Source organism: Castanea sativa, chromosome 1 (assembly GCF_040712315.1).
Source record: "Castanea sativa cultivar Marrone di Chiusa Pesio chromosome 1, ASM4071231v1".
Lineage (NCBI taxonomy): Eukaryota > Viridiplantae > Streptophyta > Magnoliopsida > Fagales > Fagaceae > Castanea > Castanea sativa.
Genome location: NC_134013.1, coordinates 22,642,807 through 22,785,890, shown reverse-complemented (window position 1 = coordinate 22,785,890; position 143,084 = coordinate 22,642,807). Strand labels below are relative to the sequence as shown.

At 36.5% G+C, this 143,084-nt stretch overlaps 12 protein-coding genes, 1 long non-coding RNA gene and 2 pseudogenes across 20 annotated transcripts; 5 read left to right on the top strand and 10 right to left on the bottom strand.

Moving 5' to 3' along the window:
• The first annotated feature begins 5,733 nt into the window (after positions 1-5,733).
• On the top strand, positions 5,734-7,619 carry LOC142622030 (cytochrome P450 94A2-like). Its single transcript, XM_075795439.1, has one exon. The coding sequence runs from the start codon at positions 5,880-5,882 to the stop codon at positions 7,416-7,418; it is 1,539 nt and encodes a 512-aa protein (XP_075651554.1). The 5' UTR covers positions 5,734-5,879; the 3' UTR covers positions 7,419-7,619.
• A 9,502-nt stretch (positions 7,620-17,121) lies between these two features.
• On the top strand, positions 17,122-18,969 carry LOC142622635 (cytochrome P450 94A2-like). Its single transcript, XM_075796492.1, has one exon. It carries the CDS (start codon positions 17,227-17,229, stop codon positions 18,733-18,735), a length of 1,509 nt encoding a protein of 502 aa, XP_075652607.1. The 5' UTR covers positions 17,122-17,226; the 3' UTR covers positions 18,736-18,969.
• Positions 18,970-37,641: 18,672 nt separating this feature from the next.
• On the bottom strand, positions 37,642-45,305 carry LOC142621960 (protein AGENET DOMAIN (AGD)-CONTAINING P1-like). 5 transcript variants are annotated; one of them, XR_012841849.1, is made up of 5 exons: positions 45,096-45,305; positions 44,189-44,629; positions 43,559-43,861; positions 38,054-38,169; positions 37,642-37,964 (listed from the first exon to the last, which is right to left on the bottom strand). XR_012841849.1 is itself a non-coding variant. In XM_075795354.1 (5 exons), exons 2-5 carry the CDS (start codon positions 44,588-44,590, stop codon positions 38,162-38,164), a joined length of 774 nt encoding a protein of 257 aa, XP_075651469.1. In that variant the 5' UTR covers positions 44,591-44,629; positions 45,096-45,305; the 3' UTR covers positions 37,642-38,161. The 5 variants fall into 5 exon arrangements, 4 of the variants coding, with proteins under 4 accessions (XP_075651469.1, XP_075651470.1, XP_075651468.1 ...); XM_075795354.1 differs by adding an exon at positions 41,686-41,746 and having other exon boundaries at positions 37,642-38,169; XM_075795355.1 differs by having other exon boundaries at positions 37,642-38,169.
• Positions 45,306-49,444: 4,139 nt separating this feature from the next.
• Positions 49,445-51,989, bottom strand: LOC142611845 (uncharacterized; annotated as a pseudogene).
• A 5,738-nt stretch (positions 51,990-57,727) lies between these two features.
• LOC142611835 (uncharacterized) lies at positions 57,728-60,261 on the bottom strand. The gene is made up of 3 exons (XM_075783978.1): positions 60,059-60,261; positions 59,048-59,484; positions 57,728-58,764 (listed from the first exon to the last, which is right to left on the bottom strand). Exons 2-3 carry the CDS (start codon positions 59,447-59,449, stop codon positions 57,931-57,933), a joined length of 1,236 nt encoding a protein of 411 aa, XP_075640093.1. The 5' UTR covers positions 59,450-59,484; positions 60,059-60,261; the 3' UTR covers positions 57,728-57,930.
• Positions 60,262-64,034: 3,773 nt separating this feature from the next.
• LOC142622815 (uncharacterized) lies at positions 64,035-66,928 on the bottom strand. The gene is made up of 3 exons (XM_075796367.1): positions 66,427-66,928; positions 65,716-66,327; positions 64,035-65,131 (listed from the first exon to the last, which is right to left on the bottom strand). The coding sequence occupies exons 1-3, from the start codon at positions 66,926-66,928 to the stop codon at positions 64,035-64,037; spliced, it is 2,211 nt and encodes a 736-aa protein (XP_075652482.1).
• Positions 66,929-66,945: 17 nt separating this feature from the next.
• LOC142622806 (uncharacterized) lies at positions 66,946-67,872 on the bottom strand. The gene has a single exon (XM_075796355.1). It carries the CDS (start codon positions 67,870-67,872, stop codon positions 66,946-66,948), a length of 927 nt encoding a protein of 308 aa, XP_075652470.1.
• Positions 67,873-71,073: 3,201 nt separating this feature from the next.
• LOC142626651 (tRNA (cytosine(38)-C(5))-methyltransferase 2) lies at positions 71,074-77,036 on the bottom strand. 2 transcript variants are annotated; one of them, XM_075800366.1, is made up of 10 exons: positions 76,838-77,036; positions 76,617-76,727; positions 75,759-75,852; positions 75,563-75,681; positions 75,312-75,434; positions 72,606-72,957; positions 72,411-72,505; positions 71,894-71,959; positions 71,746-71,810; positions 71,074-71,519 (listed from the first exon to the last, which is right to left on the bottom strand). In XM_075800366.1, the coding sequence occupies exons 1-10, from the start codon at positions 76,922-76,924 to the stop codon at positions 71,393-71,395; spliced, it is 1,239 nt and encodes a 412-aa protein (XP_075656481.1). In that variant the 5' UTR covers positions 76,925-77,036; the 3' UTR covers positions 71,074-71,392. The 2 variants fall into 2 exon arrangements, with proteins under 2 accessions (XP_075656481.1, XP_075656486.1); XM_075800371.1 differs by having other exon boundaries at positions 75,563-75,673; positions 76,838-76,997.
• A 1,907-nt stretch (positions 77,037-78,943) lies between these two features.
• LOC142622882 (uncharacterized) lies at positions 78,944-81,121 on the top strand. The gene is made up of 3 exons (XR_012841975.1): positions 78,944-79,145; positions 80,494-80,550; positions 80,854-81,121. It is a non-coding gene; the product is annotated as an uncharacterized LOC142622882 (long non-coding RNA).
• Positions 81,122-83,123: 2,002 nt separating this feature from the next.
• LOC142644135 (caffeic acid 3-O-methyltransferase 1-like) lies at positions 83,124-86,998 on the bottom strand. Its single transcript, XM_075818815.1, has 4 exons — positions 86,442-86,998; positions 85,671-85,981; positions 83,650-83,714; positions 83,124-83,547 (listed from the first exon to the last, which is right to left on the bottom strand). Exons 1-4 carry the CDS (start codon positions 86,861-86,863, stop codon positions 83,251-83,253), a joined length of 1,095 nt encoding a protein of 364 aa, XP_075674930.1. The 5' UTR covers positions 86,864-86,998; the 3' UTR covers positions 83,124-83,250.
• Positions 86,999-95,534: 8,536 nt separating this feature from the next.
• On the bottom strand, positions 95,535-102,845 carry LOC142628816 (pentatricopeptide repeat-containing protein At4g32450, mitochondrial-like). Of its 3 annotated transcripts, none has more exons than XM_075802863.1 (3): positions 100,536-102,845; positions 96,406-96,493; positions 95,535-96,216 (listed from the first exon to the last, which is right to left on the bottom strand). In XM_075802863.1, the coding sequence occupies exon 1, from the start codon at positions 102,726-102,728 to the stop codon at positions 100,551-100,553; it is 2,178 nt and encodes a 725-aa protein (XP_075658978.1). In that variant the 5' UTR covers positions 102,729-102,845; the 3' UTR covers positions 95,535-96,216; positions 96,406-96,493; positions 100,536-100,550. The 3 variants fall into 3 exon arrangements, with proteins under 3 accessions (XP_075658978.1, XP_075658975.1, XP_075658970.1); XM_075802860.1 differs by having other exon boundaries at positions 95,535-96,231; positions 100,536-102,836; XM_075802855.1 differs by having other exon boundaries at positions 95,535-96,225; positions 100,536-102,836.
• Positions 102,846-108,320: 5,475 nt separating this feature from the next.
• LOC142622802 (uncharacterized) lies at positions 108,321-112,440 on the bottom strand. The gene is made up of 8 exons (XM_075796343.1): positions 112,264-112,440; positions 111,966-112,110; positions 111,169-111,914; positions 110,777-111,006; positions 109,595-110,247; positions 109,037-109,339; positions 108,734-108,919; positions 108,321-108,496 (listed from the first exon to the last, which is right to left on the bottom strand). Exons 1-8 carry the CDS (start codon positions 112,438-112,440, stop codon positions 108,321-108,323), a joined length of 2,616 nt encoding a protein of 871 aa, XP_075652458.1.
• Positions 112,441-113,693: 1,253 nt separating this feature from the next.
• On the top strand, positions 113,694-118,949 carry LOC142622793 (ammonium transporter 2 member 5-like; annotated as a pseudogene).
• Positions 118,950-128,272: 9,323 nt separating this feature from the next.
• LOC142622784 (uncharacterized) lies at positions 128,273-129,306 on the bottom strand. Its single transcript, XM_075796319.1, has 2 exons — positions 128,872-129,306; positions 128,273-128,788 (listed from the first exon to the last, which is right to left on the bottom strand). Exons 1-2 carry the CDS (start codon positions 129,304-129,306, stop codon positions 128,273-128,275), a joined length of 951 nt encoding a protein of 316 aa, XP_075652434.1.
• Positions 129,307-133,246: 3,940 nt separating this feature from the next.
• Positions 133,247-134,272, top strand: LOC142622773 (uncharacterized). The gene is made up of 2 exons (XM_075796310.1): positions 133,247-133,363; positions 133,982-134,272. The coding sequence occupies exons 1-2, from the start codon at positions 133,247-133,249 to the stop codon at positions 134,270-134,272; spliced, it is 408 nt and encodes a 135-aa protein (XP_075652425.1).
• Positions 134,273-143,084: the final 8,812 nt, after the last annotated feature.

Sequence of the window (143,084 nt, the reverse complement as noted above, 5' to 3'; positions counted from 1 at the left end):
GGACACACGAGGATGAGTTTTCTGAACGCTTTTCAGGGTTATCATCAAATCGCCTTGGCTGCTGAGAATCAGGAGAAGATGACATTCATTTCCCATGATGCTAACTACCATTATACTGTGATGCCATTTAGGTTAAAGAATGTTGGAGCCACATATCAACAGATGATGACGAGGATGTTCAGTGACAAGATTGGGCACATAGTCGAGGTTTACATTGATGATATGGTGGTAAAAAGCAAACAGGAAATACAGCATATTGGTGACCTCAAAGAGGTATTCGAAGTACTTTGACGGCACAAGTTACGCACAACTGTGCTTTCGGAGTGGAGGCTGGCAAGTTCCTAGGATATTTGATCACTACTCGAGGAATAGAAGTCAACCCCAACCAGATTAAAGCAGTAGAGCGGCTCAAACCACCGAGCTATCCAAAGGAAGTTCAAGTACTGACCGATATGTTAGCTGCCCTTAACTTATTTATTTCCAAATTCGCCGATCGATGTCATCCATTCTATCAACTTCTTAAAAAATGGAAGGGATTCCAATGGAATGAAGAGTGTAAAAGGGCTTTCCAAGGCTTAAAGGAATATTTAATGCGGGCCCCTATGTTGACAACCCCAAAACTTAGGGATGACTTATACATGTATCTCTCAGTGTCCGAGCAATCTATTAGAGCCGTGCTGCTGAGAGATCAAGGAGTGTAGTAGCCTATATACTATATTAGCAAGACCTTAGTCGATGTCAAGAGAAGGTATTTGCCTTTAGAGAAGTTAGTGCTGGAATTAGTCAACGCCACGAGGAAGCTACCCCACTACTTTCAAGCTCATACCATTTATGTATTAACCGAGTATCCTCTATAGTCACTGTTGAGAAGATTTGATTTCATGGGAAGAATAGCTAAGTGGGGAACACGACTGGGCTTTTTTGACATTAGGTACAAGCCTAGAAGCTCGGTGAAGGGTCAGGTCCTCGCCGATTTTGTTGCCGAGTTTTCCCCGAATGGGGGGAGATCATTTGCTCTGTAGAAGTAATCCCATGGAAGGTATTTGTGGATGATGCATCTAGAGCTTTAGGGACCGGAGTTGGGATAGTAATCATCACCCCAAAAGGAATAAAATTGGAGCATTCCATTAGGTTAGGCTTTTAGGCCTCTAATAACAAAGCCGAGTATGAGGCCCTACTGGCCGGACTAAGAGTTGTATCTGACCTAGGTGCTAAAGAAGTAAAGGTCTACTCGGGCTCTTGGTTAGTAGTCAATCAGGTACATAGGAGCTTTGAGGCCAATGATCCCCGGATGGTGGAGTACTTATGTATAGTGAGACAAATTATGGACCGTTTCCTAAAAGTTATAGTCGTTCAGGTACCTAGGAGGCAAAATCGGCATGCTGATTCCTTGGCCATATTGGCTTCATCATTAATTAAAGAGATTCCTTGATTGATTAAAGTAGAATTAGTAGTAGAACCGAGCATTAATGTGGGGGTGGGTGTTTCATAGGTGACAACATCTGAATCATGTTGGATGAATCTGATCATCTACTTTTTAGCCGAAGATCGATTGCTTGATGACGAAAAGGAAGCAGAAAGAGTACGCCGAACAACTACTCGATATTGGTTGTCAGTTGATCGTAAGCTGTATCGAAGATCCTTTGAGGGGCCCAACCTACAGTGTTTTCACCCCAACAAGATTGAAGAACTCCTTGCTGAGCTACATGAAGGAATGTGCGGCAGCCACATGGGAGGACGTTCATTAGCACACAGAGCAATGACTCAGGGATTTTGGTGGCCACGAATGCAAAGGGATGCTACTGAGTATGCATGGAGATGTAAGTGGTGCGAGAAGCATGCCCCGTTAATCCACCAACCGGTGGGGAATTTAAATCCCATTGGTAGCCCTTGGCCCTTTGCGTAATGAGGGCTAGATATCGTTGTTCCATTCCCTCGAGCTACAGGGAACCGAAGGTTCGTTTTAGTAGCCATTGATTATTTCACCAAGTGGGCGGAGGTCGAGGCGTTGGCGAACATCCAGGATGTGGATGTTAAAAAGTTTGTATGGAAAAACATAGTGAACGGGCGTTGCAGAAATTGGAGATCATTTGGGTCACTGAGCACATGATCACCCGTAGCAGGAAATCCTAAACCCACGATACAAATAGATTGTGAGCCCAATAACGCACATTTGGGTTTACACATAAAGCATCTCCAAATTCTCACAAATTTAACCAATTCTTCTATTTTAACTCTGTTGATGGTTGTTTTTTAGATTATTTTCTACAAACCGAATTCCAACCAAGATTGACTTACTCAACGCCCAATTTATGTATTATATTATATTATTTTTTAAGTATGACCCAAGCTCATGCGATGTCTTTGGGATTTGAGGAAGTGTAGTTAGGAGGGTATAAGTCAACTCATTTTGAATATTTGCTTGAGCCTAAGCTATGCGTGCTACTAAGTGGGCTGTGGACACTTGTAGAAACTTAAAGCTCATGGGCACTTGTAGAATTGGCTAATCCTTTGACAAAACACACTCTACTTGTAATTGAGTAGATCTAAGATGTTTTTAATACTTCAAGGAACAAGGTTTCAAGTACAAGTGTTAAAGCCATGCAAGTCTGTCCAAGAATCAAGTGAAGAAGTGCTCAATTTTCAATCTCGATAGCTAGTATCTATTGAGGTTTAAAAAAACTGTTTTAGCTCGATACTCAACAGCTACTCGATAGATACTCTATCTATCGAGATTTATGAAAATCAGATTTCAGTTTTGATTTTATTCCGATTCGTGAATACATATTTAGGTTTTCTTTTCTCATAACCCTAAACATATATAAGGATTATTTTAAGGGTTGTCAAAGGTGGCACAGTTGCACGAGTGTGAAGCAAAGTTTTGTTCATGTAAATTGTGATCGGAGACAGAATTTGCCCTAGTTCCTCTTTCTCTTGAAGAAGTTCCTACGCTTGTACGCCGTTGAGTTTTGTGACCAAGAAGTTTCGTCATCTTCATCGTGTGACAAACTGAAGAACTTTGCAGTCAACATCTGTCTCAAATTGGTGATTAAGTCGCGTACTGAAATTCGCGCATCTATTGGTTAGATACGTACTGGGAGTCGTGCATTAAAATGAGAGATTGTCAATACAGAATAAGTCCAATTGGGTATTGGGGTAAGGATTCAATTGTAGGTTGGTATAAGGTACTGAGATTTATTTACTTGTAACTACTTGTTATGATAATAGTGAATTCTTTGGATTGGTGACCTTAAAATCACCCGGTAGGGTTTTTACCTTGGGGGTTTTCCCCATTTATAAACAAATCACCGTGTCAACTTTATTTTCCGCTACATTTTATTTTAGTTGGTGATTTGTTTTTGTTGCAACGCATATTGTATGTTAATTTGATTAATTAATCAACTTGACTAATTAATTGGTTAATTCATCACAAGTGGTCAATACATTCTTAGTCTATTAATGGTCAAGGACTCGAAATTTTCACTCAAACGGAGACCTATAGCTCTTGTTGTATGTGGCTAAAGCTTTAGACAAACCACTCTTAGGCTTTTGAAAATAAGCTAATTCATTGGCCTAGTGACCAAATGCTATAGAGTATTCACATAAGTTTGTGTGTAAAATAAAAAGTGTAAAATTTACATAGTTTTGTCTAAAGATGACTTATATTAGTCTATATATTGTGTAAATTTACAAGTTTGCTACATTAATCGAGTAAATTTACATTGATACTATTTATTTTGTATTTAACTGTTTATTGTTTTTCTTACGTATCTTGAGAATAAAAAATGAGGGTGAATAATGGTTGTTGTGTTTGAAAAAAGAGAAACAATTAAAAAATAAAGAAAAATTAATATTTTAATAAAATATAATGTAAAATAGATAATCAAGTGGAGTGTTTAAAAAATTGAGTATATAAAATTTTTTTTAAAAAAAGTAGACAAATTTTTGCACCAATTCTTGCGAATGTTTTTAATTTTGACCCAAAGGAAAATATATTGAATTTTGGCTAAAAACTAGTTGTTCAAAGAGCCCGTTTGGATAGGCTATTATGAAATCCTAAACGCGCGTTTTTATTAAAACCGTCAATTCGCGTGTGTTTGATATAACAATTTTACTAGAAATTACGTTATTAAAACGTCAAATATTACGTTTTGAAACTGATGTATAGAATAGCTTTTTGAAAAACTTCATTGAAAACGCAAATCACATTATACATTTTAAAGTTTGAATATGTAAAACACCCTTAAGTTTTTGCCATATGACAAAAACACCAGCTAGCAAATAACCTCACTGGTCACCCTCAAGCTTGCTCTCTGTCCAGTGGCAAAGCCATGTTGAGGCCTAGGGGGCCATGATCTTCCCCCCCCCCCCCCCTCCCAAAAAAAACTTCAAGCTTAATGTAATTTTAGCAACTTACCTAATCTGCACCATAATATAGTTACAAATAGTACTAGCTTTCGCTAGCAGATGCATCTGGGTAGGCACTTGCTAAATAGCAGTCTTCACACTTTTCTTAGCTCATCTCCTTTAAGGTGGCGTTTGGATAGAGATTAAATTTGCTACGTTTTCACGTTTTGCTTTTTTTTTTTTTTTTTTCTGCTGCAACTGAGGGGGACATATGCGCAGTGCGCTCACTGTGCGCATACTGTGCGCGCACTGTTCATGTACTTTTTCATCCATTTTTTAGTAAAAATAGGTCCCACATCACTATTTACACATTTAAAAATTATTTTGTTACGACGTTTTCAGTTTTCAGCAATAAGTTCTATCTAAACAGACCCTTAAATCTCCAGCATTCTAAAGCTTGGTTTGGATAGCACTGAACGCGTCCAGCGTTCAGCGCTTTCCTCTTCTTCTTTTTTTTTTTTTTTTTTTTTGTCCCCTTCTGCCCGTTTCTGCTTTTAGGGGACAAGTGACTGTGCGTGCATAGTGTGCACACTATTCACGCACTGTACACGCACCTTTCATTTTTTTTTAAAATGGGACTCGTGATACTATTCACACATTAAAAAATTATTTTGCTACAGTGTTTTCAATTTTCAGCTGTATCCAAATGAACCCTAACTCTTCTACCTTTTTTCTTCCAGGGTTTCTTTCTTTATTTCTTCAGTTCTTCCGTCTTCTTTAGGAAACACAGAGAGTGACTTTTTGATTTTACAAAAGCAACATTTATTAATTACCCATCTACTTCCACCACGTGTATGGTTGAAACTAGAAGTCTCAAAACTTGAGTCCCTAGGTGGTCAGGTAATGGTATCGGTCATAAACTTTTTTATGACTTTTCTTTTCGCCACTTTTATGACTTTGCTTTTTCATCTTTATTTGTTAAATAAACATAACAAACTATTATTATACCTAATAAAAACATACAACAATACATCATGTAATTGGTTGTACTTAATTATATTTTTTTTATATATTGAAATTTGGATCATGATTTAGCAGACAAACTAAATAGTATACAAACCAAACGCAAAGGCCTTTTTGGTAATTTTCATTGAAACAACAATTTTAGACTAATAATGTTCACAAAATTTACCAAATATTTTATTGTGATTTTTAAAATTGTATTTTAAAACGCTTATTTTAAAAATACATTTTTAAAAATGCATTTTTTTAACGGCTTATCCAACGGACCCAAAGTGAAAGAGGAAGAAAAATCGACAACACGGACTGTACAAGGCTTGGACGTATCCTCTTTCTAGAAATTTGTTCGACACATTGGCTCATTGCGTAGGTCATGAAAGTTGATAAAATTATCTTTCCACAGCCACCTTGTTTGAATAAAATATCTTATCAAAAAACAAGATAAGATCAGATAAAAAAGAAAAGAAAGATCTGAAACGCACTGAAAGAAAATAGATCCGAGTCCAACCATCATGTTACTGCAACTTCAATTCCTACTGCTCATTCTAATTCCTTTACTCTCACTCCTCTTCTTCTTCTTCTTCAATTCCAATTCCAATTCCAATTCCAAAATCCCCAAATCGTACCCTTTAGTGGGTTCATTCTTCGCCCTCCTCGCCAATCGAAACCGCCTACTCCCATGGCTCACAGGCATCATCCAAGACTCACCCTCCGCCACCTTCGTTCTCCGCCAATCCTTCGCCACCGGCCACGTCATCTCCGGCAACCCCGCCGTGGTCCAACACATCCTCATGACCAACTTCAACAACTACGGAAAAGGCGAAGATTCCCGTCGAACTGTCTACGACCTTCTTGGCCAAGGCATCTTCAACGTTGACGGTGAGTCCTGGAAGTTCCAAAGACAAATCGCTATGCAAGAATTCAACACCAAATCCCTCCGAAAGTTCGTTGAAACCGTTATCGACACCGAGGTCTCTCAACGCCTCATCCCCACCCTCACCTCAGCTGCTGAACGTGGAACTGTCCTAGATTTCCAAGACATTCTTCAAAGGTTTACTTTTGATAATATCTGTAATATTGCTTTCGGGTTCGACCCGGCCTACTTGTTGCCCTCTCTTCCACAGACCGAGCTCGACTTAGCCTTTGAAAACGGTATCAAGTGTAGTAGCGAGAGGGGGAATGCGTTATTCCCGGGCGTTTGGAAAATCAAGAAGTTGTTGAATATTGGGTCAGAAAAGCGTCTCAAAATCGCAATCTCAGATATACGAGGGTTCGCCATGACCATAATAAAAGAAAAAAAGCAGGAGCTGAGAGAGAAAGAGAGCCTCGATTCCGTGGACCTGTTGTCAAGGTTATTGAACTCCGGTCATTTAGACGAGAACTTCGTGATCGATTTTGTGATCAGCTTTATGCTTGCTGGGCGTGACACTTCGTCGGCGGCTTTAACATGGTTTTTTTGGGTTCTATCGAAAAACCCAGAAATAGAATCCAAGATTCTTAGGGAAATCAAAGAAAAATCGGAAGGGCCTGTTTATGACGAGGTGAAAGATATGGTGTACACACACGCTTCTCTATGTGAAAGCATGCGGCTGTACCCGCCAGTCGCGTTGGACGCGAAGGAGGCAGTGAACGACGACGTATTGCCGGACGGGACACAGGTAAAGAAGGGGATGAAAGTATCGTACTTTCCATACGCTATGGGGAGGTTGGAGAAGCTGTGGGGATCGGACTGGGCAGAGTTCAAGCCCGAGAGGTGGCTGCAGAAGGAGGAAGAGAATTCTAATTCGAAATCATCCTGGAGGTTCGTGGGGAGAGATTCGTACACTTACCCAGTGTTCCAGGCAGGACCTAGAATTTGTTTGGGGAAGGAGATGGCTTTCTTGCAGATGAAGAGTGTAGTAGCTGGGGTTTTAAGGAGGTTTAAGGTAGTGCCAGCTTTTGAACAAGGTGTACCGGAACCAGAGTATGATTCATTTTTGTCCAAGATGAAAGGTGGGTTTCCGGTGAAGATTGCGGAGAGGGAGAGGGATCATCTTCATTCTGAGAATTGAGTATTGCGAGAGCCGGAGTACTGGACTACCTAAGCTTTTTTTTCCCAAGTCATATGGTTTTCATCTTACTTTTTAAAGTGCTTTCTATAAAGTTGGTACGTTTAGGGGCCTAATACACGTGCGAGATTTAAACCGAAATTGTGTGTAATTTTGTGTGTTAGCTTAGCAGTGTATAATAAATACTCTCTTACGTTTACCTTATGAATGATTGTTTGTGATGTGAAATGTGTGCAATGCTTTTTTGGTATTAGACTAATGATGTCTAAGGGCAATGTGTGCAATATGAGTCTAAATCTTCTGTCTCACTTTTCCTGCTCCACTCTATACTCCACTAATAAAAACTTGTCACGTGTCTACCTAATTAATTAAATACTACTATTAATTAATAACTGTAGCATTAATAAGTCAATAATGATAGTATTTAATTAATTAGGTGGACACGTGTCAAGTTTTTATTAGTGGAGTATAGAGTGAAGCAGGAAAAATGAGACAGAAGATTTGGACTCGTGCAATATTACTACCATACTAGTTTGAACCTAGTGGGGATGTTGGGCACTCGGTCTCAAAGTAGTTGTTTTGGGTTTGATTAGGAGCTCCCTAGTTCAAGTTCGGGCACTAGCACTTTGAAAAAACTTCCTGGGCTAGCGATTTACTTGTCGTAAACAATTATTAGTCTCTGGTTGAGGAAACACTGTCGGAAACCAAAAAAAAAAAAAAAATTACTATACTAGTTTGGATATTTGTCATGTGTACACTAAACTTTAAAATTTAACAATCTACACCCTAATTCGGTGTTATTTTATAATGTAGAGTTCACCCCATAATCTAAATCAGGGTCCACTCAAGACTATAACGTGATTCGGTGTTATTTGGTTTTTGATGTATAGTTTTCTCACTACTTGTACTTTTGGTTTTGTAACCATTTTACATACACTATGTTTTAATTGATATATATATATATATATATATATATATATATATATATATATATATATATATATGATGATGATGATGATGATGATGTATGTGTTTCACTCTTTATCTCACATGTATTGTTTCTTTTCTTTCTTTATATACGTGTTTTTGGTTTATATAACTTGTCTGTATTTCACACTTGATGCCTTGATGGATCTTGTTTAATGTTTTAGTTAAGACAAATTGCAAGTCTTTCATACAATGATCTCTCTTCTTGCAAAATTTTTCAAGAACTCATAGTATTGGTTAGACTTATGCACTTTCTGCGTAATTGTAAACACTGCATTTGTACCCCTTACGACTTAGGCCCCCATTACCCAATGATGTTGGAATTCTAAAACCTGTGGTTGGTTTAGGGTACAATCAGATAGAAATTTGCTAGATTATAAAGTGAATATATATGCATGAGAAATTTGTTTTGTTTTCCTATGATGTCACCAAATTCATGGAAAAGAAACTCTAGACTATAACAACAATTTGTGATAGGTGTGTAATAGTGATTATTAGCATTTTGATGCATTATAGTTTCTTATAGCATTATTCTTGAGAAATCAAAAGACATATATCACACCTTTATCCAAAGCTTTTTTATGCTCTTGACATCATACTTTTAAGAATTGTAAGTTTTGATTTATAACTATTAGATTTTTCCAATGAGAATCTTCACTTGGAAATATTGAATTACATATTTTAAGTTTGAAGTTACAAAATTAGGTAAGGTTGACAGATAAATTTAAAAGAAAATATAAAAATCAAATTATAGATAGATGCGCAGTGGGTATCAAAAAAATTTATTTTCAAGGCTTACATTAATTAAATTAGCTTTTTTTGGGGACGGTGTTTTGAAATTCTTTTTTGTATTATTAAAGAAGATTGACTTTTTAATGAGAAAATATACTGCTTTGGTTTGTGATAAACGAGTTTCCATAACTTAAGGGTAGTTTTTGGTTTTCTTTTTATGTCATAATATGTTCATGAACTTTGAGGTTTGTAAGAATTTTTTTTGAAGTCTGTGAAGAATTTTGAATTATACTTTTTTATTTTCCTCCTATTTTTATTAGAAGAAAAAGTCCACTAAGAGGGATGAATTGCACCTCTATAGATTTGAATTTGATTTAATTATGAAATATATAATTTATTACTTGTTTTCATAAGAAGAAAAAGTCCACTAACAGGGATGAATTGCATCTGTATAGGTTTGAATTTGATTTAAGTTATGAAATATATAATTTATTAGTACCTCTTCTTTTATTGTTAAATATGATCATGAATCGAGTTATGATTAATTGATTGATGATCAATGTGATTGACCAAGAATTTAAATTTATTTTTTTCTCAATTCAAGAATATAAGTGGTGATTTCTCTCTTTAAAAAAAATGGTTGCTTCAATTTAATTTCCAGACAGTTTCTTACTGATATAGATTGTACTTAAAATTGTAAAATATTTAGTAATGTATAGATCCTATGATGTTAAATATGCAACTATTATGTGCCTCCCTTAAAGGTAATATATGGACTTAACTAAAGTTTTACATCCTTCTCAAAAAAAAAAAAAAAAAACTAAAGTTTTACATGATGAATAATGTTTTTTTAATGGATTGTAGCAACATGGTTGAGATTTCTATGCAAACTACAAATTAAGTAAATGCTAAAAGAAATTTTTTATTCATGTTTGACATCAAAGTATCTTGATATCCGAAAATATGCATGTGAAATTGTGGATCGTGTATGTAATTTTGAAATTTGATGTTGTACAGCATACGATCAAAAGCCACCTTCATTGGGCCCCAGTTAGGGAAGGCCCATGAACAATATCACTCTTGGGCTTATCCCCTCATGTTCAGCCCATGAATGGCCCAAGAACTTTAGCATGTTGATCAATATCTCGGTATCTAAATACACCTCGGTTATCCCATGATCAGCGAAGGCACAGATGATGTTCAGTTAATCCTCGGCGAACTATAAGTGCCGTGGGAGATTGTGTTGTCGACCAAGTTGTGATAGCTAGCATCAATTCCATCGTGATAACTCTCATTCCCATCGAAATTTATTATTAGTAAGGAATAATTAACTTGGGCCCCACCCGCACGAGTGGAGTCATATAGTAATCATAGTTACCACTAGCCTCAAGCTATAAATAGCAGAAGGAACAATGAGAGAGGGGTTGGAAAATTGTACGTGAGATTGAGTGTAACCGAGCACACCCCAGAGAGTGTTCCTCTGTGTATTCTATTCCTGAGCCCGTCCAAGGACTACCCTTAATAGGATACCCAATACCCACTGAACAAATAAATTATGAGCCCAAACCTTAGTCCCAGTAGAATTAGGGGCTTTGGAAACGCACAAATGTCTAGGAGGTGATAAGTATGTTTGTCATGTCTTCCCTCATGTTGTGAATGTCTATTAATTGTTTTTGTGGAAATGAATAGTATGGGAGAAACATTAGTAGTATGTATTTGCTTCATCTTATGAAAAATGACATAATATGGTTATCTCTCTCTCTCTCTCTCTCTCTCTCTCTCTCTCTCTCTCTCTCTCTCTCTCTCTCTCTCTCTCTCTCTCTCTCTCTCTATATATATATATATATAGTGTTTTGTTTTATAAAAACTTAATTCATTTGTAACTATCCGGTGCATTATATGAGATAGCAACTAGTAAAATATATTTAGAAAATTTCTCCAAACTCATCACATAATTGGAAAACGACATTAGGCTTAGAGTTGTAAACGAGCTGAGCTTTGTTGAGTAGCTTGGCTCGTAAAGAAAAATCAAAAACTCGAGCTTGGCTTGAGCTTGTGACAAGCCTAAAAATAGTGTTTGAGCTTGAGCTCATGGAAAAGCTAAAAAACTTGAGCTTGGTATGACTTGGCTTGATTAATTAGTCAAGCCAAACCCAAGCTTAATATCAAGCTCAAACTCGAGCTTAAGTCAAGTTTTTCAGCCTGAGATCTAAAAAAATTACATTATTAAATGCTTAAATCTCTAAAATTAAGAAAAAAGAAAAAGAAAATAATATACTCATTTTATCATGCATCTAATCTTACTTATGATTAGCTATTATTCAAATTGACAGTTTCAGCAATTGTTCAAAATACAAATTAAATATTCACGTTAGATGGTGAAGGACTAAAAAAAAACCTGTTTATAACTATTATGAATGAGAAATACTAACATATTTCATAACTTTACTTTAGATGATTGATAAAAAATGATCATATGTGGTTTATTTAATTAATTTATTATTTTTAAATGTAACTATAATCTAAAGTGGTTCTTGATCACTCTCATGTTGGCCATGTTATTATAAAGATATGTGTAATGAGTATATTTAGTTAACACATATAAACTTATAAATGAGTTTATACTTGAATTGTTGTGTATCAAGCCTAACAGTTTACAAGCTTGTTTGTAAACAAATTTTTTTGCTTGGATTCGGCTTATTTATTAAACGAGCCTAAAACTAAGGCTCAAGCTTGGTTTATTTATAAACAAACAAACATGAACAAGTTTTTTATCGAGATGAGTCGGCTTAGTTTATTTACAACCCTAATTTTTTAGACTTAACAAGCAAGTAAAGCGGTTGGGCATTTCATTAGCAAAGAAGTTTCCATGAAGATGGCCAGATAGGCTTGGAAATGTCCTCCTTCTAGTGGTATGCTGAATCTCATTTTGTTCGACTCATTGCTTAGGTCATGACAAGTCCCTACCTTGTGCGAACATGGAATCATCTCTTCTTTCCTCTGATTTATGACAGGTTGACCCCACAATAATTCAAACAATTGGTCAAACCTTTTCTGTAAAATAAATGAAAGCGTGATAAACATAATTATTCGGTATTATCTTATTCAGTATAAACAAACAAGAAGAAAATTCTTGGTTTACTTCCGTACTTGATTTCCAATTCCAAATCTATCAAACAAGCAAATCCTGTTTATATCGCATGTATTTATTGTAGGATTGATTCTCAAAAATAATATTTATTATTGGATGATTAAAGTCAAACTTCTAATTTTATCATTTTAAAATATATTCTTTTGACAATATTTTTTTTATAATTTTCTTAAGCCAGTCTTTTAGCTGTTTGTATTTCTTCATAATTATATATTAGCGAAAATATTATTTTAGTCCTTATATTTTAGGATTACATTCAATTTGGTTCATATATTTTGGTAACAATTAATTTGGTCCTCTATTATTTTCAACTTACATTCAATTTGATTTTTACTGTCAATTTACAAACACAAAATGCATATGCATATGTAACAAACGATTTACATTATTAGCATGCCTAATATTGCCGTCTTTGAGTAAAATAATTTGTGTGTGTAAGAGCAAAGAAAAATAAGAGAGATTTTTTTTTCTTTAGCTGTAAGGCATACACAAAAATTATTGTAATTGATTTGTGTGGTGGGCCTTTTGCAAATTATGGGCTGGGCTTCTTCCTACCGCAACTTAATCCAAATGTTCAAGGTAGGAGAGTCAGGACCGGTCTGATTACAACTCATCTCAAACTGACTTGTGCGTAAACTAGAGCATTTTTGTTAATACCTTAGTCACGTGCCCATGGCAGATGAGACTGTTACAAAAAAGTTATGGTAGACAGGCATAATATAACAACAATGAAGGAAATGCGCTTACTGTTATTCAAAAGAATTCCCAAAAAATAAAGAAAAGAGCAGTATGACAATAAAGATGCAATAAAATGACAATAATGAAGATGAGATAACACTAATATTTAATCAATAAAAAAAAACAAAGCAGAAATGGTTAGTCTGTCACGCTTGGTTGCCTTACGGAGGTAAGACCAAAGAGGGAACCACTTCCTCAATGTGGGTAACCTTACAGGAAAGTCCTGCTATGGAGATTACCCACTTTGATAGAATGGGCCTAAATCGCTTATGCTCCAAAAATCCTTAATCCTCAAATAGATTGTTAGGTTTTAGAGGGAGAGAAGGGAATTAGCATATTGGTGCATGCCTGCCGTCTCACTCTTGCCTACTCTCTTTGTTTTTCTTTCTTTTCTCTCTAAGTTTTCTACTTTATTTCTATTTACTCTCATGTTCTGTGTTTTTGTGTTGTGTTGTTCTTACTATCTTGTTCTACTGTGTTATGTTACTGTGCATGATAGAGGTTCCTTTTATACTACCTACTGTGTTTGGGTTTTTACCATTTCACCCCTCAACCACTTTTGTCTAGGTGTGGGTCTTCTTCCAGATCACCTACTAGTTTGTCAGTTATTCAGCCACCACCACTTACCTGTGCTAGCCATGCCACATCCCATTACCAAACAAAGGGCCTTATTTTGTTTGCTTGTTCACCATGGCATTCCCATCCGGATAAGAGTGGGCATTATCTTTCACTATCTCTCATAGCATGCACCTAGTGATTTCAACTCATTTTTCCCTCTTTTGGGTAGTATGTCATTCCAGCAGGACATTTCCCCCAAAAGAGTTTGAGCAGGAACCCCAGAATAGGCTTCCCCCTTCTCCCCACTGCCAGACTATACCCTCTCTTACTTCTGACCCATGACCCACCACTCTTGTATTAGCTGGGTATAGGTTGGTGGTGCCTAAGTCTTGTGCGTGCTCCACTTCCATGTGTGTTCATAGTTTGTCTGCTGCTCATGCGCTTGTCATGACCTGAAGGCTCGTCTATGTATTCTGCTACTCATTCTTGGCTTCTTGTGGCGTGAATGGATTTCTAAGCCTTTGTTCTTTATAGCTTGCTTTCTTCCTATACTGGGTCTTGCTTGATTGTGGGCTTTTATTCTTTTAAGCCTATTCTTTTGTTCCTTCCGTTGGTCTACTAGCACTTCTGTCATGTCATCTTGCCATTCCTGCTGTGCTATTGTATAACCCGTACTTGTTGGGCTTTCTTTCGGTTTTGCTATACACTTTTCCTTTGCTTAATTACAAGGCCCAGTGTTATCAATGGGCTAATATTCATACTAGATTGGGCTTTCTCGACCTGTTTGATTGCTTCCGGACTTCTCTGGCCCATTTCATCCATTTGGGCATCCTTGGCCATTTCCTTCTCTTGGGCATCCTCGGTCCATTCTAATTCTTTACTTTCATGACCCTTTGCTAAATCATTTGGGCTTCCTCGGCCCAAATTTCCGCATCCTTTTCCTTTAAGGGTTTATGGGCTTGCCATTACCCCCTTACTCACTTAATTCATTTACTTCGGGTCTCTTTGGCCTATTCTTACTTGCTTTCTATTCCTCATAGTGTCCATGGGTTTATTACTTCTCTCTATGGGCTTACTTAGGCCTGCATGCTTTCTTTGAGGTCCATTTGCTATTTTCTAGACCCATAATCCATTATTCTTGTCATTCGGGCTTAATAGGTTTTCTTCCTAATTCACTAACTCCCTTTCCTCCTATATTGTTGGGATTCTTCCTGATATTGGGCCTCTTGCCAAAATGAGCATAAAAAAGAAAAGGATTTTTCCCGTGGATAGAATAGAATAGTCCACGTAATGGTCCATGTAATGAGCTTGATGGACAGAATAGAATTCTATTTCTATGAGAAGTTTTTTATATAAGTTGATTTAGGAATCCATATGTTCCTAGGAGTGTGAGGCGGCAAGTTTTATATAAATAAGGTTTATTAGTTTTATTGTGTTGCATATTATAGTGAAGAAAAAGAAGGAGGTGCCGCATATTGAAGAATAGAGTAAAAAGATTGCCACCTTTGAGAAAGATAAGTGTGTGAGAGCAAAGAAAAATAAGAGAGTTTTTTTTTTCTTTAGCCGTGAGGCATATACAAGAATTATTGTAATTGATTTGATAATAATTAAATTATTCGGAATTTGTCCCATAGTTTTTCCCTTAAAAAAGAAAGAGTTTTCTATGTAAATATTTATGTTCTTGTGTGTTATTATTATTTTAGATTGGTAATATTGTTGATAATATTATTTGGGACCCAATAACATTTTCAAGGAAATCATTGCTTTCAAGAAGATCCATGTATCCATTTGCCAATCCAAAACTATATTGCAAATCACATGGTGAGGGCATCAGAGAATACAAGAGAGAGGGAGACAGAAGCATCTGCCTCTCGACCAAGAAGATATTGAAACCAGGAAGCGTGATGCAACCATGCGGGGAAAGGAAAAGCCAACATAGAGGATGAAGGAGATGACAAAGAGGAAATGAAAGGGATGAGTGTACTAGCGTAGTAGAAGAGCTCAAAACATTTTACATCTTATGTGAGGAGGGATGCTCTTTGGCCGCATGATCAATCAAATGAGCAAAGCGATCTCTCCAGCCAAATTTGCTATCATAAAAATTTCCAATTCAACATCTACAAAAGATAAGAGTGAAAAAATAAAAGTTAAGAGTATAAAATGGAATTTGGTTTTGTTAAAGAATTTGTAAGAAAATTAAAGGAATATTATTATTAAAAAGGAAAATAAATTGTTAAAGAAAAGAAAAATATTTTTAAAAGCTTATGTGGCTTTTGTTTTTTCATCTAAGCACTAATGTGGCTACTAAAATTTTGACACATTAGCATCTCATTTAATATTTTAAGGAAAATGCTAAAAGTATTATAAGCTTAATGTTGTTTAGTAGAGTTCAACTATCTTATAATTGAATATTTGAATTGCCTCTCTATGAACGGTGGCAGATTAGTTTGTAAGCTCAATATTACCACAATGTAGTAATATTGTGGTAATGAATGTGATTAGTAGAGTTCAACTATCTCATAACTAAATATTTGAATTGTTTCTCTATGAATGGTGATACATTAGTTTGTAAACTCAATGTAGTAAAACTTGTAGTATTTTTAGCACTGCTCATCTTTTAATATTAAGTATGCTAACAATGCAAACTATTTACTACATAGGAATTTTTAATGAGTTGGCAAGAGGGACCAAAACCAAATTAAATATTTTGCCTAAATGGTATTTTAGCATTATATATTTCAATTGAAAAATGTTCTAATTCGGTAATCTGTTCCAACCAAATAAATAGGCAAAAATTATAATTTGATAGAGTATGACAAATTACTTTATGATCCATTTGAATTGAGAGGGAGGAATGGGGAGCAGAGTAGATTAGAATTTGTCCAAAATTAATTATTTTCAGCCAATTCTACCTTACTCCCCTCCACTTCTCTTTAATCCAAACAAGCCTTAAAAGTCATGTTAACAAATACGTTTATAATAATTATTAATAAAATATAATAAAAAAAATTCACATTGCTCTCAGAAAAATATAAAAAATTGCTAACAATATTTACTATTTTATCAATTTTTCTAAGTAAATATACCTAAAAATAATTTCAAAACCAACGAAACTTAACGCTTTCTATTACTCTATCACTGCCCCATGTACAACTACTTTTTCTCGGAAGTTGTGTTGTTACCAATTAACGTAAGCAACTTCGTCATACAAGTAAGAAGACAACGTGGGAAAAAGGAAAAGCCAATAAGGGCCTTGAAAAGAAATATCTGACAATAAAAGTTACGGTGTACTGTGCACTGTTGAATGGGTCTGTGATTACTGTTCAGTCTTTGTCCCTTAAAAGCTGAGAGGCTGTGAAAAAAAAAAAAAAAAAAAGCTGAAACGTGATCGCAATAATTTGTATTTAAACCTGAGTACTTGTAGAATCTTGGACTGTTTTTTTTATTACCCTTAATTAACATGCATTTTAATATATTATTATTAATGAAAAGAAAAAGACCATTAAATCTGAAAGCAAATCGTCCCTATAAATACATATCCATCCACGGCCACAAACGATATAACAACGAAAAGAAAACAAAGACCTGTGACTGAAAGAGAAAAGCCAACCCACAAGTCAAGTAAAATCCAAAATCAAATCTGCAATGTTGCTTCTTCTCATCCTAATTCCTTTACTTTCCCTTCTCTTCTTCTTCTTCTTCTTCGTTCTCAATTCCAATTCCAATTCCAATTCCAAAGTCCCCAAATCCTACCCTCTAGTGGGTTCATTCTTCGCCATCCTCGCCAACCGAAAGCGGCCACTCCCATGGCTCTCAGGCATCATGCAAGTCTCACCTTCCGCCACCTTTGTTCTCCAACGCAACTACTCCACCCGCCAGGTCTTCTCCGGCAACCCCGCCGTGGTCCAACACATCCTCAAGACCAACTTCTCTAACTACGGAAAAGGCCACGTTTTCAATCGAACTCTCACCGACTTTCTTGGCCACGGCATCTTCAACATTGACGGCGACTCCTGGAAGTTCCAAAGACAAGTCTCTAGCCACGAATTCAACACCAAATCTCTCCGCAAGTTCATTGAAACCGTTGTTGACACTGAGCTCTCCGATCGCCTCATCCCCATTCTCTCCTCAGCTGCCAAACAGGGAACTGTCCTTGATTTCCAAGACATTCTTCAAAGGTTTGCTTTTGATAATATTTGTAAGATCGCTTTCGGGTTCGACCCCGCATACTTGTTGCCCTCTCTTCCACAGGCCAAGTTCGCCCTAGCCTTTGAAGACGGTGTCAGGATTAGCAGCGAGAGGTTCTCTGCGGTACTCCCAATCGTCTGGAAATTCAAGAAGTTGTTGAATATTGGGTCAGAAAAGCGTCTCAAAAACGCTATCTCGGAAGTGCGAGGTTTCGCACTGAACATAATCAAAGAAAAGAAGCAGAGGCTGGGAGAGAAAGAGAGCCCCGATTCCGTGGACCTGTTGTCAAGGTTCTTGAGCTCCGGCCATTCGGACGAGAACTTCGTGACAGACATTGTGATCAGCTTTATAATTGCTGGGCGTGACACTACGTCCGCGGCTTTAACATGGTTTTTTTGGCTTCTATCGAAGAACCCAGAGATTGAATCCGAGATTCTAAATGAAATCTTTGAAAAATCAGAAGCGCCTGTTTATGACGAGGTGAAAGACATGGTGTACACACACGCTTCACTATGTGAAAGCATGAGGCTATACCCGCCAGTCCCGATTGACTCAAAGGAGGCAGTGAACGACGACGTATTGCCCGGCGGGACAGTGGTGAAGAAGGGGATGAGAGTGACCTACTTTCCATACGCAATGGGGAGGTTGGAGATGCTGTGGGGATCGGACTGGGCAGAGTTCAAGCCAGAAAGGTGGCTGAAGAAGGAGGAAGAGTCATGGAAGTTTGTGGGGAGAGACTCGTACACATACCCTGTGTTCCAGGCAGGTCCCAGAATTTGTTTGGGGAAGGAAATGGCATTCTTGCAGATGAAGAGGGTGGTAGCTGGGGTTTTAAGGAGGTTTAAGGTGGTGCCAGCGTTTGAAGAAGGTGTAAACCATGAACCAGAGTTTGTTTCGTATTTGACTTCAAAGATGAAAGGTGGGTTTCCGGTGAAGATTGTGGAGAGGGATCATCGCGAGACTTGAGTCCTGTCCTGAGTTTTATACTGAGCCCATGGCCCCACACTTGCACCCTAGTTTGGTTTTCGCCTTACTTTTTCAACTGCTTTTTTTCTTTTTTTACAAGTTTTCAACTGCTTCTAGGTTTATGAAAACACAATGTTGATGTAGCAACCACTGCCCTTTCTATATAGTTATTTTTGTTTTGATTTTGATTTTTTGGTAATAGGGATATTATATAAACAAGAAAACTATGGTAAAGTTATTGCGTTTATATGATGAATGATTCACTGTGATGTGAAATGTATGCAATCTAGGAGTATTTTTTTTTTCTTGCACGTCCGGCTCCACTCCCATTAGAAACCCTCTCATTCTCTCCATCTTTTGTACACGTAAAGAACATGTGGCAATTAAATCATCTAAAAGCATCTCCGATAGGCTCTTTTAAACCCAATTTTGAAGAGCAAACTCACAAAAAATCAACTCCAACTATCTTTCCAAAATCCAAAAGTATCCACATTTTTTTAGAGTTGCTGCAGTAGCTCTCTTGAGCTTAAAAAAAATATCAGGTAGAATAAATTTTTTTTTTTTTTCTCTTTCCTCTTTGTTCACTCACCTCCCTTCTCAACAGAACTCATTTCACTCTCTCATATGTATCTTAACGGTAATAAACAATCAAAACACAATACAATCTTCTTCTCATAAAACCAATTTAATTAGAACAACAAATAATCAAGAACAGGAAAAAAAATGACAAAGAAACCGATCTGACCCAATCCCTACTGATGAATCACGGGTTCATCAGTTGTAGTGAGGTCGTCCAGATGGGACCAAAGGTCTACTTGTGTCGCGATGGAAGAAGAAATTTTCCGAAATGGTCACCGGTGTGGTGCCTGCCACAACGCCTCCAATGCCAAAATTAGTATAAGGGAGTTTATAATAATAGACTATAAGAATGATTAGGGATATCTTGTAACTGTGTTCGTACCTTTTGTTGGCAATGCGTGGGCTTTATATATGTTGTTCTAGATTCTAGCCGTTGTGGCAGTTATTGTGACTTTAATGCCTCTTTTAATAACGCCTCTTGGCTTGTTGATATGAGCTTTAATGGCCTCTTAACGGTCCATACAACTGTCATTGTAACTGCCTAAGGTATTTATTTAGAGCGCATTAAGTGGCTTCTTTCCCTTCGTCTGTGATGAAGCTGGAATCGTCAATGGCATTTGATTACCTCGTTTGTAAATGCCACTTCATTGGTTTGGATGACTTCGTTCAGATAGGTTCAGTTCGTCAATCCCATCAATGCCTTTCTTGGTAACGCTTCTTGCTGAGTAATGGGGTTTTAATATGCCTTCAACGGTTTGTCCAGCTGGTTCTGTAACCGTCCGGGTTATTATTGGTGGCACTGAATGATCCTGATATCCTCATCGGTGACGTGGATACTTGCTTAGGCTCGTCTCAAAGAGTGGTCTCGTCTGTCCTACTGAACTCGTCGGTAGTTGATTTCGTCAGTTCCATCACCTACTACTTGCACTTTGTAGTGGGGAGGAGGACAAGCGGCGGCGTAGAGATGACGGTTGATGATGAAATCTGATCTAACTTGGCTAATCTAGCGACACGTCTCTCTCTCTCTCTCTCTCTCTCTCTCTCTCTCTCTCTCTCTCTCTCTCTCTCTCTCTCTTACAAGATTTGGTTGATCTCCACTAGCCTTCGCAAAGGTCCTTAGCTTGAGTGAGGCAGGTCTTCCTCGAGGGTGTGGTGGAGCAAGGCGGCAGTTTCTCTCTTGGATATTTCTCTTTTCTGTGTGTGTGTTTGACGAGAATAAAACAAAAGGAAAGGTATGTGAAAAATAGGAAGAGCCAACTATGTTTCTCAAATAAAACGTGTGGACATTGATGATAAATTTTGTTTAAGGAAAATTAGTTATAAATCAATGAATAATAATAACAATAACAATAATTCCTTAAATTAAGCTTAGATAGGTTTCTTCAAATGAAATAAAAAAGGTATATGATAATTTAAGGAATATAAATAATTAAAAGAAAAAATTAGGCAAATGATAATAAGTGTGGCGTGAGCCTGTGTGGTGGACTTTTTTTTTTTTAATGATAATAAGTATGTTAAGTTTTTTTTTTATTTTAACCACCGCACACCCTTAGTGCGATGGTCACTCCACAAGTATAAGTACTTGTGGGGTGTGGGGGGGATAACGGCTGGGGTTCAAGTCTCTAGGAGGGAGCTTCACAGACATATACACTTAGATTAGGCTAGAGTAGAATTCTATCTTGTATCAAAAAAAAATTAGGAAATTGATTATAATTTAATGAATAATAAGAAAAAAAATAATTGATCTAAACGTGTGGTAAACTTTTTTTACTGATAAGTATGGTAAGTTTTTTTTTTAAAAAGAAATTAATTATAATTTAATGAATAATAAGAAGAAAAAAAAGTATTGCTCTAAACATGTGGTGTGCGGTGAACTTTTTTTAATGATAACTATGGTAATTTTTTTAAAAATAAATTAATTAAATTAATGAATAATAAGAAAAATATATATATATGATTGGTCTAAACATGTTGTGTTAGAATTTTGAAAAATATAGTTAATGAATGTGAATGAATAAATGAAGAATAAAGAAATATTAAAAAAAAGAATATAAAAAGATTAAAGAAAGAATGAAGAAATAATATTTTAATGAGATAAAGAAATGATAGAGAGTTTGTAGAAAAGTGTATTTGAAAAAATAGGTAGGTAAAAGATAAATATAACTGTTCACTCTCTAATAGTACAAAAATTTGGAGAAGCGGTTTAAGATGCTCTAATGGTTAAAAAAAAAGCCAGTTCAAGCTATCCTATTTCTTGCAATCTCCTATTCTTTGCCTCTCCCTTCTCTTTGCAACATCACCACTGCTAGACCCATTCTCTCCTTGGTTTTTTTTGAAGTGGCATAACAATGAGTGGGTAGGAAGGCTTCTGGCGGGATCTTGGTGGCAGCACGATACTTCGTGGAGTGGCTTGATTGGATTGAGGGTAAGCGTTCACCTTATTTGTGTTTCTCTGCCAAAGATGGCATAAATAGTGATTTTGGGTTGAGGGATGGGTAACTTATGTGTTGTGATTTCCAATGTGAGTAATTTCTTTGCGGTGTCAATGGTAGCAGAAATGTATGGCAATGGTTATGAAGATGGGATTACGACAGAGAAGTAATTTTTCTGTTTTTGTTTTGTATTTGTTTTGTGGGTTTCTGATAGGTACAAGTGTTAAGAATATGAATCCTAGTAAATCACTATTAGTTGAAGCTATTGAAGATAATGTTAGAGAAAAAGATAAGGTCGCACATATCATCGGATAGTTTGACAGTAAAAGTTAGCCAAATAGGTTGAATTTCTGTATAAAAAAAAAAAAGGGGGTTCTTTTTGTTGATTCCTTTGAAAAGCTCAAGTTCACAAGTGATGAAGTTTGAAACGATGATGAGTTTGTAAAAAAACAAGGAGAGAATGGCTCCGGCGATGGTGATGTTTCAAAGAGTATAGGGAGGCGAAGGGTAGAAGATTGCATAAATAAGTCTCCGTTTAGGAGTTCATAAGGGAATTGAATGATCATAAGGGAATGTAAAGGAATGGAATGTATTTAAGCAAGGGAAATGAATGGAAAATAATGGAATGGAATGGAATTAAGTAACCTTGATTGGATGTTTTAAAATAAAGAAATAGAAATGAATGAAATGTAAGTAATCTTATTTGGGAGCAACATGGAAGGAATGAAATAGAATCATTTTATAACAATATTACTATTAGATCCATATTTTAAAATAAAGGGTTGAATATATAGGAGCATTTTGGGAGTTTTAGTAAAAAAATTATTAAATCTAATTTCATTCCTTTTCATTCCTCCCAATTTCTTCCATTCCTTCCAATTTTTGGAAGAATGAAAATTTGAGGTTTTAAGGGAATAGAGAGGAATGAGTATTCCTTCCTACCCATTTCATTCCCTTTTACTTAAACTCTCAAATAAGGGAATGAGCTTTCTATTCCCTCCATTAAAACTTCCAAACAAGGGAAGGGAAGAATATTCTAAAAATATTTTTTTTCATTCATTTCCACTCCATTCCATTCCCTCCTCCCAAACAAGGCCTAAAGATAGTTTGAGTTGGCTTTTTTTGAACCATTAGGGGGTATTTGGCAAGCAAGTTTAAACACATTTTCACACATTTTAAATAACATTACACACATTTCCACACATTTTTTCACCCACACATATATCAAAAACACCCAAAGAGCATAACTCAAACTACTCTCCCAAACAACCCCTAGATCATTTAATTGCCATGTGTCCTTTATCTATACAAAAAAAAAAAAAAAAAGGAGAGAACAGGAGGGTTTCTAACGGGAGAGGAGACTGGCCCTTAATTTTCTATGTTCACCCACCCCATATACATATTTTTGTTAGGTAAAGAATATATATATACACAACATTAACTTTCACTCTTCTTCTTATCATCATCTTCTTCTTGTCTTCCTCTCTCACATCACCTTCTTGTTCTCGTGCAAACAAATCATAAGGGAGCAAGATAGATGTTGGTTGTATATTTAGCTACTTAGGCTTGCCGTGACTTTCATTGTAGAGGTTGGCAATTAAATTGTTATTTTGGGGTGTGTTGAACATTGGAGAAGACTGTGGGGCCATATCATGCATGGAGGACATTAACCATGGTGGTCCTTGGAATGTTGCCGTTGAGTGTTGATTATCCAAAGACAAATAATGCCACAAAAGTACTAGCCTATTTTGCTATAAACCATGATGCTTTGCATATATTGATGGAAGAGAGCCCATATTTGTTAAGATCTTTCAAAGACCATGGTGGGAGATGATGACATGGCTGAAACATAATGTTGTTAGAGAACTAATTTTTTTTAATTGACTTGTCCATGTTTTAATCCTTAGAAATACTCAGCCTCAACAGTCATTCTCTAAAACAATAGTGACTTTGGCCATGTATTTCTAAAATTTTCCAGTACCTCAAGACAGTACTGTAAAGAAATCAATGGTGGAGGCTAGAAAGTACATGCTACTGTGTGTGTGTGTGTGTGTTTTCCTTTATTAAGAAGAGTTAACGCTTAACTAGCTAATTTCTAGAGAGCAATAATGTCATTACCATGAGTGTTTTTTGACCCTTAGATCTAATATATATATAAAAGACTACTTCATGTACAATGAACACAAAGAAGACTAAAAAATTACAAAGAGAAAGTATTATGTATATAAAGGCAATGATATAAATGTCAAAAAGAAATCACCATTCTTAAAACTCAACTAGGGCTGTAAACAAACCAAGCTGTTCATAAATAACTCGAGTTCGGCTCAATAAAAGCTCGTTCATGTTCGTTTGTTTATAAATAAATTAAGCTTGAGCCTTAGTTTTAAGCTTGTTTGATAAACAAGCCGAGCCCAAGCAAAAAAAATTGTTCGTAAACAAGCTTATGAACAAGGGGGTTCAATACAAAACATGTTGAGCTTAAGCTCATTTATAGCTTGATATATGTTTACTAAATAAACTCATTATTATGACATTACACATACCTTAATAATAACAAAGTCCACATGAGACCACTTACCACTACCTATTAATTTTTCTATGTTTGCTTGATTTTTGATGATATAGGCATTTGATAATGCAATTTTTTTAGATCCCAAGCTAAAAAGCTTGAGTTTGAGCTTGATATTAAGCTCAAGCTTGGCTTGACTAATTAATCAAGCCAAGCCAAGTCGAGCTCAAGTTTTTTGGCACTCTCACAAGTTCAAGTTCAAACATTGTTTTTAGGCTTGTCTCAAGTTTGAGCCAAGCTTGAGCATTTGATTTTTATTGACAAGCCAAGCTCAAACACGTACTACTCAGCAAAGCTTGACTCATCTATAACCCTAAACTCAACCGACCCAAAATTATAATAGCAACTACACCAATTAACATGAATTTATATGCTAATTTAGATGGTGAGTAGATATAGCAAAATAATTTCAAATTATTGTATTGATGACAATATGTTAAAGTTTAAGAGTGTATATTGCAAACACTACTATTGTCTAGGGTGAGTAGCTATTGTTAACCCCTCTTTTGGATGAATTGATGATTGTTAACCTTCTTGATTGGAAAATCATGCGCCAACAATTAATGAAAACCAAAGATAATTTCTCCACTGAAATTGAGAAGAGTACAATAAAAAAGAATTGAAAGGAACAACAGTGATAGCTCAATAGGGTGCAACTAACAAATCATCTTGTGAACCATAGTAGCATAGTTTCCAAACAGTACCTAATCATAAGAAATATGGATGAAATTTCACAAGACAAAACACAACTACCAAATAGTATTTACCAATTAATTGAAATAAAAGTAAGGCTGCCACTTTAGTCCATCTTCTTATTCGTCAATGGACTTTCTTAGCATAGAGCATACACTTCCTATTAACCGTTGCTTATTAAATTTTGATACATGCTAATATGGTATCATATGATACCAAATTCCTACTCTAACCTAACCCTCGTACTTTTCATAAAAGGCTGGTGTTCTAAAAAAATTCAAGAAACAATAATGTGTTAAACTTCAAGGCCACCTCAACCACTAGGCATATTAGTTTGACTTTTGTTACTCTATTACACAGCGACCATCGCTCTAGTCACCAAATCCTTCGCTCTGAGTCTATTTAGAATTTGCCGTGTGAGGAGGGAAAATCTGGGATTTGTTATATATCACTTATCTTTTTCTTTTTTTTAACCCGGGATTTTTTTTTAATATTAATATAGAACCGGTTCCTTTTATTTTATTTTTTTGCATATTTTTTTTTAGATATGTTGTCACTTGTCATAAGTTATTCTACTTTTTAAAAATAAAAAATATTTTAATCAAATCTAAATATCCGTATAAAATTTAATATAATGAGAAAATATGAATTTAGAATTTACTTTGTATCAATATTAATTTATTGGTTTAATTGATAACTTAAATTTTAAGATATGTTCATTTAGTAAAGTTGCAATCTAAATTTATAATTTACTTTGTATCAATATTAATTTATTGGTTTATGTGAGAAATTAATTTTTTGGATATGTTCATTTAGTAAAGTTGCAATCTTGCTTTGATAAATCGGGTTTTATTGTTTGATTCTTCTAAAAAAAAGGTTCTATTGTTGAAAACACAACAACCACCACACACCCTTAGCGCAACGGTTATTCTACAAATATAAGTGCTTATGGGGTGTGGGGGATAATGGTCGAGGTTCAAGTCTCTAGAAAGGAGCTTCACATACATATACACTTAGATTAGGCTAGAGTAAAATTTCTATCTTGTATATAAAAAATAAAAACCAATTTTTTTTAAATAAATATAAAAATTAAATAAATATTATTTAATTAATATTTAAATATAAGATAATAATAAAAAACCCCACTTAAAAGTTTGGCCTTATACCCCAAAATTGGTTAAGAGCCCTGTGTTAAAGAGCTAAAATATTCAAGCTAAAACTAATTCATGGATATGGCAAATCATTACCTATGTAGAAAACAAGATGCAGAAGTTCCCCCCACAATAGTTAAAACCCATGAGCCAATAGCCACTTAATTTATCACATCATTCAGAATAGAGGGTTAATATAAAATGTTAATAATTTGATTTCAACCTATTAAGCAGTAGTTAATTTGTATATAGTAGATTTGTATTATGTATATAGAAGTGTTAAGCTGCAAAACTATAATGTAGCATAGTGTCAAGAATGACTTGTCGTTCATACTGTACAAGTTAGGAGTTAGTTAGTTTGTTACTTTTCTTAGCCACATGTCTCTATTGTATTGGTTGGATCAATAGGTTGTTGAGCCTGTTATTTTTCCCACTACTCTGTTTTCCTTATATAAAGGACAGAGCTTGATAATTATATACATGATCTCATTCACAAGCAATTCCTTCTCTCTTTCTCTCTCTCTCTCTCTCTCTCTCTCTCTCTCTCTCTGTGTGTGTGTGTGTGTGTGTGTGTGATTTCTATTCCACCATTGCAGAACCTTGAGCTTATGTGTGATTTCAACATGGTATCAGAGCTGAACTAGTCCAGAGAATTTCTTTCAAGTTTGGTATTCTCTTAATTTACTAGTTCAATCTCTTTTCGTTTTCTTTGGTGCTTCTTCTTTGAATCAATTAGAAACTTTCTTGTCTGTGTTTTTTGTTGATTCTCACTCTGAATTCTTTCTTTTCTGTGCATCATAGTATATTGAAATCTTGATTGCATTTTCTGCAATTGGAAATTGAATCACTTGTTCTTAGGGTTTCAATTCCCAATTTGTTGGTTACTGTTGTTTCTTTATCAAGATTTTATATTGAGTCTTGATTTTTGGTAATTCAACAAGTCACAGAGTTGATTACCTGTTCTTTGAGGAATCTTGGTTTCTTGACAAACCAATTCTTGATTCCTATTCTGTTAATTTTTGTTTAGGATTCTGTGTTTCATCATTTTTCTTACTAGATAATTGCACTAAGTATGGCTGAAAGTACTTCTAGTGCCTCTGTTCCAATTGTCCAGCCTTGGGAAAATGCCTCTAGCCCCTATTTCTTGTCTAGTGGTGATAATCCTGGAGTTTCCCTTGTGGTCCAACCACGTACTGAGGTGAATTATAGTACTTGGAGTACGACACTACTTATCTCTTTGGATGCTAAAACCAAATTAGGGTTTATTGATGGATCCGTTCCCAAGCCTCAATCTCCTGATCATCCTTGCTATAGAGCTTGGTGTAAATGTAACAGTACCGTCTTGGCTTGGTTGTTCAATTCTGTCTCTAAGTATTTGCAACCAAGCATAGTATACTTCAAGACAGCAAGGGAAGTCTGGTTGGATTTGCAATATAGGTATGGCCAAGGTAATGGACCTAGAGTTTTTGAGTTGAGGAAGGAAATTAGTTCCTTGACTCAAGAGGATTTGAGTATCAATACATACTATACCAATTTTAAGGGGCTTTGGGATGAATTTTCCAATTTTAGAACATGTACTTGTGGTCATCAAGTTGAAAATTGTATAATGTCTTTTTTTATGGGGCTAAATGACACTTATGCATCTGTCAGAGGGCAGATTCTCCTTATGGATCTTATACCTTCCTTGAGTATAGTTTTCTCCCTTTTACTTCAAGATGAGAAGAAAAGCAAGGTTGGTACTGGGAAGAAAATTGTGATTTATACAGCAGCAGCTTTGGCAGCTTTAGGTGCTAAACCTGGTAGTAACAAGATTTACAATAAGTCCAAAACTGGGAGACCTCAGTGCACTCATTGTAGTGCTATGGGACATGTAGTTGATAAGTGCTACCAACTACATAGTTACCCACCTGGCTACAAGTTTAAGAACAAGGGTCAATCCTTTGCAAACAATGTAGTTGCTACTGAAGACAATTCTAGTGAACCCGTCACTCTCACCAAGTCTGAATTTCAACAGTAGGTTAGCTTACTGAATTTTCATTGCCACTTTGGTACTCAAGCTCCACCAGAGGCTGGTTTGAACACTATTCATCAAGTTGCTAACATCATTACTCAGCCTTTATCTGGATCTCAAGGTCAAGAGCTATCTGGTATTTGGTCTTCTCCTTCACTTGATAATTATGTTTTCTCTTCAAGTGTCAATACCTCACACATTAGCTCCATTGACTGGATTCTTGGCAGTGGAGCTACTGACCACATGGTACACTCCATTCACTTCTTTACATCTATTACATTTTCTACCCAGATTTCTGTTAGGTTTCCTAATGGAGATTTGGTCAAGGTGACTCACATTGAAATTGTCCAAATTTTTGCTACCTTAACTTTAGAGAATGTTCTTTGCATTCCCAATTTTTCCTTCAACCTTATTTCTATAAGTAAATTGACCCAAACTCTTTCTTGCTGTTGTATTTTCTTTTCCCATTATTGCTTCCTTCAGTACTTACAACATTGGAAGATGATTAGGCTGTATAAGAAGCAAGGTGGCTTGTACACACTGCAATGCACTGCACCAATCTCTCTCCCACAGTCTGTTTCTAAAGTTTTGTCCAAACTGTCAATCTATTTTCATGACAAAAGTGTCAATTCTTGTAATCTTGATTCTTCAAATGATGTTTTTAGACTATGGCATTATAGATTAGGCCATCCTTCTTCACAAAGATTGTCTTTGTTGAATAACAATGTACCTGATTTACAATCTTGCAATAATAAGGGGGTGTTTGGTAGAGTAGTTTGAGATGAGATTTTTGTAATTTTTTGAAATACGTGTGGGTGAAAAAATGTGTGAAAATGTGTGTAATATTGTTTAAAATGTAAAAATGTGAGTTTGAAATGGTATAACAAACAAGCTCTAAGTCTCTTGAATGTCATGTTTGTCCTTTAGCCAAGCAACAAAGGTTTCTTTTTCCAAATTCTACAAATATGTCTATGTCTTGTTTTGATTTGGTACATGCTGATATTTGGGGGCCATATTCTACACCTTCTTTAAATGGTTCAAGATACTTTCTTACTTTAGAGGATGATCATAGCAGGTGTACTTGAGTTTACTTGATGAAGCACAAATCTAATGCTTCTTTCCTTGTTCAATCTTTTTTTACCATGGTCCTAACTTAGTTCAAGGTTTTTATCAAAGTGTTTAAGACAGATATTGGACCTGAGTTTGCCCTTTCTTCCTTTTATGCTTCAAAAGGCATCCTTCATCCACTGTCCTGTGTTAAAACTCCACAGCAAAATGTTGTTGTTAAAAGAAAACATTAGCATTTATTGAATGTAGCTAGGGCCTTAAGATTCCAAGCCAATTTACCTTTGAAATTCTGGGGGATTGTGTCCTCACAACCACATATCTCATTAATAAGCTTCCTAGTCCTCTTTTACATAATCTTACACCTTATGAAAGACTTTTAGGTCATCCACCATCTTATCATCATCTTAAATCCTTTGGCTGCCTTTGCTATGCTTCTACTTTAGCTAGGAATAGAACCAAATTTGATCCTAGGGCTAAGGCTTGCATTTTTCTTGGTTATCCTTTGGGCACCAAAGGGTATAAGTTGTATGATTTACACACTAAATCTGTTTTCCTTTCTAGAGATGTTATCTTTAAGGAATTTGTTTTTCCTTTCAAGCATTGGATGCCTAAACCTGAGTCTACTCCTTCTTCCACATCTCATTTTCTATTTCCTTCTCAACCTTCATCCCCAGATCTTGTACCATTTAGTGTCTGCAGAATTCTCTCTTCCTTTTAGTTCAGTTGACAATATTATGCCACCTGATGAATTTCCAAATTTTGTGCATCCTAGTTTAGACCCTTCCACTTCTGACATTGATTCCCATTTTGATCCTACTCTTGCTATTGCTCCTTTGCCTGAAGTTCCCACTATCAGAAGGTCTACTAGGTCACATAAGACTCCTACATACCTTCATGATTATCATTGTAATCTTGCATCTGCTCATGTGTTGGCCTTAGCTTCACTCACTTAGTCAGATGATTCCATTCCCTCTGCTAGTCCAGGTATTCTTTATCCTCTCTCTTCTACTCTTTCATATGATAGGTTGTCAACTTCTCATAGGTCTTTTGCTCTTACCTTATCTGTTGCTACAGAACCTACCTCTTATGCTCAAGCCTTGACTGATCCATTATGGCAAGCAGCAATGAAGGCTGAAATCGATGCTCTACAAGCGAATAACACTTGAGTAATGACCAAACTTCCTCCTGGTAAGGTGCCAATTGGCTGCAAGTGGGTGTATAAGATTAAGCTCAAAGCAGATGGGTCTATTGAAAGATACAAGGCCAGACTTGTTGCTAAGGGATTCACATAGACTGAAGGCATTGACTTTTATGAAACCTTCTTTCCTGTGGTGAAATTTGTCACTGTTAGAACTTTATTGGCTCTTGCTGCTATGTATGGTTGGCATCTTTCTCAATTGGATGTCAATAATGTTTTCCTCTATGGGGATTTGGCTGAGGAGGTGTATATGGTTCCTCCTCCTGAATTTGGCAGCAAAGGGGAGGTGTGTAAGCTCACAAAGTCTTTATATGGTCTCAAGCAAGCAAGCAGGCGATGGTTTGCCAAGTTATCCTCCACATTCATTGATCATGGCTTCATTCAATCAAAATCAGACTATTCTGTTTTCACTATGGCCAGCAAAGGATCCATTATCATTCTACTAGTGTATGTGGATGACATTTTAATTGTTAGCAATGATGTGGATGCAGTCAACACTTTCAAACATTTCCTAGACAACAAATTTAAACTCAAGGATTTTGGTACTTTGAAATATTTCTTAGGTCTTGAGGTTGCTAGGACTGAGAAATGTATCAGCTTGTGTCAAAGAAAGTTTACCCTAAAGCTACTCTCTAATACAGGTCTGCTAGTAAGCAAACCTGCTCATGTGCACATAAACCTGCTCAGTTTATGAGTTCACCTAAGGTACCTCACTTACAAGCAACTTATAAAATACTTAAGTATCTGAAGAAGATGCTAGGGCAAGTTTATTTCTTTCAGGAAGTTCAAAATTAAGACTCAAGGCTTACTGTGATGCTGATTGGGCAACATGTCCAGACACCAGAAAATTTGTATCAGGGTTTTGTGTGTTTCTTGGTGATTCTCTAATATCCTGGAAGTGTAAGAAGCAACAATTAGTATCAAGATCTTCAGCAGAGTCTGAATATCGAGCAATGACTACAATGACAAGTGAGATTGTTTGGCTTCTAGCTTTGCTTAAAACCTTTGGTTTAGAACACAATCAAGCAACCTCTTTGTACTGTGACAATAAGGCAGCTTTATACATTGCTGCAAATCTAGTTTTTTATGAATGGACAAAGCATATAGAAGTTGATTGCCACTTCATCCGAGAGAAAATTTAAGATGGTGTGATTAAAACATTTCATGTTCCTACTAGAGACCAGATAGCTAATTTCTTCACAAAGGCACTTGGATATAAACAATTCTATTTTCTTTTATCCAAGATGAACTTAATAAACATATAGAGTTCATCTTGAGGGGGAGTGTTAAGCAGTAGTTAATTTGTATATAGTAGATTTGCATTTTGTATATAGAAGTGTTAAGCTACAAGACTGTAATGTAGCATAGTGTCAAGAACGACTTGTCGTTCATACTGTACAGGTTAGTCAATTAGGGAGTTTGTTTGTTTGTTACTTTTCTTAGCCCTGTGTCTCTATTGTATTGGTTGGATCAATAGGTTGTTGAGTCTATTATTTTTCTTGCTACTCTGTTTTCCTTATATAAAGGACAGAGCTTGATAATTATATACACGATCTCATTCACAAGCAATTCCTTCTCTCTCTCTCTCTCTCTCTCTCTCTCTCTCTCTCTCTCTCTCTCTCTCTCTCTCTCTCTCTCTCTCTCTCTCTGTGTGTGTGTGATTTCCATTCCACCATTGCAGAACCTCGAGCTTGTGTGTGATTTCAACACAACCTACAATTTTCCTTCTCCTAAACCTTCTTACCAAGCAATCATCGCATGACTTACACTCTTCCTCCATCAATATGCAACACAAATTTCTTTAATCATAAGATTTGAAATGTTATTCAATAATTATAAAACTAAAAAGGTACTTATTCAAAATCTTATAAACCAAGAGGATGTCATCTTTTCCACAACTTCACCAATACCAAAATTACCAAAATGTTTTCCACTAATGAAGAATCCAAGGTTCAAGATTCCGAAATTTCTTTTTCATTTTCTAGACTATCCCGATATTAAGATGTGTGCCCTTAAATCCTATTGTATGATGCTATGAATGACATTATATATGACTTAATGTTGTGATTAATAAATGTTTTTATTATTATCTAAAAATAATGGTAACATGAATATTGGGACATTATCATATAGTCCATGAAATGCATAGTATGAGATTTAGTCACAGAAGATATAAATCGCAAGTTCTTTGTAAACTCAGAATTTTAATTCGTAGTCGGTGATGAAATTGGGCATTTCATCTGCGAAGACTATAACATATAAACTAAGATGATTTGTCTTGATCATGGAAATGAAGATTTTTAGTTGGTATGTTGATATGTTTTAAAAATTAAGACATATTGAACTGGACCATTGCGAGATTTATTATTCTCCTAACGACTGTCAAATGTATAATAAACTCACGACTTTTATTTACATGAACTCTTAATCCTAAGAGAATAATAGACCTGATCATGAAGTGTAGGTTACTTTAATATATCAGGAGTGAAGTCTAAAGATACGATCAAAACCTCAGTATGTTGGGCAACCACATTTAGTGTTGATGGAACATATATTTTCAAGATGGAATTCATAGTCTCTTAACGAAGATACAAAATTTTCCCTTGAGATAAGTTTAATGGTTTTGGTTATTCAGAGTGATAGACTTAACCACGTTAGTAAGGAGTTACTAAAATATATATTTATGGAATTGGATTTCTTAAATATATGATGAATAACTTAAAGGATTAAACCGGGTACTCAAGGAATTAAGATGTAATAATCTTCAAAGTGGTAGTCTATATTCATAACTTTATATTACTACGTATATTTTATGAAGGGGTTGCATGTACAATAAAGTTTTGGAATATAATTTATAAATAAGGCCTAAAGTGCAACTATATTAATATAGTGGTATTAAATATAGTTAATAGTAACTTTGAACTTGTCAAGAGTTGACAGAAAAATCTAAGGCTCATTGGAGCTAGTGTCTTATCGGTCCCTTTTAGTCCCACTCCAAGCCATACACTTAAGCCCAATTGAAAAGGCCTAAAAGGCCAGCCCAATTAGATAATCAGTTAGATATAAAGGGAAAAACATACAGAATTTTTATTAAGAGAAAACAACACTCTTGTGAAATGGTGTGTGTGAGTGTAAACCACTCTCTCTAATTCTCTATTGGAAAACTGATTGAAAGACCACACTTCTTGGGCGTTTGTGGAATTGGAGTGAAGATTAAAAGTGTTCCCAAGTGCTTCTGATCTTTGATTTTAAAATTCACCGCACCAAGGTACACTCTCTTATTCTTAAATTTTGAAACTTACGTAGTAAATGTTATCAATTGTGAATGAAGTAGATCTGTTAATTTTTCGCTACATATGTTTTGTATGAGATACAAACCTGTATTTTTCCTACACCCTATACCTAATATTCCAAATTTGAACCATCATTCAATTAAATACTCCCAAAATATTAGCACACTGAAAAACTGTGATACATTCCCACACTTCCTCCACTTCAAAGATTCATAATGTGGTATTTAAGTTCCCAATTTTTTTTTACACGAGCTCAAATATTCATAACTTGGTAGTTGGAATTTTGATTTCTGTTTTTCTTACACCCCTCATTCATACAGAGCTGTGCCTAAGATTTAAGAAAATCTAAAAATTCTAAGACTAGCTCAAAAATTTTAAAAGTGAAATTAAAATATTCTAGCTTATCATTTCCTACAATTCCTGGGCAACCAAATAGAGCACGTGTTCAGGTGTTTAACAAAATCACAATTCAAAATATAAAGAAATAGATCTGAAATTATTATTAGACTCCATATAAGATTTGAGCACAAAGGTACAAAATAACCAGGAAAGGAATATTTAATCGGGTAAAAGTTTTGAGCCAATTGCTTACCATATTTACCGTCCACTCTAGAAAAAAAGTATCTCATGAAACGGTCTTATACAATAATTTTCCCCACTTGAGGTGGTATCTCATGAAACATAATATATTTTCTCACTTTCTAGAGCCTAGATTTGCATTCCAAAATTTACATATGCATGCCCATTGAAATAAAAGCTGTCATTTTAAATACAAGGGTTGGATTAAGGGTGTCCTGTCCGTACCTTATCCTTTCTTGGGAGAGGGGAAAACTACTGTAAGGCTAAAAAAGGGGTAGGTTACTATCGGAATATTCTTGTATGAAACAGTCTCATGAGACATGTCTCAATGAAATGTGGGCCCACGCATGTGGGATCCACATGTCATTAAGACATAGGTCTCATAAGATACTTTCTTCTTGCTATCATTAATATGAGAGAGAGAGAGAGAGAGAGAGAGAGAGAGAGATAATATTTTTGGAGTGATAATAGAATATATACACAATAATAATCGTATAATAGGATATGTAGAAAAATATTAAATTGTAAATACAAATAATTTACAAAAATATTAAATAAAAATATATATACACATTCAAGATAGGGTGGCTTGAGCAAAACCCATCCTCTTGTCACTACTTCGGGGTTATTATCTCTGCTCGTCATATTTTCATGAAAAATTATTTGTCCTTTGTTATGAAACACTATTAGTATTTCTATCCAAAATAAAGCACTTTTATCTCAACAAAGAAAAAATCCTACCAAATGGTCACTAAGTTTCTGTTTGTTTCAGCATAAAACATCTTTTGAAAAATGTTTAGTTCTTTTTCAAGTGTTTAGGGTGGCAAAAAAACTAAGTCCAACCGAAATCATTTTCTATTGACCTGGAAAATACTCTCTTTAGAACTGAAAATGCTATGCCCCTTATGTAGGGGTGTGTATCTAACCTACCAACTCAACAAAACTAAACCAACCCAACCCAAAGCCTAGGGCTTTTTCATGGATTAGTGGATTAGAATTTTTGTAAGCCTTCAAAGGGGTTAGGTTCGATTTAATAGTTCTTTCAATCCATCTAATCCAACTTGATTAAGATATATACAAGAGAATGTTTGATAGATAGTAATAGATACTATAATATAATAGATATATCTATGGCTTAACTATTCGGTAGTTTGGTTATATTTTTATTTTAGGAAACATCATTCCTTATAAATAGCTATTATTTAAGATTGTAATAGCTATGAATAGATTTTCTAAAAATTTTGTAATAACTATTTGTGGGGGAGACAAGTATCCCAAAACGACTGATAGGATGGGTAAGGGCACTCCCAAGGAGGTGAACTTTGTGGAATACTAGCGGCATGCCCTTGGAAAGTAATTAACTAACCTGTGAAGAGGCTGAACTACTATATTTGATGAGGACACCAAGGATTACTACCTAACCTCGAGGAGTCAAAAGTCGGGGGCAAAGGGAGCACGACGCAACCCGAGGGAGAAAAATGGTGACTTGGCACTGAACAAGGAAGAGAAGAAAAAGGAAGGAAAAAGCAGCCAACCTCTCCACATTGAATGCATTGCAACCACTTAGCTAGCTATATTAATGAGGAAATGACCATGAATGGAAAATTCTTAGGTAGTCCCGGAGTATAGTGAAATGGTGCTCCCTCCTCTCACATTCATGGTGGACCCCATCATGAATTTAATGAGCGGACCCCACCATGAATGTGAGAGGAGGGAGTACCATTCTCCGTGCTCCGGGAGTACCTAAGAATTACTCACCATGAATAGTGCTATCATAGCTCACACCTTGATGTAAAACCTTCTAGCAAGGCCTTCATGGGGGACAAGTATCAAGCAAGTCTGATCCTAACCCTCTAAATGTAAAGTCTAGATGCATTTTTGGCTGACTATATAAAGCCAAGAAGCACCTGGATCAAGGGGGGATTCTTTGGGGGAGAAAAGAGAGAGAAAAACGAATCAATTGTGGCATCTTCCTCGAACTCAAACCCGAGGATGAATACTTAGCCATTCAAAGGCTCTTTCCAATAGAATATATTCATTTTACACTAGAAACTAATCTGACTATCAACTCTTGTTGCTTAATGGGTACTTATAGGTTGACCTTGCATTTCACCTCTACAAAATTAATTGTGTGAGCAAACAGTAATACGATCAACACTTGCTTAATTTTTCTTCTCTACTTTTTGCCCGCCACACTATTCATGTAATAATTTCTAAAATTAATATATTTCCAAATATACAAAATTTCCATATACATATAAAATTATAAAAATATAAATTATATTAAAAAAAACAATTCTCTCTCAATTTTTTTAAACAATATTTTTAAAATATATATAATTGTATAAGTAATATATTTCCTAATTATAGATCTTAAGTTTATTCTAATTTTCATATAAAAAAAGTTTTATTCTAATGTTACAACTTAGAATCAAGCCTATGAACAGGTTTAATTCTATTCTATTATAACACATTTTATTTTCAATAATAAAAATTCTCAGTAATAAAAATTAACATTCATGTTGTAATCTCCATTTAGTATGCCAAACATGTTCTGTGTATTCTAATACTTTATTTTTTAGTTTGATTTATTTGGTATTATGATAATCATTTCAATGAATTTGGTAATTTTGCATGTTATAGGAATTATGATGATTTTATTGGGTTAAGAAATGAGAATCTCTCAACCCAATAAGATTGAGTTGGGTTGAAAACCCTCCTACTCCATCCATACACATCCTACCTTTGATCTCTCTCTCTCTCTCTCTCAAATAAATAGAATACAAAAAACATCAAAATTAATTATTGAAAAAAAAATACTTAAAATTTCTAAATTAACCAAAACACCCTCACATGAATAAATACCCCCACACCACGCTCCCCCCCCCCCCCCCACAAAAAAAAAAAAAAAAAAAAAAAAAAAAAAACCTTTTATAATGACAAATAAAACCTTCAAAATGACACCATAAATTCTCTAAAATTGTCAAAAGCTTTAATATGTTTGGCTCAATTCTTTTTTCTTTTTCTTTTTTTTTTTGGCTGAAATTTCTCCATTTTTTGGGTTAAATCACACTTTTTACTATACATTTTTGGGGTCAAATTCAATTTTGATTTTGACTAAATTGCATTAAACATTTTATGCCTTTAAGCTGAAACTAGTTTTGCACTCAAATTAACGTGACAATGAATATGCTTGATGTTATATAAACAAAGACAATATAAATTTCTTAATTACTTTTTTGTGTAGCATTTAAAAGTTAACATATCATTTTGTAAATCCTATGTAGTAAAATTTGTGATATTTTTCGCATTACTCTTTTTCAAATGGCTATTTAATTGGTGTGTTACCTTTAAGGCATATAATTGCCAAATTCTAGCACTAACAAAAGAAGAACAAAGAGTAAAAAGCCCAAGTCATGAGAACTAACCAGCAGTGCATCTCCAACATTCTGCAACTCAACGTTGTATTTTGTTGAGAAGGCTAAGCACTCTGGTTCTTTTCCCACCTTTTGATGTAAAAAAGGCACGAATCTGCAATGTTGGTTCGAAGCATGGCTCACAAACAAACTATTAAAAAAAAAAAATCATCACTGCCTTCATTTTCTTCTTTCCCTCGATCATGTGAGAATTCAGAAGAATTATATAACAGCATTAGCCTGTCACAAAATACATTACAAAAACAGAAATCAAGAGAAAGTGTATAGATCATGGATAGATACAGGAAAATATTTAGATACGCTGCTACCACATCATGAGTCACTCATGCACCCTCTCTTGGGAACAGGCTCAGATGCTTGGAACTTTTTAGATTAATCTTCATTAAAAAGGCCCCAGGACAACACTGTTGATCAGCTCATAGATCTGTAAAACAAAATCACATTCCTATTATCAACTAATACAAGTTAAGATATCAATCTACATATCCATGTCTTAGTAATCTAGTATTGCAATTAGGGATTTCCACTCATTTGTCTCCAGAATAGATCAGCTTAACAAGAAATGTGTCTAAGGGGTCCTCTTCAGTTTACTTTGATAAGGCTAGAGATGCAATTGATTCCATCCCCGCATCTTTCCTGTATAAACTTTGTGTAACTATGCCCCCTTCAGGTCAATAAAACCACTTGGATTTTAATAAAGGTACATGATTTAGTACTATGAGCATTAGATTGACATCAGGACTCAAAATTGACTGAATACTCAAATTTCAAGAAATTCACCATCCATATGTTAGGACCCAGTGGTTCCTAATGGAGATTAATAGGAATTATAGGAGAATTGATGGGAATTGTAGGGAAATTAACTTAATTTGAGGTAGTCACCCTCCATAGAGAAAGAAAGAGATTAAGAGAGAGGCACTAATGCACTAAGTAATGAGTTGGTTTATTCTTCAATGATGGAAATGTGATTACAAGTAGGTATTTATAAAACCATAAAACTATTCTATTGGCTCACATGGCCTTATCCTGACGGTCCTATTATTCTCCATGTGCATTAATAATTCCAACATGTGTTAAATGTGATTAACATGCTTGGAATTGTAACTAACTAACTAAATCCCCATAGAACAATTATTATCCGTATGCTTATAGCATTCCTAACACCATAAGATATACTCATCATTTAAACATCCTAAGGAATTTCAATGTCAGACTTGAAAATTCTTCAGCATCATAATCAACCCACCGCTCCATTAGGTAATCAAATTTCATTCAAACATCTTTTTGCATGGCTTATTTCTTTGTTATTGGTAATTACACACACAGGTGGGTCTTGAACCCAAGACCTCTTCCTCCAACGTGCTCTTTCAAGGGGGATTTGGTGGCACTTGAACTAGAGTTCATTAGCATCCCTTTGCAAATTTCTTAACTCAATTTTATTCTAGGACCAATGTGAACTCAAGCCTGAGAGATAGTGCAAATTCAATTTTCAGGCCACCATTTACAATGGTCCATCAATCACAAGACAGTAAATCTACAACTAACTTGGGACATTCACAAACCTGTCTGAAAAACTCAGTTCATGTAGTGTTTTTTATTTGGTAACATCAATGCAAGAAGGGCAGCATTAAGTACCTGGAAGAGCAAGTCCTAAGAACCATTCTGATAAGTGTAAAGCATTTGCAGGCATTAAGATACAGGACTCCTGAAATCAAAGGAAACAACAATGAATAAAAGATCTAGTATTCATCATATTGTAGATGAAATGCCTAATTCAAAAACAAAAGCAGTCATATAAAATTCCAGGCTTATCATACTCATCAATGGCATTGTTCTAAAGATACACCACCCTATCTGACATGAAAATATGTGTCATCATATGATCCATAAATCCTTGAATCATTGCAACTGCTAGGGTTAAAGGTAAAATTGTTTGACCGAGAAGTAGTGGAATATAATCCTTATGAAAATCTGTTACTTCAATGAACTAACTTTAACTAACTTGAGCACTCAAAGAAAGTTTACTTATAAGACCAGACATTCACAAAATCCACCATATACTGTAAAAATCAATCAAATATTCACCCAAAACCCACTTCAGATCCCCATTGTAGAGCTGATAGAAGAACTAGAAAAAGCTTGACCTAAAAACCAACTGAAGGTTGTAGATGGAAATGACATCATGTCCAAAATCCACATATCAGACTCATTGATTGCAAAGTGCATCCAACTGAAGAAAAGAAATCGCAGTTGCTTCAATTAAAAACAAAAACATAATATGATAACATAATATGATGAACACTCTGATCAATATCAAAGCTGAAAAAGGGAAGCAACAATAAATCAAAAATAAAAATAAATATCACAAAGAAATAGTCCTATCCACATCCATATCTTCCCTCAAATAACTTATGTTCACAGAAATGGGATAACAGACATTTACAACATTATAATGAATAATAGTATAGTTATTTTTTTTTTTCATATAGTATAGTCATTATAGTTAGAAAGTGGAACATTTTTTATTTATTAATTACTTTTATAATATATATATATATATATATAACATATATTATGAATAATTTTGTAGGGAAAAACTGTAGTTGAAAGGGTAATTGACTTTACTGTTGCTTATAAAAGTCAAGAGCCAAAATACCTTGTGGGCCGGGTAGTTGACTTGACTGTCGCTTATAAAAGTCAAAAACCAAAATACCTTGTGGGCCTGATCTCAGCACAAACACTACAACCTAAATTCTGTAACCTTTGTTCCGCACTCAATTCCTTCCTCCGATTCTTTCTTTTGAACCAGGCCGTTATCAACAAGAAGTTTTCGAGAAATGTTGATCCTTTACAACTATTATCACCTTCTGATGGTACACTGTTCTTCGTAGTTTTTCCAGAATTACAATCAAAACATCACTAAGCATTACAATTTAAAAGTCATAACTAGTGATTATATGACTCATAAGATCAATTAATTATGATTTTCTTAAGAATCACACATACATTAGATGCTTTTTTTAAGGGAAAAAATGGGAAGGTAATCCTAGATAAGTCCTTGTCTTGTCAGCTGAATAAGTAGTCTAATATATGTATGGTACTGCTATTCTATATGCATGTGCTCATTGTGGACCATTAGTAAAGTTGTTGAGCCTAATTTTTTGGAAAAAAAAGGAAGTAACTGAGCCTAAATTACAGAGCGAAAGAGGCCATGTGTTACTAGTGATAAACAGTAATACGACAATGAAGTACAAAGGGGGAAAGTTCCTAGAAGGGAAAGGAATTGGGAAGTAGTGTATTAGAACGGAGCCACTGAAATTCTGTCGCAATTCTTTAATAAAATTACAAGGGAGCAAGGGGCATATTCATTAACAATGTAGGATTGCTACAAAAGTAGGTCATCACTTAAGTGATCACATGTATGTTAAAATCACTAAAGAGTACATTCACATCTATTAAATATTGAATATGGCACAAAACTAGGAATTCATAACTCATTATGTTTTCCAACGTTGAAGAAACAATCAGAAATTGATCAAAATTGACAAAAACTTATCCAGGGTTATGAAAGACAATTTTGTACAAGATATAGATATGCAATATAAAAGAAAATACTTATTGTATAAATACACACACACACACACATAAAAGAAAATTTTACTAATGTGCATTATTTGAACTAGAAGTTTATAAGAAGACCCTCTGCATCAATTTTTTTCTTGCAGCTATGTCAAAGATTAGGTTTTGCATTGGCACAATGTGTCCATAATTCCCAGCAGACCTGAAATGAACTATAGGACTGAACTAGATCATATAATGATTTTTTTTTTCTTTTTTGATAAGTCCAGATGATATAGTTGATACCATTATGCGGTCATGTGATTTCTCATGTAACAAATTGGATGCAGTTGCCCCAATGTTTAAGCAAAGAGAAACGCACCAAACCCCAGCATCATCTTTAGACCTTTGGAAGCAAGGCATGCAAGCCACCAATTTTGGCCCTAGAAAAAGCAGGGATTCATCAATAGCATTCTTAAAACAGAACTCCCAATGCCATTCAAATGCTGAGGAAATCGAGCCATAGTCTAATAAAATCCAACAAAATTTTCATAGAAAGGAGCACAAGATATATTTCTTTTACTCCTTCGCTTACATAACAAATCAACTAACGTTATAACTTCACCAGAATCAAATAATATTCACATTGAGGGGAAGAGATAAGTTCAACATCTACAGTCCATAAAAAAGATCTCAATAGCTAGGATTCAAACTCCACTCATGTCAACCAGTAAAAAAATGTAGAGCTTCCATGTTCTCATAAAAACCAGACAAGCAGCATGATAACAGACAGGCATAATGGTCTAACATTTAATGCAAACATACAGGCATGGTGAGAAAGAAACATGTCATCCCCATGTCCAAAACATAAGATAAAGAAGCTTAGGTTATGTTTGGTAACTATTTTTTCCCCTTATTTTCTGTTTCCAAAAAATATTTTCTATTTTTGAGACTAAAAAACTTGTTTAACAACCCAAAATGGACTGAAAAAAAAAATTTCAAAAGCTCAATTTGTGAAGGAAACTGAAAACATGCAAAAGGCTGTTTTCAGTTTCTAATTTTTTTAAAGTCAATGAAAAAACGTATTTAATTTAATAAATCTGTCTCATTTGATGAGTTAGCATTAGAGTTCAAATCCTGCTAATAACATATTTTAGTATTTTCTATTTTTTTCTTCAAAAAACTATCTTTTTAATTTCAACTAACCAAACATGCTTGTTATTTCAATAATACAAGAAAATAATTTTTTTTTATATTCCCAAAAACAAGTTTTTGAAAATAGAAAACAAAAACTGTTACCAAGCATAACCTTAGCTTTTCAAAGCTCTTTGTTTCCTTTTCTTTTCTTTTTTTTCTTTCCTTATTTTCAAAGTCAGGAGCTGCAGATAGAGAAGTCCATAAGAACTTTCTCATACAATATGGCAGCCAAACTTTAAAATGATTGAAAAAGAAATTCAAGATTTTTGCTGGAATATAATTACATATCATAAAAGCATCCCAGAGAACAAATAAATAAATAAAATTAAAAAGTGGGAAATAAAGCACTGCAATGAGCCAAAGAATATTCATTCCTGTATAAGAGTAATTGGTACATAATTTCCAAATTGAAAAACCAAAACCAATACTACAATATGTAACCATTCTTCTTGCTTTTTACAAAGATGTGATTTCATCAAACTACAGAATATCCTATTCTAATCAACACAATATCCCTTGATAACAAGTTAACTAAGATGAAGGCCATACCCAGCTGATTTTAGGTTTCTTATCTCCATCAAATGTTCATCATTCGAAATATTGAATGAAACACGAAGATTTGTCAATAGAGCTTCTTGCTCCCAACTTAAGGGCCCAGAAGCATATATTGCCTCTAGAGTGCTGCGATAATCATGCAACTCTAATCTATCGATGCTTGTTGCTAAATTATCTTTCAGAGAGAGGGCACCTCTTCCTTCCCCATCTCTACAATCATAACAGGAATCTGCATCACTGTTAAGGGTATTGGCATCTTGAGGAGGACATGATAAAATGTGACCTGACAACCTATTTGAACTATCAGTAACAACACTACAACTACCAACAAAAGATGCATCACCATCACAATGAATAGGTTCCAAAATTCTTCCATGAAAAACCAAAATAGAACCATTCTGATTTACCCTTTCCAAATCAAAATATCCAGTTGTTTGTTTATTAAAGGAATCATGCGTGTATTTTTCACCCAGATTTGCTTGTGGGTAAGCTACAGCATCTACCTTTTTCAGCAGGGAGGATGTAGACTCTGAAATGACTCTTTGACGCTCACTCTCTTTCTCAATTCCTCTCATTTTTACAGAATATGCTTCAGTATGAGTAGAGCAATAAGGGGACTTTCTCTTCAATGTTCTGGATGAGACAACATGAGCCTCCTGCAAACAAGTATTGTCTTGAGCAGCTAGACAAGTATTTCCTGCCTGCATCTTTTTCCTCGTATCATGTGGCAGAAACTCAGAGGTCATCTGATGAAAGTTCAAGCTAGATGGTTCGTTGGACTTCACAAGCAAAGAATTAGAAGGACCCTGTGAACAAAAGCCAACATAAATTAGTCAACGCAAAGGTTAAGATTGGGAATAAAATGGTTCCCTGGCTCTCATTCCCAAAGACAAAACGACAGCCATTATAGGCATTGAACTTCTAATTTAAAAGTATAACTACTCATTGCCTATTACACAGAATTAGACATCTGATTATTAACACCAGCTTAGTAAGAAAAAATCAGACTAAAACTTAAATAAACCCAGGAACCAAGTAAAAGAAAGGAAAGACACTTCAAAAATTCTCACTAAATTTTAACTTAAAATTAACAATAATGACGATTAAAAAACAAGATGAAAGTAGAAACTTACCTTTCTGATCACAACCCATTTGTCATCTTGCCAAACTTGACGCACCCGGATGTTAGATTTGTGAACTTTGAACTTCTCAGAAGATCCCAATAGCCTAACCAAGTGATAATCCCCACCCAAAACCTTCAGAATCATAGCCATTCTCCAAGAACCAACGTTAAACACTTCTGCAACATCTCCAACTGCCCAATCGTCCATAGTTTCCATGGGAGGAGGGCAAGGCCTAATAGCCTTCCTTGGCACTCTCTCCACAACTACCTCGGCTGTAATTTCAAGAGAACCTTCGTACATAACACTGTAAGTGTGCCCATTACCAGAGATAATCTTAGCACAATGCCACTCCCCTGGAGGCACCTGTTTATTCTTTAGTACCTCCACCTTACAGCCCTTTAAGAATCTCATGATTGCTAATGCTAACACAGAACTCAAAATCACAAAAACCTGTAAGAACCAATAAATTAAATGTTAGAATCTGATAAAAATCTTTGTATAATCAAAAACTACTATCCAATGATTCTGAACACTACATATAAGGTTCTATATATTATTACAAAAAAGCAACCATTCAAAACAAAAGACAGTATCTAATGAAATCAAATGGGATTAGTAATTACTTGGTGATCAAGAAAAGACACCTGAAAACAAATCCTATGACCTAAAAGAATAAACCAAATTAAACATAAAAAAACCACAGAATAATCTTAAACCCACCAAATATACAACAAAAGTACTCGATCAGATAACATGGAATATAAATCATAACAAACAGATCAAATGCAACCACAAAATTTAAAACGAAAAACAAAAGCTTTGATTTCTCAAAGCACACACAGAACATTAAACTTCAAAATACGAAAGAAATTATGGATAGAAAAATTATCGCCCCAGTATAGATCAAGAAACTGACCTTCCTTCCTTTCTCGATCAGTGCCTTTTGGATTTTGAAGGCTTCCTTGAAAAAAAAAAATCACTTCAAATTTGAAAGATATGGGTTTGTTTTGTGATTGAGAAAACGTACAAAATTGTTTTATATATCAATCCCATTTTATTGCCGTTGTTTTTAAATTGAGGCGGTTAGGTTAGCTTCATCTAATTCCTTTTCCGAGTAGGAAAGAGAGAAAATAAAAAGGAAAGGTGTTTTTTTAAAATAATAATAATAATAAAATAAAAAAAAGAGGGGTGCTTAGTGTGCACACCAAGTTTTTTTTTTCTTCTTCTTCTTAAATTCCTTGTGATAAATCTATAATCTATAATTTATCAAAAGAAAAACAGTTTATAATGAATACGTTTGGGAAGGGCTGAAATGCCCAGCATCTGCGTTTCAGCTTTTTTTTTTCTTGGATGTGCTTTGTTTACTGTTCATTAGCCATGAACAGTGATTTTAAGCATGAACAGTGTTTTTTGTTTATTAAAAAAATATTTTGCTGCAGTATTTTTCAATTTTCAGTTTCAGCTGTATCCAAACGGACCCATATGTCCCTTTTTAAATAATCTAATAACCTTATATTAATTGCACTAAGCAAGTAGACATTTGTAAGCAACTCCAAACAAGCTAAGCCTACTTAGAATAGTGGATTTAGGTTAGATGGCCCAATACAATTATTTTGTTATAGAATGGACTTTCGAGATCAATTTTAGTACACAAGTATGGTTTGACTTTTAAATTAATGAAGAAAAAGTTAAGTGATTCTTGAAAGTGGAACGAAATTTGGGATTAACACTTCCTCGACTTAAAGCTGAGGAGCAAATGTTCATAAATTGTTTAAGTCTTATTACAGGATAGTGATGTACAATACATGTATTTCTTTTCAGTTTTTCGTTCCCCATTCTTTTGGGGCTTCCTTTCTTTATATAGTCAGTTGAATTGTATTTTAGCCCTCCACTTGTACAGTCATTAACATTCTTTTAGATGCTTGTCCCATCAAGGTTTTGTTGGAAGTGGTAAAATATGCTGCAAGCTGTGAAGACACTGTTCAAACATCATTCATCCATTAATATGGTCAGTTGAGTTGGTGTAGTGCATTGAATACAGAGGTGATAGTTACTTTGTCTAAATACTTCCCTTTTTCTTTATTTGCATATCGCTACCGTCTTTTTCGGTATTCTATTTTCTGGTGCAAATGACTTGCCCAACGATTCCCAAAGAATGCTCGCTCTTCGAGCTCCTTGGAAGGTCAGCCTCTTCGTGATTCCTCCCCGGATTCTCATCCACATATTGGGTCAAGACTGATGTGTGGGTGGGCCCTTCCCCCTCCTCAAACTTGACCAATGGGCTCTATTCTATACTCAAATCTTACCCCTCACACAACATTAATTGTTTATATATATATATATATATATATATATATATATTATCTTTTATTCAAAAAAAAATATTATATTTGTATTTTCAGTTTATTAATTAGTTGGTCGATGTCATATTGGGCTATAGCCTATGGGCACTGGTTTAAATTTTTGAAGAATTTTTATTAAATTATGTGGACTCTATTTAGTCTTTATAGGTAGGGATGACAATGAGATAAGACAGAGTCATATTATGGGTACCATGCTCCCGTTCTTCTCCTCTTTAGGGTGAGGACAACACATGCAAGGCAAAAGTTGGATAAGTCAGGTATACTGTAGGTCGTAGATTTTTACTAATTCTAATGAGAGTAGTGAGATAAAAATGATATATAAAGGAAAAGAACAACCATAAGAGTATTAGGAAAGAAAAGACTAGTACTTTAGAAATGATAATTAAATATGTACTAAGAGAGGAAAGACAAATATTTTACTAATTCTTTTTTTTTTTTTAAACTCCTTTTATGCTATATTTTTATGGGATTTTATTATATTAATGATTGACTGCGATCTACTACAAATTTAGCTCCTCAATTTTTCACATAGTTTAAATTGTGTTAAATTTAAAGGAAAAAAAAAAAAAATATATATATATATATATATATATATATATATATATATATATTATTGTCTTGGGGAGAATATGTAATAGTTGATTCTCGCATATAAGTTTAGTGATTATCAAACTATAAATTGTTACAGCTTTGTGTGTATGTGTGTATTTTAATAATTTGAGAGTTATAGCTTTGTTTAATAGTTCTTATGTGATAAAATGGAAGCAAGATTTTTAGTAATGCTCATTAATTTATCCAAAAATTAAAAATAACATTAGCTTCCATATAAAATAATCAAAGATTCATTGCATATTCTAATGAAAATTATACATTCTTTTTTTTTTTTATTGGGTTGTATTTTTATACATGTCTTACTATATTATAATGAAGTTATTACAAAATATCTCGTCATATATAATGTCTTAATGTAAAATGCATTATATTTCATCATCATGAAGAAAAAAAACTCTTACACAAATTTAAAACACTTTCAAATAACAAATATAAATAGTTTAACTTACAAATTATATATTATACAACATTAATTCTACATTATTAGAAATAATTACATTATTTTAAAATGGGTTTGGGGGATGCATGAGTATACGACTAGTTCTTCTAAAAGGTAGGAGCTTTTGGATGGTAAAAATATTCACATTAGTTTCCTCAAATTTTTAACTAAACTAACACACACACACACACACACACACACACACACACACAAAAACTTCATTTGTTTCTAGTTTAGCTATCTTTCTTTTTTTTTTTTTCTTTTTTTAAGGGAAAATTCCTTGAAGGGAAAGGATGTGGGAAGTAGAGTAATGGAAGGGAGCCAGTAAAACCCCGTCACAATTCTTTAATATAGATTGCAAGGGAGCAAGGGTAATTTTCATTTACAAAGTAGGACTTCTACAAAAGCAAGTCATTACTTAAGTGATAACATGGATGATAAAATCACCAAAGAGTAGCTTAATATCTATTTGTTTTTAATACGTAAATTGGGGGAGGGGAACTGGCGGGGTTGAACACCAGTGCCCAAGCACCACGACAGCTACTGGACCCACTTGGGGTATTCCTCGAATCCCATTATGTTTTCCAACCTTAAAGAAATAATCAGAAATCATGATAAATTGAAAGAAACTTATCCACAGATATAAACGACAAACTTTTATGCAAGGTACAGATATGCAATATAAAAGAAAGGAAAAATTTTACCTCCGAATCCAATATGTAGCCGTTGACAAAACCATCTATGTTACTTATATAGTCTTTAATGAGTCGTGTGACTTATTTAAAAAATTCACACGGATGGTTTTATGAGTCACCTCATAATGGGTTGAAGAAGATTACTTTGAACCAATATTGATGAAGAAAAAAAACAATTTAAAAGAAAACTAGAACAATGTGCATTATTAAAACTAAAAGTTTAAAAGAAGACCATCATATCAAAAATACTATCCCACTATTTCAGAGATTGGGTTTTCCATTGGAACAATATGTGTCCATTAATCCCAGCAGGCCTGAAATTAACTATATCACTGAACCAAATAACATAATTATACCATTAGGTGGTCATGCATTGTCCAATATAGAAAAATTGGATGCAGTTCTTGCCCCATTGTTTAAGGGAGAGAAATGCAGCAAACGCCAGCATCAACTTAAGACCCTTAGAAGCAAAGCCTCCAATTTTAGCCCTGGAAAAAGCAGGGATTCATCAATAGCATTCTTAAAACAGAACGCCCAGTGCCATTCAAATTCTGTGAAAAACAATCCATAAATTCAACAAAATGTTTACACAAAGGAGCACAAGATAGATTTTTTTTACTCCTTCGCATACACAAAAAATCAATTAATGTTATAACTTCACCAAAATGATATATATATATACACACACACAATGATGGGAACAGATAAGCACAACTTCTATAATCCAGAAATATCTCAATAACCAGGATTTGACCTCAACACATGTCAACCAGTTAACAACTGAAGAGTTTCCATGTTCTAATAAATACAAAATTAGTCAATCAGCCAAGCAGCATGAAAACTAACAGGCATAATGGTATAATATTTTATAAAATATAGACACGCATGGTGAGAGAGAAACATGGCATCCCCATGTCCAGAACACAAGATAAAGAAGTTTAGTTTTTCAAAACCCTTTGTTTCTATTTCTTTTTTATTTCCTTATTTTCAAAGTGAAGAGCTGCAGATATACAAGTCCATAAGAACTTTCTCAAATGATATGGCAGCCTAACTTTCTAATGATTAAAAATAAACTCAATATTTTTTATGGAATATAATTACATATCATGGAGCATCCCTGAAAAGAAATACATAAACAAGAAACAAAAAAAAAAAGGAAGGAAAAAGAGCATTGCAATGAGCCTGAAAATATTCATTCCTGTATAAGAATATTTGGTACATAATTTCCAGATAGAAACTTCAAGACTAATACTACAAAATGTAACCATTCCTCCTGCTTCTTACAATGATGTGATGCCATTAAAGAAAACTACAGATCCTATTCTAATCCCCCCTCGCCCTAACAAAAAAAAAATCCATTTATTAAAAGTTAACTAAGATGAAGGCCATATCCAGCTGATTTTAGATTCCTTATCTCCATCAAATGCTCATCATTTGAAATGTTGAGTGAAACACGAAGATTTGTCAATTGAGCTTCTTGTTCCCAACTTAAGGTCCCAGAAGCATATATAGCCTCTAGAGTGCTGCAATAATCATGCAACTCTAATCTACGGATTCTTGTTGCTACATTATCTTCTGGAGAGAGGGAACATTTTCCTTCCTCATCTCCGCAATCATAACAGGAATCAGCATCACTACCAAGGGTATCAGAATCTTGAGCAGAACACATTAAAATGTCACGTGACCTATTTGGACCATTAGTAACAACGCTACAACTACCAACAGAAGATGCATCACTATCACAATGAATAGGTTCCGAGATTCTTCCATGAAAACACAAAATAGGACCATTCTGATTTACCCTTTCCAATTCAAAATATTGAGTTTTTTGTTTATTAAAGGAAGCATGCATGTATTGTTCACCCAGATTTACTCGTGGGTAAGCTACAGCATCTACCTTTTTCAGCAAGGGGGATGGAGACTCTGAAATGACTCTTTGACACTCACCCTCATTCTCAATTGCCCTCATTTTTCTAGAATATGCTTCAGTATGAGAGGAGCAATAAGGGGACACTCTCTTCAATGTTCTAGATGAGACAATATGAGATTCCTGCAAACAAGTATTGTCTTGGGTGGCTAAATATGTATTTCCTGCCTGCATTTTTCTCCTTGTATTGAGCTGTGGAAACTCGGGTCATCTGATAACAATTCAAGCTAGAAGGTTTTTTGGACTTCACAAGCTCACAATTCCGAGAACCCTGTGAACAAAAGCCAACATCAAATTAGTCAACACAAAGGAAAACAGATAAACAGATTCTATGGCTCTTGTTTCCAAAAACAGAGTGACAGCTATGATAGGCAATTGAACTTCTAAATTAGAAGTATAAACTAATCATTACCTATCACTCACATAGAATTAGCCATCTGGCTATTAACACTAGATTAGTAGGACAAAATTGGACTCAAACTCAAGTATACTCAGGAATACCTTCAAATTAACAATAACGACCATCCAAAAACAAGATCAAAGTAGAAACTTACCTTTCTGATCACAACCCATTTGTCATCTTGCCAAATTTGACGCACCCGGATGTTAGATTTGTGAACTCTGAACTTTTCTGAAGATCCCAATAGCCTAACCAAATGATAATCCGCACTTAAAACCTTCAGAATCATAGCCGTTCTCCAAGAACCAAAATTAAACACTTCTGCAACATCTCCAACTGTCCAGTCCTCCATAGTTTCCATGGGAGGAGGGCAAGGCCTAATATCCTTCCTTGGCACTCTCTCTATAACTTCCTCACTTCTCATATCGAGAGAACCTTCGTACATAACACTGTAAGTATGCCCATTACCAGAGATAATCTTAGCACAATGCCACGCGCCTGGAGGCAGCTGTTTATTCTTTAGTACCTCCACCTTACTCCCCTTTAAGAATCTCATGATTGCTATATGCTCAAACAGAACTCAAATTCACAAAACCTGTAAGAACCAACAATTGAATGTTACAATCAGACAAAAATCTTTGTATAATAAAAAATTATTACTTCCCAAACACAAGTTTAACGAATGATTCTGAATACTAAAAATAAGATTTTATTTTCATTTGAGAAAAGCAACCATCCAAAACAAAACACTATTTCTAATGAAATCACAGGGAATTAGTAATTCCTTGGCGATCAAGAAAAGATCCCTGATATAAAATCCTATGACCTAAAGGATTAAATATATGAAAATCCAGAGAACAATCTTAAACCCCACCAAATATACAACAAAAGTACTCAATCAGATGACATTAAACATAAATCAAAACAAACAGATCATACGCAACCACAAATTTTTTTTTAAAAAAAAAAAAAGAAAAAAAAACCTTTGATTTCTAACGCATACGTAGAAGATAGAACATCAAACATGAAAGTCTGAATGAAATCCAATTACGGGAAGCAAAATTGTCGCCTCAATAGAAATAGAGAAACTGACCTTCCTTCCTTCTCTGGATCACTGCTTTGATGATGGCTTGCTAGAAAATCAAGATTTGTGTTTCTTCAAATTTAAAAGGTAGGGCTAGTGTTTGTAATTGTGAGTTAATATATATAAAAAATTGCTTTATATATCTCACCCTTTTTCTTGCCGTTGTTTTTAAATTGAGGCGGTTAGGTTTCTATTCCTTTTCCGAGTAGGAGAAAAGGAACATAAAACATAAAAGAGAAAGTTGTTTTTTTTTACTTGAAAAACGAGAGGTGCTAGTGTGTGCACCCCTTTTTTTTTTTTTTTTTTTTTAAAGGTTCCTGGTGATTAATCTATAATCTATATTTATTAAAAAAACAACTTTTTTAGTGTTTTTTTTTTTTTTAATAATCTAAAATGTCCTTACATTGTTTCTCTATATATAGTATACTCATATTTGCTTGCTAAACACATATACTTACATTAATTGCACTAAGCAAGTAGACTTTAATGGTATTTATATTTTAGTGTGTATTCTTGTAACTCTATTTGTGGATTCAAGGCACATTTGTTTTTTGTGGCTTTACGTTTGCGTCAACAAGGCCCAACACGTAGTGTAGAGATAATGATAATTTCGTTGAGCTCTTTTTTTTTTAATACTATTTTTGGTCTTTTGCTGATTAGGCAAGTATTGCCCAATGAAATTGGGTCATGTGGCATGTAAAAAAAAACTTGGAATAAGCAATAATCCTAAAATAATACATCCATATTAATGGGTAACAAAATATTTTATTCCTCTAACCAAATCAAAATAATCATCAGTGTTCAAAACTTTGATTCAAACCTACCATCTTTCAAACGAGTTCTTTTTTGAGGTCATAATCATAATTTTTGTTATGCATGGTAAAGCATTAGGGGGGCTTTGGATGGTAGAAAATGAGGATAAGACTAGACTTTTGAAGAATAAATGATTGTCTAATCCCATGGCGTTTAAGGTAATCTCTCATATAAGAATCCTTTAAGGGGGGGTGGGGGGGGGAGACACTAGACTATTGGAGAAATTTTTACTACCTTTTATGAAAAATCTCACTAAGAGAAAGACTTACTGAATCTCTACTGCAAGTATTACCCAATGAAATTGGCCCACGTGGCATTATAAAAATAAAATTCCTGGAAGAAACAAGAGGTAATCCTAAAATGATACATCAATATTAATGTATATTCTTTGACCAAATTGAAATGATATTCATTGCAGTGTTCATAACTTTGATTCAATCCTACTACCTTCTACACAAGTCTCTTTTGGAGGCCATAATCGTCATTTTCCTTATCCATAGAAAAACATTAGAGGTGCATGAAAGGTGATAGAAGAGGACAAAATTATAAGCTGGAAGGATAGGTGGTTGTCTAATCCCACAACATTTAAGGGAATCTCTCCTAGAAGAATCCTTGATCAATAAATAAATTTTATTGCCTTTTGAAGTGGAGGAAATAAGAAAATCCCACTAAGCGGAAGACTGACAGAAGACAAACTCATATGGCATGGGAACAAGAGAGGAGCCTTTTATAATGAAAAGTACACATAAGTTCAAGTATACACGATGAAAACGCATATGGAGCCTCCGCCTATCAAATTAGATCAAAATATTTAGATGGAGTATGCGTTTACAACATACCAACCAAAGTAAATTTGACAAAAAGGAAGCTCACGGAGGATACATAGTGCAAAATATGTTTGAGAGATTAAAAGGATATGAGGCATGTACTGAGATGTAAACGACTAAAGAAAATCTATAAAATTGAGCAACATTAAATTCCAAAACAAGCACTAGAACCATAAAGACTTCCTTAGAATAGCAGAGGAAATGAAAGATACTCTTTGTGACTGCCTGGGATATATGGAACAATAGGAATATCTAGAGAAGGAAGCTTGGATTATGGTAAAAGAAGGAAAAGGTTGTTCGGAAAATGTCATGGAAGAATAGCAGGAAGCCGCAACAAAGAAGCTACCATTGAAAGAGGAGTTATGCAAGATGGAAATCATCACCAACTAGAGTTGTGAAAGTCAATGTTAATGGCACGATTTTTCGAGAATAGAAGGCAACTGGTATTGGCACCGGTGATTAGAAATGAAAATGGGTAGCATTAGAAGGTGACATGGTCAGTGAAGTAGAGGAGTCTGAAGCCATGACAATTACTTATGCTTTGTCCTGCAAAAAAAAGTTCCAATTTAAAAATATGGCATTAGAAGGTGACTCACTCATGAGAGGAAAACTACTCCAAAATCAAACATATAATTAAGGATACAAAAGAGCTAATCACAACTGAACATCAGTAACATAGCTCATGTGGAAAGAAGCAGGAATCGCATGGCACATAGGCTTACCAGACAGGCTCAATTTAATGATCTTCCTTTTGTTAATTTCGGTGGATATCCAACTCTTTTTTATATGGGCAAGAATAATTTTATTGAAAAGAGACTTTTTCGTGGAAAAATACATGAGGTAGTCTTAATAATTACAATTGAAAAAATATCTACATGTAAATCAACTCTACGAATAATTGAACAGAGTTAAAATATATATGAGACCCAATACAAAAGACACTCATAGAGATTGCTAATGAATGATGCTTGCAACTGAGTCAATGTGCATTCCACATCCTTAAAAGTACATCGATTTCTTTCCCTCCATATCCAACTTTTCATCAACTTTATTATATGTTTATCAAAAACAATAGGTTCATACACCTTCTTCCATTACCTCTACTCTCTCCCTACCTCCTCCAGCCCTTATTTATTCATCTTTTTGACTAAATTACATTTTTTAGTGGTATGAAAAAAATACACAGAACTATGTATGTTAAATTTTGATTTTGACTAAATTACACATTTTGCCCCTCAATTTAGCTAAAACCAATTTTGCATAGCAAATGCTACAGAAACAAACAAATTTCACAACTTATCATATAATTGTGATTTGTGAAGTAGCACTTACTAAGACCACCACTAACATCAATTTTATTGTGCACCAATCACAATCTACCATTTCAGCAGTTGTGGAATTTGTTTAAGTTAGATTTATTAATTTTACAAATGGCTATCTAATTGATGCATTGCTTTTAAGGCTAATCGGATCCTGCTGCCTAGCACTGCCAAATCTACCTCCAACAAAAAATCAGAATAACGCCCAACTCATGATATGCATTAGCCTGTAACACAATATATTACAAATGCAGAAAACTGGAAAGTGTATAAGTTCATGGATAGATACAAGAAATACTTGAGATACACTACTAACACATCATGAATCAATCACACCTCTTGGGAAGACAACTGCTTCGAACTTTACAGATCATTCTTCATTGAAAGGCGCCTTAAAAAGTCCCAACCCAGAGATTTGAGCCACCCCTACCAAGCCATCTATGCAAGACAACAGATCAATTTTCATTATAAAAGCCCTTACAAAATCCCAACTTGGAGATTTCAGCTACCCCTTCAAGTCATCCTTGCAAGATAGCACTGTTGATCAGCTTGTAGATCTGTAAAACAAAATCCCCCTCTCATTATCAACAAATACAAGTAAAGTTAAGATATCAATCTGCATATCCATGCATTAGTATTGCAATTAGTGATTACCACTCATTTGCTCCAGTATTGCTCAGAATCAGATTTACATGAAATGTGTCTAGGGGGCCATCTTCGGCTTACTTTGACAAGGCCATTGCTGCATAGCTGCATCTTTCCTGTAACATTGTTTAACTGTGTCCTCTAACTCAATTAAACGACATCCATATCCTCCTTCAAAAAAAGGAAACTTATGTCCATAGAATTTCAGATAACAGACATTTGCATCATTATAATGAATAATAGAATAGTAATTATAGTTACAAAGTGGAACATTTGTTTATTTATTATTTTATTTTATAATATATATTATTATGAATAATAGTTTAGAGAAAAAGTGTAGTAGACTTGACTATCACTTGTAAAACTCACAAAACCAAAATACCTTGTGGACCTGATCCCTGCACAAACATTTACAAACGATGTTCAGCAACCTTTGTTCACGAAACTCGTGTAATTTCCTTCCATCAACCAAGCTGCTGTTAGTAACTAATTTTCAAGAAATGTTGATCATTTTCAACAATTATCATCTTCTTCTGAGCGTACACAACAAATTTATTGGAAGTGTTTCCAGAATATCATAGTCAACTACATCATTAAGCGTACGTACTAAATTCAATTAATCATGTTTTTCTTGAGAATAACACATATTTTAGATGCTTCTTTAATTTTGGAAGGAACTCCTAGATAATTCCTTGACACATTGCACAATCAGTAATCTAATATATGTATGGTACTGCTATTCTCTATGCAAATGCACGTTGATGACCGTTTTTAAAGTCATTATTCCTAAATTACAGAGTGAAAGACGCCATGTGTCACTAGTCATTAGCAGTTATCCACCATGACAAAGTACAAAGGGAAAATTCCTAGAAGGGAAAGGAAGTAGAAAGTAGAGTAATGGGAGGGAGCCAGTAAAATTCTGTCCCAATTCTTTACTATAAATTGCAAGGGAACAAGGGTTATTTTCAGTTACAAAGTAGGACTTCTACAAAAGCAAGTCATTACTTAAGTGATTACATGGATGATAAAATCACTAAAGAGCACCTAAACATCTTTTCTTTTTCTTTTTTCAATAGGTAAATTGAGGAAGGGGCAATTGTGGGATTTGCACACTGGTGCCCAAGCACCACAAGAACTACTGGACACTTGGGGCATTCCTAGAACCCCATTATGTTTTCCAAGTTCAAAGAAATAATCAGAAATTGTGACAAATTGAAAGAAACAAATCCATAGATATAAAAGACAAACTTTTATGCAAGACATAGATATGCAATATAAAAGAAAGGAAAAAGTTTACCTCCAAACCTGATATGTGGAGATTGATAAAACCATCTATGTTACTTATAGTCACATGACCTTTTTAATGAGTAATGTGACTTGTTTCAAAAATACACGTGGATGGTTTTATGAGTCATCATGTAATGGGTTGAAGGAGATTATTCCAAACCGCTTTTGATGAAAACCTAATTATGGGGAGAAAAAAAAAACTATAACAATGTGCATTTTTCTAACTGTAAGTTTAAAAGAAGACCATCAATATCAAAATTGCTCTCCCACTATTTCAAAGATTGGGTTTTGCATTGGCACAATATGCCATAAATCCCAGCAGGCCAGAAATGAACTATATCACTGAACTAAATATCATAATTATACCATTAGGTGGTCATGCATTGTCTAATGTAGAAAATTTGAATGCAGTTCTTGCCCCATCGTTTAAGGGAGAGAAATGCAGCAAACCCCAGCATCATCCTAAGACCTTTAGAAGCAAGCCATGCAAGCCTCCAATTTTGGCCCTGGAAAAAGCAGGTATTCATCAATAGCATTCTTAAAACAGAACTCCCAGTGCCATTCAAATTCTGAGGAAATCAAGCCATAGTCTATTAAATCCAACAAAATGTTTACAAAAAGGAGTACAACATAGATTTCTATTGCTCCTTCACATACACAACAAATCAACTAATGTTATAACTTCACCATAATGAAATTATATATACAATGACGGGAACAGAAAAGCACAACTTCTATAGTCCAGAAAGATCTTAATAACCAGTATTTGAACTCCGCACATGTCAACCAGTAAACAAGTGAAGAGCTTCCATGTTTTTATAAAAACCAAAACTAATCAATCAGCCAAGCAGCATGATAACAGACGGGCATAATGGTCCAACATTTTATGCAAATATAGACATGCATGCTGAGAGAGAAACACGTCATCCCCATTTCCAGAACATAAGTTTTTTCCCCTTATTTTCAAAGTGAAGAGCTGCAGATAGAGAAGTCCATAAGAACTTTCTGAAAGGATATGGCAACCAAACTTTCTAATTATTAAAAAGAAATTGAAGTTTTTCCTGGAATATAATTACATATCACAAAGCATCCATGAAAACAAATATATAAACAAGAAAATAAAAAGAGGAGGCAAATAAACTGCAATGAACCTGAAAATATTCATTCCTGTATAAGAATATTTGGTACATAATTTCCAGGTTGAAACACCGAGACCAATACTACAAATGTAACCATTCCTCCTGCTTCTTACAATGATGTGATGCCATTAAAGACAACTACTGAATATCCTACTCTAATCCTCCCTTGCCCCGCCAAAACAAAAATCCATTGATTACAAGTTAACTAAGATGAAGGCCATATCCAACTGATTTTAGATTCCTTATCTCCATCAAATGTTCATCATTTGAAATGTTGAGTGAAACTCGAAGATTTGTCAATTGAGCTTCTTGTTCCCAACTTAAGGGCCCAGAAGCATATATAACCTCTAGAGTGCTGCGATAATCATGCAACTCTAATCTATGGGTGCTTGTTGCTACATTATCTTTCAGAGAGAGGGAATATTTTCCTTCCTCATCTCCACAATCATAATAGGAATCAGCATCACTACTAAGGGTATCAGAATCTTGGGCAGGGCATGCTAAAATTTCACCTGATAACCTATTTGGACTATTAGTAACAACACTACAACTACCAACAGAAGATGCACCACTATCACACTGAATAGGTTCTGAAATTCTTCCATGAAAACACAAAATAGAACCATTCTGATTTACCCTTTCCAATTCAAAAAATCCAGTTGTTTGAGTATTAAAGGAAGTATGCATGTATTTTTCACCCAGATTTACTCGTGGGTAAGCTACAGCATCTACCTTTTTCAGCAAGGGGGATGGAGACTCTGAAATGACTCTTTGTTGCTCGCCCTCATTCTCAATTGCTCTCATTTTTCCAGAATATGCTTCAGTATGAGAGGAGCAATAAGGGGATGCTCTCTTCAATGTTCTACATGTGACAATATGAGACTCCTGCAAACAAGTATTGTCTTGAGCAGCTAAACAAGTATTTCCTGCCTGCATCTTTCTCCTTGTATCAAGCTGCGGACACTCAGGGGACATCTGATGACAGTTCAAGCTAGATGGCTTGTTAAACTTCACAAGCTCACAATTCCGAGAACCCTGTGAACAAAAGCCAACATCAAATTAGTCAACACAAAGGAAAACAGATAAACAGATTCTGTGGCTCTTGTTTCCAAAAACACAGTGACAGCTATGATAGGCAATTGAACTTCTAAATTAGAAGTATAAACTAATCATTACCTATCACTCACATAGAATTAGCCATCTGGCTATTAACACTAGATTAGTAAGACAAAATTGGACTCAAACTCAAGTATACTCAGGAATAACTTCAAATTAACAATAATGACCATCCAAAAACAAGATCAAAGTAGAAACTTACCTTTCTGATCACAACCCATTTGTCATCTTGCCAGATTTGACGCACCCGGATGTCGGATTTGTGAACTCTGAACTTCTCATAAGATCCCAATAGCCTAACCAAATGATAATTCCCACCCAAAACCTTCAAAATCATAGCCATTCTCCAAGAAACAGCGTCAAACACTTCTGCAACATCACCAACTGCCCAGCCTGCCATGCTTTCCACAGGAGGAGGGCAAGGCCTAATAGCCTTCCTTGGCACTCTCTCCACAACTGCCTCGCTTCTCAGTTCGAGAGAACCTTCATACATAACGCTGTAAGTGTGGCCATTACCAGAGATAATCTTAGCACAATGCCACTCTCCTGGAGGCACCTGTTTATTCTTTAGTACCTCCACTTTACTCCCTTTCTTGAATCTCATGATTGCTATGCTGACCCAGAACAAAATCACAAAACCTGAAAGAACCAATAAATTAAAAGTTAAAATCAGACAAAAACCTCAGTATAATTTTTTTAACTTCCTAAACTTGATTTTTATCCAATGATTCTTAATACTGAACAAAAGCTTATCACTGGGAATTACTTGGTGATCAAGAAAAGAAACCTGAAATCAAATGCTATGACCTAAACGAAATATTTCAAAGGTTTGAAACTAAAAAATGCAAAACCAATCAGACGCTAAGATCTCCAAAAAGAAACAAAAATATAGAATAGTAAGGACGGCCAACCAACATGGGATTGAAATCCCAGTTACACATGTATGTAATATCAATATGTTAACTGAAAATAATCCTTAAACCCCCCAAATATACAACAAAAGTACTCAGTCAAATAACATTAAATATAAAATCAAAACAAACAAATCATGTGCAAACACAAAATTTAAGATTAAAAAATATAAATATAAACTTTGATTTCTTAAGCATACAGAGAAAACATCAAGCTTCAATTACAAAAGAAATTGTGAATAGCAACAAAAATAAATAAATAAATAAATAAAAATTGACTCATTAGAGATGAAGAAACTGACCTTCCTCTCTCTATGTCTGCGTTCTGGATTTCCGATGGCTTCCTCGAAAATCAAGAGTTGTGTGTGTGTGTGTTTAAACGTGAGATAGGGTTTGGTTTTGATTGTGAGATCAACTAAATTTGGTTTTTACAATTTATATATATATATATCTCTATCTCTCTCTGTTGTTGTACGTCTCTGTCTCTCTCTCTCTCTCTCCCCCCTTCGTGTTTAAGTTTTATCTGGAGTTTTGGTCCGTTTGGATCCTCGCCCTTTCTTTTATTACTTTTAGGAAAACAAAATCTCAACCATAAAAATTACTTTATTCCCACGAAAAAAAAAAAAAATATATATATATATATATGTATTATCTTCTTCTTCTTCTTCTCCTTCTCTTCTTCTTTTCTTTTTTTTCTTTTTTATCTGAATATTATCTTATTTTTAGCTACCTCACTTTTCCCATATAGATTGAGAGTATCAAGTTCGTCAAAATAAAAAATTGGTATCAAACCTCTCTCTCTCTCTCTCTCTCTCTCAATTAAATATTCTTTTTTTCTAAGTTAGATTGTAAACTTATTCCTCAAGTACCTCGACTTTAGGTATTTGTTTCAAATTTGTCATTATACTTATCCAATGCCACCTTCATAAAATGGAGCCTATGACATGACATAAATTTTGTTTAACACATCAATATTTTCATGGAACATCTAGTGCTTATGTGCACTAGAATTATAGGGATGTAGACACATGTTAAAACTTGTCATGTCTTCACATCTCAACGAGTCTAATATATAGGAATATTAGACCCAATTCTTGTCATATTTTCATCGATGATATGTAGCTTAATTGGTATCTCTTCATACACAAAATACTTAAGGCAAATATACAATTCTTAATTATTTTTCTCTCTACTCTTCTTTTTCCCCTCTCTCTTCTTCAAAATGCAAATCATCTATTCCACTTTATGCACCACCAATCATGGTGTGTCATGTGTTTTATTATTATTATTATTTTCTATTTTAAACTTTTGTTATTTTGTAAATATTTCATACCCTAAAACCCTACTATTTAAACAAGCATATCAATATTAGTTTCTTTTATTTTATCTAATATGGTTCTCTGCTTTTATTTTGGTATGTGTTATACTGAGTTTTTTTTTTTTTGGTGATTGTCTTGTTAAACACTTGGATATATTATTCAATTTTTTCTAAAAATTGATTTCATTTTATGGGATAAGTTTATTTGTAATTTCAAGTATATTTTTATTAATGAAATATGTTTCATTAAAAAAAATTGCACTAGTTATAGGGCAAATCAACAAAAAAAATAGAGTTTTACGGGGTAGGGTGGGGTGGGGTGGGGCTTTGCAGGGCCCTAAGGAGCAAGGATGGGATGAGAAAGTTTTTCCCGTCATGCGGGACAAGGCGAGAATGGGGTAAAACAAAACCATGTGGGGTGGGGACAAAGACCCCATTCTTCAGCCCTGCCCCACCCCATTGTCATCCCTACTTATGAATAGCTATTCTTCAAAATGAGAAATAATTATTTTTCTTTAAAATGTTGTATTAGTTATTCCTTAATAAGTGCAATAATTTCAAAACTTAATATATTTCCAAATAAGCAAATTTTCCATATACATCTAACAATTATAAAAATAAAAAATTATAAAAAATAACACATTTCTATTTAATTTAAAAATAACAATTTTTAAGAGATATAATTGTATGAGTAAGATATTTCTTAAAATAAATATGAAATTTCATTTTAATGTTATAACTCACAACCAAACTAATAAATAGGTTTAGTTATTACATTATAACACACTTTATTACTAATATTAAAAATTACAATTCATATCGTAATACTCATCCAGTATACCAAACATACCCTAAGTTATTAGTAGAGGCTATGTAACAACCTTGCCAGTCGGCATAAATATCCTAATTAATTATAAGCATGCATGGGTTAGTTCAAAAACGAATGTCTACATTTGAGGAACATTGGACACATTGTGAGGAGTGCAAAACAGTAATTAGGCAAGCTAAGGAGTTTATTGCCGAAGGGAATGATTGATGATATGTATCAGCTGAGCAAAATCTCAAACGCTAATACAGTTTCTTTTTGGTTTCTCAGCAAAAAAAAAATACAGTTCTTTTTTATTAAGTGGTGTCCAACAAATAATCACTTATACCTCAAAGTGACTAGTCAAGTTTTAATTGAAGTTCTTATAATCACTTATAAATTCAAGATCCACATAGCAAAAATTTGATACGGAACTCAATACATGCCCACACAACACAAGTTCAAACAATCTTTTTGCTTAAGTTTCAATTATTAAACACTTCGACAAATATTTAGGTCTCCCATCTCTCATTGGACAAACAAAAAGTGTTCTCCGACATCAAAGAAAGAGTGCCGATTCGTGCTAAAGAAGTTGAAGTAATGAAAGGAACAATTGATATCACAAGTAGGGTATGAGGTTTTACTAAAAGTAAAAGCCATAGCCCTGGCCATACCGCAATGTGTTGTTTTCAACTTCCTAAACCTGTGTCAGGAGATTATCTCTCATGAGTAATGAGCAAGTTTGGTGGGGCTAACCGGATAATGACAACAAAGTACATGCTTTAGCATTCAAATTCAGGTAAGTAAAAAAAATATTTTTTTATAGTTTGAAAGACTACTTTATCTATTTTACTAATTTAATAATACACACAACCATAGTTATAAACTCGGACTCAACATTAACCCGATTTATAAGCTGGATCATTAGGTCAATTAATGGGTCATCAGTTAAACTGTAAGGTCACATAAAAAAATTAAATATATATAAAATTAAGTTTGAAAAATCATAACCTGAATATGTAAATTTAAAAAAAGAAAGAAAAAAAAAAAGACATGTGCCTAAATTAAACTTGCTATTATAATTCAAAATCAATGTTTTATAAGCAATAGCAATAAAAATTCTATAAAATTCACAAGGAAAATAAACGAATGTCATAAGATTGCAACAAAGTCTTTGCTAAATAAAATCTTGTTACATGTCTTAAAATTATTTATATTAAATAAATAAAAAGAAAAATCTCAAACTCTTGTTTAAATTACCATATTATCGCACATTTAAATAATAATAATAAAAGTCAATAAAGTGAACCTATTAATGTAATTTTACTCAATTCACAAACCTAACCAGGTTAATAAACCTAACCGGGTTATACGAGTTGCTTAAAACTTACCGAGTTACACTGGTTTTAACCAAGTCATGTACTGTTCCAATCCAATTGATCACTCGGCCCAGTCTACGCGCTAGGTCACTGATCCAACCGGCTAGGCCGAGCCAAGTTTAATAGCATTGCACCCAACATTCCAATTCTTATTTTTACATACAACCCAATAAAATAATATAAACTACATAATAAAATAATATAAACTATTCTTTTGTCTCTTCTCTCTCTCTCTCCACTATGAGAACAAAAAATATTATTTAATTTTTAGCAACTTGCTACAGTAAGTTGATATTAAACACCGTTTTACAAGTTTGTATAATTTTTTACATATGACAACCCGAATGTTGCATGTTTTTAAGGGTTTGGCCGTTTAGGTTGTAAAATAGCAATTTAGGGGGTTTTACACCCCAATGCTAATGCTAAGTGGAACCGCTTGTACCTCCCAAAATCAAGAGGAATTGGTTTCCTCAGATATGCAAAAGTAACATTATTGGCAACATAGGGTAGGTATTTGTTGCAAAACATGAATTCCTTACTCTCTTTTTTTTTTTTTTGGTAAACTGGAATTGCATTAAACAAAACTAAGAGGGAACAAAAGAAACAGGGCACAGCCTGTTGGAGTACAATCCTTGGCAGTCAGCCTCAAGACACCCTATCAAGTCCACAAGCGGACATGAGTGAGTAACAAAGTCCAGAGATTGGTTTAGGCCAATGTTTGCTAATTTATCGGCACACTTGTTTGCTTCGCGGTAGATGTGCCTGATGGAGAGTCGCTAGATCCGACTAGCCAACTGTCTGCAATCATCGAACAGAGGGGAAATCACTGAATTATCATAGGTTGGGTTGTTAAAGGCATTTACCAAAGCCTTAGCATCAATTTCAACAATAATATCACTCAGGTTCATTGGGTTGCACAGCAAAAGCCCATCGCGAAGTGCCCAGTCCTCTGCCATAAAACTGTTTGTGCTTCCTATCCTTTTGGAAAATCCAATAACCCAATTTCCTAGCTCATCTCTAATCAAGCCACCTCCCCCTGCCAAACTCAATGTTATGCTAGCAGCGCCGTCCGTGTTTAGCTTCAACCTGCCCTTTCCAGGCCTTTCCCATCTGATCTGATTCATGGACAGCCTTCTGCAACTGTTCGGATGGGACACACAATGGATGAACTCCATTGCTTGCATAATTATTTGCTTGACAAGCGAAGGGTTGTTTCTTCTATTATTGAAAACAGTTTGGTTACGCTGCTTCCAGACTGGCCAAATAGCAAATGGGAATAGAACGTACCAGGGAATGTTTTTGGGATTTTGGGTTGACTTCAAAGTAGCATTAACCTTCAACCAGGTCCGAAAGTCTTGGTCAAAGAAAGCATTGTTAGAGCTTTGTACTCCAAGTTGCTGCCAGATGGTTTGGACATTACTACAATCGCGCAAGGCATGCATAATTGTTTCAGTCTCTGACTGATAGAGGGGGCAAGTAGTATCAATAGGGATACCTCTTCTAGCCAGACACTCCTTCACCCCAATACCATAGTGAAAGCATCTCCATATAAACATCTGGATCCTAGGCAAGGTGTGGAGTTTCCAAATCCATATTCCTGATGAATTTCCTATATTTCCCGGGTTGGTGGCTAGGAGATAGGCGCTTTTCATATCAAACCCACCTTTGGCCGAGTGTTTCCAGGCCATTTTGTCCCCGTTCCTTACAACTATTGGAGTAGGAACAACTTGGATTACCTCTTTAATCTCAGGAGGAACATAAAAAGGAATGGCTGCCCAATTCCAACCACAAGGACCTATAACATCTTTAATGGTGAGATTGGAGGCTTCTAGAGTGAGAGGGCCTTGAACCAAGGACCTGATAGGCCCGGGGTCTGACCAGCAGTCATTCCAGAAGCTTAGAGAACTATTATAACCCGGGATCCACCTGATTCCTTGCTTGAATATGTCTTCTCCTTTTTTCAACCCTTGCTAAGTAGCTGAGCTTGGAAGCTTTGCTGCATTTCTAGAATTAATTCTCTGTTGAGTACAGTATTTGAACTTAAGAACTTTAGCCCACGTAGAGTTCTTTTCCGAGTGAAATCTCCAATTAAGCTTCGCAAGAAGGGCCGTATTTCTGCCTTTAGCTGATTGAAGACCCAATCCTCCTACCTCCTTAGGTTTGGTGACAATATCTCAATTTACCCAATGCATTTTCCTGATATGGCTATTCGACCCCCAAAGGAAGTTCCTATTGACACGATCAATACCCTCAAGAATTTTGTTGGGAAGGAGAGTGTGCTGCATTACATGGCTAGGGATGGCAGAGGAGGAAGCTTGAACAAGGACCATTCTGCCCGCCATTGAAAGCAGATTTGCCTTCCATCCAGCAAGTTTTTTTTTTTTACTCGATCTAAGACAAAGTCAAAATCATGTGTCCGATTACCGGGGTGCTTTAGGGGGAAACCCAAGTACTTACCTAGATTGGTCGTTGAATCAAAGCCAAGTAAGTTTGTCAAGTAGTCCTTTAAGTCAGCATCTACATTTGGAGAGAAGAAAACACGAGTTTTAGAAGCACTGACTTTCTGACCTGACTTAGCACAAAACTTCTGAAGCACATCATTAACAGCAATGCAGTTTTCCATATCAGCATTAGCAAATAGAACCAGATCATCGGCAAAAAACAGATGAGAAAAAGCTGGGCCACTTCTTGAGGCTTTAATAGGATTCCACAACCTGGCATTGCATTTCTCTTCAATCAAATACCCTAGATACTCCATGCACAAAATAAAGAGATAGGGGGAGAGGGGGTCTCCTTGCCTGATACCTCTTGAGGGGGAGAAAGTCTCAAGGCAGCCCCCATTAAAAAGGATAGATGTCGAGACTGAGGACACACAGCTCATGATGAGCTTAATAAGATTCTGAGGAAAGTTGAACTTAACTAGCATCTCTCTAATAAAGCTCCATTCAATCTTATCATAAGCCTTCTCCAAGTCAACCTTAATAGCCATTGCACCTTTATTTCCTTTCATTTTACCTATGGTGTGCACTAACTCCTGCACTATGATGGCATTGTCTGCCCCTCTCCTCCCTGGTATAAAAGCAGTTTGGTAGGGGGAAATGAGAGAATCCAAGTGGGGCCTAAGTCAGGCAACAATGACCTTGGAGATGATTTTGTAGACGGAATTACAGAGGCTAATAGGTCTATAATTCCTGATAGACTCCGGCCCTTGAATTTTAGGAATGAGAACAATATGGGTCTTGTTAAGATAATCAGGAACCTTCCTTGTGCGGAAAACATTTTTGACTTCCTTTCTCACTGAATCTCCCACAAGCAGCCAGAATCTCTGAAAGAACCCCACATGAAGCCCGTTAGGACCCAGAGCTTTATAGGGCTGCATGGACCACAGAGCTTCCTTTATTTCCTCAGGGGTAATCATAGAATCTATAGCAAGTTTAGCTTCTTCCGAAAGTTGCACTTGCCAGTGATCAATTGGAAAAGGGGTCCAGGGCACCTCTAACTGAGAGGTGGTGTATAAATCTATAAACCCCATTCTGAAATGCTCCATAACTTCTCTTGCCTCAGTTAACCACTCCCCCCTATCATTTTTAACTGAGGCAATAAGGTTCCTCTTCCTTCTCGCAAGCGTGGATATGTGGTAGAAGGAGGTGTTATGATCCCCTTGTATCATCCAGTTCAGTCTGGATTTTAGCATCCACAGGCCCGCTCTTGATCTAGAATTTCTTCGAGATCTTTTTGCAGCCGACTCTCCAAATTAATAAGGAATATGCTAGGCTTATTCGACAGCGCTTTTTGGGCCCCATAAATCCTGGCCATAATTCTTTTCTTCTTATGAAATATGTTTCCAAAATGACATCTATTCCACTCAGTAGCCTCCTTTGAAAACCCCTCTATGGAATTAGCTAAACTCCGGTTGTTGCCCCAAGCCTTTGAGACTACATTAGGGAATGTCATATCTGATAACCAGAACTCCAGAAATCTGAATGGCCTAGTAAGGTGCACTGTTCTAACCGGGCAAGCTTCTAAAAGAATCGAATAATGGTCCGAATGACATCTGGGCAAGTGGGTAACCTTAGCATCCGGATAAAGAGCGCACCACTCCGGATTCATAAAAATCCTGTCAATCCTTTCCAGGATGAGATTATTGATATCCCTTTTATTTTTCCAAGTATACCTTGGACCAGAAAACCCCAAATCCACCATATTACATCTGTCAAGACAATCTTTGAAATCTAGAGAGCGCCTAATACTGACTCCTCTGCCTCTAAACTTATCTTCGTCAACTAAGGGCTCATTAAAATCCCCTACCATGATCCAAGGCATTCTATGAAGCTCTGCAACCTTGGTTAGATTTTCCCATAAAATGCATCTCTCCTCACTCCTAGGACTAGCATAGATAGCAAACAGAAGCCAAGCAAAATTTGAGAAACGTACCTTAACTTCGACATGAATCTCTTGCTCAGTATTTGCAAGTGCCTCCACTTCCACCTTGTCAGAGTTCCAAAGCAGCCAGAGACCTCCGACATACCCAATAGTTTCTGTATGTAAAGCTCCGTCAAACGGAAGTCGATCAGTAGTCTCCTTTGCCCTCCTGCCACCCAATTTGGTCTCCATGACTATCATGATTGCCGGGTCATGGTTTTGCACAAGATCGTGAATTTAGACCCTGAAAGGTAGGTTTCAGGGCTCCTCTGCAATTCCAAGCTATGACATTCATGGCAAAAAATGATGGAGAAAATTGGGCACTCATCAAACAGCGGGAACAGCTCCGCTGACTTCCTTAGAATCCATCTGATCTTCTTCATCATACTGAGTGTCACTCCCTTCTTTGAATTCAGTGTCGCACAAAACTTCACAACTCCCACCTCCCAAATTCGGGCAACTAGCAGAAGATTGATCACCATGGTCAGTCTGAGAGCTTGGGTAGGTTCGGGGTGGCACCAAATCTCCATTATCACTGTGACAATGGGTTTGTCTTTGGCCACGTATCTCTCGATTATGGCTCTTAGAGGTCTGATCTCGCATAGACTTGGGTTTGATGTAGTTGGAGGCCAGGTCTACCTCAATACCTTCCTTATCTCCTCCGGCGGTGACTTATTTGCTTGCAAAACCCACGATGGTTTTTGGGTCAGCCCCCACACCCATCTTGACTTTGGGCAAGGCCGTGAACTCAAAGTTGGCATCAACGGGTTGGTTGGATCCATTAAGGGTTGAGTGTGCAAGTTGTGTCGAGGAAGAAGATAGGTGTGTAAACACACCTTTTAGATTATGTTCAACGGCGCAGGTAGGGACAGGGGAGGGAAGACTCCTAGCAAATGCTTTTTTGCCTTTCACCGAGCATGGGAATGATTTGCCTAAGAGGGTTGAAGAACCTGATTTGGGCCCATGGGCCTTGCCGCAATCATGGTGTCTAAAGGCACTTGAAAAAGAGAGTCTTCTTTGGATGGACTTGAGAGCAAGTTTTCTCCTTCACCTTGGGCTTGGCCCACCTTCCCATTTTTTTCCTGGACCACTGTCTTGTGCATAAAAATTCCATGTTGTTCATTCTGGCTTCGCGATAGGCTACCAACGAATATATTAAACCCATGCATGTTATTTTGATTGTAGTGGAGTGACGAAGTCCAGGCTGGAGTACCTGATCCCTCCTTGTTTTGACCTGTCTTTGGACTTTTATGCCCGTTTTTTTTCCTGCGCACTACCATCCAAGGACCGTACTGTCCTTCTTCCTGCTCAACCTCCCTCACACTAATCGTGTCCTTACTGGCTGATGTGCAGGGATCGTCATGCGTTTCGTGTGTGTTCACTGCCTGTCCTTGCTGTCTTTGTTGATCCTCCTTCGTCGTGGGTGGTGGTTCCGTGCCCTTACGGATAGTGTTGGGGCAATTCCCCGCTATATGTCTGACTCTACCGCAGGAGAAGCACAACCTTTGAATGCCTTCATACGTCCCCCCTTGCTCAAATCGGTCTATAAGGATGGAATTGATCAGAGGTTTGTTAAGGTTGATCTGAATACACAATCTAGCATACTTGCCTCTGGCCTCCATAGCCGTTTGAGAATCAATTCTTAAAACCTTTACAATGGAATTTCCAATTTGTTTAAGCACCTCAGTTTCATAGAGTTCGATGGGTAGTTCATTAGCCGAACCCACACCACAACCAGGGAAACATTGGCCGTAGATGGCTTAAAAAATGGTTCCCATGGTCTCAAGGAGAGGAAGTGGTCTCCGATGAACCAGGGGCCCTTCTGAATCACATTATCGAGGTCCTCCTTGGAGTAGAGTCTTACGAGGAAGAAACCACAGGTGAGGTCTACGCAATCCATTTTGCCTGTCGGTCTCCACAGCTAAAGCAACTTGCTTTGTAAATAGCTAAATCCTACAGTTCTACCAACCAACTTAATGATAATGGCCTTGGACCAAGCCCCCCTGATGCGTTTCTTGGTCTCTCTAGATAGCTTGACCACCACCCTTCCTGGACCTACAAAATCTCTGTTCTCCTCATTCTCTTCCTCTGCCTCCATATCCTCTTCCATCTAGTCAGTCAGGTCGAAAGCTTCAGCATAAGCACCCGGTATTTCCCCTATAAGTTTGTCTTTGAAGGAAGCTCTAGTCTGAGGTTCAGGGCGGAGTTTGTCTATGGGGGAATCTTCCTCCCTGCTAGCACCGTTGAACTCAGCATGGTGTATATCCTTTACCTTCTTATTACTTCGAGCTAGCTCTGCTTCCTCCTCTCTAGAGAGCATTCGTGGTTTCATCATGTAGGATGATATTTTTTGCCCGAATTCCTTACTCTTCCTCTTCCGTGTGATGAAATCAAATTACCTCCCTGATTGCTATTTTATGGAGGCTAGGGTGACAAAGAAATGCATCATATGCTTAGCAGAGTATTCTAAAAGGCAGCCCAGGTCCTTGAAATGAGGGTGAGATGACAAGTTAGTAATGGGCAGAAATTTAGGATTTGGGAGGATAGGTGGCTGCCAACCCCATCCACATACAAAAGTAGTGAGTCCTATGGTTTCTCATGGTGGAGGACGTGTGTTGATAATCTCCCAACCAAAACTTATCTCTTGAAGCATAGAGTATTCCCTGCTAGAAGATGTGAGATGGGTGGGAAGGGAGGAGACAGTGCTCTATGCGATTTGGCTATAGAACAGCAAAGCTAATCTGGAGTGGCAATGAGCTACCCTTAACAAAGCTTGCCCCGGCTCATTCCTACTTCACAGAATTGCTTGGTGCGATTATGAAATCAATGTTGTTGTCCTTCTGGTACTGGTTTATTGAAATACCGGTTGCTACTCCACCATGGATGGTACAAGCTTAACTATGAAGTTTATCAGCAGTCAAGGTTGAGCATGATGAGGTTGGGTGCTATTGTGGTGCATGACTCTGACGGACAAGTAGTTGCAGCCATGGTGTTGCAGTAGGGGTATGGGGAACACATAAATATAGTGCTGGAGTTGCTGCAACATGTGGCCGATTTTGGTGAAAATTGTTTTGAAGGCTCTGAGAACAGGTTCTAAGGGAGTTGCACAACCAAGCTCCCTCCTTATCCATGCAGGGCCATCTCGTGGAAAACATCAAGCAGCCTAAATGGTTTCCATGGTTTGTTTGGGGCCGAAAAGTTCAAAGTAGCTCTGGCTTTAGCAACATACATTTTTTCAACAGTGTTCTTATTTACGTGTGGAGTGTCCTTTATTTTTAGGAACCTGGTGACCTCTGATTTACCAAACCTGTAATGGAGTTGTGTTCAGTTCTATTGATAAAAAAACAAGAAATCAACAAACAAAACACACACACACACACACACACACACAGCTTAACACTACAAAGACTATTGGATTGATACAATAGTGTTGGGAGGTTTTTACACCTTGAGGAATTTTGCTTTTGCATGACATTAACAGAATCACGTCTTCTAGAGCATTTTAAAAGAGTGCATTTAAAACCTGTCGACATTTGTTTGCCTTCTCTTACAAAACTGGCAATATCTTGAATCGGTAATAGGCTTCTGACTTCCCCTCCAGGTCATTGCCATAGAAGGATGGGATAAAGTTGGGTTGCTACCTAGGTCCTAATAATTTCAAAGTTGTCGCATCATTTGACTATCAAGTTGATCACATCACATATCTAGAAAGTTAGTTATGGGTATATGCGTCCTTGGATGGAAATATCTGCATCTGTTCAACTAATGGTTTGGCAAATAGATATCGGAGTAAGGGGGCAACCACTGCTATACTTAAACTGTTACCCAACAATGCATACCTGCAGCAAAAGAAACTGAATCATTACATATTAACTTAAGACAATCTAAATCATTACCTATTTAACTCAACGCAATCTTCTATAATTAATCTGTTTAGAGGTAGTAGCTGATTTCGTAGAAAGCAGATGCAGTTCCAGAAGTGAAATAATAGCTAATTTCATTTTTCCACCACCTAAAAAAATAGAAAAGAAATCTATGATGTGCATATAGTATGTATAAACATACCGTTGTCTAAGGCTTATCTGCTGCGGGAAGTGAAAATCTTCCGGAAAAGAATGTAGATTAGCAACCTAATTGTTTGGGGTTGGGGGACCTCTGTCAGTATTAGTGAAAAAAATAAAAATTGAAGAGAGAGAGAGCAGAATGCACATACCTCCCTTGGAGTAAAAAATCTAAGGCACTGCTCCTTCAATGGGGATGCTTTGCCTTTCTTCTTTGGCTGCATTTGCACAATTTATACAAGTCATGGCTACAGAAAGACGTGGAAAGATCCTATTTGAAGACCCCAGCGAAAAAAAAAAGGGTAGGAAAATCGAGAAATATGACTTTTCTTGCATGGTAAAATTTGACACAAACAGCCTTATGTCAATATCTAACCCAACATTTTAAAACCATAGCATGATGTTGATGCCTAAATTGACTATTTGGATCAATCTAACTCAGCTGGGTCAAAATGAAAACACTAACAATACCATTAAATATTTAATATCAGAGGTGTTTGAATAATATAAACAGCAAGCTTAATTTTTTATTTTTTATTTTTTTCCTGAAAAAAGCAATTGGGTTCTTTTTTTTTTTTTTTAACAAGCCATCCAATTAGCTTAACTTGTAGTCCCGGTCGGTTCTAAGCATGTGATTCTGAACCTAACCACAGATTCAAGAAATCCTACCTGGACAGTAGCCAAAAGTGAGCCAGTCCCCTTCACATACCGATAATAACTTTTAGTAAAACAACAGCAACGCTTTGAATCAGGATAAACAATATCTAAAGTCTGTTAAGGATATCTAGAGAGAGAGATTCAGTCAATACAAAACATAGTAAATCAGGGACGTCAATGATGACAAGCAAAAGAAATTAAGGATACCCATAGCACTTCCCCACCGCTCTATCAAGCTTAATGGAACAATGTACCGGTCTAAAGAGCTACCAACGAGCTCATTCCCCTTATCATTTTTCTCAAGATCTCCAAAAGCTTCAGTAGAAACATGGGTGGTGTCCAGACAACCAGATTCAGTATCCGATTGGTTGCTATGACTTTCGAATTCAAGAAATTTCTGTACTGGCTCACACGACTGAAGCAATCTATCCCAGTTCTCTTGTGATTGATCATGTTCATCGGCCACTGTGGTATCATCATGCCCAAATAATGGGATTGGAGACCAAAGCAGCTTGTTATTCAGGAAATGATTTTGAAAACAAGAAGGTTTTCTTTTTGCCTGAAACACAAATCAATTACAATTCTTAACAAAAAGAGTTACCAAATTCTGAATAACTTGAGATCTTATATAATAAATAGAAACATAATCTATAAGTGTGATTAGCCACCCATCAATGTTGAAACCAAAGCTACTACAGTCAGATTGAAAATTAATAAATATATCAACCCCATCACCAGCCATCTACAACAATATCACCTTTACAGAATAAGTGGAAAGGTGCCTCCACCTCAGTTTTTAAGAAAAAACATTGCTTGGCCAAAATGCCTAAGAATATAAGAATCCATTTCGTAAACCTCATTAGCATGAAAATAGGAAACCAAAGGTCCCTCCTAGAGCGACCTTCTTTGTATGGACTGCAGCACTGGGTAAAATTTTGACAATTGACAATTTAAGGAGGAAAAAGGTATGGACTACAGACTGGTGTTATATGTGTAAATGTAATAGTGAATCTGTTGATCACCTATTGTTGCATTGCCCTACTGCTTCAGATCTGTGGTCCATGTTTTTGGGTTTGTTTGGAGTATATCGGGTGATGCCAAAATCTGTTGTTGACTTACTAGCTTGTAGGCAAGGTTGGTTTGGTCGTCATTGGAATGATTGCATTTGGATGGTTATCCTTATCCCCCATTGTTTGATGTAAATACATTTGGATGGAAAGAAATAGCAGAAGTTTTGAAGATACATAAAGAACCATGCCTAAACTCAAGTTATTCTTTTTTAGAACTTTATTGGACTGGCTGTCAGCTTTGAGGAGTCTTTCTTTATTTTATGTTGTTGATTTACAAGATTTATGTAATTTTTGTAACTAATTGTTTACCCCAGTATACTTCCAGTTCTTGTATACTTGGGTGACTTTTTTTTTTTTATATCAATATTTCTTTATTACCTATAAAAAAAGGGAGTAACAGAAAATCAATTACTGGACAATTATTTACCTACCTATCTATGTTTGGAAATCTTAGAAAGGAAATAGTTTACTTCTCCAACTAAAATCAAGCTACCAAAGCTTGACTTCAACTATCCAGGATATGGTTGGCAGATAATTTTTGGATGCCAATGAACTATGGCTCAAATGGCACTTCATCCCTCAATAGAGAATGAAGAGGAAGCGAGGTCATTGGTTCAAGACCGACTGGTTGCTTGCTTTTTGTAACTCCTACAAATCAAAAAAGAAAAAGAATAATTATATATGTGTGTGTGTGTGTATCATTTTTTAGATTCTGTTCTTCCAAGGGCAATTTTGAGTCTTTATGCCCAAAATTATTGTCCTAGATTTCAGATATTAAGGACCTGTTTGGTTGGTTAGTTTGAGTAATGTTGTTTGGGTGTTTTTGATATACATGTGGGTGAAAAAGTGTGTTGAAATGTGTGTAAGGTTGTTTAAAATGTGAAAACGTTGGTTAGAACTAAACAACCAAACAGGCCCTAACATTAGAGTAACCAAACCGAGTTCATTGTAATTTTAAGACAACTATTAGTAAAATCTCAATATGGCTCAAAACTGACAAGAATTGAGCGATGATGATCAGGAGGTGGGCTTGGAAGCAGCCATTCTGGTACTTGATTAGACAGGGGGGGGAGGGTGTTTCATGTTGCCCTATACTTTCGTCATTTTGAATGGGAATAGGTACAACCCAATTCATCCGATTACTACAGGGAGGAACCCCCAACTCTAGCTAAGAAGCACTCTCCATCCACTTCCCCTTTGCTGAAGGGTTTTTTTTTTTTTTTTGGATGAGTAACAAGTTTTATTATGTCAAAAAAAGATATAGCCCAAGTACACATGAAGTGCACAATAGGTTCTCCCACAATTAAAGTTTAAACTCTAAAATTTCAATGATCAACCAAATCTAATAAGTTTGAAAAAGGAACAATCCTGACACAACCATCCACTCAAAGAAGGATCTGAGAAATACCAACTTCAAATCTATTAGTCTATTCGCATTCCTGAAAGCTTCTAGAATTCATTTCCTGCCAAATGCACCACATTAAAAAATGATGAATAGCCTTCTGAATTTCGATGCACTGATGTCAACCAAATCTAGCAAAGGCTCATTAACCAGTGTTGGTGACCTGGTCCCATCTAAATGACGTCCTAGGAGGGTTGGCTTGGTGGTCCTACTGTTTAAGTGGCTCACAAAATTTGAACCCATGCACATGCACTTGGTAGCAAAGTTTTAAATTTTGCTTTGGTAAGCATTTTGCTTTACCTATTGAAATGGAATATTTCGGCACACATCAATCCAAATACACACGCCATGACAACTTGCTCATTCATTCTCCCTCCCTCTCTCTACTTATAAAATTAATACTTAAGTCTTTAACCAGAGAGAGAGAACGAGAGAGGATACCAGGCAAAAATAACGAGGCCTAGAATATGGGACACCAAATTGCAAAGGACTCAAAATAAACTCCTGTATAACAAAGTTTGTCTTTTCCAATATCTCAATCAATTTTGTGTGAGTATCAGATGTCTGCAACCAAAAACAAAAAGTACAAAATAAGTAAGGGAAAAAATTTATGGAGTAGAAAAGAACAAATGTTTGCAACCAAGTGAAGAAATTAAAAATTCACATATTGAGCAGAATTATGAAGAACAAACCTCAAATCCAACAACATTTTCCACAAATAACATGCTTGGAGGCTGAGAAGTATGTGGTATAAGTTCAAGAATCTTGAGAAAAGAAAATGCCCTAGCATCACCAGAGTGCTTCTGGAGACCTAATGGTACGATGTCTTGTGAAACTATTGACCAATTAATAAAATAATCTATAAAACAAGAAGCAAAAATGATTCACCTTGTCGAGTGTAGGGTTGGCAAGGAGGAGAAAGAAGCCATGCATGTGCCCCATAGCTGTCGAGATCAGCAGCAGTCAGGCTCTGAATATTTCCCTATGTCAATCAACATATTTGAAACAAGAGAAACTTTGTCACTTCAGAGAATTCTATGTCTTGACAAACCAATGATACTAAAAAGGGTGCAGTTTAAAGGCAAACTCCAAACTTTTGGCAACCAGAAATTAAGAAATCCCCATTTCTGAGCAGCTCAAAGCACAGATATTTTTTTGATAAGTCCAAGAATTGATTAAAAAAGGTTGTAGCCAGTGCACAAAGTTCCACTTTTTGCAAGTTTTGGAAGAACTCATGGTACGCAACCTTACCCCCAATTTGTCTTGGAGAGGCTGGTTTCCAGACTCAAACTCACAACCTATCACTTTTGGCGGAAGGCACTTGCCATCGCACCAAGGCCCAACCTCTAAAGCACATATTTAAACAGCTTGAAAAATGATTGACAGGAAATAGTAAAATTCATTTTCTTCAATGACTTATAAGCCTGACACCAATTACTCAAAATCGGGTGGTGATATATATCAACTACTAACCAGGACAAAGTGTAAACAACCAAAATTTTGCAGAAAAAACTCAATTAACCTCAATGAGCATTAGACAGTATAATCAAAATGAATATTTTAACAAAGAAGTCTGCTGCACAAGATTATTACAGTTGTACACTGCAATTGTCCTTATAAAGCAGTGATATGCGAAGTGAAACAAGAATATTGAGTACGATATTAGAGTACCCATTTGATTATACTAATAAGTTATACTCCTGTAAGCAAAAAAAAAAAGTAGAAGCAGTGTTTTGCGAAGCAAACCTGATAGGGACGGTGACCAAAATTGTGTTGGTAAACATCGTTTGCTTTGTCATTTATATCAAAAGCTTCCACTACTTTTGCATTTACACCAGCCTTCTTTAGCGAGTACCTCTATAAATTTTACATTAAAACAAACAAAACAAAACATTAATCTTGATTTGAACAATTCATATAAATTTATATTAACATATAAAAGGGAGAAGAAACTTTTAGGGTATTACCATGCCACCAATACCACTGTAGAATTCGAGAACTTTCCATGGCTGCTCGACTTCTTCTTGCTTCTCAGAACCACCCAGGTCCGCCATGGTATCGTCTTCTCCGCCGACAGAGAGAGATACACAGGTTGCCTTCTAAACTTGTTAGGCTTTAATTTAATTTAGGCCTGTTTTCCTTTCCCAGACCCCTTCTTTGTGATTTCTCCTAAAACGGGCTGTCGTTTTCTCCCACTTGATCTTCTCAACAGAAGCCGTTTTAAGGGCTTCCCTAATTGGATTCCTCAATTTTTTTGTTCAAAAATGGCCAAAAATTGAACTAAAAGACAATTCGGTAAAAATACAACTTTAATTTTCACTAAAATGTTTAGGGTCACTCTCCTATTGATTTATCCACTTATAAATTAAATTTTCAAAATAATTAATTTTATCCCATAAATCTAAGGAAACAAAGTTTTCAAAATTTTTAAGGACAAAGTTTGGATTGTGTTCCACGTTCATGCGTTTGGCGTTTTTGGCCTTTTTTTTTTTTGTTGGATTAGCACTTAATGCACTGTTCATGGGACATAAACAGTGTATTAAGAGAAATGAACAGTGCTAAACAGTAACCCAGAAATTATTCTTATATTGTTTTCAGTTTTCAATAAAATAATCAGTATCCAAACACCCACAAAGTTATACTATCAAAAATTATGCAAATGTGTATAATTTTTACAAAATAAACCAATAATTGTCCTATTTTAATATTTTAAAAAAATAATTATCCAATTTTTAATTAGACTATAGCAATTTTATCCACAAAAAAAAGGTACATGATAAAATTTTAACTTATTATGATTGGTCCTACAAAAAAAAAAAACTTATTACAATTGAAATGTAATAAATTGTTTTTTTTTGAAACTGTAATAAAATAATGTTTAAACTAAAATGAAAGCGATATTATTAAGAGTATTATTGTATATAACTTATTGGAATTATTTATTTCTCCCAATAATAAGAACTTGGGTTCAAATCTCCCTCCCCACTTATTATAAACAAATATAAAATACACTTCGATAGTTTGGGGTTCTTTTGATTTTGATTCCTAAAGTTTCAAAATTTTGATTCACTCTCCTAAAGATAGGGGTCATTTGATTAGCAAGTATACAAGAGGTTCTAATTTCTATTTTTCCTTACATAAACAACCAACAATATCTACAAACTAACATCTCTAAATTTAACATAAATCTCCACAAAAAAGAAGAAGGTATGGTTCAAAAGCAGCACAAAATTAGTGTTCCTTGTTTTTGCCATTCCAAGTTTCTGACGTTATGTAGCAATAAATCAATAGTACACGAGTAGAATTCTTGGACAATATCAAGGAAGTCAATACCGTACCGGTTTGGCTAGCGGTACGATATATTTCGGATACCGGTCAATACCGGTGTACCATTTCGGATTTATCGCTATTTTTTTTACTATTTTATACGATATACAAAGTTATATTTCTAATAACTCAATATATCATTTTGGCAACTTTTTATATTTTTTTATGGAGTTATCAAGATATAAATATATAATAATGAGAAGACACTTACCTCAAATAAAATAAAATATTTAAATCATCTAATAATTTCAAAATTAAAATAATTATTTAATAATTTATAATTATAAGTATAAGTATATCTATTTCAAAAAAATAAAAAACTTTAAATATCATAGAAACATTAGTATTATAATATTTCACACAATTTTTATCACAACTCGTTATATGATAAGTTGTGAGAGGTGAAAAAATTTGTGGGTGTATGTAGGTTCACATTTTCATCACTTACAACTCTTTACACAACAAATTATGACAAAAATTGTTTAAAATGTTGTAATATTAGCATTCTTTTAAATATAAATTTGTTGCAATGCAATGACAATTCGGCAATACGTGTATATTATGTCACATCACATTGGGTCAAAAACCAAAGCTGAAAAGAACAACTGAATTCAGCTCATCCACACATTTCTTCTTCTTCTTTTTTTTTCTTTTTTTTTTTCCTCTTTTTTTCTCCACCACACCTTTCCATTAGCTCTATCTCCACTTTTCTTTTTTCTTTTGTTCTCTAGCACTCTCTGGACTTCACTTTCCTTTTTTTTTCCTTCTCTTCTCTTCTCTTCGTCTACTCCACCGGAGCTCTCCACATTTCTTTTTTCTTTTCTTCTCTTCGTCTACTCCACTGGAGCTCTCTTCACTTTTCTTTTTTCTTTTCTTCTCTTCCACTTCATCTCCAGCTCTTTTCGTCTACACCACCGCAGGTCCTCCTCCCCACCGAGGCTCAGATGGGTCAGTTTTGTTCTTTCTTTTTTCTTTTTTTTTGTTATAATTTGATTAGTTTTAAAATTGTGATTGGAGTTTATATTTTGATTGAGAGCTCTGTCAATTTTGTGCTTCACCATTGTTTTCTGATGAGAAGCAAATAGAGAGTTTTGTTCTTCATTTTCTCCTTCTCCTCTGTTTTCTGTCCTTGCAAATGAGAATTTTTGTGTTTCGGTCCGGTATCCATTTATCGGCCGAAACAGCCGGATTTCCCTAGTACAGCCGGTATGCAGCCGGTACGGCCGGTATTTTCTCCAGTACGAAACAGGGGTGTACTTGTACTGATTCATTGGCCAGCACGGTATATATCAGCCGTACCGGCCGGTACGGTACGGTATCACCCACACTGGACAATACACAAATTAATTAAAAATTACATGTAAAATAAAACATGTTACTAATATGTAATAAAAATTATTTATATATATATATATACACACAACTGAAACCTCTGAAATTCTCACAATTTTCCACATCAGCATTTTTTATCTATGTTTTTTAATTTGATTTAGGACTTTAAAGATGTATTCAAAGGCAAACACCTCCTCTCTCATATAGTTTTCTATTTTGTTTTGGACTCTTCCTTATCCCTTTCTCTAATTCTCTGGTCACTACATCACTATTAGGGTTTATTAAGAATTAAATTGAATACTACCACACAGTCCACACGATAGACTCACGCTCACTCCTGAACTTGTCAGTCACCAAACCATAGTCACTAGATCACATCGGTGGTATCATGCTGACATGAATATGTGTGTCGTAATATATGAGATATATGATCTGCTACTGTGTTCAGTCCTTTATTTTTACTTCGGTGTTAATTTGTGTTTTTGTACAATCCTAATTCAAAGGCACTGCAATTATTTTTATATGAGTTTGTTCTAAATATTCATATCATACGTGATTGGATATGCATGCTATCAATCATTTTGAGTATTGTGGGCTAGATCTGTGTGTTTCTTTTCTGGTTGATTTCATTGTGGTGTGCCGATAAGTCTTTACTCTTTTGTTTGATTTCCACATGACGTGATTGTTAGAGTGATGATTCTGTGTAGATACAAAATTTATAAATAAAAAAAAATTGTTTGTTTTGTTAAATCTAATGGACAATTGATGCTGTGAGTAAAATTGTCAAAACAAAAATCAATTGACTTTATAAAGTTTAAATTTTAAACTACAATCAGTAACTGATTAGATATTTAGAACTATGAATTTATGATTGCTAAGAAGTGTTTTTGTTAATATGAATTATCAATTTTTTTTGTTACATAGTCCTATTTTTTTTACTTTTTACTTTTGTTTTTATTTGCAGCTTTCTGAGGCATTGCACAAACAGCATGAAAATAGCTATCAATGCATTGTAAAGATGGTATGAAATAATCAATAAAGTTCATATCTTTCACGCTTGAATATAAGATTTCTTTATTTTTGCACTTTCTTATGGCGTTTTTCTTAGCTTTTACTTTGTATGGTGTGGCAAAAGAAATCAAGATGGTATTTTTGCACTAATTCGTTACTCTTTCTTTTGGCTTTTTAGAAGTTTAAACATCTAAATTTTGGGTTCATGTTTTGCAATATATGAAATTTTCTTGACAAATTTCAATTGCTATAGTCATGCATTGTTCTTTTGAGGTAACCTATTTTTCTCTTATATTTTTTTTTCTAATATTAGGAGCATTCCAAGTGCTTCTTAGATTAGTCGTCTTCTATCTCAATTAAAACTATATGGCCTTTCAACTGGTACATCCTTCTTCTTCTTTTTACATTCATATATTCTGAAATCTATTCTTTCCAATGCATTTATTTGTCTTCATTCTCTAACGAAGTCAATTTATTCATCTGATACTCCTTTTTGATGTTGTTCTTTTACAAGTTAAAATATTATAACTATTGCCTATAACACTAAATTAGCTTTTCCAATTCTCAAAAAAAAAAAAAAATTTCCAAAACCTATTGCTCTAATGACTCTTTTTGAGTGACAGTGTCATTTCTGAGTGTAAATAATTACTGTTTTCTATATAAAAACTTCTATAGTTTTTATTTTCTTATTTTTACGCTTTTTGGTTGCATTTTATATGGCAAGAAAAAACCTAGGATTTTGCAAATAAATTGAGCAATGGGAGGGATTATATTATATTAAAAAAATGATCGAGACTTTGATTTTCATTAAAGAAAGGATGCCATTGATAATAGACATGGCATGCCTAACATTATTGGTGTTAGTTTTATTTTATTTTTCCCTCTTAAATTGTAACTTATTTTTTCAAGTGATTATAACTTTAAGCTAATTTAAAATTTAAAATTTTTGTTCAACTAATCTGTGCATTGCACGGGTTAACAACTAGTTTTAATAATTAGTGAGTCATCTAGATAAATTAGAGCCTATTTGGCTTAGGGCAATTTTGAGTGATATCACTAAAAACTCATAAATCAGTTATGAAAAAATGTGGGACCCACACCAATTTTTTTGTTTGGCTTAGTTTCCTAATCTTGTTTTCATCACTCAAACTCAAAAATTTTGAGTGAGAGTGATGAAAACTGAAAACACCAAATTAGTGTTTTCAATTTTTAAGAATTGAGTTTCAGTGACATTTATGTAAAATTAAGCAAAGAATGGGACCACTCATATGTCTTGTCCCATCAAGTAACGTCTTCCTTCTCGTTCTTCTCTGTCTCTTCTCCTTCTTCTTCTTTTTTTTTTTTTCTTTTACCCTGAGCTCTCTCTTCTCTCCCCGTTCTTCTCTGTCTTTTCTCCTTCTTCTTTTTCTTTTACCCTGAGCTCTCTTTTCTCTCCTCGTTCTTCTTTGTCTCTTCTCCTTTTTTTTTTTTTCCTTTTACCTAGAGCTCTCTCTTCTCACTGACCTTTCATTGCTCCTCCACTAGCCGCCACCACCACACCAGTCGTCACCGTCACGAGCAACCACCAAATTAGTTCAAGCTCAACCCAGATCGGAACCACCAGATCGGTTCAAGCTCAGCCCAGATCGGAAGTTTGGGTTTGCTATGTTTGTGGTTTGGGTTTGTTATGCATGGGGACCTCGAGATCGAAGGCTTTGCTGGCGACATCAGCTCGTACTTCGCCAGAGCTCCATTTTTTTGGCTTCGGTTTTTTTTTTTTTTTGCTCTGCGTTATTCTTCTTCTTCTTCAACGATGTGGGATTTGGTTGTGGGTATCCTGTGCATTCTTTTGGATTTTTTGTGTGGCTGTTGGTGGTGTTGATGGTTGTGGAATTTGGGTTGTCGTTGGTGGTGGTGATGAAACTGGGTTTGGGTGTGGATTTCATGTTCTTCAGGTAGAGTTAAGTGGGTAAGGGAAGAAGACAATTGAAAAAGACTGATCGGTGGGCTCCATCATTTTGGCAAAAGGTGGACTTAATATTGAGATATATAACTGAGTTTTGTTAACAAACAAAAATTTGGGGGTTTTTGAGTGACAGTGGGTTTTGAGTTATGAGTTTTGAAAACTGAGTTAAGAAAACTGAGTAATAGGGAAACCGAATGGGCCCTTAATTGTCTTACTATTTAATTAGTTACATCTTACATGACAAAAATATATTAATTTTAGGTGTAAAAGTAAAACATACATAGAGTCACCTGCAGTAGGCATGACATGTAGTATGTTTTACAATATTAAAACACAAAATTATGATAGATGATCAAAATAAATATAAAAAAATTATTTTAAATCTCTTGAAATAATTTGTAATAGAACTATAGTCGAATTTAAATTTTTTAAAACTTAGGCAATTGATTTTTACCCAGAAAAAAAATATATGACGATATTAAATTTAAATTTAAATTTCTTAATTTTTTTTGTTAAAAAAATTTAATTGAAATAGAATTTAAAATTTCATTAAAATAATAATAGTACATAAGTTGGAGGAGATTAACAAAGATAACTTCCGCAACCAACCAGAGGATAAGCACAACAAAACTAAGGAATTATTGTATAGCCATCAATATGTATTTATTTATGAAATTCATCAAGTACCAACTATTACATGAGATGGAGTTCGTAGAGATAAAATGCAAAAGCATAATAAGTGCAGCAAAGCTATAGAGGGTAAAATTATTTATGGAATTCCATGACTGCAAAAAGAGTAAAAGCACAAAAAACAACTTGAAAGTTTGAAAATCCGGATTCCTTGCACAAAGCCTCATATTCTTTCTCAGTTCTCTCCTGGCCTTCAAGGTTCAACAACATGCTCATGTCAAGACGAGAGATATATTGAGAAGCTAAACTTGACTCTGTAGCTTCTGGCATGAGTAGTTCAATAATAACTAACTTCCCTTTATCTGGTAGTGCTTTATAGCATGTCCTCAAAAGTTTCTTGCAGTTTTCATCATTCCAGTCATGGAGTATATTCTACAAGTGAAAAAATGCAGACACAAAAATGATTACTTTTGAAAAAATTTACCCAAAAATTCTTTATCATCATCTACTTTAGACACAATATCCAAATTCTACCTTCATTATAATTGCATCCCCTTTAGGTACACTCTGAAACATATCTCCTCCCACGTGCTCAATACCTGCATAGAATATTTGTTGTGCTCTTCATTTAGGAAGAATCCTTGTGAACAGGACCAGCTTGATAAAAGCCTAAGACAATAATTTTAAGTAATATATATATATATATATATATATATATATATATATATATATATATATATATATATATAAAGAGAGAGAGAGAGACAGAGAGACAGAGAGTTTTGTATTCAAATCTTGCTAATATCTACGTTTCAATTGATTATATGATTAATTCACTTAAGTTTTCTTGTAATAAAGTTAATCTTAAGTGGGATTTCATAAATTTTAATTTTAAAATGCTTCAATATGTATAAACAATTGTAACAAGAGTTATCAATAAAACTGTGTTAGTGATAAATGCATTGGGAAAATATTTAATCTAATCTTTTTATATAATTCACTTCATCAATTAGATTTTTTTTCTAATATTTGTAAAACATCTTCAAAAACTTATAGTTTTTGAAATAAATATAAACCATCAAAATTTTCACCTAGATTTTTTTTATTATAATCAGTTTATTGCTAGTAATGAATTTCTCAAGATATCCTTTTGAGATTCAATTCATTCTTCTATTTTTCTTTTTATAATTCTCATATCCTGATGCTTATTTTTCAAGAAGTTTATTTTCAAAATAATATTTACAAATAAAAAAGGCCTATATAGAATATAAATTTATAAAATGACTAGAATAAAATAAAATTTAAAAAGTAAAATAATATAACATGACTTATCAAATGCAGTATTAGAATTTTATTTATCAATAGAATCACTCAATAACCTCAACCTTCACAAGATCCTTCCGTGACTTTCCCTTTGCACAAGCATAATAAGTTTCTTAACCCTCTAATAATACTTTTTTGTTATCATTTGATGAGATTTTACTTTTTAAAACTCATTTCACTCTTAGTTATTACTATCCCTTACCTGGCACCACTAGCATGTTGGGTTTCTTAACCCTCTAAGAAAACCTTTTTTGTGTTTTTTTTTCCACTTAAGTTTCTTAATCCTTACTAAAGGTTGTTGAATTGACAAATTCTCATATATAAAATGCTTGAGAGTCTAGACAAGAAAGAATCAGAGCTGCGGAATTAGCAGCATATTGCGATTGTCTATAAAAAAAAAGTTTCTTAATTCTCGAATAATTTTTTTATTTATTATAGTTTTATGAGATTTTGTTTTTTGCAGCCACTCTTTTTTTTTTTTTTCTTTTTTTTTGTGTGTGGAGATGGTTCGTGCATTATCACAATGAATGTTGAGATGCTACTTTGTGCATCAATGGTATTATCTATTGCAAAATAATAATAATAATATACACGTATGACAACAAAATTATAAAGTGCCAATCATAATAACAAAAATTATTGAATAAATGATGATTTTATACTTCAAAGTAAGAAAAAGATAATACATATTTAATAATTATAAGAACAACAACAATAACAAAATTGAGGACACTATATAAATAGTAGAGTAGGAATATAACTCTATCACAACCATGTAGCCTAATTTTTTTTTTTCTTTGTAATGTGCTAGGCTTTTATGCAATGGTAATGGAAACCTATAGAAGTGTCTTTATTATTATTATTATTATTTTTTTCTTCAGCAATATATTAGAATTTGATAAACGCGAGAAATTATTGTGTACTCTTGTAGTACCATAAGTATTCCATCCTCCCACATAAATAGTAGGTTCCACTAATTAAATTCATGGTGGAACCCACCATTTATATTTAGTGAAACTCACCATTTATATGAGATGGAAGAATACGCATTTATGGTACTCCGGGAGTACCTAATAATTTTCCGATATACGCTAGTTGCCGAGCCTTAATAGCCGTTCCTACCAAACAAAGATACTATAAGTTTAATAAGTAGGTGTTTAATGAATTATAAATAAATTTTATAGTAATATTATTAAGTAGATTAACCCTACTAAAGAAATTAAGAATTTTACCAGGATAAGATGGTGCGCTTTGTATCACATGAGGCAAGTCAAAGTTAATGCCTTTAATGGAAGGGTACTTGGAAATGACCATGCTTAGGGATTTCCCAGTTCCGCCCCCAACATCAACCAATGATGTTAGCCCCACAAAGCCTTGGTAACCCTCAAGAATTTTTGACAAGGCTATTGTGGAAAGACCAGTCATGCTCTTGTTGAACATTATGTTGAAAGCTGGATCCTTGTCCATATATTGGAACACGGACATTCCATGCGCTCTTTGAAATTGATTACCTCCTTCAAGAATGACATGCTTCATACGTAGGCTGCAACGTAGAGACAAAGCAGCTGATAACAGAAGGAAACACAATACACAAGTAATATTGATTGATCATATATATATATATATATATATATATATATCAACATATGGCAAATTGGCAATATATAATTCTTTTTTCCCAAATATATAATTTACTGTGTATTAACAAATAATATATATTTTTAATTTACAACAACATAATATATAAATAGTAACGCTATTCATAGCTACTCATAAAATTTGTCAACTTTGGATTAACATCACTTTTATTACACATCAATCACAATAATTTATATTATCAATTTTGAAAAATATTATGTCCCCATTATTATTGGTATTGGGATTCCTAACGGCATAAATAAGAAGTAACAGCCAGCAAAATCATTCAATTATGATGAAATGTTACTACCCTTTTTTGCATCAAACTTTTGCATTTATACAAAATCAAGGAGACTCGTGTATACCTGGCCTCCCAAAAGGCTCGGTGAGAACTGAAAGCTGCAAGAGAAGCCAGGGAACTTCCATCATCTTTTTCAACAAAGAAGTAAGAGGTTGGTGTGAGTCCATAAAGTCTCTCAACCCTACCATCTTCAAGTGTGCGGATAGAGCATGTCAAAAGGGAGTTACTAACAAGGACTCGCAACATGCGGTCCAACCTAGACGGTGTATCAGAATCAGAGTCCTTTGTTGGAAGCTGAGAAACAATTTCAGAAGTTGTGATACAAGCAGCAGGGCCTGCTCTAGCAATAATCCCAAACAGGTCTAGCTCAATGGTTGCATTTAGGACACAAGAAAACATTTGGGCACTGGAGACTAGGATAGCCTGGAGGCATGCCTTATCATTTTCACTAAGTGTGGGTGTAACTTTGTTTTCTAAGGAACCCATTTTAATTTGCTTCTTTCTCCCTTTTCGTTTTTCCCTCTCCTATAAATAGGCCTTGCAAGATATATATCTTGTGGCGTAGATTTAAAACCAATTTTTCTACAGCCATCCTTGTCGCATTATTAGAATGGCCATAGTGACTAGTCCACGAACGTGCTTAGAATTTTCTACTAGAAGTGTGTGCTTGGGAGGGGCTGAAACGCCCAGCGTCTGCGTTTCAGCCCCTTCCCCTTTTTTTTTTTTTCTTCGCTGGGACGCTCATTTGTGTACTGTTCATTGGCCATGAACAGTGATTTTAAGTGTGAACAGTATTTTTTACGCATTAAAAAAATTATTTTGCTACAGTATTTTTCAGTTTTCAGTTTCAGCTACATCCAAACGGACACTAGGTGTATGTTTGGATCTGGCGTTTTGCGTTTCAAAATCTGGCCTTTTTTTTTTTGCAGGCATCTCAGCTTTTACTCAACAAATTTCACTGTTCATATACTGTTCACACATTGTTCATGAGACCAACAACCACTTTATTAAAAAATATTAAAAGTAACTCCTACGATACTATTCACACATTTAAAAATTATTTTGTTACAGTGTTTTCAGTATTCAGTTGTATTGCATATTTGTCGACTACAGTTTCAAATATGTATCATATTATTGCTGATTTGTCGACTACAATTTCAAAAATAATAAAATACTTCAAAATTTAAATTAAATAATACATAGATTTTTAAGTTTACACAATTCAAAGTTCACTAATAATATTGCGACTATAAAAATTTAGGTGATTTTTCGTTAATTACCCAAACCGGCTCCTTTAAAAGGTTCATATATTTGTACTTCTTTTCTAACGGAGGAAGACACAAAACAACACTAAGTAGTAAGTATGAATCATAATTAAAATGACACTGTCTAACGGCCAAAATGGTTATATACCACTATTTAGCAAAATATTTAGCAATATACTATTGTTTGTGAATTATTTAACGATCTACCACCTTTTTGAAATTCGAGTTTGTGAAACTTGAGTTTGCTGTGTAACTTGAGTTTGAGAATCTCGAGTTCTTTAAAAAAATAGCCTTCAAATTTGTCAAACCATTTTTTATGGAACTTGCATTTCATCAAAAATTTTCCATAGAACTCGAGTATGTGAAACTCAAGTTCCATTGCAAACTTGAGTTCCGCAAACTCAAGTTTTAAAAAAATGGTAGATTCTTAATTATTTCGTAAACAATGATAAATATATACATATTTTACCAAACAGTGATACTTGACCATTTTGCCCTTCTAACTTAAGAAAGCAAAAGAAAAGAAGGGAAATTGACATTGTATTATAGCTTCTTGACACATCAAAGTTTTTTTTATATTTTTTTTAATTGTTATTTATTTTATTTGGACACATCAAAGTTAAGTAATATTATTTGCCCGTTTGGATACCACGTTTTCATTCTTGCGTTTTCTCTTTTTTTCTTTTTTCTTTTTTTGGTTCAGCCGCAGTTGTTGACCAATTCAACCGTGAACAGTGCATCCGTGCACTGTTCACAGACCCACAAATTTCACTTTTCAGCAACTTTTTCATTAAAAATGGATCTCACGGCACTATTTACACATTTAAAAATTATTTTGCTATAGTGTTTTCAGTTTTCAGTTTCAGCAAAATAAGTTCTATCCAAACAGACCCTATATCACTATTAACTTCTTCTTTTTTTAATGCCGAATCACTTTTAACTTGATCTTGTCTCACATTTTCACTCTTCTCACCTAAATTTACTGTCACGACACTTTTTACTGCCTCAAATATTAAAGATACAATAAATTTTACAATAATAAAGTTAGTAAATCTTTACTTATTTTTATTTGGACTTGTATTAACTTTATTTTTATATCGATTATTAATAGTTAACCACCTTAATAGTTATGAAATTTTTTGTCACCTTAGATTTTTTTTTTTTCATGTTAATTTCTCACCATTTTAATTAGTGGGTCCCAAATTTTACCTAAAATAAATATAGTAAACACTTTGTTAACGGTACAAAAACCCAAAGTTGTCACTATATTTTTTCTTCCCTCTCTTGGTTTTTTTTTTTCGCAATTTCAAACTTTGGATTTTTTCTATTAACTTAAATTTTGAATACTTAAAATAATAGAGAAAACGTGTTGAATAAAATTTTTTTTAAGTAAACATGTTGAATAATATTTTTTTAAGTAATCAAGGAAAGTGAACATTATAAACTATTTTGTAGGGATATTGCTATTCTCTTAACACTTTGATAATGACAAATTATTGCAAATTAGTATGTAACCCGTGCTACCGCACGGGAATGGATATATATTGCATTTTATTAGTTAAGTGTTACTATTGGTTTTTTTTTATTTATTAATCATGAGTTTATTCATGTTTAAAAGGTTTAATTAAGTCTAAATTCATATTATTAACCAGAAAATTTCATTAACAAAACTTAGCATTATGTAATTTTTTACAATTTCAGTCGAGCAGATCAGCAAACCTTATATGATATGGCTTATCAACTGGGGCTTTACTTGTAATTGCTTATAAATAATTGGCATAAGAGTGGTTTGTGTGTATAGGTGGATTGTACGTTGGACGTATAGGAAATGCTGTTTGTATTGTCTATCTTCTAGCTTAGATGAGTATAGTTTGATAGAATTTGTATAATTGATTTCTGGGAGGAATGTGATGTGTGATCAGTGGATGATTTACTTTTATTTTATTATTATTATTGTGTGGTTCCACATGAGTATGGTTCAGTGTCATCATAGTGACATAAAATATGCTTTGGACAAGAAAGATTGTGCTTTATTATTTAGTAGGTATTGTTTGGTAGATTAGATGTATAAATTCGGAGATCTTAAGTTACAAATGATGGTTCTAATTTATAATTTAGCAAAATTTATTAGAAAATGCAAATGATTCAAAGTTTATGGTTCTAGCCTGTAACTCCATGCATATGCATGGATATACTTAAAAAATACACATTAAGATGCATAGTATAATTCCTATTATATAATTTAATATTATTGATATATAGTCATTCATATATTTTGTTAACTCTTTAAAAAATCCTTTAAGAATATTGTTAGGTAGAAAATGTAAATTGTCCATATTGTTTTTTTTTTTAATTTATTAATTCTTAATTTTTGATATTGTGAAGAATTTTCTTTTTCTTTTTTTGCTTGCTTATTTTCTAAGCGATAATTGCCTGCTTCATAATGTTTTTTTTAATTATTATTTATTTATAGGAAAACTTCATATGATGTAACGAAATTGTTTTATTAATTTGGATTAAAAAAATTGAAATCAATATTTAAAATGAATATATAAATTAGAATAATATTATTATAAATATCTTTTGTGCAATTTAAACGTATTTGCTTGCTTGTTTTCTAATTAATAATTTTCTGCTTTTAATTTTACGTAAACTTTATAATGTTAATAAGAAATTTTGAAGGAAAAAAATATTTTAAAAAAAGCATTCAAATTTTGAATGACACTTTTTTCCCCCATAAAAAATGAAGATAAACCTTGTAAAACATTGTACTGATAAATATTACACAGTAGGAAATGTAAAGCAATGAGCAAAGCTGGGATTGCAATGTAATTTTTTACAATTAATACTAGACATGAGCCATATATTAGTCTAGTAGTTGGCAAAGCAAAAGAAGCAGCCACTACAAAATTCCCCTTATGACCCCAGAAAACCAATTCGTCCTGAGAGGGGGAGAAAGGGAATCGAAGATGTTAGAGCTATGAAATAATAAAACATAACAAACAAATTTCAGTTGAATATAACTTTGATAATAATATTGGTTAATTCGGTGGTTTTGAATTCTAACACATAGAACCAAGTCAAAAAAAGGAATAAATTAACTTGCATAGCATACAAAACTAACAAAGAATTCAAATGGAGCAAATAATGCTTAGCCCGAAAACACATAACAAAGGTTTTCTAGACTCAAACATGCTAGTAGTATAAACTTAAAGACTTTTAGTAAGCAATCAAAAAAGAAGAAGCACCACAAATTAATCCCCCAACCCACTCATATTTTACATGATAATGATATAATAGGTACATTCAAAACAGGATTGGCAGGGAAAGTTCAAAAGGTATATATGTCCCATTCAAACTCGATTTCTTCATGTGGGCTTGGTTGGAAGAAAAGAAGGAAATCATATAGCCAATAAATATTAACATAAAGGAACTGGAAAAAGAGGGGGTGGGGGATTAATTTGTGGTGTCAGACAAATTTACCGATAGTAATAATCAAACTGATCAGTTAACACAAATTTTCTATGCGAATTGTCCAAAGCTCAAACCCTATGAATATGACTAGCAATACATACAACATTAATCATAGAAAAACTAATATATAAATATATAATTCAAAAACAAAATTTTCACAAAAAGAAAGGAAAACATTTACTCCCCTTTTCTTAGGAGTATGTGCTTTGTTTTGTTAATGGAGACTCTGCTTTTTTTTTTTTCTTTTTTTTTTCTTTTTTATCTTCATCATACCACTAAAAAAAAAAGATTGCACAAATCGCAGCCCAAATTGGGGAAAAAAATAAGAATATGAAAGCAAGGGAGATAGAGAGAAACTACCTTCAATGCCTTTAAAAACTTAGAGCAAAGATTATGCATTTGAGAGATAGACGAAAGTTAAATGTGAAGAGAACGTGAAGAGCTATGCGAGAATGAAAGTTTGTGCTAGTTTTAACTTTTAAGGGGTGGAGGTGTAGGAATGTTTTTTTTTTTTTTTTTGTGTGTGGAAAATGTGGTTGAATGTTTCTGGAAGGTTGTATATTTATGCTTATATGAACAATGAATAGGATGGTAGGGATTTTTATAGTGTGCAAGTTGAATATTTTTGCTTAGGTGAATGAACTTGATTATTGTGGTTTTTCTAACTTCCGTGTTAGGTGTTAATGCATGCACAAAAATTTAAAATTTTAGGTAAGATATATGATGCAAAATTAACTATCCAATTTAGAATTTAAATTCTATTTTCTCTCAGCTTTGATTTTATATATATATATATATATATATATATATATAATTCCTTTGGCACAAAAATTAAGAAATGATTTTAGAGTGATTGGGATTGATGTAAAAAAAAAAAGGTGAAGAGCCAAGAGACAAAGAGAGTCATTAAAGACTCCTACGTGATTTGAGGAAATCTGTATATGTATGTATGGTGTGGTCTTCACTTGACACCTAAATTTAAAAAAATATATTGGAACACATGGCTCAAAATTAGAATTCTAATTTGAGTTTCTCTATGCTTCATTTATTATATATATATATATATATATATATATATATATATATATATATATATATAAATTACATGTATATTAGATTTTTATATGACAATTACATTGCTTTACAATTGTTTATTTATTTATTTTATTACTATCTATTAATAATTTTCAAATTAATTTTTTCTCTTAATTTTACCCCCCCTAAACTGCAATCTTGACTCCACCATTGCCTTTGGATGGTTGATATTATGTTACATTTATAGGGTTTAGCTTTGGAGTGATTTTTTTCCTAATAGATTCAACCGTTGACGTCCACTTTTGATAATTATTTTCTTTATCATCATACCAAGACACCTATCGATTTTTGGTGCAGGCAGGGATTGAATCCTAGAGTTCTTATTCAACCATCAGAGATTTTACCAGTTAAACTAGCTTTGAAGTGATTTGTTAGCTTACATGGTTTGTCTTTTTTTTTTTTTTAAACGCATGAAATTATAGTAAACCCACTTGTTGTTAGGCCCGTTTTCATCTTGTCTACCCATAGTTCAAAACTTAACACTTTACTCATCTAAGGTTATCTCTGTTTGTTTCCAGTTACCCACCTTTATTATAAACATGAGTAAACATTGGTAGTTTTTTGAGGGAACTAGTCCTCCGATGATTCTTCAAGGCAATTAACCTCCAAGCTAGTCTCAATGACAACTAAGCAAATGCATTCTTCTTCAATTCTTCTTGTTACAATCATTTCAGTTTTATACTAGTTACTGTGGTACTGTTAGTAGTGACTAACTACCTAACCGCAAGGTACACATATTACAACTCAACCCTCCAACTAACAATGTACAATACTTTAATGCTTGTTCTAACTAACTCTGTACAAGTACTTACTGCACACAATTATCACAATTGTGATGTCTTGTATTGAAGTCCTAACATGTCTCTCTCCTTAAAAAAAAAAACAAACAAACAAACAAAAAAGAAGAAGAAATAATTATTAAAAACTTTTATGCAATATCTTAGAACTTCAATTGGACAACAAGTTAAAACTCCTAATCTAACACAACAACCCTAATGTTAATAAAATGGTTCCAATAAATCAAATCAAGTCTCCTAATTTGACTCAAACACAACTCTTAAAGAAATCAAATAAATAACAAACAATCACGTAATATGGAAAACGTGGCACCTGCTCCTCACGTCTCCCATTCACATACCAGGCAACAAAAATTTTAAATCCAAAAATCGATTGGACAACAAATTAAAATTCCTAATCTGAAACGATAATATACATTGAGATTTGAGCCTATAAAGACTAGGACAAAAAATTTGTAACCTCTAAACGGCGACAAAAGTAGAGGAAAAATCTCAATCAACGTGGGCCACGGCCCAACAATTTCAAAAATTTGACTATCACCTTATTTGACTGAACTTTAATGGGCATGGATGATGAAGACATATGGCAGAGTGATCACAGTCACACACAAAGGACTGAAAGGAGAGGGCTGCTATCGTGGGGGGTATGGCGAAGTGAATGAATTGAGTGGCTACTACACATACAACAAACATGGGGTCTATTGTTTGAATGCATACTCGGGAAAGAGTCTGACTTTCAACAATGTACAATTGTCGAGAATTTTCAAAGGAGCGGCCAGCGCTGGATTTATGTGGTTAGAGGAAAAAATCAAATACTGACTTCTATACAATTTTAAGGCCAAGGGACATGAATCTACATTAAAAAGGAAATAAGGCATGTGGCAATTAACGTGGGTTTAATTTTGTGAGAAGTGATAATAGGGCTGCTCACAAACTAGCCTCCCATGAAGTGAGATTTGAAGTCGTGAACACCTGTGTTAGAAATAGAAATTACTAGTCACTAATCCGTGCGATGCACGGAAAATCTATTGCGTATGAAGATGTAAAAAAAAAAAAAAAAATCCGACAATTAGTAAATAGACATTTTGCTGGTTAGTATTTACAAAAAAAAAAAAAATGAAGAAATATTTAACTTCTATATTTTTCCATAGTTTAGAAGTGTTATCTAGCATTGAATGTTATTGAGTTACAAATGCATAGTTACCGAAACCTACAAAATAATTTACAATTCTTAAATTAATAAAACAAAACTTCCAATAATTATATATACAAATACCATGATATGAGGAATAAACACCAATTTTCAAATTTGAGTAGTAATATGACTTTCTCATAGTAATAACAATATTAACCATTCAAAACATGGAACAATATCAAAATTATAATACCTAAAAAAAAATTACATGAACCTAAATAAAAAGCTTTTAAGGTGAAGAAATTCAACAAATTTATATATAACATATCAAATAAAAATTTATCGTTAAATGAACATGCTTTTGAGATCAAACTAAAGAATTAGAAAACAGAGATTATGTACTCTATTATATGTGACATTAAGTGAGGAATACCGTAAAATATTATTGAACCTAAAAGAAACTACTGATTCTCTTAGCTGCTAGGTTGTGTTCCTAGGAAACCTACTAAATAAATAAAAATAATAAAAAACATGAAGAACCGTCAAATAAACAATTTTTTATTCAATGGATGGTGGGTTCTTCAAACATGCGTCAAAGTCCATTAATAGCTGTGTCAGAATTGGGGTTAGCCAAATCCACTGAAAAAATGGTGTTTGATAATAGATTAAGTTTGGTCTTGAAAGCAGCTCTCCCAATATCTACTGCCTCGCTGCTTTGATGAGTATCAGCTAGGGGGTCTTGCACTTTCTTGTGCCTTATAGCTTGGTTAGCATCAAGTGTCTTGTTGGCGAATAGTTGTTCCATACATATTCTGCAAAGGTTTCTCCACCGGGTTGAAACAGATGCCCTGCTTAGGTTCTTAGGGGAAGGGAAGAGTTCTAGGGTTTTTATGTTTAGTAGTAGCTAAATAGCGTGTAGTAGCAAAATAGCAAAATAGCAAAATAGCGTTTTGTAATTTTATTTAAATATATTTTATTTAAATATTGTTTAAATATTGTACTTATGTGAAAAATTGTGAGAGCTTCAGAACTTCGGTTTTATATATATATATATATAGATTAACATCAAGACAACTAAAAAGGGATGCGTGGAGGTTCTTTGTATGCTATGGAGATCAAAAATAAAATAATATAGCATCACAATAAGTACTCGTTTTTAAACATACCTCTTTTTTATTAAGGCAAAGATATATTTTTGTGCCCTACATTTTGGGCCGATTATTGTTTTAGTCTCTACCTTTTTTTTTTTTTTTAACTGGATTCAGTCCTTGAAATTAAAGAAGCGTTCTCATTTTAATCCCTGCTATCATCTCACTAATAGAAATTGCCTAAGTAGCAAACGAAGTGCACTGTTAGCATGTTAGACGCTGACGTGGCCAATAAAATATCAATAATAAAAATTTGTGCAGTTTAATTGATAGAAATTGATATAAGCCCAACTAATCTTTGTGACACAACATACAAGTACAACCCAAACCAGCAGCAAGTCAGGTTTCATCACACAGGTCCTGCTATGCAGACTACCCTCTCATCCCAAGCTGTGGCATAGATGTTGTTTCCAGCCTTCGCTTTCTGCTAGTTGCAAATCCCTGTTCACACCAATACTAGATTTTCTAGTCCTGCATTTAGGAAGATAGCCTAATTGCTGGTTTTAAACCAATTAATTGAAGAAACCACACATTGCAAAAGTAAAAAAGATTGTGAGCATGAAGAACTATAATAATGGTTGACAACCAACCTTTACCATCAAAATTGGGGGTTGAACTTGTTTTTTTTTGGATAAGTGGGGATTTGAACTTGATGTTTTAACAAAATATAGATGGCTACTGCTAGTTCACATAGACAGCAGAAAATTTATCTGAGAGGACTTGAAAGAATGATGCTTCAGTGTGGCTGAGAGTGCACCACTTTCATGGAGCCAAGACACTGATACTAGTAAAAAAATCATCCATCACAGGGGCAATGATTAGTTGCTGACTTCATGAGTTCTCTAGGCAAGTTGTGTTTGTTTTTCTTCACTAGTTTCCTGTAAGTAAGCACCATGGCTTTTCCTTGAAATCTCTACAGCAAGACCTGCATGACCTGATTCTAACATGAGAACATGAGATTGAGCTAATTCCATCTTACAAACCCAGTACCCCTCCCCCTTTAAAAAATAATAATAAGAAGAAGAAGAAGAAGAGGCCAATGATATATATATATATATATATAACCAAAGGTGAAATCAAAATAAACGAAAAGAGAAAAAAGAAAATGTCATACCAAATACATAAGGCTTCTTGCTTCTACGAGGTCTAGGAGAAGTGGTTAGTAGGCAACTTTACCCTTAATTTTTGCAAAAGTTGATTCCCTGAAAATACAAAACATAAATAATACATTATATTGATCAACAAAAATAATGTATCACAGGAGGTATACTAGATGAATAACATTTAAGTTCTAAGATTACAATGATCCATTAATTTCAAAAAATTAGAGTCAGGATACGTCCCTGAAACTAGCATGCATTCAAACTATGTTTTGAAAAATTGCATCTTCATATGAAAAAACAAAAAATCAAACTAAAATTCCAATTCAACAAAATAATTCTTTATTGGTAAGTTATTTGCGCATCCAATGGCTTTCAAACCCACAATCTCACTGTCCATCTCATTTTTTGTTAATTCTCTAGACAACAAAAATAAATTAAAGATTTAAAAATATAACTAAAATTCCAATTCTACAATAATTTTTTATCGCAAGTCATACACGTCCAAATCCACAATCGCACTCCATCTCATTATTATGGAAGGCGGAAGTGACATTTGAGCTAGACTCATTAGTGTTCCAATCCTACAAATATTGAGATGTTCATGGCCTTAATTGATTCTCATTCCAATCCAGGAAATAACGAAACTCTAAAAACCCTCAATTAGAGTTCTTTTCCGATTATAACATACTTAATTCAATTCTTATTGCTAATGAGTGTGTTGATAGTAGGGTGAAGAGTAAAATTCCAGGGATTATTTGTAAATTAGATATTGAGAAAGCCTGCAATCATGTGAATTGGGAGGCTCTTCTAGATTTGTTGAAGAGAATGGGATTCGAGGAGAGGTGGTGTAGGTGGATCCGCACGTGCATATTTACAGTCCAATTTTCTGTTTTGTTTAATGGGTCTCCAGCTGATTTTTTTGGGAGTTCGAGGGGATTGAGACAAGGGGACCCGCTATCTCTCATGCTGTTTCTAGTACTGATGGAGGTCTTTAGTAGGATGATGAAAAGAGTTGAAGGGGCTGGTTTGATCCGAGGTTTCAAGGCTAATGGTAGACGGGGTGGAGGGGTATGCATCTTGCATCTGTTGTTTGCAGATGACACAATTTTGTTCTGCGATGCAGATAAGGAACAAATTCTACATATCCGGATGCTTCTTCTTTGTTTCTAGGCAGTGACAGGTTTAAAGGTTAATGTGTTGAAGAGTGAGATGGTTCCCATTGGGGAGGTTCCCAATGTCCATGTCTTGGCAGAAATCTTGGCCTGCCGGATTGGGTCTTTGCCTATGACCTATTTTGGTATGCCATTGGGGGCGTCCCATAAGTCTCCTACTATTTGGAATCCTATCTTGGAGAAAATTGAGTGTAAGTTGGCCGGATGGAAGAAGATGTATTTGTTAAAAGTGGAAGACTGACGTTGCTTAAAAGTACTTTAGCGAGTCTTCCTACTTATTTTCTATCTCTTTTTACCATCTCTACGCATGTGGCCAATAAAATTGAGAGGCTGCAAATGGATTTTTTGTGGGGGGATTCCAAGATACATTTAGTGGGATGGAAAAATGTGTGTGCACCTTTGGAAAATGATGGGTTAGGAGTAAGGAAATTAACTACTTTTAATAAAGCCCTACCAAGGAAGTGGTTATGGCAATTTGGGATTGAGGAGACAAGGCTTTGGAGAAGGGTTGTAACTCTAAAGTTTGGGGTAGAATGGGGGGGATGGACCTCCAAGCTAGATAGAGAGGTTCATGGGTGCAGTTTGTGGAGAAGTATACGTATGGGTTAGGAGGAATTGAGCAAAAATATTCAGTTTGAGATAGGGGCGGGAGATAGAGTTAAGCTTTGGACAAATCAATGGTGCGGGGATTCTCCGCTTCATTTGATTTTTCTGAGTGTGTATGGGATTGCCTCCAATAAAGAGGCATCGATTACCTCTTCTCTTGATCGGTTGGGGATAAAGGAATGGAGAAGCTGGGGTGTTCGGTTTATTTGGAGACCAAATGATTGGGAAACGGGTGGAGTGAAAGAATTTCTCCATACATTGGCTTCAAATTTACCTCCCAATGAGAATGGTGATCATTTGCGATGGAAGTTGACAAAGAATGAGGATTTTGATGTCCGATCGTTCTATAATAAGTTACGAAGTCCCTTACCCATAATTTTTCTTTGGAAAGGAGTCTGGAGGGTTAAGGTTCATCTCCTTCTTTGTGTGGACTGCTATATAGGATAAGATCCTTACAGGTGACAATTTAAGGGGTAGAGAGATGGATTTTGTTGACTGGTGCATTATGTGCCGTTGTAATGGGGAGACGGTAGATCATTTACTACTTTATTGTGGTAAGGCTTATCAGTTGTGGAGTTTGGTCTTTAAATTGCTTGGGATTTCTTGGGTCTTGCCAAGATCGGTTGTGGATACGCTTTTTGGCTAGCAGAATTGGCTTGGAAAGCATTCGTCTAGCATTTGGAATTTAGCTCCGTTGTGCTTAATGTGGTGTCTTTGGAGGGAGTGAAATAGGAGGATGTTTGAGGACATGGAAAGTTCGGATGACCAGTTATTGGCTTCTTTCAATAGCTCTCTATTTGAGTGGTCTAGGGCTTGGGGACTCACCTCTAGTGATTCTCTCCCCATGTTCCTTAGCTCTCTCCTTTGTAATTAGTTTCTTTTCCTTCTCTTTTTCTCTCTTGTGTTTCTAATCTCTATGTAATTTTCTCTCTGCCTTATGTTTTTCTGCATAAGGTAGTGTTTTTTAATATACTTCTTTATTACTTATCAAAAAAAAGAAAAAAACAGCCTTTAACTGGAGGCAATAAGTCATCAAAGAGCTATAAGGTCTACAATTCATGTTGCTCAAATGATCTTAGTGGCTAGGCCTCTGACATATAAATCCAACTGCATTCAATGTTCAAAAATTCCTTAACTTCTGTGATACCCCAAAATGAGGGGAACTTGCAAGTCAAACGATATTCCAACATCCAATGTATTGTTATCAGTTGTAGTCATTTATTCATTTTGAACATAAAGTTTCAGCATTAAGTTCTTCTTGGCAACTTCTGTTCTTTTTTTCCTTTTCTTTTTCTTTTTATTTTAATAACATTACTATTTGAACATTATTTGGGCTTGTTTTAGTTGAAAAAATTATGAGCTGAAGAATGTGGATAAACAATGAATTGCAATATCTATAATGGAAATTATATAAATAAATTTGTATGCAAGTAGTCTTTCATGTGTTCAAAAGCAATCATGCCCCATGGTGACATTTTTGGCAAAATAGCCATGTCAAGCTTGGCCATGCCTGAGAGAGGGGGGGGGGGGGGGGGGTTATATCTTGGTAATGAATACATTGAAAGTAACTTTTAAAAATTAAAGTTTCAAATTTAATAGCAATTTTTAAATCATCATTTTTAAATCACTTTCAATCCCATGCCTTGCATGGATAAGGAGCTAGTGAAAATTATATCAATCTGAGTCCTAGTTAAGTCTAATAATAGATGCAGCATGGTGCCTATGGTTATTTGACCACAGCATAAATATGAGATTCTTCACAAGTGTAGAATGCAGTTAGGGCAAGTTGGATAATCAAATGAATACATGTTACAACCAACCCATGCATATCAATTATCCAAATTAACAGTCTTGAAACTACCCTCCAATATTACCTGTAAAATATGTCACATTCAATTTAAATTATGATTCCAAATGAGTAAAAGCTGGCTGCAAAATTATAGCACTTCCCATTGGCATTAGACATGCATAACATGTGCACCTCAAACCTCACAACTAACAGCAAACACTGAAAGATTATGATTTCACATAGGCATGGGCTATATATACCTTCAACACTTTAATATGTCCTCTACTCAGATTTGTCTATTTGATGATAAAACATAAATTATATAGACTGTAACAACTAGAGCTGATGATGTAAATATCCAACTAGATTAGTTTTTACCGATCATCTCATCTCAACAGGAAACAGAAAGCAAAAATCGAATTCAGATAACTTCACATCATAAGAGTCAACATTGCTAACATGCTTAACAAGAATATACCATATTCAAACATAAAATCCACAAACAATAGAGACTCAAAAATATATATTTTTCAAACTTATTATTATTCTTTTTTAATGTAAAATAGAATAGTACCTCAAGTTTCTTTTTTCACCAATAATCCTGGCAAGAGCACAACCCATCTTTGAAATGGTGGAACCTCTTAGCATCACGTATAATCAATTCTCTGCCAACGATCTTTGAGATGACCTTTAGTGCAGTATGGCAATCACCACAAACACGAAGATTCTTGATAATCCTAATGGGTGAACGAACTGGACTGTTAAGGAGGCCATCAGCAATAGCAAGTCTCTCACTATGAGCAAGAAGAGCTTCCTCCTTGGATTCATGGTCTATGTCATGCAACACAAATCTAGTCTCTGGTATGTAACCAGCCTCTTTCATTTGTTCCCTTAAATGCCTAAGTTCCGCATAGAGCTTATCAGTGTTAGGATGAGATCTATCTCCTGCTCGATATTCATGGACCCGGCTCCTAACTTCTAAAAGACTTTGACTTACTAGTTTCTTCTTCTCTTTCTGTTTTGCAAGGTCTGAAGGCTTCACAGGTAGAAGGCCAGCCTTCGATTGCTCATTCATGCGTGAGGGGTCCAGCTGCTCAACAAGCCCAGCACAGCGATCACCAAGCTCCATGTGCCCATGAACTCTGCAGAGATCCATCAAGGTTTCCCATATATTAACACTTGGCTCCAACGGCATCTTTTCTATGAACTCAAAAGCTTCATCCAGATATCCTGTATTTCCTAGCATGTCTATTACCTTCACATAATGATCCATGGATGGGACTATGCCATAATCCTTGATCATTGATTCAAAGTGCAACAGTCCCTCATCAATGTCTCCCAAAACACTGCAAGCAGATAAAACACCAATAAACATTTGACCATCAGGTTTCATTCCTTTTTTCTTGAACTGAGTGAACAAATCAATGGCATCCTCCCCAAGACCGTTCTTAGCAAGCCATGTCATCATAGTGTCCCACGATGTCAAATTGCGGGTCGGCATTGCATTAAACACCATGAACGCATCATCCATAGAACCACATTTCCCATACATCTCTATGATTCTGTTATAGGTACTCACTTCTAGTGGAGAGAGTGATCTTATGATGTGTTCATGAACAGATTTTGCTTCCTGTAGAGATTGAGCCTCACCACACTCCCACATTAACTGCAAATATCGGGCCAAATCCACAGGATGACATTGCTTAACTAACAACCCTAAAACTTCCACAGCTTCCTTCACTTTCCCCTCATTGCAAAAACCATCTAGCTCCTCAAGAGTACCAAGATATTGGTGACTCTCAGGTGTCTCTAAAAATTTCCCCTCATGTTTTGGATTATTTGATAATTTAGAACCCTCTGTCATACTCTTGAAAGCATTCAAGTTTGGCGGATATTGTACAACATGTTGGTTCTGCTGATGCTGTCCAGAGCTTCGGCTATGCTGAAACATTCCAACATTGCCCAAGTTATGATCATCTGGGGCTTGCTGAGCTTGCCCACAGATTTGCCTGTAGTTCCCATTTAGGCTTCCCTGAGATTCTGAAAGGCCTTGGGAATCAAACCCATATGGGTTCTGCCTCACTTCACTAGCACCCTTGTGGGACGACCCACATGAATTTTGTATACGTCCATTTCCCCCATATACATGATGGTTCTGCAAGAACTCTCCATTGTTATACCCATAATTCCCACCAAAATTCCCATTTTGCTGAACTGAGTGATTCTGAAATCCATTTCTTGTGCTTTCCCAAAACCCACTTGAATTCTGCTCCAAACTTGTTAAATTATTAGCATGAATCCCAGTTAGGTTCTGCTGCAACTGCCCAACATTTTGACCACAATTTCCTCTAAAATTTCCATTTTGTCCAGCTGGGTTGTTCTGATATGTACTTCTAAAGCTCTCCCTATAAACCCCACTAGAATTCTGGTAAAACTCATTTTGCTCATTAAACCCACTAAAACTCCCATTTTGCCCAACTGGGTAACTTACAAAATCGTTTGTATTGCTTTCTCTATAACCCTCATTGGGGTTTGATTTGTGATGAAAATCTGCAGGGTTTTGGCTCTCACTATGTTTTTGTTGATATTCTAAAGAATCATCTACCTGGCACTGAGACCCATCGGTGTTTTCAAAATCTAATCTTTGAGCGGCAGTGCTGAGATTTTTGAGGAAGGTGAGGGTTTTTCTTGAATTTGAGGAGTTGAGTGAAGAACATACCTTGGATAGTGCTGTGTTTGTGAGAATTGCAGCTCGCTTAGTGGACATTTACGGGTCCCAGACTATTGCTTTAGTAAATACTTCAAAATGAGAGAGTTGGGGTGGGGGAGTTCTTCTAATTACTGTTACAAAGAGAGAGAATTTCAGGGAGAGATGCTGGTGTGGAACTGCGACAATAGAGAGCCGAACCAAGTCACTCTGTAACGTAAAACCCTGTCGGGCTAAAAACGGATTGGGCCCCTCTGTTGATATTTGAAAAAAATGCCTTGGGCTTTTATTTGCAGGTGTTAAATATATATCTCTCTCTGCTTTGTTCATTTTCACATGGGCCGCAATATCTCTTGTCCTTGTTCATTGTCCACATGAGGCTTGTCAGCAATCCACCCTAGTTATTAACGGTAGAAAAGTCACCCAAGTTAATGTCTTTGTCCCTGCAAACCCTCCCTCTCCACTATTCATATGTACCTATATTTTTTTTATTTTAAAGATAGATAGAAATGGGGAAGCACTGGGAGATGGAGAACAAAGATATATATATATAAATTCATATATAATCTTACTCTCATGTTTATTTTTCTTATCTTTATATTTCCTTTATTTTATAATAGTTGGTGACTTTTTTTTTTTTGGAGAAGATATTTTTTTGACCTTATCATCCTCAATAAAGGTTTTTTTTTAAAGAGAAAAATGATTGGGTTGATACTTGATAGGGATGGAGGGAAAGGATGCGGATATATAAGATGTTGCCTTATGTGTGAGTTAAAAACAATTATACCTAGTATAACTCTTTATTAATATCATACCACTTAAAAACGTTTTATTTGATTATTTTGAAATCACACCGTTGAATTATATGCTCACTTTGTTCTTAACACACACACACACACACACACACACCGAATTTCATACTAATATAATGTTATTTAATATACAATCCATTAACTCATGTTTTGTTTATAAATATTCTTTTCTTAAAAAATTAACTTTAAACATTTTACAAATGAGATAGTTATTAATCTCTAATAATCTTAATATTTTGCAGCACGCAGGGTTGTGTACAAGGTAATAATATAATCTAATAGTGGGTTTTATGAAGAAAAAAAATGCATCTTTTAAAAAGTTATAAAATGGTGTAACATTAATAAAATTATACTTTGCCTATAAAATTATACTAAGTGGGTTTGTATATCAAAATTATACTCAATTTCAAATTCTCTTATTTTAGGTGGGTATAGTATGTGTAATAGTATTTTCCCTTCTAGGAAAAAAAAAAAAAAACCAACTTTGCCCGTGTTCCCAAGTTTGTGGACATGGTTGTAAGACGAACTTAGGAATAGTGGCAACTAATTTGTTGTGTTGATAACATTTTTCTAACTAATGCAAAGGATATTGTCCAACTAGCTAGGCTACATCAAATCATTCAGCACACCAGGGTGGTTTACACGACATGGGCAACCTTACAGCTTCGAGACATAAAAACCAATGTGGTCAATACCGTACCGGCCGATATGTACTGTACCGGTATATATACGAGTATTGAAACATCAACGTTTCGTACCGGTTTAAATACCGGTCGTACTGGTCATGTATCGGTCATACCGGTTGATTTTGGGCAATATCGGCCGGTACATAAATTTTTTTTTTTTTTTGTAATTTTTGAATTTTTGTAAGGACAAAATGGTAACTTACTTGCATTACCTTATTAGTATTATTTGTTTTCTTTGTATGCAATGAACAATTAAACTTTCTATTTTTTATATTATTATTTTTTCTTTTAATTGATGCTAAAGTCTAAAATCATGAATAATTTGCTCTGAATTGAGGTAATGTTTTATGGTAAACTTTTATATTTATTATAATACACACACACGCATGTGCGCGCGCCCACACACACACACACACATAAATATATATATATATATATATATATATATATATATATATATTTATAAATATAAAAAATAACAGTAAACTCGAAACGATACACCAGTATTGAGCGGTATCGAAATATATCGTTCTACTAATCAAACCAGTACAGCTTCTGTGAGATTAACTCACTTGATAAAAACGTAGCCAACCCTCCTTACCATGCTAACGACCTAAACCCATTGAAGGACGTAACAAATCAATAGTAGGGTAAGCTCATAATAAATGGGGATCATGCACAATGTCTAGAGCTCTAGGCAGGGGCCGAGCTACATGTATGAGCGGGGAAAGTTTCAAAAATATTTCAATACTATATATATTAATATTTAACATTGTAATTATTAGCCTACAAAAATGGGACTTCTCCCTCCCCTCTAATTACTTGAGTTGGTCCAATGATGCTCTAAAAAAATTTGTCTAATTGATCTAGTAGTTATAGAGAATTTTTTATTTATTTATTCACATTCATTTTTTATTGTAAAATGTGGTTTTGTATCGATTAAAGTTTTGAATCATTCATGTCTGTGAGTATTTCATTAGTTCAATTGTAATTATTTTTCGCTCACTTTGGTAGATAATTTGGTAATTTATATTAAAAATAAAAATTTCAAGGATTCACTATGAAGGATACTAAGTTATATCCATGTATAGATGTATCTATTTGTGCATATTTATGAAAGTTTGAATAAGCTAATAAATTAGTATCATAAGTTGGCCTCCAAACAAAAATTTATAGCTTCACCCCTGACTGTAGGGATGATTTTTCATCCATAACTGATGATCTTGTGCCCAAAAAGGGAGGCATGAAAACTAGAATCCATAGCCTCCATCAACTAAAATCAACAGTCAAAAGGCTAGGATCTCGCTTATGACTAGGGCAATGCCACCATGCTCAACCATGATGACCACATCAATGCTACAAAGAGGAAAAATAAGTCACTAGATAGCCTATAAATCTAGAGTCCTTCAAATCGAGACAGGTAGGAGAAAATGGGCTTTTGCCCCCTTTTTTTTTGTTTTTTTTTTTTTTTTAAATCCAAGAAAATGCCCTATATTTGAAACTATTTAGGAAAATGCCCCTATTTTGAAATTTGATTTTCTAAAAATTGAGTTTCAATTTAAAATTTGATTTTTGGACAATCAAGTTATAGCGAACTGAAAATTAAAATTAAAAAAAAAAAATTTCTGGAACTCGAGTTCCTTGAAAAAATTCAAGTGGAACTCGAGTTCCATGAACTCGAGTACTTTACATGGAACTTGAGTTCCAAAAAAAAAAAAATTTCTAAATTCATGTTCGCTATAACTTGATGTTCAAAAAATTGAGTTATACATTTGAAACTTGATTTTTAGAAAATCAAGTTTCAAAACAGGGATATTTCCCTACTTAGTTTCAGACATGGGGCATTTGCTAGATATTTAAAAAAATTGGCAAACGCCAATTTTCTCCGAGACGAGTATGAAAATTCTATGCTCTTATTCAAAGTTCAATCTTTTTGTAGTGAGATCAATAATAATTTAAACATCAGAGTACTAATTAGCCCAGTTACCTTCTTTTCTTTTCTATTTTTTGTTGAATCACTGCTGTTACCTAAATTAAGTCTTTGCTCCTTGCATATTTCATTAACAGGTCTAGGGGCGGCTCTACCCTTTGTTTAGGGGGTTCAAATGAACCCTCTGACTTCAAAATATATATATTTATTTATTTATTTATAATTTTTTTTCAGTTTATTACTTTAATTTATTCTTAAAAATATTTTTGCACACCCTAACTTAAATCTTATACACTCTTACTACAACTATTTCCAACTTTAAGAGTATGAGTAAGTGCTTGTGAATTGTAAGGGTCACTCTTTATTATAAATTTATATTATATGTTTGTGAGTGTGTCTAATATTGATTATGTATATTACTTTTTGTTATGATTTTATTTGTGTGAATAATGATATGTGTGGATATTTGTGTGTACAGTATAAATATAATATAACTTTATATAATTTAATAATTAGGAAATAGAGAGGGTTTATTACATGCTTGTGTATTGTTATCATGTTATAATAACTTTTTGTTGTAAAGTTAGAAAAATTCAAGAAGAAAAATTGTAAAGTTAGTGATTGTTCAAGCATTTAATTGGTTATGTAGACATGGAGTGTATTATTTTATGTATGGATGAGTGTATATGTGTGCGTCAATAATTAATACAGATCCAATGAGTTAAGTTTATTTATTTAGTTTAAAATATTTTTATAAAAGCAATGACAAATTAATAGATTATAACAACTGCATAAAACTAAAAATGTTAGACAAACTTAACAAAATAAAATAGTCATAACTACCCACATTGGCTAACAATTCAAAATTTGAAAACTTGTAGAAAGAAATTGTAAAACTTCATTTTTTTTTTTAATCAATAACTTGATATATTAAAGTTCTCTTTTTATCAAAAAAATTTTAATCTAAGTTTCTTAATGACCCCCTAAACAAAATTTTTGAAGCCGCTACTGGGCAGGTCAATCACGTAGCCATTGAATCATCGTCACCAACATCGTTCGTGTTAATTTTTCTATTATATACTATCCTTTGTGTAAGTTTTGTCACTCGATCCACACCTGCAAAAACCTTGCAACATGCAAGGTTACGAAGAGAGTTTACCCTGGAAAAAAAAAGAAAAAAGAAAAAAAGAAAAGAAAAGGTTTTAGAGGGCCAACTTGCAATTTGAAATCAACCATTAAATTAAAGTTTGTATCTAAAAATAAAATGCGATTCAATTTCAACTATTTCATTGTCCATCTAATGGACTTCTTCTGTTGCTACTTCTTAGTAGACTACATGATATTATATACGACATTAATCAATTATGCAAAAATTGTAGCAAACAAAACAGACTACTTATTTATCTTAAATATAAAAGAAACCTACGAGACATGTCACTTTTAAAAGTTTCAAAACAAGTTTATGCCTGCTGTACTTATGCATGCCCATATGAATGGTTTTGTAAGAATCTAATACAATCAGGGAACAACAAAAACAGAGAGCAAGAAGGTGGGGAAATTCTGATTGTATTAGCATTAATGATTCTGTACATCCAGATTACATTTATACCAGAAAAATTAAGCTAACTGACTTACTAAGCACTAACTAACTAAGCACATTATATGGAACTCGTGTGAGGATTAGTTACAAATGGATGTTGCACGTGTGAACACTAAGAATAAATAAAGATACAAAAACTACTTGTAGCTTTGCCATATGTACAAAGAACTTTGTCTGTCGTATAGCCTATGTCTACTCCCTCTCATTTGATGCTTGTAGCTGGTTCTTCTTCTTGCTTTTAGGTGTTGAACTTTGACAGTCCTCCTCAATATGAGAACCAAAACTATGAATATTAATTATGTTCATCTTGGTAAGTAAATATCTGAGTTGTTGTCTACTTAAAGCTTTAGTAAGCAAATCTGCCAACTGTGTGTGTGTGGGAGTATAAAACAATCTTACAACTTTATCTTGTACTTTATCTCTAACCAAGTGACAATCAACTTCAATATGCTTGGTTCTTTAATGAAAAATAGGGTTTTCTCCAATGTGAATGGCTGCTTGATTATCACAGAAAAGTAGAGTAGGTTGTGGGTGATGAATTTCCAAATCCTTCAACAAAACAAGTAACCATGTCATTTCACATATTGTCACTGCCATGGCTCAATATTCAACTTTAGCAGAGGATCAGGACACTATAGACTGCTTCTTAGACTTCCATGATATCAAGGAATCTCCCAAAAATACACAATACCCAATAGTGGACCTTCTTATATCGATACAAGAAGCCCAATCAGCATTTATGTAAGCCTTCAACTGCAGATCAGACCTGGTTGATAACAAAATGCCTTGGCCAGGACACCCTTTGATGTATTAAAGGACTTTATAAGCTGCATCTAAGTGTTGTTTCCTGGGCTTAGAGACAAATTGACTGAGCTTATTCACTGCATAACCTATATATAGTCTAGTTATGGTAAGATATAATAACCTTCCCACCAGTCTTCTATACATCCCTGGATCAGAAAGTAGTTTGCCATAAAACTTACTTAACTTCAGGGTTTGCTCCATTGGCACCTTACTAGGTTTGCATGTTGTCATACCTGCTTTCTTCAAAACTTCTAAAGCATATTTCCTTTGGCAAATGGAAATGCCCTTACCTGATCTTGCCACTTCAAGTCCAAGGAAATACTTTAGAACTCCAAGATCTTTGAGTTTGAATTCTTGATCTAATGAAACCTTTAGTTTATCAACAGTCTGAATGTCATTGCTAGCAATTAATATGCCATCTACATAGACAAGCAATGCTATGAATGAGTTATTGAACCTCTTAGTAAACAAAGAGTAATCTACCCTAGACTACTTGAAACCATACTTCAATAAGGTATTTGAAAGCTTGGAATGACATTGCTTTGAGGCCTGCTTAAGACCATACAAGGACTTGTTGAGCTTGCACACTATATTGGCCCCTTTGCTGTGAAAGCCTTGAGGAAGTTGCATATACACCTCTTCATGTAAATCACCATGAAGAAATGTGTTATTGACATCCAGTTGGCTCAAATGCCAACCTTTCACAATAGCAATGGCAAGGAGAGTCTTGACAGTAGCCATCTTAGCAACAGGAGAAAAAGTCTCAGTAAAGTCCAACCCCTCTTGTTGAGTAAATCCTTTAGCAACCAGTCTTGCCTTGTACCTTTCCACAGACCCATCTGCCTTATACTTCACCCTATAGACCTATTTACAACCTATAGCCCTTTTTTGAGGAGGCAAAGAAGTAAGGGTCCAAGTATTGTTGGATTCTAAGGCATTAATCTCAGCTGTCATGGCATCTTGCCATTTGGGGTCTATAACATCCTCATGATAGAACTTAGGCTCAAGAATAGAAGCAATAAGGGAACAATAAAGGGAATACGAAGTGGACAATTTTGAGGAGTCTAGATAATGAGATAAGGAATATTATGTACCTGAAGAAAGGAGACAAGAACCAAACTTGTTGGGAAAAGTGGAAAGGGCATGATCATCACAAGTAACATTGCTGCATTGAAAATCTTGTAAGTAAGCTGGAGGTTTGGAAATTCTAGCAGACTTCCTTAAAGTGGGATTAGAGGGGAGTGGTAAAGGAGAAGAATTTGCAAAACTAGCAGGAACATAAACACTAGGAATAGAAACATCAGGTAAAGGTAAAGCTATCTTAGAAGATGGATGATTAGTAGTGCTAGAATCAACAGAAATATTTGTGTGTGAAGGAAAAGATTCAGGAATAAGTGGAGATGTAAAGTTAAGTCCAGTAGCAACTGAAGGAAAGATGTGAGGGAAAGAAAGAGAAGAATGAGGAGAATAAGCAGCAGAAGCAAAAGGAAATACAGTTTCATGGAAGATAACATCTCTAGAGAGAAAAATTTTCTTGGTGAGTAAGTTGAGAAGTTTATAACCCTTGACACCAAAGGGATACCCAAGAAAAACACAAGGTGTGGATCTAGGCTCAAACTTATTTCTGGTGTGATCTAAAGTGGAAGCAAAGCATAGACACCCAAAAACCTTCAAGTGATCAAATGAAGGGAGTTGACCATAAAGCTTCTCAAATGGTGTTTTATTCTCTAAAATTAAAGTAGGCAATCTATTGATTATGTACACATCAATTAAAACACAATCACCCCAGTAAGAAATAGGGACATTTGACTAAAATTTCAATGCTCTAGCTATATTAAGGATATGTTGGTGTTTCCTCTCCACAATTGAGTTTTGTTGTGGAGTAGCAACACAAGAATGCTAATGAATTATACCATGACTAGCATAGAAATCTTTTAGGAAAAATTCTAGAGCATTGTCAATCCTAATGGCTTTAATGTGGATATTAAACTGTGTACATATCATATTATAGAAAGGCATCAATAGAGGCCTAGTTTCAGATTTAGATTTCATGAGATATAACCATGTAGATCTAGTAGCATCATCTACAATAGTAAGGAAATATTGAAAACCATCATGAGTAACTTTAACAAGTGGCCCCCAAACATCACAATGAACAAGATCAAAAGCATTAGAAGAGATATGATTAGAACAAGGGAAGGGAAGTCGTTTCTGCTTAGCAATAGGACAAACAATGCAGTCTTTATTATTGTGTAAAGATGGTACATCAGGTAAACATTGATGATAAGCTTCGTAAAGCTTGAAGCTTATCATCAGACACATGACCTAGCCTAAGATACCAAAGATATGGCTTAGAAATAGCAGAAACAGAATTAACAAAGGACTTGAAAACTGACTGCAAAATAGAAGAAACTTTTGAAACAGAATCACAAGAACTTGAAGATTGCAGCAGGTACAGATTGTGATGTAGTTTACCCACTCCAATCGTTTTCCAACAAGTAAGGTCCTGTATGAAACAATAATGGGATAGAAAAACAAGGCAACAATATAGAGACGTAGTCAATTTACTCACTAATATGAGATTGAAAGTAAAGGTTGGTACACAAAGCACATTTTCAAGAAGTAAAGTAAAAGTGACTTGAATGGTACCTATGTGAGTAACAGTTACCTTCTCACCATTAGGTAATTGAACAAAAGTAGCAACACAACTAGTAATTTTAGTGAATAGGGTAACAGAATGAACTATGTGATCTGTTGCCCCAGTATCTAGAACCCAAGTTTCATTACCAAAAGCAGTTTTATTGCTAGGATTAACAGCAAATATTGAATGCTTCATGCTCAGGGGCATAGATTCTTGAAACAGATCATAAGAATTACCTAAAAGGGCAGAATTAGCTGAATAAATTGCATAATTAGAAGTTAAGGCAGAAGCATGAGCACTTAACATTGACAAAAGCTGCTGGCATTGCTCTGAAGTGAATGGAAAAGAAGCAGTCTGAGGAGTGAAATCAGATTGAGCTTGATCTCCTTCAACTATGACTTGATTAGCCATAGACACTCTACCCCTCTGCTTGTATCCTGGTGGAAAACCTACAAGCTTGTAGCATTTTTCCATCACATGACCAATTTTCCCACAATGGCTGCAAATAGGTCTTCCTTTTCCCCTATTGCCTTTGATATTCTTGCTAGCATTGCCAGAAAAATTCGAGCTTTGATTGAACCCTTGGTTCTTGACTGCTAAAGCGGTAGACTCAACAAAAGGATTGACATTGAATCCCAAAGCTCTTTGTCTCTCTTCTTGAATAACCAAAGAAAAAGCTTTATCAAGAGAAGGAATGGGCTCCATCATCAAGAATTGAGTTCTGACTTGTGAACAGGTATCATTCAATCCATTAAGGAATTGCATCAACGAATCTTGATGTTAAAAAGATATAATTTTGTCATTGACTCCACAGGTACATTTACCACAAACACAACACGGCAAAGGCCTAAAATTCAACAATTGATCCCAAGCTATTTGAAGACCAGTAAAGAAGCTTGTTACTGTTGAATCTCCTTGCATAACTGTGGATATCTGCTTCTGAAGCTGAGAAATTCTTGGTCCATTAGCCTGAGAAAAATGATTTCTGAGAGCATTCTAGACTTCAAGAGCCGTGTCTCTGTAAATCACACTAGTTGTGATATGAGGAGAGACCAAATTCAATATCCATGATGAAATCATGGAATTGTTCTTGGACTAAGCTAGCTTCTTAAGAGGCGTGACTGCCATAGAAGCAGTGATAGATCCATCCATGAATTCGAGTTTGCTTTTGGCATCCAAAGCCATTCGCATAGCTCTGGCCCATGTAGAGTAATTGTCCTTTGTTAGAGATTGAGAAACCAGAATCGCACCAGGTGACTCACCGTGGTGAAGGAAGAACGGGCTTCGAGGATCCTCCATTGGAGAGAGCTCACGCTAAGCAAAAGTAGTTAAAGGAGAAGAAGAGGAATTTTGGCTAGGGTTTGACGCCATTAACAGAGGCTTAGAATTCTGATACCATGTAAGAATCTAATACAATCAGGGAACAACAAAAACAGAGAGCAAGAGAGCAAGAAGATGAGGAAATTCTGATTGTATTAGCATTAATGATTCTGTACATCCAGATTACATTTATACCAGAAAAATTAAGCTAACTGACTTACTAAGCACTAACTAACTAAGCACATTATATGGAACTCATGTGAGGATTAGTTACAAATGGTTGTTGCACGTGTGAACACTAAGAATTAATAAAGATACAAAAACTACTTGTAGCTTTGCCATATGTACAAAGAACTTTGTTTGTCGTATAGCCTATGTCTACTCCCTCCTATTTGATGCTTGTAGCTGGTTCTTCTTCTTGCTTTTAGGTGTTGAAATTTGATAGGTTTAATGGCCAAAGAGTGACATTCATAAGACACCAGATCATGCATATAATTGATAATAATTGTTGCTGTCCCAGACAAAATATTACTACATGCATTACTATAATATATAATTTTTTTGTGTGGATGGAGGATGTTCCACCACAAGTTGCTGATGTACTTTTATCCGACTTTGGCTGATTTCAGTTATTTAATTTAGATGATGGTTTCTCAACAAAATAATAATAATATAGGGTACTTATTATGGTGACTTTTTTTTTCTTTAATTATTTTTTTAAATAAATGGCGCCATGCGGATTGCTAATAGGCTATTTAATTGTTTTGTAAATTCGTGCTCCCAAAAAAGAAATCTAAATGTGTATGATCCTCTTGTTTCTTGAAAACATCGATTGGAACTATTGGAACACCCGCCAAAATTAAGAATATATTATGTAGTGAAGTAGCCTAAGAGATATAGCATTGTACAACTACGGAAAATTCTTAGGTAGTCCCGGAGTATAGTGAAATGGTGTTCCCTCCTCTCACATTCATGGTGGACCCTACTATGAATTTAATGAGCGGACCCCACCATGAATGTGAGAGGAGGGAGCACCATTCTCCGTGCTCTGAGAGTACCTAAGAATTACTCGTACAACTACAAACAAACAAACGTGTTCCTATCGTGAGAATTTGACAAACGTTCGTTCATATAATTAAACCCGCCGAGTTAGCATATAAATCCACCATTAGACTTTTATTATTAGTGTCAAACATTGTCACAATATTGTGAAACCTACTTTCTGAAGCAAAATGAATAACACTACCTTTGCCCTCCCTCTTAACCTTGAACCAGATCAAGCTAGCCCGGCATGGATGAGCAAAGGTGACAATGCATGGCAGCTCACTGCCGCGACACTTGTGGGCCTACAAAGTGTTCTGGGGCTCATAATCCTATATGGTGGCGCGGTGAAGAAGAAATGGGCAGTGAACTAAGCTTTCATGGCACTCTATGCTTTTGCTTGTGTTCTTGTTTGTTGGGTTTTATGGGGCTATAGGATGTCTTTTGGGGATGAGCTGTTTGTTCCACTATTTTTGGGAACTCCCAACTTTGCACTAGACGAAAAATTTCTTTTCAAGCAGGCATTTTCAGGAAAGTTCCCTAATGCCACAATGGTGTTAATGGGACTGACGAAATCAACTACCGACGAGTTCAGTAGGACAGACGAGACCACTTTCTGAGACGAACCTAAGAAAGTATCCATGTCACCGACGAGGATATTAGGATCATTCAATGCCACCAATAATACCACAGACGGTTACAGAACCAGTTGGACAAACCGTTGAAGACATATTAAAACCCCATTATCAGCAAGAAGCGTTACTAGAAAAAGGCATTAACATCACAATATCAACCTTAACAGCTAGAATCCATAGCAACATATATAAAGCCTTCACACTGCCAACAAGAGGTACGAACACAGTTACAAGATATCCCTAATCATTCTTATAGTCTATTATTATAAACTCCCTTGTACTAACTTTGGCATCAGAGGCGTTGTGGCAGGCACCACATCGGTGACCATTCCGGAGAATTTCTTCTTCCGTCACGACACAAGCAGACCTCTGGTCCCGTCTGGACGACCTCACTACAACTGACGAACCCATGATTCATCAGTTTGGCGCCGTCTGTGGGGAACGACATTTTCGTACTCAGGTTCGAAAGCATAGTTTCTACCAGCTTCGATATTCTGATGGAGACCAATCAGGATTCAGCGACCCTAGCTCAGCAAGTCCAAGCTCTTACGGCCACTGTAGAAGAACTCACCAGGTAGAATCAAGAGATGAGGCAATGACTTCAACAGGAGGAGAGCCAGTCCAAAGCCGGCCAGGAGGATGAGGTGGGCAGCCATGGAAGAAGTGACCGACGAAGGCCCACTACTCCGGAAGAATAAGGCTCTGACCTCCTTCAAGAGATGAGGAAGGAGATGGACGAGCTGAGGAATGCCATTAAGGAGAAGATGGATCGGAGCCTGGATAGGATGGTCAGGGCAACAAACTCTCCTTTCACCGCGGCGATCTTAGAAAGCCCCATACCGGTGAAATTTCGGTTGCCTCAGCTTGAGCCGTTTGACGGGCTTAAGGACCCCTAAGATCATCGAAAATGGCTAGGTAATAAGATTCCGCCTTGACGAATGTACATTACTGACGAAGCCAAAAGATCATTGAAAATGGCTAGGTAATAAGATTTCGCTTTGACAGATGTACATTACTGACGAAGCCAAAAGATCATAAGAAAATGGTTAGGTAATAAGATTCCGCCTTAACGGATGCACATTACTGACGAAGCCAAAAGATTATAAAAAATGGTTAGGTAATAAGATTCCGCTTTGACAGATGTACATTACTGACGAAGCCAAGAGATCATCGAAAATGGCTAGGTAATAAGATTCCGCCTTAATGGATGTACATTACTAACGAAGCCAAAAGATCATCGAAAATGGCTAGGTAATAAGATTCCGCTTTGACGGATGTACATTACTGACGAAGCCAAAAGATCATAAAAAATGGCTAGGTAATAAGATTCTGTCTTGACGGATGTACATTACTGACGAAGTCAAAAGATCATCGAAAATGGCTAGGTAATAAGATTCCGCCTTGACGAATGTACATTACTGACGAAACCAAAAGATCATAAAAAAATGGCTAGGTAATAAGATTCTGCCTTGACGGATGTACATTACTAACGAAGCCTCAAAAGTTGCTAAGTAATAAGGACGGATGTACATTACTGACATAGCCAAAAGATTTTTTTTTTAATTTAAAAAAAACCCTTTCATCTTCTATGGTCGTCATGACGACCACAAAATCGGGGGGCATCTAATAGGACTGACAAAATCAACTACCGACGAGTTCAGTAGGACAGACGAGACCGCTCTCTGAGACGAGCCTAAGCAAGTATCCACGTTACCGACGAGGATATCAGGATCATTCAATGCCACCAATAATACCATGGACAGTTACAGAACCAGCTGGACAAATAGTTGAAGGTATATTAAAACTCCATTACTCAGCAAGAAGCGTTACCAAAAAAAGGCATTAACATCACAATATCAACCTCAACAGCTAGAATCCAGAGCAACATATGTAAAGCCTTCACATTGCCAACGGGAGGTACGAACACAGTTACAAGATATCCCTAATCATTCTTATAGTCTATTATTATAAACTCCCTTGTACTAACTTTGGCATTGGAGGCGTTGTGGCAGGCACCACCCCGGTGACCATTCCGGAGAATTTCTTCTTCCGTCACAATACAAGTAGACCTCTGGTCCCGTCTAGACGACCTCATTACAACTGACGAACCTGTGATTCATCAGGTGTATTTCCAATTTGTCTTTGCGGCAATCACTTTGATTTTGATTGCACGGGCCTTGTTGGGACGTATGAACTTCTATGCATGGATGCTTTTTGTGCTTTTATGTTTGACCTTTTCATACACTATTGGAGCGTTCACTATATGGAGTAATAATGCGTTTCTCTACAAGTTAGGAATCATAGATTATTCTGGTGGATTTGTGATCCATTTGTCCTCAGGAGTTGCTGGCTTTACAGCAGCATATTGGGTATGGAAAAAATTTATCCCGTCTTTCTTAAAAAAAAAAAAAAAAAAAGTAGAATAGTCATATATTCTCCAAGTTACTTGCAAAAAGATACTGACAACTGTGCAAGTTAAATCTCCAATATCGATTCCTCGACTCATTTGCCAAAACAAAACATAGAGCATTAGTGCATTTATCTACCCCTTAAACTGAAAACCTCAGTTACAATTGAAAGAAAACAAGTACATACCTCTAGAATCGATTCCCCGGTTGTTTTACATGGCCAATAGTACTTCTATCTTCTTGCTTGGTGGTGATTGTGATAAAAGCAAGACACACAAAATCCACAACCTATAATAGTAAAGAGAATCCAACAGCACTAGAGAAAGGGAGAGTTTTTTTCTTTTTTCTTTTTTCTTTTTGCTAATTAAGGGGAAAGGGAGAGTTATCGTTGTTTTTTTTGCTTTCATCCTTACATTATTAGTTACATTCCTGTTTTTTTTTTTAACCCACCCTCATGTAATGTGTATAAATGTTACGTATATATATACTATATAGGAAATCAATCTCATTAAGTTGCATCATTGATGGGTGACCTGGTCGACCAAGCTTTGCCAACTTTTAATGACAATAATCACGTTTGGCCAAAACCTCTAGTACAATTAATACGGTACTACTATTTTTAATAGAAACGTGCAGAGTTTGAATCCCCATCCCTTCCTCCACTTATGATGTAAAAAATCAATAAATAAACAATAATCACACATTTGAGAAAAATGACATATTGCTCTCCATAATAATTCATGCCAGGTTGGTCCTCGTCTAACCAAAGATAGGGAACGGTTCCTTCCAAGCAACATCCTTCTCATGTTAACTGGGGCAGGATTTTTGTGGATGGGTTGGACAGGGTTCAATGGAGGTGACCCGATTCGGTAAATGTTGATGCTTCCTTGGCCGTGTTGAACACGCATGTCTGCACCGCTACAAGCTTGCTAACTTGGGTGATGTTGGATGTTTACTTTTTTGGGAAGGCTTCCATTATTGGGACGATTCAAGGCATGATCACTGGCTTGGTTTGCATCACCCCAACAGCCGGTAAGTCTACTGCCCATTAATATATAGAAAACACACCCTATTCTCATAAATAGTAAGGAAAATTATTTTCCTAAAGCAATACCAAATCCTTGAGCCTTGTGGCTTGTGTAGTGATTACATGAATTGATTTTCTTCTTATTACAAGCAAATGTAATATATAATACATAAAGGTTGATGAAGCAGTATCTCGTCGGTTTGCTAGGATTCGTCCAGATGGCTCCTGGCAGTGCTCTGACGACCCTGCGGGAGCAAGAACTTGTTCAAGTGGTCACCGGTGTGGTGCCTGCCACAACGCCTCCGATGATAAAGTCAGTATTCAAGAAGACAATAATTGAAATATCAAGAATGTATTCAGGTTGTGATGCTATTTTCTGTAACTTGTTTTGGTGTTTGTGAGGGCTTTTATATACCCTTGGGGATTATACCCGTTGGGATATTAATGACTCTTCTTGTAACGTATTTAGGGGAGTAATGGGTGTTAATGCCTTCCCGTTGGTTTGTCCAGCTGGTCCTGTAACGGCCGAGGCTTTATTGGCAGCATTTAGTGACATTAACTCTTCCTCCAATGACGCCGATGACTGGTCATGTTCGTCTGTAAGATTGCCTCGTCTATGTATAACTTCGTCAGTCCCATCAAAGGTAAATATATGATTTTGCTATATATATATATATATATATAGAGGCATGCAACATTATGTATAAATATTTACAAAAGTAAAATTTGCTTACAATTTAATTTTGTAGGGGTCGTGCAAGGATGGGCAGCAATAATAATGGGGGTTTGCTCAGGCTCAATTCCTTGGTTCACTATGATGATCATCCACAAGAAATCCAAGCTCCTTCAATGGTTAATGATACAATGGCAGTTTTGCACACCCATGCAATTGCTGGCTGTCTCGGGGGAATCCTAACCGGCCTTTTTGCAGAGCCTAAATTAAACAATTTGTTTTTTAATTCATATGGTGATTATGTTGGCCTATTTTATGGTTTTGAAATGGGAAATTTCAAGGCCGGGTTTCTACAAATGGGAATTCAGCTTCTTGGGATTTTGTTTATTGTCAAACTAAATATTGTGATTACAAGCATGATATGTATCTTGGTGCAATTTGTGGTTCCTCTAAGGATGTCTAATGAAGATACGGAAATTGGTGATGAAGCGGCTCACAACGAAGAAGCTTATGCTATTTGGGGTCAAGGTGAAAAACTTGGTAAATTGAGACATGAAGCTGCAGTCTACAATGATATCGAATCGTAAGTGACAAAAAGCAGGGCTATTGGTCAAGTTGAAATGACATTGAAATTATGCGGAAAAGCAAAGAAAAAATCTAGGACCAGGACCTCTTTACCCTCATTTTCATAACTATTTGATGTGACTAACGTAGCTGGTTAATGTAAAAGTTACAAAGCAACTAATTATAGTATGTCACGTAAGATACTTGTGAAAGTGGGTGTAGAATAGGGTTTGATACTAAAATAACTCATTTGGAAAAGCTATAGACCCTTACCAATATATATATTATAGCTCTTTCAATCATACTAGTGTTATTGTTAGTCTTTAACAATCTTGAATTGTAGATTGGGCTCTGACATGAGTCTTCTTTACCCTATTATAGAGCTTTTTTGTCCTTCCTGTGGATTTTCCATCGCCCATGGTGGTTTTTCTTTAAATCCTTTGTGGGTCTTGAGACGAATAGCGGTCCTAGAATATATATATATGGTCTAAATTTGAGCTCTCGCGTATCAAATCATTTAGATTTAAGGATTTGGAGCTCAAATACCTGGTGGTTTCCCCCCCTTTTGTCTTTCGGGTCCTTGTGCCTTCATGGTGGGGTTGGTTTCTCTACAAAATATCTAGTGTTTCCCCTAAACCATTGATACCTTGAAGGTGGATTCTTGGAGAGAATGGGTCTTATGTTTGTTCAAATTTGTACCTTTTCTTGGTTTTGAAGACTCCATTCTTGTGTTGATGTTTCTTAATTTAGTTGTAAATCGGGTCTGTTTTTTCTCTGAGAGTTGGTCAATCTCCCAAAATTATATTGTTTTGTTATTTTCTCTTTCTTAATTATTTTTATAGAAATAATATATTGTCATTTAAAAAAAAAATCATCTTGCAAATAGCTTCAAAGCGTAACTGACATTTTTAGCGTTTCTGTTGGTGCAAACACAATGATAATGGAAATAACACGAAGAGAAACTGAATAATACTTCTGAATTTTTATTAATTTAAAGAAAGAGATTACACAACACTATTTGGACTGAGGCGCAGCACTCGCTCTCTTTAAGGAGATTCAAGCCCTTGGTTGGCTAAACTTTGTAACTGGTGCAGACCGTCTCTGACTTGTCTCCCCCAGGATACAACAGCTCAACAAGTGTCGTATGGCTAGAACAACCTCTGCACAAAGTGTTAAAGCCCAAAACTCCACCAGAAAGAACACCCTTCCTTGCCAAGAATCTCTCTATTTTTTTAGTGTATATTGCAGTCACTTGGATTGTGTTTGAATGAGTCTATTTATAGGCTCAATGGGCCTCACGAAATTACTACCCAAATTAATATGATTAATTATGTCCATTATTCTGATATAGTGGGTGTTACAAGATTAATTGTTGGATATTATTCTGATGGGCTGGAGTTACACAATTAATGGTGAGATAAGGAGTTTTCTGAATAATGAAAAGGCCTAAACGGATAGTCCATTAAGTGGGTTAATGGCTCATTATTTTTCATAATAAAAATGGAATATTAATTCGGGTCATTTACTCACCAACGGATATGGTAATTACTCTGAATGAGCTGTCAAGTAGGAGGATCCAAGGTGCTGATTCATTTCCAAATTTGACACCTCCACCCGACACCTCCACCCTTCACCTCCCCCTTGCGCACGTATCCGACCCAATATTTAAGACAATTCATGTTAGCCCATTAATCACCACAATTAAAAAGAACAAAATAGTCTCTCTCCTTTTCAATGTGGGATTAAACATTTTCACTAACTCCTCATCTTCCACATTCACTCCCACATCTTTACATTTATGTTATAAAATTTATTCATTTTTGATGATGCCAAGAAAATCAGTAGGTTGGATGCTTCGGACTTGAAAGGACTACTGGTTCTTTCTACGGCCTGAAAAAGAAAGAAAAGCGTATCAAAGGCGACCGGGGCTGCCGGCCAAAAATCCTCCGATGGTAAAGTTAGTTTTTCCTCTAAGTAATCTGAGTTCCAACTTTTTTGGAGTAATAAAATGAACCTACCTTTGCCTTGTCTGAATCAGCCTTTATATAGTGCCTTCATAGACGGTTATCGAAATGGGAACCTCTCCTGGATTCGAGGCTGAAACGTAACTGCCATAACCGTCCAGGAGTTACATTTCTATTTCACAACGGATACATGACCGCTATGCGTGGGATATGGGATTATATTCGGAGATTCTCCCAAGTGTGGTACCCTCGTCCTGAATTTCCTTCGCCGAGTGCACCTACTGATTCCAAGTGTAAAATCCTAGTCCATGGATCTCCATGTGGACGAGTCCTCTTCAGGGTAAGCTGTGCGCACCCCACGGACGAGGGGTGTAGCTTCGCTATCACCCTCTGGACGTCCTTGTTCGTTAATGTGGGATGAAAAACACTCAAACCACCCAAACCGTCCGTGGACGGTCATCACCTCGGCAGCCGTCCAGAAGTTATCCTCAGGACGAGGGTAACGAACAAGGACGTCCAGAGGGTGATAGCGAAGCTACACCCCTCGTCCGTGGGGTGCGCACAGCTTACCCTGAAGAGGACTCGTCCACATGGAGATCCATGGACTAGGATTTTACACTTGGAATCAGCAGGTGCACTCGACGAAGGAAATTCAGGACGAGGGTACCACACTTGGGAGAATCTCCGAATATAATCCCTTATCCCACGCATAACGGTCATGTATCCGTTGTGAAATAGAAATGTAACTCCTGGACGGTTATGGCAGTTACGTTTCAGCCTCGAATCCAGGAGAGGTTCCCATTTCGATAACCGTCTATGAAGGCACTATATAAAGGCTGATTCAGACAAGGCAAAGGTAGGTTCATTTTATTACTCCAAAAAAGTTGGAACTCAGATTACTTAGAGGAAAAACTAACTTTACCATCGGAGGATTTTTGGCCGGCAGCCCCGGTCGCCTTTGATACGCTTTTCTTTCTTTTTCAGGCCGTAGAAAGAACCAGTAGTCCTTTCAAGTCCGAAGCATCCAACCTACTGATTTTCTTGGCATCATCAGTTGGCGCCGTCTGTGGGAAAAACGGTAAACTTGTTATTCTATCCCAGACAAAAGGTTGAATGGTTCGAACAAGATCAAGGGCTACCAGCCCAGGCCACCAGGAGAGTAGGGATGCTTCCAGCAATCCCCTTCGTGATCGCAGATCAGCACCTGTAGTGCCACCGCCTTCTATGCAGCACATACAATCCATGGCTGCCGCTATGGCAGAACTGACGCGTCAGAACCAGGAATTGAATAAGGAGATCAACTTCAGGAGGCAGTGTCAAGGACACATGGAGGGAAGGGCCCCAAGTCAGGAAGGAGGAGAGAATGTGGAGTCCGAAGATCAAACAAGGGGTACCGCTTCAAGAAGGGTGCCGCACTTGGAAAAAGAAATGGATCAGATGAGAAAAGCCATGGATGAAATGAGGGAAAACATGAGGCGAGCAAACCCAGTAGATGATATGGTCCACCGAACAGACTCCCCTTTCACAGCCTCCATCAGCGGTCACCCTCTACCCCCGAAGTTCAAAATGCCTTCTCTAGACTCGTACGATGGAAATCACGACCCCTGCGATCACATTGCAACTTTCAAGACGACCATGCATCTGCAGGGGGTCCCAGACGAGATCATGTGCAGAGCTTTTCCCACCACACTCAAGGGATCAGCGCGAGTGTGGTTCAGCAAGATTCCCCCAAACTCAGTGGGATCATTTGAAGAACTGAGTAAGCTGTTTGTCAACAACTTCATTGGAGGACAGCGTCACAAGCGTTCCTCCTCTAGCCTGCTGACCATAGAGCAAGGGGACAATGAGAGTTTGCGATCTTTTATCACCCGTTTTAACAGAGAAGCCTTAACGGTGGACGAGATGGATGACAAGCTATTGCTAGCCGCTTTCCACAATGGGGTCAATTCTGACTTGTTTATTCATAAGCTCTATGAGCAGGAACCGCAGACTATGGCCGAGCTTGTTCATTCAGCCCAGAATTTTATGAATGCCGAAGACGCCATCATAGCCAAGAAAAGAAAAAGGGCAGAGCGCTCGGAGGTGGGCCACCATCGCTACCAGGACCAGGGACCTCGTCCAAAGAAGGTTCGGGTAGACGATAGAAAAGATAAGGATGGTAAGAAGGCCAGTTCCTCTGCAAGGAATCAGCAATACACGCCCCTGACTATGCCGTTAGAGCAGGTCCTTATGCAGATCAAGGATGATCCGTCCTTGAAGTGGCCAGAAAAAATGAAGGGAGACCCCAACAAGCGTAACAGGAGCAAGTACTGCCGTTTTCATAGGGACCATGGGCATGATACAGACGAGTGCTTTGACTTGAAGCAACAGATAGAAAATCTCATTAGACAGGGGAAATTGAGGAACTTCCTTGGACGAGACCAGAGAGATGAGAAAATGAAGGCCAAGGTGGAAGAATCATCATGCCCCCCACTTGGAGAAATAAGGGTAATTATAGGAGGAAGCTCGACGGTGCAGTCGTCCAAATCAAGGAAGACGTACCTGAGGGTGGTGCAGAACATCCAACAGTCTGAACGACCTACTAGGACGAGGGAGGTTGACCAACAGGCTGTTACTTTCACGGACGAGGAGGCAGGACGAATTCACCATCCACACGATGACGCGATAGTCATCACCCTACTCATCTCTGACTACATGACCATGAGGGTATTGATAGACAATGGCAGCTCTGCAGACATTCTCTACTACCCCGCGTTCCAACAAATGAAGCTAGGACGAGACCGGCTTCGACCAGTGAACTCGTCGTTGGTGGGATTCGGAGGAATGAAGGTGCAACCTGTGGGAACCATCATGTTGCCAGTAGTCGTCGGGACGTATCCGCAGCAGATAACCAAAGAGGTGAATTTCCTTGTTGTTGATTGTGCATCGTCATACAATGCAATAATTGGAAGGCCAACTTTGAACAGCTGGAAAGCGGTAACCTCTACCTACCACTTGTCCATTAAATTCCCGACCGAGCACGGGGTAGGCCAGGTACAAGGAGACCAGCTGGCTGCCAGAGAATGCTACCTAGCCATGCTGGCCATGGACGAGCATATGCAGACGATGAGCATAGACGGAAAAAGGGTTGTGGCTGAGCCCACTGAAGCATTAGAGGACGTCCCTTTGGACGATGACCAGCCCGAGAAGTCTACCAGAGTTGGGGCGAGCATGGAAGAGGGGGCGAAGCACGCTTTGGTCCGATTTCTGAGGAAAAACCTCGATGTCTTCGCATGGAGTCATGAGGACATGCCCGGAATTGATCCAAACGTCATTACCCACAGCCTGAATGTGTGTCCCTATTCGAAGCCAGTGCGTCAGAAGAGAAGAGTTTTTGCTCTCGAGCGAGATAGTGCCGTTAAGGAAGAGGTGCAGAAGTTGGTCGCCGCGAAGTTTATCCGAGAGGTTCACTACCCAGACTGGTTGGCGAACGTAGTCATGGTCAGAAAAGCCAATGGCAAGTGGCGGATGTGCGTGGACTTCACTGATCTCAACAAAGCTTGCCCCAAGGATAGCTACCCATTGCCACGCATTGACCAGTTAGTGGATTCGACGGCAGGTCACAAGATACTTAGCTTCATGGACGCTTTCTCAGGGTACAACCAGATTCAGATGAATGAAGCGGATCAGGAGAAGACCTCATTCGTCACAAGCCAAGGGTTGTATTGCTACAAGGTTATGCCCTTCGGTTTGAAGAACGCAGGAGCAACCTACCAAAGGCTGGTTAACCATATGTTCCGTCCTCAAATCGGGCGAAATGTGGAGGTTTATGTGGACGACATGCTGGTGAAGAGCCAGGACGAGGATAAACATCTTGAAGACCTTCAAGAGACTTTTGACACATTGCGACGGTACCACATGAAGTTAAATCCGAGCAAGTGTGCTTTCGGAGTTTCGTCGGGTAAATTCTTGGGGTTTATGGTGTCGCATAGGGGAATTGAAGCGAATCCGGATAAAATCCAGGCGATACTGAACATGGAGCCACCGAGAAATATCAAAGAAGTCCAGTCTCTTACTGGACGAGTCGCCGCCCTCAACAGGTTTGTATCGAAAGCTACTGACAAATGTTTACCTTTCTTTAAGGTCCTCAGGAAGGCTTTTGAATGGACGGACGAGTGTCAAAAGGCCTTCCAAGACCTGAAGGCGTATCTAATGACGGCCCCATTGTTGAGTCCGTCTATACCTGGGGAAGAGTTGTACTTGTACTTGGCAGTGTCCCCACACGCAGTAAGCTCAGCGTTGATCAGAGAAGAGGGAAGAGTCCAGAGGCCGGTCTATTACACAAGCCACGCGATGAGAGGGGCAGAAGGACGATACCCGATGATGGAGAAACTAGCCTTCGCGTTAGTCACGGCTTCTAGGAAGTTGAGACATTACTTTCAGGCACACGTCATCAACGTCCTGACAGACCATCCCATAAAAAAGGCGATGAGCAGGTTGGAAGCTGCTGGACGGCTGGTACAGTGGGCCGTTGAGCTCAGCGAGTTCGATGTCAGGTACCTCCCGAGGAGCACAATAAAAGCGCAAGCATTGGCAGATTTCATTGCAGAATTCACCCCCAGTCAGGACGACCTGATCAAGGACGAAGGAAATGAGATGTGGGTGGTGAATGTAGACGGATCGTCCACATTGTATGCAGGAGGGGTTGGAATTGTACTGAAGTCCCCTGAGGGTGACAAGCTGGAGTATGCGGTCCGTCTGCAGTATCCAACTACCAACAACGAAGCTGAGTATGAGGCTCTACTCAAGGGGTTGGAATTGGCCAAGTCCTTAGGGGCGGAGTCGTTAACAATCAGAGGAGACTCTCAACTGGTCATTAACCAAGTAAATGGGATGTGTGATGTCAAAGAAGATCGAATGAAGAAGTACCTTAACAAAGTGAAACGCCTTGCCCGGAAATTTTCAACTATAAGTTTTATTCAACTTCCCAGGGAGGAGAACGCTGAAGCAGACGCCTTGGCAAAAGCCGCCTCGGCAGGAGTCATAGACGAGTTTGATGACGTTCAGTACATGCCGAGCATAGACATCCCTGACATACAGCAGATAGGAGGAGGAGAAAATTGGATGAGTCCAATAATAATCTATCTCAAAGAGGGGAGGCTTCCAGAAGACAAGGATGAAGCGAGAAAGTTAAGGGTCAGGTCGGCCAAGTATGTCATTATAAATGAGGTGTTGTACAAGCGAGGCTTTTCTCAACCCTACTTAAGATGCCTGGCTCCTGACGAGTCAAACTATGTTCTGAGGGAAGTTCATGAAGGATCGTGTGGAAATCATTCAGGGGCAAGATACCTTGTCCATAAGATCGTCCGTGCCGGCTACTATTGGCCAACAATGCAGGCAGACGCTAAAGCCTATGTCAAGGTATGTGATCAATGCCAGCGTTATAGCAATGTGCCCAGACAGCCGTCCGAGTATCAGACCCCAATGACAGCCCCATGGCCCTTCGCACAGTGAGGACTGGATATCCTAGGTCCTTTTCCCATAGGAGTCCGGCAAATGAAGTTTTTGGTGGTAGGAATAGATTATTTTACCAAGTGGGTAAAAGCCGAGCCTCTTGCAGCAATCACTCAACAGAACGTGAAAAATTTCGTATGGAAGAACATCCTATGCAGGTTCGGAGTACCCAGGGTATTAGTATCTGACAACGGGTGTCAATTTGACAACGCACCCTTCAGAGACTTCTGCAATCATTTTGGTATCAAGAATCACTACTCTTCACCCTCCCATCCACAGGCAAATGGGCAAGCAGAAGTGGCAAACCGATCCCTGCTGAAAATCATCAAGACTCGGCTTGAGGGGGCAAAAGGGATATGGCCAGACGAGCTACCGGGTGTTCTTTGGGCCTATAGGACGACCGCACGAACTCCAACAGGAGAGACCCCGTTCAAACTAGCCTATGGGAGTGAAGCTGTCATACCAGCGGAGGTCCACATGGCAAGTCATCGAGTGATGGAGTACCAGGAGAAAGACAACGGGGAACAACTTCGCCTCGACCTCGATCTTATCGATGAGGTAAGAATGGATGCGGAACAAAGGACGGCAAGGTACAAAAATCTCATGGTCAGACAGCATGACGCCATGGTTAAGCCCAGACGGTTCGGTATGGGGGACCTTGTCCTCAAAAGGGTCTCCTTGGCGACCAGGAACCCAGCACATGGAAAACTGGGACCCAATTGGGAAGGACCCTACAGGGTAGTCAACTACAAAAGGCAGGGGTCCTACTACCTGGAAGCCCTGGACGGGCGGAAGTTAGGGCATCCTTGGAACGTGGAACATCTGCGAAGGTACTATCAGTAATGAGCGGGGACGAGGGAAGTCAGTGGCAAAATTACAGTTGTGATTTGCGTGTTTGCTTATGTTTACTTGTGCTTTTACTACTATTATGGTGTGTTATGAATAAAAGTGCACTAGTTCTTAAACTTTTGCACTACTTACAGACTAGCTTATGAAAGACGATGCTGTGTACTTGATATCTTAATAAGGCACTAGCTTGTAAGCGTGTGCCAAGTTTGCGAACAATGTTCATGTAATAATATGGTTTGGATTTCTTATGTACTTGAATTCCAGTTTCCTTGATAATATCCACGGACGAGAAAAATGCCTTGGACAAATAAAATCTCGGGACGAAGGCAAACTCGTCTAAGATTTCCTTTAAATGAGGATAAAACAAAGAAAAAATGCTAAGGCATGCTCGTCCAAGACCCCTTTAAAAAAAAAAATGATGATGAGAACAAAGCAAAGGGAAAAATGCTAAGGCATTCCCGTCCAAAGCTTTCCTTCAAAAAAGGCAAGAGAAAGAAGCCAAGGACTGCTCGTCCAAAGCTTCCCTTCAAAAAAGGCAAGGGAAAAATGCTAAGGCATTCCCGTCCAAAGCTTTCCTTCAAAAAAGGCAAGAGAAAGAAGCCAAGGACTGCTCGTCCAAAGCTTCCCTTCAAAAAAGGCAAGGGAAAAATGCTAAGGCCTTCTCGTCTAAAGCTTTCCTTCAAAAAAGAATAAAGCAAAAGGAAGGCCAAGGCCACTCGTCTAAGGAAGAGAAGTAAGCCTTAAGATATAGCATTCCAGAGACGAGCACTCGTTAAGACGAGAAAGCATAAACATTATAAATTGCTTTCGAGAAGACGAATAGTAATTGCCTAAAGGACAGGCTAAAGTAATGCAGTCATCATCAAACCTAGGTGGGTCGTCCATAAAAATATTGTAGACGGTCATTTAACACTTAGAGCGTAGTTTAAAGGACAATGACATAAATGATAAACAAACAAAGAAGATATTCTTTAACTGGAAAAGGGTAGACGGCCACCGTCCAAAAACCCTTATAAAATAAACAGTAAGACATTGTTCATAAGCTCGTCTAGAACACTCTAGACGAGGAAATTGTACTTAAATAACATTTCAAATTCTCAGATACATTTTAAATAAAATAAAAGAGAAAAGAAGAAAGCTAAACAACAATAACTTCTTCAAGGGGAAGGGGCATCAGCATTAGGATCGTCCTGGGCTGGTCTGGTGGAAGCGTCGTCCTCAACGTTGATATCGTCTGAACCTGTGTGGACGAGAGAACTTGTAGCAGCAGCAAGGTTGAGTTTGATGACGCTAAAGTCAACTTCAGGAAAGCTGTCCATAGCGTCCATCCTAAAGTCCTCAAACCCTGCTGCATAGTTCGTGTCCATCAGGTCAGTAAACTCCTTGGACGCCTTGAACTCCTCCACCGCCTCGTCTTTAGCTTTCTTCAGAAGTTGGCTCAACTCGTCATTTTCCTTTTGAAGAAGTTCAAGACGCTCGTCCTTCTTGGCAGTGTCAGACTTCAGCTCCCCCACCAAAACCTTGAACTCCTCAACCTCGTCCTTGGCCTTGTTCGCCACCTCTGCCCACGTCCTACAGTCGTTTTTGATCTCTTCTATTCTTTTCTCTAGAAGGATCCTCGTCCTGTCCAACTCAGTGGCCTGCCTGGACGCAGCTACGAACTTGGACATAGCCTACATAAAAGGAAAGGAAGTTTAGATGATAGAAACAATATTGGGCAAACATAGGCAAATCAAGACGAGGCAAAGATAGTCACCTTGAAGAGATCGTGGACGCCAGAATGCTCGAAATCTTTCAAGGACATGTTGTAGCACGCAGCCACGTCCTCGCCTTTCACAGCTTCTTGAAAACGCTCCCAAGCCAGATCCTCGTTCCCCAATAAGTTAGTAGAAATCCCTTGAGGGGGATGGGACGAGTCAATAGCAGGGGACTTGGACGGAGTGGCGCTTAGGGGCGTGGACGAGTCAACATCAAGGACCAGGACGGGCGGTTGGGAAGTAGGCTCAGGCCTAGCAGTTTCAGGCCTGGACGACCCAGACTTAGCTTTCTTCCCCCGACGACTTGGCAGGCTAGTCAAGTCCACATGCTTGGACAAGCTTTTCCTTTTCTCACCAGAAACAAGACGAGGTTGGGGTTGAGGCTCAGATCTAGCTGCCTCGTCGACAACTTCCTTCCCCTTGTTTCCCTTCATGGTTGCCATTCCAAAAAAAAAAAAAAAAAAAAAAAAAAACTTTAGAAAAGACATATAAATAATAATAAGACAAATGTCTTAAAGTGCAACACTCACGTCTACGGGTGGTTAGCTCGTGTGCTAAGGCGTCGACGGACGGTTCAGGGCCGAGTCCCCACTTGTGTAGACGCTTAAGGGTCACTAACGAGTGGAAGTCTCGTTCAGGATGTAGACGGACCCTGTGGACGTGGTCACGATGGAACTTGCTCAAAGAGGGTCGTCCAACGGCTGGAAAGGGAAGAAAGAAATTAAGGTCAGACCATCGTCCAAACAGAAAGTATAATATAAAAGAAACAAAAAAGAAAAACGTGACATACCTTCTGGACGAAGGTTCCCTATGTCTCCAGTATAAGGAGCAAATGAATCTCTACCAATCTCAACGGGATGCCCCGCCCAGAAACCAGAGACGAAGAAAAACTCCGTCTTCCAGTTCTCGTCGACGAGGGCAAAGACTTAATCAGTCTACAGTCATTGCCCCTGGCTGTGAACTGATGGAAGCCTCGAGATTGATTTATCTCGGAGGGTTTATAGCAGTACAAGAACTCGTCCACGGTAATAGGACGGTTCCCGTCAAACACCTCCATCCATAAGACTTGCATGGAGACAACTAGTCTCCATGCGTTGGGGTTAAGCTGACACACTCCCAAGCCCAACCTAGTTAGTAATTCCCTAGCAAAGGCATTTAAGGGGAGTCTAAGCCCCCCTAACAAATAGGCTTCATAAACACCTATTCCAAAACGAGGCTGGCAACACCACTCGCCTCGGACAGCTAGCCTAGGGTTTAGATCATCATGAATTTGAAACCAAGTCCTAAGGGAATCTAACCTTCTCTCGTCCGTCCTGGAAGGAACCTCAAGAGCACAACTATATACGGTTTCCTGTTCGTCTAAAGGGGAGGACGGCGGGGAGCTCGTCGAGGTGTCAGCCCCAGAAGCTGTCCTCGTCCTAATACTCTCTTGAAGAGTTTCTACAGGGATTCCAGGAACACCAGATGTGTATTCCTCAGTTGTGTGACCACTACTACTACTGGCGTTACTAGAGGTGTCATAACTAGAGTCGTCGTGATACTCGTCTATGGCCCTGACCACACTGTCGCTAGACGAGCAGGAGGCCATTGAAAACGCCCTAACACTTAACAAGGAAAACTAAAGTGAGTATAGAAAGATTACCTGGCTCTAGACGAGGGACACTAAGGACGCTGAGGATATTCTTAGACGAATCGACGGACGAGAGTGTCAAAGCGGAAAATATGAAAAAGTGAGAGGGGCATGAGAGAGAAACCACTATTTATAAGCAGAAAAGTCTCGGTAACCGCAACGACGGACCTAATCAAAAGGTGACACGTGGCGCATGCCTCGGAGGAGTAAACCGGTTGACCAACCTCCTATGGATGTGCGACACGTGGTGCGTTTTAAGATCTATTGATGCATCGTATAACTCCTGGACGAGGGGCAACTGATGTGGGATGAAAAACACTCAAACCACCCAAACCGTCCGTGGACGGTCATCACCTCGGCAGCCGTCCAGAAGTTATCCTCAGGACGAGGGTAACGAACAAGGACGTCCAGAGGGTGATAGCGAAGCTACACCCCTCGTCCGTGGGGTGCGCACAGCTTACCCTGAAGAGGACTCGTCCACATGGAGATCCATGGACTAGGATTTTACACTTGGAATCAGCAGGTGCACTCGGCGAAGGAAATTCAGGACGAGGGTACCACACTTGGGAGAATCTCCGAATATAATCCCTTATCCCACGCATAACGGTCATGTATCCGTTGTGAAATAGAAATGTAACTCCTGGACGGTTATGGCAGTTACGTTTCAGCCTCGAATCCAGGAGAGGTTCCCATTTCGATAACCGTCTATGAAGGCACTATATAAAGGCTGATTCAGACAAGGCAAAGGTAGGTTCATTTTATTACTCCAAAAAAGTTGGAACTCAGATTACTTAGAGGAAAAACTAACTTTACCATCGGAGGATTTTTGGCCGGCAGCCCCGGTCGCCTTTGATACGCTTTTCTTTCTTTTTCAGGCCGTAGAAAGAACCAATAGTCCTTTCAAGTCCGAAGCATCCAACCTACTGATTTTCTTGGCATCATCAATTTTAATTATTTAATATTAAAATGTTCCAACAGTTTCTAATGGAGTCGAGTTCAAATCAACTCTTCCCCAATTATAAAATTTAAAAATAAATAAATAAATAAAAATTGACCACCCTAAAAATTATCTCCGACCATTTTCATTATTTTCTAACTGTCTTTTTAATAGAGTTAATTTGTTTTGGTTTATTAGGCTAAAAAAACTTTAATATATTAAAGTAAAGTTTTTAAAAAAATTGTACAGAATATAAATAAGCTAAAAAAAAAAACAATAACAAATGAGCCCAAGAGTAGCCTTTTTATTTATTTATTTATTTAATGTTAAATTTATGGTACAAATGTAGATGCCCCATTTGTTATATTAAATAGAAGCGGCACCATGTCTATGCTCACAGAGGTAAAGTTGCTTCTTATGTCCCCATTACATAGACATTTAGTTTATGAACTTCATGTTCAACGTGTTGAAGTAGTTTGATTACTATTTGAAATTTCTAGACCTAGCCTCTCAGATTTTTTCAATTCCTATTCGACCAGTTTTAAAATTGAACAAAACAGTTTTTGCAATATTTTTGGTAATTGTTTCAGTATCTCAAATAATTTTAATGTCTTGCAAACAGCCAAAATGGGGATATATCCCTTTCGCTGAAACTTTTCAGCAAAATGCCCCCTGTCTGAGACTATTTAGGGATATGCCCCTGTTTTAAACTCGATTTTCTAAAAATCGAGTTTCAATGAAAAACTTGATTTGGCGAAAATCGAGTTATAGGCAATCAAATTTAAAAATAAAAATAAAATCTGCATAGAACTCGAGTTCCATGGACAAATTTTCAAGTAACTCGATTTTCTAGAAATCGAGTTTCAAAATAGGGGAATATCTTTCTCAGGCACCTGTTATGTCCATACCCGAGGAGGATGAGGTGTTGTTTGCTTACATTGTTGTGGCTTCCTATGCCATTAGTTTGGTGTTGATAAGGGTTGACAATGGTGTACAGAGGCTAGTTTATTATGTGAGTAAATTATTGCATGAAGCTGAGATTTATTACTTACTACGGGAAAATGCTATTTTGGTAGTGGTGCATGCTACGCATAATCTTCCCCACTACTTCCAGTCCCACACAGTTATGGTCTTAACCTAACTCCTGCTTAAGTCTCTATTTAGGAGTGCTGATTATACGGGAAGGATTGCCAAGTGGGGTACAATTCTGGAGGCTTTTAATATTAAGTATATGCCACGCACCTTTGTAAAAGGCCAGGTTCTCGCCAACTTGGTGGCCGAGTTCGCTAAGCCCTTGTTAGAAGAAAATACTAAGAAGTTAGACATTGATGAAAAATTAGTTGGCATGATCTCCCTAAAGGAACCTCTGTCATGGAAGGTGTACATGAACGACGCGGCAAATCAAAGAGAATCAGGAGTGGGGCTAGTTGTAATACCTCCGGATAAGATCGTTATTGAGAAATATTTTAGGATGAATTTCTCGGCCACGAATAATGAAGTCGAGTATGAAACTCTACTAGTAAGAATGACCATGGTTCAGAAGATGGGAGAAAAGACTGTGGAGATGTTCTCGGATTCAAGATTGGCTGTAGGCCAAGTGGAAGGGGAGCTGGAAGCCAGAAATTTGAGGATGTAGGAGTATTTAAGTCAGGTTAGATGTTTACAATTAAAGTTTGAGTCCTTCACCTTAGTGCAAATTCCCAGAAGCAGAAATACTCATGCTGATTCTCTAGCCACCCTAGCAACGTCCTCAACACAGAGCTTACCTTGGGTCATCTTGGTAGAAGATTTGTTTAAGCCTACTAAGATGAATATGGATACAGTCTGTGTTCATCAGATTAGGGTGGGACCTAGTTGGATGGACCCCATTGTGCTGTACCTTAAAGAGAACATCTTACCTAAGGAAAAGTCCCAAGCTGACAAAGTACATAGAAAAGCTCCTAGATTTTGGTTGTCCAAGGATTAAAAGTTATACAAGCGCTCTTTTTCTAGACCATACTTGTTGTGTATACACCTTGAAGCAACATAACTACTTCTAGAAGAATTACATGAAGGGATTTTTCGAAGTCATACAAGAGGTAGATCCTTATCCCATAGGGCCCTTACCCAAGGATATTGGTGGCCCAATTTATAGAGGGAAGCACTAGAGTATGTGAAGAAGTGTGACCAGTGTCAGATGTTTGCTCCTAATATTCATCAACCAGGGGGCGTTCTCAATCCTCTATCTAGCCCTTAGCATTCTACTCAATGGGGCTTAGATATTATAGGACCCTTCCCCATAGTAGCATGGAATAAAGAATGGCTGCTAGTTGGCACGGATCATTTCACTAAATAGGTTGAAGCTGAGCCAATGTCAAATATCAGAGACTTGGATGCAAAAAGATTTGTTTGGAAAAACATTGTCACCCGGTTTGGAATTCCTCATACCCTTATCTCAAATAATGACCTTTAGTTTGATAGTAAGGCCTTTAAAAGATATTGCTGCAATCTGGGCATTACAAACAGATATTCCAACCTTGCTTATCCATAAGGAAATGGACAGGCCGAGGCTGTTAATAAGGTAATAGTAAATGGGCTCAAGAAGAGATTGGATGATGCTAAGGGAAAATTGGTGGAAGAACTGTCACACTTCCTTTGGACCTACAAGACTACACCTCGTAGGTCCATAGGGGAGACTTCCTTCTCAATGACTTATGGGGCCAATGCTGTAATTCCTCTCGAAACCGGTTTCCCAACACTGAGGACAAGCTCTTTTACTCCGAGTAACAATAATGGGTTGTTGGAAAGGAGCTTGGATTTGGTTGAAGAGCGAAGGGAAAGTGCTAGGGTTTAATTGGCATATTATCAACACAAGCTCAAACAGGGTTATGACTCGAACGTGAAGTTAAGACCACTGGCGCTAGGGGATTTGGTTTTAAGGAAGATTTTAGGTATTGCAAAGAATCCAGCTTGAGAAAAATTAGGGTCAAACTGGGAAGGGCCATACCGCATTACCTCGGTGGCTGGAATAGAGGCATTTTATCTGGAAGATCTAGATGAGAACGTTGTACCACGTCCCTAGAATGTAAATAACTTGTGAATATATTATTATTAATGAAGGTCTTTAATGTTGTATATCGCTTATTACTTTGTGTGTTAAATTTCACGTTTTTTCTAAGTATTAAATTGAATTTTAGTTATGTCTAATTCCTCGGACCATCTACTTTGGCTAAATTAATACCTCAGTCATTTTTCTAAGTATCAAACAGAACCTTTACTATGCTTGGCTCTTAGGACCACATACCTTGGGTAAATTGATATCTTTTCAAGTTATTTTTCTTAGTATCAAATAGAACCTTGGCTATGTCTGGCTCCTCGGACCACATACCTTGGGTAAATTTATATCTTTTCTAGTCATTTTTCTAAGTATCAAACATAACCTTAGTTATGCCTGGCTCCTCGAACCACATACCTTGGGTAAATTTATATCTTTTCTAGTCATTTTTCTAAGTATCAAACAGAACCTTAGCTATGCCTGGCTCCTCGGACCACATACCTTGGGTAAATTAATATCTTTTCAAGTCATCTTTCTAAGTATCAAATAAAACATTGGCTATGTCTAGCTTCTTGGACCACATATCTTGAGTAAATTGATATCTTTTCAAGTCATTTTTCAAAGTATAAAACAGAACCTTGGTTATGTTTGGTTCCTCGGACCATCTATTGTGGGTAAATTAACGGATCACATGCCTTGGTGGTTCTCACAACAGTGATCTAAATGAACAGAAGTTCATGAGCATTACTTAAAGCATTTGTGAGTATGTCAAACATATCTGTTATCTGGTTAATATCTAATTACTTCCTCAAGATCAGCAAGTTTATGGGGAGTGATGTAGATGATTGCTCTATTATAGTGTATGGATCTTGAAGTTGAAAGTGTGCTTTACTAAATGGTGGTGACTTAGTAAATTCTTGATTCTGTTGATTAATTAGGAAGGTATTATTACTTATGCATATAACAAGGTGGGGCACATCTCATTGTCCAGATAATTCAATACTAAGTAAAATAGAAACTACGCAAAGAAAAGATATAAATGTCATCAACATAACGGAAAGATTTGTCATTTTCATTCATTTAAGCCTTAGGAAAGGGCAATTTACTTACAAAAGTCTACTTGTATAATTAAAGATAATACAAAGGAAAAACAACAAAAAGAAAGAAAATTGATAGTGAAGAAAGTAAAATCCTAAGAGCTAAACTTTGGCTGGAGGAGGAGGGTTGTCTTTCTTATTCGACTAAGAGGTAGTAGCATCTTTGGCCTTGGAGTCAACCTCTTTGGATTGAGCTTCTGCCTCTTTCGTTTGAACTATTATAACTTGGGCTTTGTTGGCATCCTTGGCCTTGGCAGCATCCTTAACCTCTGGGAAGGATTTGACTTCTTCGCCTTTGCCCTTATCCTTGTCCACCTCAGCCCCTAGGCCTTGACCACCAGCTTGGCTGGATACTTTGGAAACCTCGATGGGGGGAGGAAGAGCTTGTGCAGTCAGGAGCTGCTCAGAGGACTCTGAGGCAATGGCAAAGAGAGGTGTAGGGGCAGCTGGGACTTCACATATATCAAGAGGATAGTAAACATTCCTAGCCTGCCTCCACTCTGAGAAAGCAGGGACCCCTGCAAGGTTGAGGGCCTTTTCCCACGTCTCCTTGCAGTAATCCTGACACACCTCGGCCAGCTCCTCAGCCAACCCAATCTCGGTTTCTTCTACCTCAAGGTTATAGAATGCTTGCCTTGTGGCCTTTATTGCTTCCTCAGCCGCCCGAGTGGCGGTTTTGGCTTTCTCCAGCTCAGCCTTAAGGTCCAGAACCAGCTACTTCTGTGTGGCCAGATCTATTTCTTTAAGATGAAGCAGTTTGCGCTGATCTTCAGTCTGATCCTAAGCACCCTTTAGGCCAGACTCAGCGCTTTTCCATGATCAATTTGTTGGCTAGCTCTTGGTTTTCTTGCTTCGCGGCTCCCAGGGCCTTGGTGGTTTAAGCGTGGAGTTAAACCTCAGCTTGGGTCTCATTTCGATCATCCTTGACCACTCCTCAGCTACAAAAACTTCCTGGATAGCCTGCATAAAAATGGCAGAAGAATCCCATGAGAAAGAAAGAAAGAATGGGAAAAAGAAAAAGGAACAAAAAGAGTGCCCTAACATCTACTTAACAAATGCAATAGTGGAGTTTACCATGGCGAGATATCTCTTCAGCGACATGAAGAGGTCCTGCTACCTCATGTGTTTTAGAGCATCCATATCTTTCGGCAAGATAATGAGTTGCTCTAAAGCTTCAGCAATGTAGGCAGAGTGCCCTCTTTGGAACTCCCTAATTGAGAAATTCCATGGGATGATAGTGCCATCCAACTCCAATCGGGGAGCCCAAGTGCGTTGTTGGCACACCTCGACTGCAGTTGGATCTTCCCTGTTGTCCATAGAAGAGACCCGTTTGTCCTTGGCCATCTTCTGTTGTTTGGCCTCCTTCTGGGGGATCAACTCACCCTCCTCCACTTCCTGCTCCTTCCTTTTCTTCTTTAAATTGGCTATGGGAAGCAGGCCAGTCCCTAAATAATTTCAAATAGGAGGCGTTTTGCTGAAAAGTTTTGCAAAAAGGGATAAAACTCCATTTTGGCCCAAACCGGAGAAAATGAGCTTTTACCCCTTTCGCCCAAAACAAGTAACAAAATGCCCCTATTTTGAAACTCGATTTGGCAAAAATCGAGTTACTTGAAAAAAACTACATGGAACTTGGTTCCATGTAGTTTTTTTTTTTTTTTTTTTTTAGTTTGATTTTTTTTAACGTGATTTTCTAAAAATCAAGTTTTTCATTGAAACTCGATTTTTAGAAAATAGAGTTTAAAACATGGGCATTTTCCTAAATAGTTTCAGAATATAGGCATTTTGCTACATGTTTTGCGCGAAAGAGGTATATCCCCATTTTGGCCACAAAAATCTATTATAAAATAAAAAAGATAAAATTTATAGTTCATTCAATCTATTCAATAAAAATAATTTCTAATTTCATTTTTCTTTAAAAAATGATACTAAGAAAAATATTGTGGTAATTTAAATTTTTTAGTGACCACCTTATATAAAATTCCTAGAGATACCATTGTTAATGACCGACCTTTTCATACATGCTTTCAGTGTTTATTATATGGAGTCCTAATGGGTATCTCTTCAAGTTAGAAATCATAGGTTAATCTGGTGGATTTGCGACCCATTTGTGATTTGTCCTCAGGAGTTGTTGGCTTTACAATCTATGAAGCACGGATGCGTTTCAGGATTCAGGTACTGGTGCGGGACTCGACAATTTTTGAAAAAGTAGGATGTGGGTGCGGCGATTAAAAAATTATTAAAAATATTTTTATTTATATTTTTAATATATTTCTAAGCATACTTTTTCACATTATATAAACATATATCAGTTTATATATTGCTAAGCATACTTTTTCACTATATACTTTTTCACATTATATAAACATATACCATTTAATAATAACTATTAACTATTAACATCACAGTTCATAGATTCATAATAACTATATAAATTAATAATAATTATTAACATCACAACATCACAGTTCACAGTTAAAAAAATCAGATCACAACATCACAGTTAAAAAAATATAAAAAATCAGATCACGTGAAGATTGGTGAAGATTGATGATACCTGAGTTGAGCTAGGAAGCACGAAGTGAGGCGAGCTGTGATGTTGTGAGTTGTGAGTGGGTCGGTGAGGTTTGAGTGGCTGAGTGAGGTGAGAGGCAAAGAGCATAGTGTGGGTTGGTGAGGTTTGAGTGGCTGAGTGAGGTGAGAGGCAGAGAGCAGCAGGTGGGTTAGTCGGCGAGAGGCTAAGAGCACAAAGAGCAGAGACGAGTGAACTGAGAGAGAGATGAATGAGTTAGGGACTTAGGGTTTGATATAGTAAGTAGAAACGGTGCATTTTGCACCTTTTTTTAATTTATTTTTTATTTCGGCTTGAATCGGTCCATCGGAGAAAACCTTCATTTCGGCGATATCGCCCGATACAGACCGATAGGGCCTAAGTCAGTGCGATTCAGCCCAAGTTGGTGCCGCTTCGGCCCGAGTCTAGACCGCATCGACGCGCGTCGGTGTGATTTGTGAAATGAAAAAAAATGGACGCGGCATCAACGCGCAGGCAGCGGCGTCCCTCGCTCGTCACCACGTCAGACGCGGGTGCGGCGGCCGTTTTGCCGCGTCCGTGCTTCCTAGCTTTACAACAGTATACTGGGTATGGAAAAAATTTGTCCTGACTTTCTATAAACGAGAGAGAGAGTTGGCGCCGCTTCGGCCTGAGTCTAGACCGCATCGACGCACGTTGGGGCGATTTGTGAAACGAAAAAAAAAAAGGAAGCGGCACCGACGCCCAAGTAGCGGCGTCCCTCGCGCTTCGCCACATCAGACGCGGGTGTGGCGGCCGTTTTGCCATGTCCATGCTTCCTAGCTTTACAACAGCAGATTGGGTATGGAAAAAATTTGTCCTGTCTTTCTATAAACGAGAGAGAGAGAGAGAGAGAGAGAGAGAGAGAGAGAGAGAGAGAAAGAAAGGGCATTAATTAATGCATTTAATTACCCCTTAAACTTAAACCTCAATTAAAATCGAAAGAAGACAAGTACATACCTCTAGGATCAATTCGCGATTCTTTACGTTCTTGTTTACGGTGGTGCTTGCTACTAGAGCAAGACGCACAAAATTCACAATCTAAGAACCACAATAAAGCAAATCCAAGCGCATTAGAGAAAATGAGACTCGTCTTTTTGCTTTCATCCTCACATTAGATACACGCCCTTTTTGCTTTCATTCCATAAAAAAATTAACATTAGAATGAAAGCAAAAAAGGGAGTGTATCTAATTCGAGGATGAAAGCAAAAAGACAAGTAAATAGTGCGATTACAAGCATACTATACTATGTTCTTGGTGCAATTTGTGGTTTCTCTAAGGATGTCTGATGAAGATATGGAAATTAATGATGAAGCGGCTCAGAACGAAGAAGCTTATGTTATTTGGGGTCAAGGTGAAAAACTTGATAAATTGAGACATGAAGCTGCAGACTACGATCATATCGAAGTTTCAATGACAAAAAGCGGGCTATTGGTCAAGTTGAATGACATGAAATTATGAGGAAATTTTTTTTTTAATGACACAACTTATTTCATACTCATTTTCACAAATATTTAATGTGGTTGACCATGAGTGGTGAATTCATGTAAAAGTGATAGGCAGTCAATCACAAACTGTCACATAAAAATAATTGTGAAAATGAGTGTGGAATAAGTTGTAGCCCTATAATTCATAACAAATGGTTTGGGAAAAGCAATGGTTAAAAAAAATATGTTGTAGTTCTTTCTTATTAGATTAATTGTCAGTCTTCAACCACCTTGAATTATAGATTGGGCCCCGACGTGAGCCTTTCTATGTCCTGTTATAGTGCTTTCTTATCCTTATCGGTGATTTTCCATCTCCCATAGTGGTTTTTCTTGGATTAATCCTTTGTGGACCACGAGACGAAGAGTGGTCCTAGTCTCTGATCTAGATTTGGGCTTTCGAGTCCATGTGTGCCTTCACGGTGGGGCTGGTTTTCTCTACAATATCTAGTGTTACCCCTTAGCTACTGATACCTTGGAAGGTTTGGTCAAATTTGTATTTTTCTTGGTCTGAAGACTCTACTCTTGTATTGATATTTCCTGAGTTATAAATTTGGTCTGTATTTTCTCCTAAAGTTGGTCGGTCTCCCCATCTATGATATAGACGCAGGCACCCCATTTGAAGTCACTTGAATGATTAATGATAGGGGATAAATTCAACATGACGGTACCACCACATATGGTTAAAATCGTTACGATAGGGTGACGGGTTATATGACCAAGGAGGACGGATGCGTAGTGGATGGACGAGTAGAATGCACGCACATAATTTCTCCCGTCGTTCTCCGGGCTACCTCAAATCACACTATATGATTGGGGCTGATGTGGCCTTGATTGTAATTCACGCCAACGTATATATGAAGAATTCTTGCACTACATGTTAGCCTTGATTGAAGATTCGTATAAGGAAAAGAACTCTAAGAAATACAAAATTCCACGAGTTATTCTCCTAGAAGGAAAGGACTTCTTGACCAAGGCGTGAATTTCGGCCCTACGCTACTATATATACTCCAAAACCCTCACAAAGTAAGGTACGCATAACTATCTCAACTCTGGCACTCTAGGGTTGAAAAATAAGACTCTAACTTGACCTTCGGAGGGTTTTTGGCCGGCACCACACCGGTGCTCTCTCTTAGGTCCTCTTTTTTCCTTTTTTTGCAGGTGTTGCTTTGGTGAGTAGAGTGCTTGCGACTTACTGGTCATTTTTTCGGCATCATCAGTTGGCGCCGTCTGTGGGAAAGAGTTTTTTGATTATTTCAGCCTCGCTCTATTCCTGAGATGAAAAGTTGTATGGTACTCACTCGATTGATGACAATAAATAAAAATCAAGGTGACGAACTGCACGCCACAGCTCTAGAGAAGCAGGTCCAAACGCTTGCGGCGGCGGTTGAGCGCCTCACCAAGCAGAATCATGATTTGGAAGAACAGCTGCGACAAAAGACCGCACACCCAAGTGGACTAGAGGAAGACCAGGAGGGTGCTAGTCCGGAAGGAAGAAACGCAGAAGGACTTGAGGGCAGCAATGCTCCAACTAGACCCGAGCGGCAAAAAACCAATCAACCATCCGTCTCAGACACTTTGCCGACTCACATAGCTGCCGAAATGCAGGAGATGAGGGAACGTATGGATGTGATGATGAACGCCCTTAGAGGACGGGTATCCAGTAACCTGGACGACCTAGTCCACAGAATGGATTTGCCTTTCACAGCGCTAGTGAATTCATGCCCCCTTCCTCCAAAGTTTCGCATGCCTCATGTGGAGAACTACGACGGATCTAAAGACCCATTAGATCATTTGGAATCTTTCAGAACATTAATGCATCTTCAGGGTGTGCCAGATGAAATCATGTGCAGGGCTTTCCTCACCACTTTGAAAGGGCCTGCGAGAGATTGGTATAGTAGACTGACACCCAATTCCATCGGCACTTTTAAGGAATTGGGCGCACAGTTCGTATCACACTTCATCGGAAGTCATCGGCATAAGAGGTCTACTGCGTGTATATTAAGTATTAAGCAAAGAGAAGACGAGACTTTAAGGTCATACATAGCCCGTTTTAACAAGGAAGCCCTCTCGATAGACGAGGTGGATGACAAGATACTTGTGGCAGCATTCACGAACGGGCTGCGACAGGGTAAGTTCTTGTTCTTTCTATGCAAAAATGACCCGAAAACTATGTCCGACGTGCATTACAGGGCGACAAAGTACATGAACGTCGAGGATGCCTTGATGGCCCAAGAGGACTATAAGCCAAGAAAAAGGGAAAGACAGGAAGATACGAAACCGGACAACGGACGAAAGATGGCAAGAACTAGAGACTGACGAGAAGACCGGAGATCCAAACCACCTTCGGGAAGATTTACAAGCTTTACCCCCCTTACAGCTCCAATTGACCAAGTGTTAATGCAAATCAAAGATGAAGGAACCTTGAAGTTCCCGGGCAAGTTGAAAGGAGATCCGAATAAGAGGCCAAGAGATAGATACTGCCGTTTTCATCGCTATCACGGCCACGATACGACGGACTGTTATGACTTGAAGCAACAGATCGAGGCCCTTATCAGGCAAGGAAGGTTGCAGAGGTTCGTAAGGAAGGAGAGAACGGATCAACCCCAGGAGCAGAATCCTAGACAGGAAAATGAGCGTCCCAGGCCACCCGTAGGAGATATACGGATGATTGTAGGGGGCAATATTTCTGCCGGGTCATCCAAAAAGGCCTGAAAAACTTACTTACGGACGGTTCAAAGCGTCTAGTCGACAGGTTCCTTACCAGAAGGAACACGACAGAACAGCTCCCGCATCGAGTTTTCGGAAGAGGAAGCCCGGCGCCTTCACCACCCTCATGACGACGCGCTCGTGGTTAGCATACAGGCAGGGGACTTCAACATCCACCGAGTTTTGGTGGACAATGGGAGCTCAGCAGATATCCTTTATTACCCCGCGTTCCAGCAGATGGGGATTGCTAAAGAGCGCCTGATCCCGGCATGCTCACCCCTCGTTGGCTTTGGAGGAACCCGGGTCTATCCTTTAGGATCCGTCACGTTGGCGGTGACGGTAGGAGACTATCCACAGCAAAAAATCAAGGATGTTTCCTTTCTCGTGGTTGATTGCTCCTCAGCATATAATGCCATACTCGGACGACCCACTCTAAATGCTTGGAAGGCCGTCACCTCTACCTACCATCTGATGATCAAGTTTCCCACCGAATACGAAGTTGGGGAACTGCGCGGAAATCAGGTGGGCGCGCGGGAATGTTACATTGCCATGATGGAGATGGACGACCACATACAGGAAATGAACATCGAGGAACAAAGATTAGTAGCAGAACCCGTGGAGGAATTGGAGGAGGTACGACTAGATGATTCAAGGCCTGATCGGACCACCAGGATCGGAACCTCAGTCGACCAAACGGTTCGACATGCGATCCTGTTATTCCTCAAAGAAAACCAAGACGTGTTTGCATGGAGCCA

What these genes read in the sequence shown, in the direction of transcription:
- LOC142622030 (XM_075795439.1), top strand. Translation starts at nt 5,880, where the DNA reads ATGTTACTGCAACTTCAATTCCTACTGCTCATTCTAATTCCTTTACTC.
- LOC142622635 (XM_075796492.1), top strand. Translation starts at nt 17,227, where the DNA reads ATGTTGCTTCTTCTCATCCTAATTCCTTTACTTTCCCTTCTCTTCTTC.
- LOC142621960 (XM_075795352.1), bottom strand. Translation starts at nt 44,590, where the DNA reads ATGAGATTCTTAAAGGGCTGTAAGGTGGAGGTACTAAAGAATAAACAG. An exon ending in AATGGGTTGTGATCAGAAAG is followed by an intron (nt 43,862 to 44,188) that starts GTAAGTTTCTAC and finishes TTTTGTTCACAG; the next exon opens with GGTCCTTCTAATTCTTTGCT.
- LOC142611835 (XM_075783978.1), bottom strand. Translation starts at nt 59,449, where the DNA reads ATGAGATTCAAGAAAGGGAGTAAAGTGGAGGTACTAAAGAATAAACAG. An exon ending in AATGGGTTGTGATCAGAAAG is followed by an intron (nt 58,765 to 59,047) that starts GTAAGTTTCTAC and finishes TTTTGTTCACAG; the next exon opens with GGTTCTCGGAATTGTGAGCT.
- LOC142622815 (XM_075796367.1), bottom strand. Translation starts at nt 66,928, where the DNA reads ATGATACAAGGGGATCATAACACCTCCTTCTACCACATATCCACGCTT. An exon ending in TTATAGACCTATTAGCCTCT is followed by an intron (nt 66,328 to 66,426) that starts GTAATTCCGTCT and finishes CTTTTATACCAG; the next exon opens with GGAGGAGAGGGGCAGACAAT. An exon ending in TGATTCAACGACCAATCTAG is followed by an intron (nt 65,132 to 65,715) that starts GTAAGTACTTGG and finishes ACTGCTGGTCAG; the next exon opens with ACCCCGGGCCTATCAGGTCC.
- LOC142622806 (XM_075796355.1), bottom strand. Translation starts at nt 67,872, where the DNA reads ATGGAGACCAAATTGGGTGGCAGGAGGGCAAAGGAGACTACTGATCGA.
- LOC142626651 (XM_075800366.1), bottom strand. Translation starts at nt 76,924, where the DNA reads ATGGCGGACCTGGGTGGTTCTGAGAAGCAAGAAGAAGTCGAGCAGCCA. An exon ending in GCGGTGGGGAAGTGCTATGG is followed by an intron (nt 72,506 to 72,605) that starts GTATCCTTAATT and finishes AACAGACTTTAG; the next exon opens with ATATTGTTTATCCTGATTCA. An exon ending in GATTTTTTACTCCAAGGGAG is followed by an intron (nt 71,811 to 71,893) that starts GTATGTGCATTC and finishes CCAAACAATTAG; the next exon opens with GTTGCTAATCTACATTCTTT.
- LOC142644135 (XM_075818815.1), bottom strand. Translation starts at nt 86,863, where the DNA reads ATGGGTTCCTTAGAAAACAAAGTTACACCCACACTTAGTGAAAATGAT. An exon ending in CGAGCCTTTTGGGAGGCCAG is followed by an intron (nt 85,982 to 86,441) that starts GTATACACGAGT and finishes TCTACGTTGCAG; the next exon opens with CCTACGTATGAAGCATGTCA. An exon ending in GGGATGCAATTATAATGAAG is followed by an intron (nt 83,548 to 83,649) that starts GTAGAATTTGGA and finishes TTTCACTTGTAG; the next exon opens with AATATACTCCATGACTGGAA.
- LOC142628816 (XM_075802863.1), bottom strand. Translation starts at nt 102,728, where the DNA reads ATGTCCACTAAGCGAGCTGCAATTCTCACAAACACAGCACTATCCAAG.
- LOC142622802 (XM_075796343.1), bottom strand. Translation starts at nt 112,440, where the DNA reads ATGGAGGATCCTCGAAGCCCGTTCTTCCTTCACCACGGTGAGTCACCT. An exon ending in TAAGCAGGCCTCAAAGCAAT is followed by an intron (nt 108,920 to 109,036) that starts GTCATTCCAAGC and finishes TTGTCTATGTAG; the next exon opens with ATGGCATATTAATTGCTAGC. An exon ending in AGAAGTTTTGAAGAAAGCAG is followed by an intron (nt 108,497 to 108,733) that starts GTATGACAACAT and finishes AATACATCAAAG; the next exon opens with GGTGTCCTGGCCAAGGCATT.
- LOC142622784 (XM_075796319.1), bottom strand. Translation starts at nt 129,306, where the DNA reads ATGAAGGGAAACAAGGGGAAGGAAGTTGTCGACGAGGCAGCTAGATCT. An exon ending in GCGTCCACGATCTCTTCAAG is followed by an intron (nt 128,789 to 128,871) that starts GTGACTATCTTT and finishes CCTTTTATGTAG; the next exon opens with GCTATGTCCAAGTTCGTAGC.
- LOC142622773 (XM_075796310.1), top strand. Translation starts at nt 133,247, where the DNA reads ATGAATATGGATACAGTCTGTGTTCATCAGATTAGGGTGGGACCTAGT. An exon ending in AAAAGTCCCAAGCTGACAAA is followed by an intron (nt 133,364 to 133,981) that starts GTACATAGAAAA and finishes GGAAATGGACAG; the next exon opens with GCCGAGGCTGTTAATAAGGT.